At 35.4% G+C, this 137,870-nt stretch overlaps 1 protein-coding gene and 2 long non-coding RNA genes across 3 annotated transcripts; 1 reads left to right on the top strand and 2 right to left on the bottom strand.

The window, feature by feature from the left end:
• Positions 1-11: 11 nt before the first annotated feature.
• Positions 12-1,227, bottom strand: LOC116166234. The gene is made up of 3 exons (XR_004144296.1): positions 901-1,227; positions 496-631; positions 12-198 (listed from the first exon to the last, which is right to left on the bottom strand). It is a non-coding gene; the product is annotated as an uncharacterized LOC116166234 (long non-coding RNA).
• A 29,797-nt stretch (positions 1,228-31,024) lies between these two features.
• On the top strand, positions 31,025-105,986 carry LOC116166256. The gene is made up of 4 exons (XM_031481130.1): positions 31,025-31,327; positions 90,276-90,308; positions 100,832-100,879; positions 105,746-105,986. Exons 1-4 carry the CDS (start codon positions 31,104-31,106, stop codon positions 105,984-105,986), a joined length of 546 nt encoding a protein of 181 aa, XP_031336990.1. The 5' UTR covers positions 31,025-31,103.
• A 26,381-nt stretch (positions 105,987-132,367) lies between these two features.
• LOC116165308 lies at positions 132,368-134,471 on the bottom strand. Its single transcript, XR_004144127.1, has 3 exons — positions 134,357-134,471; positions 133,928-134,007; positions 132,368-132,449 (listed from the first exon to the last, which is right to left on the bottom strand). It is a non-coding gene; the product is annotated as an uncharacterized LOC116165308 (long non-coding RNA).
• Between the last annotated feature and the right edge of the window lie 3,399 nt (positions 134,472-137,870).

Raw genomic sequence — 137,870 nt, 5'->3', positions numbered from 1 at the left:
AATTAAGAGAACAAAAATGTTTCCCATGGCAAAATCTGTTCTTACTACTCTTAATAATACAAAAAGTTCTTTATCATGTTTATTGTCTAAGTAAGTACAATGAACCTTATACCATTGTAAACAGAAAAAAATGCACTTTTTAAAAATGTCACCGCCAACTATGATTACCATCTAAAAAAATGTAAGTTTGCGTTATAGCTAGAAAATTATAAAAGAAGAATAAATATTAATAAATGTATCTTATTAAGCGGAAACAAATATACAATTTTTGTTCTTTGCATATTTCTGTATTTCTAATACTAACGATTCTACAACAGTTAAATGAAAAATCTCTAAATCTGTTTTTCGCTCATATCTAGTAAACTGTGAATTTTAAAAAAAAACAAAAGCATATCTTGAATAAGCTCTTAAAACTACAACTCTTTCCTCATTTAACCGAATCTCTATGTCTTACGGTTTCCGAGATCCTAATGTTTAAAATGAAAAAAAACTCACCCTGTTATGAGAATCCCATATGAAAACGCGATGACTTTATCTACCAATTAGGGTACTTCTCGGGACAGCACCGGGATCATTCCATGGCCTTACCCCCTCCATTTCCAAAAAATCGGTGACAATCCAAGTGAGTTAACTAAACAAAAATCATCAGAAGCAATAAAGGTGGAAGTATTTGACGCACCCTGTATTCCATGCCAATGTGGTGGTGACCAACTGCATTTTAAATAGAGAATCTCATATGAAAACGCGATGACCTTATCTACCAATTAGGGTACTTCTCGGACAGCACCGGTATCATTCCATGGCCTTTCCCTCTCCATTTCCAAGAAATCGGCGACAATCCAAGTTAGTTAACTAAACAAAAATCATCAGAAGCAATAAAGGTGGAAGTATTTGACGCACCCTGTTTTCCATGCCAATGTGGTGTTGTTGGTGGTTTAATTAGGAACCCCAAGTGAAAACGTAGTGACATTTTCTGACAAATAGAAACCACTAAATTACACCCCTGTATTATGTTCTAGAATGGTGTTGGCTATCTCCAATTTTAATTAGAAATCACACAAGAACGTTTGTACTTCTCGAACAGTATTGCGATTATTCTACGGCCTCTGTCTCAAAGATGTCGTTGACAATTGAAGTGGATTGACTCTAAAAAAATCCACCATCAGAGGTATAAGACGGATCCATGTATTTCGTTCCAAAAATATTTGCCAATCCTCTACTACCTTCCAAAATTAAGATTTACGTATGGGGGCGGTTTTTGATTTAATTATTCGCAAGACACTGGATGAGAGTACTGCATGCACCACTCTATCGTTCGTAAAAGTAATCAAAACTTACCCTGTCCACGTGGAAGAAACGCGCTTCATACTAACGAAATATGTACAACCGCACTCACTGGCGACTCATTCGCAAATGATTTTCGTTTAAGAATAAATAAAATTATAACCGCGATATAGATAAACAGATGCAGGTTACATCACCGCGTGCATCATTATCCTTGCATACAGGGTGACGCACCTTTCCTATTTCAACAAAAAACGACTTGCCTGATATCGAACGCAGAAAGACTTTTCTTGTAAGGACACGAACTTTCAAGATTGAACCACTACAACCGATTTCCAAAGAACAAGGAAACTTTTGATGTAGTGGTTCAAATTTTCTTGTATAGAGAAGCCAAACAGACCAAAGAAGTTTAAAATGAAAAAAAACTCACCCTGTCTAGATACTAAACGTACATAGAATTTCGTTATGCAGGCTTTGTTGAGAAATTTTCCTTCGTTAAATAAAGTTCATAATTCTAACTAAACTCTAAACAGTATCAAAATCATGTGAGATGCCACCGACTAGCTTTATTCTTTACAAAGTTTTTTACCTTTTTAAACGAATTTTTAATGGAAACCTCCCCTGAAATCTGAAATATGATTACAAAATTCCTCGATTTACTTGACAATAAAAACTGAACGTGTTACGTCTACTTTGGGGAAAAGGAACAATATTATATTGAGATAAGTACACGGTAAGCTTAGACAAAGTAGAGGTCGATTGAGACGAATTTCGGGGGTGAGGGGGGTGTGAATTACATTAATTTTTAGCCAAAATTTGAAGTTGAATTGATTTTTAGTAAAATGGGACCAGAGAAAATGTTAGATATCAAAACAGGCTTTCGCAGAAAACAACGGAGTTATAAGCTACAAGCAAATGTAATACGAAAACGACTATGTAATCAAACGTTAATCAAGGAGTTGACGGAATAAATAAAATTAGTTTTCGAACTTGCGACCTTTTTGAGCTCAATAAGCATGCTTTCTACCACTCTGTAACAGACAACAACACAAACTAACAAATAAAAGGGGTAGTGAATAACGACACATAAAATATTTTATAAGCAATGCTAACGTTTGACACGAAGGCTATGGGATATAAAAACTGTAATTAATACTCAATAAGAATCAATAATTCGAATGACTTCACACTAGTAAAAGCAAAATTTTGATCAACCACGGATTATCCTTACTATCGTCGAGATAGAAAAGCATAGACGTGACGTTAAATGCAAGAAAAGTCAATCAAAACTTACCCTGTCCACGTGGAAGAAACCGCGCTTCATACTAACGGAATATGTACAACCGCACTCACGGGCGACTCATTCGCAAATGATTTGCGTTTAAGAATAAATAAAAGTAAAACCGCGATATAGATAAACAGATGCAGGTTACATCACCGCGTGCATCATTATCCTTGCATACAGGGTGACGCACCTTTCCTATTTCAACGAAAAACGACTTGCCTGATATCGAAGGCAGAAAGACTTTTCTTATAAGGACACGAACTTTCAAGATTGTACCACTACAACCGATTTCCAAAGAAAAAGGAAACTTTTGATGTAGTGGTTCAAATTTTCTTGTATAGAGAAGCCAAAAAGACCAAAGAGGTTTTTTCTCGGTCAATTTCGGACAAGCCATTTTTTCGACAAATGTATAGATCCAGGATTTTTCAGAATGGACGACATCAAAAGATATAGGCAAAAATCTGAACTTCGTTTTGCATTCGCATTCCTTTCAAGAAATTCATTTCTTTTCACAAATTTTCAGCCGTCCGCTTCTATAAAAACACATGTCGACAGGCTGACCTGTGGGTATATGAACCCTGATCATTACAATGTAACCGAGACTATCTTAATACATCGGTCGGTTCAATTTGGTATTTTACACAAAACTGCATGGGATCATAAAAGCGTGAAGATATTAATACCCAAAATTACCCCCGTATCGACATGCGAGTTTCAATGGCAATATGATGGCATCAAAAGACCATCTAAAAAACGCAACAAGTGAAATTAGAGTGAGGTGAGGCCCGGTATGCGTATTAACATGCGTCACCCGTAGAAACTGCGTATTCGTAGGCCACTGTCATAAAGCTCTGGATCCGCATGTTAAGTACCGAGGTACGTGCGCCCCACCGGATATTTCTTGTGCACTGCCAGTAATATAATCGTGATCTGATCTTCAATGTCTGAGAACCGACTTTTGTTTAGTTGTTTAGTATATTTTATTTGAGGAAATGTGAAAACGAAACGTCAAAACTCTGTTCTAGATGCACTAAATTCAAATGTCATTCTCTGAAATCGATTTTGGATGTAGGTAATTATAAGATGTTAATTCCATTTTCGATTTTTCCGGAATGGGCTGCATAAATAAAATATGGTCAATGAACTATGCAAAGAACATAAAAATAACGGTGCGTAGTTTTGGGAGCAGTGCGGAATATAAAATAAACGGCTATTAAAAGTTAAGGTACCATAGAACAATTGACTATAATTATTCAAGAAAGTTTTATAAGGACATTCGAATGAGAAGCACCAACTCAGGTTAGCCGTAACTTACAAATGGCGCCTAATTGCCCTATGCATTGCAATTGTTAACTGAATAAAATGAAACACGCACGTTTTACAAATTACTTAACCGAACGTAATTCTGAATGCTATTACAGGCATTGTCATTCTTATTATTTCTTAACAAAGCTGGTGGAGCGACAACTGCTTTCTGTTACCTAAATTCAGTTGAAAATTTGCAGAGAACGCGTGACTGAGTACTACAGAAGTTCGATGGATGTGAATAACTCTTATAGTGTAAGTAGTTAAACCTACCCTTCAAATCTTTTTCGTTTATGCTAGTGGCTGATGTAGAAGAGAGAAACGCAATTTTTTGCGACGGTTTCGGAACCTGGTAAGTATGAGTTTTCTGGAAAGCCGAAATTGGTCTTCATATCCTCAAAATCCAAGATGGTAGATAAATTCAAAAATACATAACGTTCGGATTCGAGTCGCGAGGAGGATATCGATTCCCATGACGATAGGTAATGGCATAGGTATCCCTTCCGATTTTGTAGGTACAATTTTCCAAAAAAGTTCCATTGCCACCACGATGTAAAGAATTCGGTCTGAACAAAATTTGTTATTTGGGAGTCAGTAAAGTTGCAAGAAATGAGCTATGTTTATCTACACACAGTGAGCGGCTAAAATATGAAAAAAATTCATTTACAAATCAGGCGTCGCGGGTTTAAAAAAAATGCCCGCACACATGTATCAGAGAAAATGTACAAGAAGCTTAAAAAAGTAGATCTTTTTACTACTAGTTCCCCAGTTTAAGCTTTTTTGTTGTGGCTTCTTCCTTATACGATGTAGCACAGCCCCAAGACCAAAACTTCCTAAGATTTTTTGGATTATACTCACTTCCTTCCCGAGTTATTACTGATTCTGTGCAAGGAAAATGCGCTTTCGTCGGTTGCGACTGACCAGGTTTTGAACTTGTTAAAATTCATTTACGAATTATTTTTATTATGCCCAAATTCGAAAATTGATTTTAAAATACTATTCCATTAAAAAAAACAACTTTGGTATCACAATCTACTTTTTGAAGCACTGTTTTTTGCTTTAGAAATTATGATAGACGTGTGCGAGCATTTTTTAAAAACCTAACACCTGAATTTGTTCCATATTTTAGTCGCTCACTGTACATTTGTACGTTATATGACTAAAATTTTTAACAGAATACTAACGATTCTACAACAGTTAAATGAAAAATCGCTAAATCTGTTTTTCGCTCATATCTAGTACTGTGAATTAAAAAAAAAAAACAAAAGCATGTCTTGAATAAGCTCTTAAAACTACAACTCTTTCCTCATTTATCCGAATCTCTATGTCTTACGGTTTCCGAGATCCTAATGTTTAAAATGAAAAAAAAACTCACCCTGTATAGATACTAAACGTACATAGAATTTCGTTATGCAGGTTTTGTTGAGAAATTTTCCTTTGTTAAATAAAGTTCATAATTCTAACTAAACTCTAAACTGTATTAAAATCATGTGAGATGCCACCGACTAGCTTTATTCTTTGCAGTCTTTTACCTTTTTAGACGAATTTTTAATGGAAACCTCTCCTGAAATCTGAAATATGATTAGAAAATTCCTCGATTTACTATTATTATTATTATTATTATTATTATATTTAAATGATAATAGCATGAGGCAAGCCTATTTATGCTATTTTGTTTAAGCTAATTTCTATCGGTTACGAACGTACAATTAGTTAACAATATTAATCTTTTCTAAATTCTTGTTATCAAGACGATTCTTAAATTGGTACACATTTATTGAATTTACGATGTGTTCGTCTAGTGCATTCCACTGGTCGAACATGCGGTTAGTTAAAAATTTTTGCCTTTGCGTAGTTCTGAAGGGTTCCTTTTGCAATCTAGTGTCCGCGTAAGCGGGTATCTTCACGAAATTTCAGGAAGTCTAATTTGTTAGCGGGAAATAGGTCGTGAGTTAGTCGGTAAATCTGAATCAAGTCCGCTCTATCTTGTCTGAAACATAGTTCAGGCAACTTCAGTATACTTAATCTGTCACTGTACGAAATTAAGTTAAAATGTTTAGGCCATCGGGAAACTGCGTGCATAACTCGCTCTAACAACTTAATATCTTTGGCCAAATATGGTCTCCAAACTGAGACAGCATACTCCAAATGGGGTGTAATATACGTCACAAACAGCTTTGCACATAGTTCTGGCGACGGATTAAGAAATACTTTCCTCAACATACATAACGTGGCAAAAGACTTTTTAAAAACTTTAGCACATTGCTCGTCCCAAGTTAATTTATTATTTATTGTGACTCCTAAATCGTTTTGGTATTGAACTTCATTGATCAGTATATTATCCAAGCAGTAAGAAAATTTTGGATTATGTTGTCCTATTCGCAGCACCACACATTTTCCCCCGTTCAAAGGCAAGTCCCACGAGTTGCACCAGTCAACTACAGCATTTAAGGCGACTTGGATTTTATTTTCCGCTTCCAAGGAGTTACCAAATATTTTGATATCGTCAGCATAGGCCACATGGCTGCATTTCAAGTTCAAAAGTAAGTCCGACGTATACAAGATAAATAAAAAAGGTCCAAGGACAGAGCCTTGAGGGATACCACAAACGACCTCAGTTCTGTTTGATACAACGTTACCGGCTTTGACTACAAATGAACGATCGGACAAGAAAGCTTTAATCCACTGTAAGACATTTCCATTAATTCCAAAACTCACCAACTTATGTACTTAACAATAATTCGTGAGAGACCCTGTCGAACGCCTTACTGAAATCTAAATAAATGATATCAATAGAGGCTCCAGAATCGCTAAGTTTGGTCCACTGGTTAATCGAAGATAGTAGGTTCGTTATCGTAGAACGACCTGGTAGGAAACCATGCTGTGTGTCAGGAATTAGACCGTGCTTTAGCACATAATCTAAAATCGCTTTAACTAAAAGCTTTTCCATAAGTTTATACACTATCGACGTTAAACTGATTGGCCGGTAGTTAGCCGGATTGAATTTGTCTCCTTTTTTATAAATCGGCGTTACAATAGCTTGTAGCCATTGGACTGGAAGTACTCCAGCGTTCAATGAGTTATTGAACATGACACTTGACAATAAAAACTGAACGTGTTACGTTTACTTTGGGGAAAAGGAACAAAATTACATTGAGATAAGTACACGGTAAGCTCAGACAAAGTAGAGTTCGATCGGGACGAATTTCGGGGGAGAGGGAGGTGTGAATTACATTAATTTTTAGTCAAAATTTGAAGTTAAATTGATTTTTAGTAAAATGGAACCAGAGAAAATATTAGATATCAAAACAGGCTTTCGCAGAAAACAACGGAGCTATAAGCTACAAGCAAATGTAATACGAAAACGAGTATGTAATCAAACGTTAATCAAGGAGTCGACGGAATAAAAAAAAATTAGTTTTCGAACTTGCGACCTTTTTGAGCTCAATAAGGATGCGTTCTACCAATCTGTAACAGACAACAACACAAACTAACAAATAAAAGGGGTAGTGAATAGCGACACATAAAATATTTCATAAGCAATGCTAACGTCTGACACGAAGGCTATGGGATATAAAAACTGTAATTAATACTCAATAAGAATCAATAATTCGAATGACTTCACACTAGTAAAAGCAAAATTTTGATCCACCACGGATTATCCTTACTATCGTCGAGGTAGAAAAGCATAGACGTGACGTTAAATGCAAGAAAAGTACTGTACCATACACACATAACTAAATTATTCGCAGAGCACTGGATGAAAACTACTGCATGCACCACTCTTTCGTAAAAGTAATCAAAACTCACCCTGTCCACGTGGAAGAAACCGCGCTTCATACTAACGGAATGTGCACAACCGCACTCACTGGCGATTCATTCGCAAATGATTTGCGTTTAAGAATAAATAAAATTATAACCGCGATATAGATAAACAGATGCAGGTTACATCACCACGTGCATCATTATCCTTGCATACAGGGTGACCTTTTCTATTTCAACGAAAAACGACTTGCCCGATATCGAACGCGGAAAGACTTTACTTATAAGGACAAGAACTTTCTTGATTGAACCACTACATCAATTAATCGTACCATACACACATAACTAAATTTTTATTGATCTAATCAATTCAAAACAGAACAAAGATAATATGAGCCGATTATCAGAGTGAAACAAATAGCGTAATTAATACTTGTAGATATCGGCTTATGGATTTTGAAGTTTTATTGCAATTTTAATATTACACCATGAAACTACTGGAAATGTTGCGGATTGATAACAAAAAATCTGATCATTTTAATGCGACACAGTTCTTTTAGCGCATCTTATAACCCCTTGTTAGAACGTAAATAACATCTACAAATTGATCCCTCTAGAATCTTTTACCTTTTCGAATGTTATCAGAATTTTCTTCGAATATTTTAGTGTTTTTTGTAATTTTTTAAATCTGTATAGAAGCTTCAGACAAGTTTCAAAACCTCTAAAATACACAAAACTTCCAGACCACTTAATATCTGAAAGTCACTCTACATCCACGGAAATAAAAATACCACACTATAACATCTACTGTGCAAATCAGCCCTCCGGCTATAATCTCAGTAGGGAATATACTAAAACACCTTCATAAAAAAGCTGTAGTTCTAATTAGAACAATACTTCTCCACTCATTGGAAGTTCGTCGTAAATACTATGATTCCTAAATCTGCCAAACCTGCATAAGAAGCTGCATCTTACCCACCGATAAGCCTGTTACCCCTACGATATATGAAATATTTCGGCGCCTGTTGTTATACAGAATCAAAGATACAACACCTATAGAATAGTTAATTTTGAATCACCAATTTGGCTTCCGGGGAGGATATCGTCATGGAATAGTTAACCACATGAAGTATGGCATCGAAGGGAAAAAAATCTGTGCGCATCAGTATTATTGGATATTCAACAGGCCTTCGACAAGGTATAGCAGGGCGGATTGTTATATAAAATTTAAAAGAAGCTACCCGTGACGATTCACAATAATTTGAAATTGTTACCGCCACGTTGGTTGCGCCAATTATTAAGATTTTTCTTACTGACTGTTGTAGTTGCTCCTTGTTGTATGGAACGTGGTATTTGTATCTCCAAAACTTAATTTGGGTAGTATGACAACAAACATTGGGAACGTTGTGCTTAGATAAAACACCAATTTGAATATCCCAGCAAGATCAAATTCGATACGTTACCTAAATTATATTTTTAAATCAATAAACACTGTCAAATGCAGGCAATGCATGTCGTTTGCTTTATTTATAATGCAAACGTTATAGGTTACACTTTAAATGCAATCTTCCTGAAAAAATCTAGTCTAAACCTGAATCAATTTACGAATTTAATTAATTAATTGCATTGTAATTTACCCCAAAGTCTTACGCGCAACTGTATAAACGATTGTTCAAAGAACGCAAACGCAATTCAGTTTAAGTCCGCATAAAATGTAAACAAACTAACCTTTATCTTGATCAGCTGGTGACGTCGCAGGTGCAGGGTTAAGTTTCCACAATTACGGGGATGTGGAACGACGACATTGACAGAATTATCACAACCAAGACCTCCTTCTAATCTTACATCCCTTTAACAGCCCTTTGATTTGAATGCTACTTTTTCTCCATAGACGAAGTAGATTAACGTAAACAATTCTTCCAAACTGGTCGAATGGCGTTGAAATGCTTTTTCTCCGCGTGAATTTATTGTTTATGTATATGTAAAAACACTCTTGGAGCAATATTTGGCACCTTTTCTACACCGCAAGTACGCCTTGCATACGCCCTCACGCGTCTCTCGAATGCAAATGAATGTTAAATTACGAATGCGCGCACACGTCTCGATTTATCCTGCGACCCCGAAATTCCCGCCTAAATTAGTAAGTTTAAATTAACAATGAAAAAGAAAAACATACTTATCCGCTGTAACGTTTGCTACATACACGGTAATTTAAAAATACATATTGAGGTACCATCTCATACGCCACCAAATTTTCCCCCTCTCAAAATCTTATTTAACACAAAGACATTTCCAAATGAAATTCGAGGGAAAACTTTCAACCTATCGAACAATCAATTCCGGTATCCTACAGAGAAGCGTATATAAAGCATGCGCGGTTTCAACGAGAAAATCGCTCTTACCACAACTATACCGAGTGGTTTAGCACCACGTTCAACTATTTTTCTCCCAAAATGATTATTTTGGTGGGAAATTAGGATGGGGGATGGATAAGGTAGACAGTTCTTTACAATTAAATTCGCCCAGTACATCGCCATGCGCCTTTAGATATTAGTTAGGTAAATTATGGGAAAGTAACCCAAAGATAAAAAATGTGAAGAGATCTCGAATCCTACCAAAAATGCTGAACCTACTTCTCAAAATCCTACCTTATATTCAACCTATACAGATTTTTTTTATAGCCATTAGAAGATGCAAAAAGTACAATCTTCCATTAGTATTTTATGCAATATCTTAAGTAAATAATTAAAAATATATTATTTTAGTAAATAAAAAATGTATCCCATTCCAATTCCATCTGGGCGTTTACCATCCGTTCGGAAAAGGTCACACGATTCTAATAAACTTGGAATATCAATTTTTTTTAAGGGAGCATATAAAAACTTAGCAAATGTCCCTGGTTTCTCCAGATTCATCCAGACATTTTTTATCTTGTTACTTACCCTACCAGTGTGTTCTAAAACCAGAAAGTTTAAGCCTAAATGATACTTTATTCCTAAATTACAAACGGCTGACGATGTTTAGGCAGATTGTAGTTACACCAAAGTACAGAGACTTTCAAAAGATTCTTTGGACCTAATGAACGTTGGCCTGAATGGACATTTTTAAATACTGCTACTTTTTATGAGACCACTTCAAGAACGTGCTACAGTTGACGAATTTTCCTGAGGTCAGCAAATTGTTGAAGAGTGAAATTTACATAAATTTAATAGGAAATGCCCTTGTGTTCCTCCGGCTCTACCTACAACAGCAGCCAGTAAATTTACTTAGCTTAGAAGGTTTCCAACTAAAAAAAAGGGGGCTTAAAATTTCCCAGAACTTCATTCTGGTCATTTGACAAAGACGAGCCACACGTTCTCAAGGTCCTTGGCCTTCAGTGGCAACCCTTTCCACGTAGTTCCTATCTATGTGAATTAAGAGCGACAAACGCACAAAATTGTCCAATACCGACCGCACTTTTCGACCCATTGGGATTTTTGGGTCCAGTTTTACTTTCAACCAAATATCTTATGCAATGTTTGTAGACACTGAATATCGGTTGGGACGAACCACCCTCACAAAATATTGTCAATAACTGGATAGAAATTGCGGGCGGTATTGGAAGTCACGAATTTAGCAGATGGTTTTCCAGTTTTCCATTCATACGGTAACGGTAAATTAAATATACTGAGAAATCTCGATTTTTTGCTACTGGCTTGGCTTCTTAAAAACACCAAAAGCGTTTTCGATACATTATTATATTAGCAATTAATACTAGGTCGTAGTTCGTACTCTCTTAGATACTTTATTTAGGAGATCCTTAGTACCTACTTGCATACCGATGATATTTATACACAAAGCGCGTTTGTTAATTAACCTATAAGCTTAGTAATTGAGTAGAAATTGCCATGATTACAATGCAACGAGTAGCTTATAAGTTATAATGAAATATCGAACGCACTGGTAGTACTATTACGGTGTAATTATCAAAATCTCTGAATTTAACGAGATCTATTAGATCTAGTTTCTAATGTGGATTCATTTTTTCTAATACAACAACAACAGCAAACTTCTGATCTGATCGCCACGCAACATTGTTCCTCACTGTGCTTTATTTTTCTAATTTCCTACGAACATTAAGTTGTATTGAAAGTAAAACGAAAAGGAACGGTCTGATCCGTCTCTGTACAATATTACACCTGGCGAAGCAAACGCTACCTTGTCATTACCAAGCCGATATTGCTACACCCACCGCGGCCACTATACATTCTTCTAATAATTGATTTTGTTGTTAGCGTATATTATCTTACATAATTAGAGCCAGTTCTTCACGATACGGCAACTATCATATTTTGACGAGCAATAATTTAATGTAGTCTGTATAGAATAAGATTTGCGGCGTGCAAACCCAGAGTTTTTACTATCGAAGCAATCCCATTACTGTTAGGTTCACATTTCTAAAGACACCTGGATAAAGTACGATAAGTATATTATTATTTAGCTGCCTAGAAGTAGTTCATCCATTTTTAACTAAAATTGCTTTGGTTTCTTTTTCAAGAGAACGTTGTTACGTAACAAAGATTATTTGTAATTACTTACACATATTTTTAAATGTGCAATTCGCTCATGTTGAGGGTTGTTGTTATAATGTAATTATGTTAACAGTTGAATTATAATTTAGAGTTGTACATCTACTCCATATAGAGATATCCTTGTGCCATCATTCGGTTTATTTAGGGAATTTGACCTTCTTTCAATTTCAATGGCCTCACGTGTTAAGCGTTCTTTTAAAGCAAAAGCCATCAACTGTATTTGATTGGTGTCGATCTGCTGACCAGCATCCGAAAAAGAGGAAGGATTATGTTTTTTGAATAACTTGTGCAATCTATTAGTTTGAGCTATTACAGTCCAACAACATATAGATTCATACATTTCTTGGCTTTCTCCTAGAATTTACTTCTTGGCATGACATTACGTTAAAATTGTTCTAGTGAATTATTTGAATAATTTTGAACTACTTACCACCATTACATTTCGTCGGTTTACTGAATAATTTCCTGGCAGTTTTTTTTTATTTGCGTCAATGAAGCATTCAGTTGCACAAATGTGTGAACTTTCTAAACAATTTCTAGCCAAGTGTGCCATCTGCACTATTCACTATGCCTATGTAATTAATTGCTATCGTTAGATTCATTCTCAATGACAAATTTAGTGCTGGAATAGGTGTTATCATGGAGTTATTGAATTGAATTATGAAGTTCTTCACAGGTTTCCGGTTTCCCTATAGATGCTTCCAAATAATGAAGGGGGAGTAAATTTGATTATCTCAACGGCCGCATCCAACTCTATTTCCACGCGATCTTTTGGAAAGATCCCGAATATCATTTGATCCCGGAAAAATGGATTTAAAAACTATAAATTTGTATAAAATTTTGATGACTTTACCGCTTATCAAAATATAGCGCTAACGGCGAAAAGAACTTTTTAAAAGTACACAAAAGCTAGCTCTCAATCATTTATTGGTAAATTAAATAGAAATACTCTAAAGGAAATTTCTGGCATATTGTAAAATCTATTAATAGTACTATTACACTAAAAGGACTCCAATTCAAAGTGAATGAATTAAAAAAATCCCTGATACCATTGCACCCCTGACGGACTGATCTCCATTTCAACTCAACTGTAAGAAATTGACTTCACAAATAGTAATTATTTAACCAAACCTTTTTTGATCATGGAACTTCACCTAGCTATCAAAATTATAGACCGAGAGATGGTGACACTTTTTCTGGTGTGATTTGCTATACAAAAGTATGCCGACCATTCAAAGATTTAATTAAGAACTCCTCAAAACGAAAATGGTGTTAACTCCCTGGGAGTGGGGCCGTTATTGTGTGACGATTGTTTAAATATGTAGGAAAATTTAATGATTTTGGACAAATGGCGGAAACTAAATGCCATACTTTTCCTGTGGGCCTTATAGCCCGCTATACTAATTTGAACGTGCCGATTTTTGTTTTTTTTTTTTGGGTGCTTTGCTACAAGTTCATTTTTTGTAATGAGCATCAGTTCTCGTGTCATTCACAAAAATCATCCTGCCATACCGCTCCGACGGGCCCTCATAGCCGCCATACCGCCGCAAAGGTGTCATTTTTTGTTAATAATTTTGAGCGATTTGCTACACCCTATAAATTCTTCCACCAGTTATTTTTATAGTCAGAAATAGAAATTTCGATATGCCATAGCTGTGGCATGAGCCAATTATGTATAATATTTCTTAAGCAATGCTAACGTCTGACACGAAAGCTTTCGGATATAAAAAGTGTAATTAATACTCAATAAGAATCAATAATTCCAATGACTTTCCACTAGTAAAGCACAATTTTGATCAACCACGGATTATTTTTACTATCGTCGAGGTAGAAAAGCATAGACGTGACGTTAAATGCAAGAAAAGTACTGTACCATACACACATAACTAAATTATTCGCAGGGCACTGGATGAAAACTACTGCATGCACCACTCTTTCGTAAAAGTAATCAAAACTCACCCTGTCCACGTGGAAGAAACCGCGCTTCATACTAACGGAATATGTACAACCGCCCTCACGGGCGACGTATTCGCAAATGATTTGCGTTTAAGAATAAATAAAATTATAACCGCGATATAGATAAACAGATGCAGGTTACATCACCACGTGCATCATTATCCTTGCATACAGGGTGACCCTTTCTATTTCAACGAAAAACGACTTGCCTGATATCGAACGCGGAAATTTTCGCAAAATTTGGGCGGTTTGGCACCAATTTTGGTGTAAGAAAAGTAACTATCAAGTTTCAAACATGAATCTCAGGCAAATATTGTTTTATAACGAAATGTTGCTTAATATTCGACGTACCTACCACTCGAAGGTCTTCAAGTTGGGGAGGCCCCTGGTGGTTGTGTTCTGCATTGCATTCAATGTATTACAACGCAGGATCGCAGGTAGTAGGTATCAGCTGCTCGTCAAGGTTAAATATACCGGGTGAATATTCCAAAACAGAAGATTCACATCCTGATTCACATGGAAAAATTAGTTAATTTTCAGTAGGTACTCTCAGTTTCATTTCTCCTTGTTTTATCCAAAATTCGACCATAAATCCTACTGGCAAAATCATAAGCCACGAATAGTATACCACAAAAAGCAGATTCAAACGTAATTAATTTACTTTTTTAATTACTAATTGATTTATTGTCGAATTGTGGTTAAAATAAAGGATAAATACAACTGAAAATTAACTATACTTCGTATATATCCTTAGATGAGAAAAAAATCTTCTTTCAATTGGTGTCATTATAAACCCTCTAAGACCTAAGTTAACATGGGGAGCAACAATCTGCAAAAACGTTTTCCCCATCTTAATTCCCTATGTTCGGTTTTGGAATATTCACCCGGTATAATATCCATAACAGTATAGCTTCGGTTATTCGGCCGGTAGGTATGAATGTAATGGAACGTACATTTTTAAACAAATGCCTATTTGATTTTAATGATTTTTCTTATTGATTTTTAACCATGAATTGTAATGTATAATATCAGATTTTCGCGTATGGCGCTATCTTTGGCCATGATGACGAGTATGGCATATATATCATGGATCAAATTGGAGCATGAACTTTCGGGCAACTTTGCCCTTATTTAACCTATAGTTATAGTGTGCTATATTGAATAGAGATATGGAGTACAGGGTGGTGCAAATCTTTGATGACCATAAGTAAGGAATCGCGTACTATTTCACAATTTACCTTACATAAAACCAAGCCTAGTAGACGATGTTTAGGGTTAATCACTGAACTACACCGAGTTAATTAGTTCGTGCATCCTATTGGACTTGGATATTTATGTGAATATCGTTAAAATGAGGGATATTGAAGTCACCTGATTAATAACTTGTCACTTGTTCCGGAAACTAAAGATTCAAAAAAACTTGCATAATGTTGAATGGATATGGTGAAGGGAACAATTACAAAAATAGTTTAAGGATCTAAAGTGACTAGGATGATCAAGTGCGAATATCGCGCGAACGGAGTGCCGAAATAGGAGATATTAATTTCTGGGATTTGAAAGAGTGTCTCCAAAAGAAAAGATGGAAGGCATTAATTAGTTTGCATTAGTTTGGCTTAACAAAAAATTGAGAGCAAACGGTTATGTGTTACGTCCTTTTGTCATCCATATTTTTGCATGAAAATACCGTGGACGAGAGTGTTTAAATTGCTAATTATATAAAATCTCACCCTTAAACTCGTCACTGTATACGAACTGTGTTGTGCGCTTCTCCCTATTTTAATATACGCAGCGGCTCAAAAACCTGTACTATCGTTGTACATATCAATTTTATAAGAAAAAAATGCTGGCATTTAATTTATTCATAAAAGAAAATTACCTTCCATTGGTCCCCAATGAAAATTCGCGTTAAGGACAGCTCGATACCAAGGAAATTCGCCCTTTAAATAAATGAAGTTCTTCCATTTCTGTGCCAATATTTGCTTCGAGAAACTGGCGTCCCAGTATTCGTTCCCAAAACAATTTTCCCCCAAAAAAATTCTCCCCTGTCAGAATACTGACTCGCTACGTTAACTCGAGACTTGTTACAACAAAATTCACGTTCTGTAATAAGATTACTTCAAAAAATTTCCACGCTCCGGAATAAACCCGCATCCTAAGATTCGCCAGTCGGTTACAATAGCTACCGATTTTAAGAAATTCCTAAAGAAGTGCTATAAAAAGTTATTTTTGCCAGAGCCTATGATTTCGTGACCAAATCCAGAACCAATGTTACACCATTTCCGATTTCGTACTTTTGACAGTGACATTACAAATTGTGCTCCATTTCCATTCGATTCATGGTGATTGAGATTTATTAAAAGTGCGAAATTGCACCATTTTTATCCACAACAATTAAGTAGTTAAATAAACAATTATTTTCTCTTTATATACTAAAATTGCATAACAAACACTTTTCAATGAACCGGCTACCGCTATGAAGAGTTTATTGTTGTACGTGCATATTAACTTAAATGTGATTAAAAACAGGGGATTAATACGAGGTGTGGCTGTAAAGTTCTAAGAATAAATTTTTTACATAATCATGTGTAAACGTGCGAGTATTTAAAATTTTAATTCCTTTGGCGCGATATATAGTGTCGTTGTCGTTGATTGCACTTCACAAAATAAAAACCTAAAATGTTTAAATTTTGTTCCAATTCCACAATTACTAAGACTGAATAAATTGAAAATTTTAAAATAAATTTTAACTTGAAGGGTTCTTAAAATCACACTCGTTTAATGTGGGCAATTCATAGAGACAACCTTGGGTGTCTGTTGGTAAATAAAACGTAAAAACTACGACGCCTACAATATTCTAATTATGTAGTCGTGTAAATAATTGGAACATCCCTCACGCATATTAAATAAAAATTGCACGTACTTAACAACCAAGCACGAACCCCGAAGCTTTTTCTTCGTATTCGCCCATGATACCCACGTACATACATTTATTGACTTAATTGTGATGAAGAAGTCACGTGTAATTTATTTTCGTTGCTAACCAAAAAAAGGTACATTACAGAATTGCGATAGAAATCTTAGTGCAATTTGTGGGTATTGTGAGATTAATATTCCATCGAGACGTTTTCCATAATTTATACAACGACTTTGGACGTTTTATAAAATAACGTTAAATTGAAACTTTCTTTTGGCCAAACTATAGAAATAGGTTGATTTGCATTGGACAAGATGTACATACAAATTGTTTATATGTAGGCGAGACTGGAATAACGCTTCTTATAAATAACAACGAAAGGTATAAATATCCTTTATCTTTATCCACCACACAATGATTTTCTAGTGTAAAAGAGGGCTATAATCCTTGATGGCCGTCGTCAAATATATAAAAGCATTTCGTCATATACATTGATACCTTGTGCTTTCATCAATTTACAATACAACGACAATAATGATGTGCACTATGAATTTTAATCTCGTCCTATTCTTATTATTAGTCATTACATAAGTGATTCAAAGCGAAATAACTCCCAAAAAAATGTATATAGCCCTTATATTCTAATTCGTCGTTTTTCTTCGTTAATTGCGAAGAAGAAAATTACCCGCTCCTCTACTTTTCTTTAATCAGAAATTCGTCCTTTTTTGTCTTTAATTAATTTTTGTGCGAGACTGAGTCGCTGCTGTGTTTCACGACGCACCTTCACTACAGTGACAAGTCACATTCTAAGGAGCTCATCAGTGAGACGGCATCACTAATCAGTCGTAATGTAGTGGTAAAAACCTTGTTCAATTACCTTACAAAATATCACCCTTACTCGCCTTGCCCGATTAAATGAGACGAAATGTGCTTCAGTTTGAACTGCAGATATCGTTCCATATATTATTGGCTAGAAACGCACGAATTTCACGTCCATTTCAATTTTTATATTACCCTCCCACTGGGTGAAAAATCAGCAATGAAAAATCAACAGTTTAAGAAACAATATTAATCAGGGATCATTTTCCAACTAAACCTGCCATCCCACTGCGAACCTGTATGTTTCGGAATTCCCGATCCACATCCACTGACTGACCTTTTGAGGAACGAAGAGATCACCTTGGTGCAACTCAGGCCTCGAAAGGGTTCGTAAGGAGATTCGCAGACTCTTTAATAGGGCCATATGAGCTTTAAAATACGTATTAGCTTGTTTCACACTGGGCGACACTCACAGTACGCTCATTCGGCTAATTTTTTCGGGAAATGACGTTTCGAAAGAAGTTGGTACGTCACTTGTTAGACCGTGATGAATTTTCACTATCTAATATCAGTCGGTAAGTATAGCACTAAAGTAAAGAAACTTTAGATTTATTGAAATGGATATGTTGTAGCATTCCGCTTTTTAAAAAAATGTGTTAGCCTTGGTAGTCTTAGAATTAAAAACAGGACTTAACTTGATACGTTATTTTTGTGAAGTCATCGTTTTTTTGGTAAAAATGGCGCTTAACGTTCGAATTTTTTACCGAGCCCTCATCGACAACCGAACGGAGTACGAATAACGTTCTTAGAAGCATGCAACAGATTATTAAAGTATAATGACTAACCCAACATACTTCAGCATTCTCATTGAACTATATTTTCCACCTTTGAAAAACAAGGAGCAAAGTTCTTATTTAACTACCAGTTTACGATTTTGTACGACTTTGGAACATTCATTCTTCCACCAAACTGGCGGAGGTTGTGATTTTGAAAGAAGTCGTTTTTATGGTTTCAACTCAAAAACAAAGCTTGGAGTGTTTCCGAGAACATGTCAGCTATGGACACAATGCTGCCTTTTTTTTACAATTTAGCAGTAGCGTTTTTCCAATCAATCAATAAGATCACCTTCTCATTGTCGAAAAGCGATTTTTGAATTTTTTAATTAGCAAGAATGATCCACACTGCGCGAACAATGCAGTTGCGTAGATCAAATTTATTTTCGCGAGCTTGTTGAAAATGAATCAAATCCATACACACACCGAGGAAGCTTATACCACTCCTCTGTCGATTTTTTAGAATTTTTTTGGTTTACATTTCCGTGAGTTCACCCCTTACACTTCAACAGGTAAAATTTTATGATAACCTACCCTGTTTTTGGACTCCGATTTTTATGTAAAATGTTAAATTCGTTCTAATATCTATAGTAAATTTTATATAAGAACCACTCAAAATTCTGTCAATCCCATAATCAAATCATCATCAAAAATTAAACAATGCAAATTCAAATGTCACAAATAGAAACCATAAACTAAAATGAATAGTGCGCTTAATATAATAATCCTGCATATTGATTTTCCGTCACGAATATATGTTTATTATGGATGCCTTTTGCATACAACAACGTTGACAGTTAGATGTCAAACATTGTTGCCGATTTATGTGCCGGAGGGGCCAATTTAACCATGCTAGATGCGCCGAGTTAACTGTAGAAGGTGGTGAACCGACTAGAGATGACAAATTAACCGACGGAAAATTCATCTCGCCGAAAAACAATTTTTACAAGAGGGAAAACAACGGTCCGTCGTCGACTATTAAAGTTTGTTGTAAGTGTCGACAGCCAAACGATGGTTGGCCAATAATCAAATGCCAATTATGTAACGAGTGCTTTCACGGAAAATGCATAACCCTCTTCCAGGAAGAATACGAAAATCTTAATCGACCTAATAATATGCGCTGGTTTTGTTCATTATGCTCCACGAAGAAAATTTCACAGGCGCTTCCTACATTTGCCAAGAGTAACTCTATAGCCCATCTCCCTTGCCCTTTCAACTTATCATGCTCTGGAAAAACTTCCAAAGACGCCAATCTTCTAAAACGCCATTTACAACTGAAACACGCCAATGAACTAATTCCATCTTAATCTAAAGAGACACAAATAGAAAAGCTCCAAAACTCCAATCCGAACCGATAAATTGTGCGCAACGATAAACGATTCTTAACAATTTTTCATATTATAGCTTAGCAAGAACTGGCCTTTTTCTCCTACAAATCAATTAACATGGGAGGCTCAAAAACAGAAAACTTCACCACAAAAATAAAAAAAGGACCTGAATCGAAATGATACAGAACTGGAGAAAAGCCACACGTCAAATAAACTGTCACTGAAAAGTCAAGTCGAGGCTAAAATCGCAGATTTTGATCTGAAAGGTGCTATATGAATTTTAAGCTCCGACGAAAAACTGGCACCTTTTGACAAATCAAGCTGCACTCACTCACCGCTAAGTACCTTGCTCCATCGAGTGATTTTTCGTTCCCGGATCCTCAGATGGATATCTCGACCGCACCCTGCTGGATCAAGTCTTGGTATAGATGGTTTACACTCCCAGTTTCTTAAAGACATCACCTCAAAATCGATCGGAGATGCAGAGAAAAGAGCATTGACTGCCATAATTAAACTTTGCAACTTTATGCTCGACGGTAAAGTACTCCCAGAACTTTTGTCAATATTTTACGGAGCAACATTTTGATTTTAGGTGATAATCTTGAAGCAAAAAACTCGATAAACAAAAATCTCGCGATACGAAAATATCCAATGAAAAGATCTCGAAAGCGTAGCGTATTCGCTCGGAGAACTAGAATCTCGATAAAAATATCAAAAATCATCTATTATTTTCGGCAGACGGAAAGAATGTCGGTCACAGAACACCGATCTACAATCGTTTGGTTTAATATGAAAAACATACGACTGTAGGCCGGCATCAGGTGTTCTGGGACCGGCATTCTTTCCTGGTAAGAATAGTATAGTATAAATGAGAGTATAAAGTTGTGTCCTCTCATGGCCTCCTGTAAGAAATAAATGTAATGTACATTCATTATATGTAATATGTATGTACACTTTTTTGCGTCATAGTAACCCAAACTACGGTCTTCCATTAGACATGAAACCATGGCCACAAAATCTTTAATGAGCAGCACGTAAGAACACAAAATGAGCGCGTAAAAATTGCGCCGGTACAACTCCAAAATACTTGCCTCATTGTAATGGACTTACCTTTTTTCGAAATTGTTCAATAACCTGAGGGAAAGCTAAGTTCCAAGTAAGCTGGGCGGCTTTGTCGCCCATGAGTCACAAATGTGAAAAATCTTGATCGTGACATTTTAACTGAAGCGCTTATAACTTATAGAAACTCAAATCAAAGAATAAAATCTTACAATCTAAGATTTGTTTTATTACAAAACGTTTGTGTTCTTACTTTTTTCTTTTAGTATGTTCATCAATTTTCTGCCTCCATAAGAAAAATGCGTAAATTGTGTGATTTAATAGTAATAGTTTTGTCCCTCAAAATAGAAAGCCATGCAGAAGATAAGTTCTTAGTGATCAAAAATAAAATCGTAAAAATACATGTGAAATGAAACAGTTTATTTATCCTAATTATACGTGTTATAACGCGTTAACACCCAAAGAAAACACCTACAAAGTCTAATTTAAACAATCCACACGAAGATAATCTTAAACAACTTCTTTAAGAAACAAGAAATTTAAAAAAAATGGATATTGACACCTAACCCTTATGATTTATGCTTTCCAGTTGCTACCAGTATTATTTTGTGTTCGGCAATTTTGAACGCTTTGGTGTTTCCCGATGGACCAATCACGTTACCTAAAGCCTCAGCATCTTGATCCCTATTCTTTTAGAAAGCGAAAGGATGCGACGTTCTCGAAAACAGATGCCGAGCAACGGCAATTATGACATAAATTAATAGACCGGTTTTTATAAAGATGTATATCTGAATTACGACAAACCGCATCTCAGAGGATTATCTTGTTAAGTTAATTCCGTTCCTATTAGTTACAGTGGCATAAAAAAACATCGCACATGTGACTCTTTTTATATAAATAAAATGTGAAATGCTCGCGAGTGCGGAATTTTTAACAAAATACCAATTAAATTTAAATTTAATTTAATAATTTACGTTTGTGGGAACCATGGCCATTTTGTTGTTTCTGGAAATTTACTGTTTCCGCTTTTACTGTGATATTTTGTTTTAGTGTTAATGGTGATTCATTTACATTTTTTGTGACGGGACTAGACCGTTGCTTTGGTAATGTACTAAAAATGACAGAATTGGGAGGGCATCTTACAAGTTTCGCTTATATAAACGAGTTTGGTGTGGGTTTCCTAATATATTCGTGCAACTAAAAAACATAAATATAAACGAATTAATGTTAAACGTAAGGACGTTTTTGCGGTTACAACCGAATTTAGCATTGACTGTACCTTTCATCATGAGCATACTTATTTCTGTGTTTTGGGTACAGGAAACAAGACACTATCTTGATGTCTGAAACCATAAAGCACGTCTACGTGTACCAACTTGAGTTATTTATACGTTGGTACGATGTTTCTTTCATTCACTTTTCCAAAATATGAATCGAGTGGTGCGTGATGTGCATTTGAAATAGTGCACTCTGTGAATACAGATGATTTTGTAGCCAATCTAAAGCGTATATAATTAAAATTGCATTTTACAATTCAAAGGTATGATACGAGCTTGGGGAATTGCCATTTTTGTACAGTTTTATAACGCAGGTCCTTTAATGCTTCGTTAATTTATTCCAAAAAGTTTAAATAAACTTTTTCATTTGCCCCACAGAGAGAAAAATACAATTCAGGTATTAATACCCCATGGTAAGGTCAGATTTTCTTGTTTCACTTAAACTAATCTTAGGTAAAGGTACCCAACCTCCTGCGTAGCCATTTGATCTCATGGAAATTACATCTGTTAGTGTTAGATAGAGTTAATGGTAACGTTAAACATACTTAAACATAACTAGTCATAGAAATACAAATATTTGGTGCACTGCAAAAGTTTCAACCTCCCCACGATTGCTATATGCAAGTAAGTGTGCATTTTCTAAAAAATTAAGTAAGTTTTTAGAGTGCAGTTTTAGGGTTGCTTATAGATCATTTAAACATAATCGATGAAATAAACAAATACAATTGGACCACTACAAAACTTACAACCCCTGCAATCGAGGATTTCTATGCATATAAGTGAAAATTTTCCAAAAAATTGCATAAGTTTAGAACGAGAATAAAAATTATTTTTAGAGGGTAGTTTTAGGGTTACTTATAGATCATTTAAACATAATCGATGAAATAAACAAAAACATTTGGACCACTACAAAAGTTACACCCCCCGCAATGCACCACTGCTATGCATGTAAGTGCAAATTTTCTACCTAAGTTTAAAATGAAAACGAAATTCATTCCTAGAGGGCAGTTTCGGGGTTGCTTATAGATCATTCAAACATAATCGATCAAATAAACAAAAACATTTGGACCACTACAAAAGTTACAACCCCCGCAATGCACGATTGCTATGCATGTAAGTGTAAATTTTCTAAAAAAAATACGTAAATCTACAACGAGAACGAAATTTATTTTTAGAAGGCAGTTGCGGGGTTGTTTATACATCATTTAAACAGAATCGATCAAACAAACCAAAATATTCGATGCACTGCAAAAGTTTCAACCCTCCCAATTAACGATTGCTATGCATGTAAGTGCAAATTTTCTAAAAATCTACGTAGGTTTAAAATGAGAACGAAATTCATTCCTAGAGGGCAGTTTCGGGGTTGCTTAGAGATCATTAAAACATAATCGATCAAATAAACAAATACATTTGGACCACTACAAAAGTTACAACCCCCGCAATGCACCATTGCTAACAATGTAAGTGCAAATTTTCTAAAAATCTACGTAAGTTTCAAATGAGAACGAAATTCATTCCTAGAGGGCAGTTTCGGGGTTGCTTATAGATCATTCAAACATAATCGATCAAATAAACAAAAACATTTGGACCACTACAAAAGTTACAACCCCCGCAATGCACGATTGCTATGCATGTAAGTGTAAATTTTCTAAAAAAAATACGTAAATTTACAACGAGAACGAAATTTATTTTTAGAGGGCAGTTGCGGGGTTGTTTATACATCATTTAAACAGAATCGATCAAAGAAACCAAAATATTCGATGCACTGCAAAAGTTTCAACCCTCCTAATTAACGATTGCTATGCATGTAAGTGAAAATTTTCTAAAAATCTACGTAGGTTTAAAATGAGAACGAAATTCATTCCTAGAGGGCAGTTTCGGGGTTGCTTAGAGATCATTTAAACATAATCGATCAAATAAACAAATACATTTGGACCACTACAAAAGTTACAACCCCCGCAATCGAGGATTACTATATGCATTAAGTGTACGTTGATTTATTTTTAGTGGTCGGTTACAGATTTTTTGAACATCACCTGCCAAAATATGCACTACAAAAGTAGCAACCCCTGCAATTGACAATTGCTCCACATATCAGAATGAAAAAAAGTAGTCACTTTAAACAGGCTGAGAGCCGACTATTACAACCTCGCATCTTCTCTGGCTAAAGTCAAAATAGTCGACAATCCACTTTGTAACACATGCCATGAAGGCGAAAATATAAATCATGGAAATGCCCTAGATTTAATAGTCAGCGTAATACCTTATTCAAAAAACTAAATAGATGGCGACGCCAGGCATATGTCAAAGTTTCAAGTTTCAACTACCGCCATGCATAGATACTTTTATTTGTAACCTGCTCTCAACATTATGTATCATAATTTTAAAATTTTTGAAAGAATGTAATTTGAAAATTTAATAAGTATACCTACAATAATATTGGACTCTAATTGTAAAGGCTTTGTATCATACAGTATTTATTTTTGTAGTGCGCCTCGTATTCTAATCAGACCGAATTTCAAGTTGCGTGCATGCGTTGGGGACTGCGTCAGCATATTAAGGGTATTCTGTGTGAATCGCTAGTTGTGTCCTAATTTAATTATTGTGATGTTCTCTATGGCCCCTGCTTAGATGCTACACTGACAAGTACCGTAGTTACAAAAAAAAACTCACGTCTGTACCCGATTTATGGTGCCTATATGAACACATCTCCCATAAACTTTGTTCCATAAAATAGTATCTGGTAAAGCACTACGTAGGAACGTGTACGATAAAATTGTATTCAGTCCCAATATAAGATTCTGTGCATTAATCACTCCGCCATTACTAAATCATCACTGTATCAACGATTATTGCCAATATATGCAGTTCGTTGCCAAATAAATGTAAAAGAAAGTACTATCCGTTCAATACTGAAAGGAAACGGGAAACGCCTTTTTCTCAGTGGCGATGATTGTTGTTCACCACGATTACAGAATATCATATACAAAAAATACCCCGAAAAAGAGAGCGAGGGTGAAAAGAGTACCTATCGCCAAAAAAAATGAGGTCAGGGAGATTATTTAATTTTTTTAACTTCGGTTTTTTGTGCATTAATCATCACTTCTATCACCCTTGAAAAGTACGTACAGTTACGAATGAGTACCTATGTTAAAACAAAAGTTGAATAAATTAAACAAATATATAAAACGAGCTCTTGGGTATGGCTATAGCATGTGGAAAACCAAATTTTAAACCTGATGTTAGTTTTGCTTTTATTTAAAGTGTATATGTATGAAATTTCATTTAATTGCTTCCATAAATAAGAAAGTTGACACTGCACATCCTACACAAAACCAAATTTGGAAAATGGCGCTACATTTGCTTTTATTGCAAGTGGCTATGTATCAAATTTCATTTAAATCCCTCCAGACTGCGCATGCGCGAAACCAAATTTTGAAACTACCATTATATTTGCGTTTATTCCAAATGCCTATGTATAAAATTTCATATAAATACCTTCATAAATAAGAAAGTTTGCAATTCGGTATACCTATATATGGTCGAGATGCGAAGAGGGCACTGTCGATTAGGCTCAACTTTTGGAATTGTGTTTTGTATTGCTAAAGCTATGCGTATATTGAATTTCATGTAGTTCGGTTCATAACTAACGGAGATGTCAAAAGGGCCTACTTTATATTTTGGTCTACATTACCAATTCGCGAACTCCGATCTACAAATTTGATAAAGAATCCGCCTGCAAAATTTCATCGTAATCGGTCCATTCGTTTATCAGTTATCGTGCTAACGGACGGACAGACTCGCAAAATTATAAACTCGCTAGGAGCTCGTTAGCAAGCTGTGGGCAGAGGTGATAACCAGGGCGGCAGGTGATTGGACGTATTTCTACAGCTGATTTGAAAAAGAATATCATTCCACATGCTAGGTCCACAAGCAGCGCCCAGTGGTACCCCAGGACGTAAACCTTAAGATGATTTAACAAATACCATGGAAGATATTTATGAGTAGGTAGGTACATGGAATCTAATAGCGAGTATGGGTGAACAATAGGACCAGGGAGTCTTTTTCGCTATGTGGAACAGACGTCGACTGGTCATCGTGTTTCATTCATCCGATATCCCTGACTACAGAGATTTGGGAGGCGGGCTGCTCAGATTTACTTTAAATATAATTAAACTACACGTGTACAAGTGTCGAATTCGAACGAACTAGTATATCCTCCATTGGCACCCTGCGCCCACCACTCATTCCATGGGATTGTTTGATATGATGTCGTTTATTGTGTTTTATTTTGATTTTTGAATTGACTAATTGGAGATTTAACGGCGCCCAGGGCACGTGCTCCACCGACCGCCCTAGATACGTCTCTGGTCCCTATGGCAAATATGAACTAAAGGAAGTATTAATAATTTTGAACCAATACCTATAGAAAAAGTTCTCTCCATTTGATCATTTGATAATCACCGTGTTAGGACAAATAATCCTGATCTTAATTTAAACAAATGCAAAAGCTCTCAATTTTAATGTATCTACCTTACTTTTGTTTTATTTAATTTTCATAAAGATGCTATATGGCGGAAATAAAATAATATTTTTGTTTGACTTATATGAAATTTATTCTATATTTATACGTATTCTTTTCACAACCAAACGAATGCATACATTGCCGCTTCATTTTTGTCACAAACGTTCGAACATGTCAATTTTAGTTTTGTGGGGGACATCCCAAACAATTTAAATGGAAAGGGATGGTAAACGTTAAGCTGCGTATACATTATCCGAACCGAACACATAATGTAATGCTCGTTCACTTTTGACAGAACGAGCACGAATACATCATTGCGTATTCGTTTTGTGCTCCGATCAATTCGGGCGCGTTACGAACACGGAGAAGTAGTAAAAAATGTCCCAACTGTGCGAGTGAATCCCTTTGTGTTCGTCACAAAAACCGACTTTTGGTGGATCGGACGAGCACGTTGCGAATCTGCTCGCTTCGTGCTCGAGGTGCCGTCTCAACTACACGAATTAGTTACATTACACGTTCGGTTCGGATAATGGATGTGCAGCTTTAGATATAGTTGGAAAGGGATGTTCATTCTGTTCTCAGCACTGTTTTTATTTTGCAAATCCGATCAGTACTACTCAATTTAAATCGATTTGTAAAGCTCCTTTCACACGATCCGTTTTTTAACGGACCGGTAAACTGACGGACCGGTGAAATTACCGGATACTGTAGAAACACACTAAGTTGTATTTGAGCATTCACACGTATCAACGTCCGTTAAAAAATCGGTCCGGTATCGGCGCAGCAACGAATGGGTTTCTACTCGATCCGTCACCGGACCGGTGAAAAAAACGGATGGCTATTAGAAACACATGAAGGCTTATGGACTCGTTCACACTTGTCCGTATTACTTTGCTCCGGTAGGAAATTTATATGCAATTTGCTGCAGTCGTTCACTTGTGTTGTACACTTGATTTAAGCAGTTAATTCACGATTCATATAAAGTAGAATAAATGTTTTTGATATTTGTCGAGTGAACCGCAATTCTTTGCAGATCTTTGAATTGGTAGTTTATGATCACCTCCTCATGTATGTTAATTGGACCAGATAGACACTCCAAATCACTATTTAAATGAAATTTGATACATAACCATAAAATTTATTTATGGATGCACCCAACTGCTTACTACCACTGTTCAACTAGATCTAAAAACAAATTCATTGGAAACGTGTAAATGGTTATCCGTTTTGCGCCCGGTGATTTCACCGGTCCCTCAGTTTACCGGTCTGATAAAAAAACGGATCGTGTAAAAGGGCTCTTAAATGTTTATCAAGTGGGCGGTGAAATAATTGACAGAAAATAGCATCTGAATCAAGTGCAATAAGCGCATAAGCAAGGAAGCAAGCAATCTGCATTCACAACAGCAGCTCTGTTCAATAAAGAACACCCAGATGAGCATGTTTAACATTCGTACGTCAAAGTTTAATCAAAATTATGCAGACATTGAACAAAATTTAGCAGTGGAGGTAGCAGTTCTGGGACACGTTGCGATGGAGCCTACATTAAGCACAAGAAAACTTGCTACTGCATCAGGAGTCTCGCGATCAAGTGTTAACGCATTTTAAAGAAAATTCAAAGTTGGTTCCCCCTAGATATCACTATTAGAATTAGACACATGACAATCTATTATTACCAACCCTTAAAATTTCTTGTTTTCCAGGAAATTCAAACTGTTCTACTGAATCACACGCGTATTTCAGAATGGTTGCATACCCTAGAATTCCTATAAACAACAGACTGATGGCCCTCTCTACATCAACTGAAGAAGAGTATAATGGCGCAATGGCATCGGCGATTCAGGAGACTGGCTTCGGCAGCTACAGACAGAACCGGGCCAAGATCCGGCCAATGCATTAGTCACTTATAATGATAACAAAGTGCTATTAGACTAGCGTCTATAGATTGTTATTAACCCTCGCGTGACCAAGCGGGGTGAGTTACCACAAAGGTCTTTTTTTTAGCATAATTTGGTTTTATTTTCACGTATACGATGCATTAGCTAGTGCGATAAAATCACGGTGTACGATAGCAAAAAGTCGAGAGTTAATTTTATAATTTGCTTCAGTTTATGAAAGACGAGTCTACGAATGGCGTGGCAATTCTCCACTAGGATGCGTGTTGGAACGTCGCTGTAAGGCGTTGGGAGTTTGGGAGTTACCAAAAACTTGGTATTAGGTACAAGTTCAGAAAGCAGGAAAGGAAATTCAAAGAATTTTTCAGGAGACACATCCACAATATCACCAATCCACAAACAACAACCTACACTAGACCGACTGCTAGTTTCCTTGAAAGAGGATGCGGTGTATCAAGGAAGTAATGCTTTTCTCTTGCGAGTTTACTACGAAAAATTGGTTTTAGCTTAAGTGTAGTTATTAGTCAGCATTATTTTTTTTAACAATACCTACGTGCATCATTGTATACCATATGGTCCTTTTAATAACGCAACATATCTGTTTTGGATGCACTTTACAAACATTTTGTAAAAAAAAATTTAATTCAGTAAAATTCATTTTAGAAAAAAAAATATTTAGTAATTATTATTATTCAGTTTATCGCCTCAAACTTATTTTCTAACTATAAGGGCCATATGGTTTCAATTTCAAATGTGAGTTTCAAATGCCAGAAATATGATATTTAGATGAAACCTACATCAATTGAAACCATACTTCACCTTCTTCTTGGTTAGACGGAACTTTGGCGGAATTACATCCACCAATAGGGAAAGGTCCACCTTTAGTGATTTTACTTCTGTACCCATAGGTATAGGTATGGAAAGACTTATGGAAGATGAGTTTTTTGGTAAGGACAGTGTGCATCCCTTCCCATAGGTATGCCATATGCACGATATACATGTAGTCCGTATAGTTTCGAAGACGTGTTCTGTAAAAGAGGAAGTAGAGACGTGCCCCTTCCTTTAACGATAAGTAAATGCAGTTCAAGCGAAATCCACGTTGTTCGCAAAGTACGAAGTATAGAAGATCCGTTCGGTGGACAAGGCGGTTCGATAAGCGATTTAGCTGTACCACTGTGCGTTCGGTGGAAACGCGATGGAATAATGAGTAGAGAGCATAGACATTACCTATGTGTTTCACTTTAAGATACGTAAATGCAACAACGTTCGGTTAGTACATATACAGGCGAGCGATCGGGACATGCATTCGTGAAGAGGCGGCGGTATCCCTTCCCCACGATATATTGGTATACCTACACAAGTGCGATCTGTGTGAGGCTTAAGTATATGCGTTTCCATCCAAGATCCGCAATGCGTGAACTATACGCATAGGGAAGTGGGTGTATACAGTAAAACCGAAAATGTATAACATTTCGTCGCACATTCGTTACTTGCATAGGTCACTGCAAAAATGAGCATTAATGGTCAGTTCTCGTCTTCGAGGCCTAGACTATTACGTGTAAGAGGGGTTGTTAACGCCGCGATCTATATCCACTTAGCATCGTAGGTACCTATTTATTAATGCGTAAAATATGATTATGAATGTCTATCATTTAGAAAGGAAGCACTTTACGGAGCGACACTGCAGGGGTGGAAAAGGGACGCTGTCTTTCTCTTTATGCGTTCCAAATCACACACGGCATGAAAATTTTACAGAACTTATATTATTGAAAAACATATATAATAAATTGACTTGAATCTAAGTATATATAATTATCCTGTGTCAAGGAATAATTATGGGGTTGTAGAATATGAGATGAAATTAACTTCATTGTGTAAGGTGACACTTGCACACTGAACTTGCTTTTTTAACGCGATCGATCGCATGAGTGCTAACGTAGTGGTAGCGTGGCACTATATAGGGTTGTAGAAGATAGGTGAAGTGTAACTTGGCGCATATATTGTAAACTTTCGGCACCGCTTCAATGTTGTTATGACGTATCAGAAAGCGACGTGCAGGTGGTTGCCGCCTTGAGTGGGAGTAGAGCAAACTAGTGCCGTGGGAAGTGCCTAGCTTTATGCCGCCTGTCGGATCACGTGGTTTTGGGGGCACGCCGCGACGCTACAACTCCGCCTCCGGTAGATTCTTCAGTCATTCAGCATACTGACGATCAATGGCCGAGTATCCGTGCTCGCCGTCACACGTGCACGCCGCGGGTGAAATGTTATGGTGAAGTGAAGTGGTTGTTAATACATGCACCCGAGTGTGTCCCGCGGCTTCGAACTGGATCATCCGGGAGGATTTGCGTCCTCGCCCTGGGCGGCAGTTCTGGGCCATCATCACTCGGCGGCCGCTGCGGCAGCCGCGGCTGCCGCCGGCGGAATGATGCAAACTACCGAACACCATGGATATGGAACGGCGCATCACCCTGCAGCCCCCATGGACCTGCATATGCCCCAAGCGTTTCCTTATTACCGGTAAGTCGCAACATTGCCACTTGTTGCTCATTTGCATGGGGGACTGCCACGTGATATTGCCGTTGGACACGTGCTGTCTTAGGGAATTTAAATGCTTCGGATTATCCGAAACCTTAATTGATTACCCCACAACCCACTATATAGTTGACCATATATCATGCAACATGCAACAACTACCACCGGGCACAAATTCATAGCTAAGCCATAAACTATATGGAAATAAAGATACTAGATGCTACGTACACGTGTAATTGAATCGCATGTCGTGGCGGCCCTTGTCATACTGCGGGATGCCAACTCCTGCGGTTCCGAACCCCATCCGTTTAAGTTAGATCATATATTTTAACCGCTGCTTACCACACTGGGTGCTAATATACCCAGCATGAACAACATATTCGCAGTATATTATTTTACCGAAGCTTACATACTCCAATGATCATGTTTCAAAATATGTCAACTGTAATACATCCCCAATTATGAAAATGTCTGCATATTTTAAAACAGATCCCGGTAGGTAGATATAAATTATATCGACCTGTCCTCCGTATGTGATTTCTCACGTATGCAAATGAATCTCTCAGATTTCCAATACGTTAACATTTGAAAAAGAAAGAAAGAACAGAAACAGGTAGGTTCCAATAAATCACCAAAGCGCGACCAATTAACATTTTTGAAATCTTTATCCATTTAATAAAGTCGCAATGTAAACATATCATGTTTTAAAAATTAGTGCAATGTATAGTGTTTACTAATTAATTATAGTATTTAAATTTAAAATAGACTTTAATCGCTAAATTATACACGCAACCTGAATATTTTACCGCACGGATAAATTTTCGACTGTCACAAGAACTGTTGATTGACACTGATTACATGGTATGATGATGGGTTGTCATTAACATCAATAATGCCTGTTATACAAAGCAAAATTGATATAACGATCCGGCATTGAATTTTCAAATTTCATCGTCAGGATACTGTCAACCGTCTACTTTACATAGTTTTATGGAATTGACTAGTGTTATTCAAGGTGTCTAATTCGCATCTTTAACATTACAAGTTCACATGTTGAAATTGAGTGTGATCGGAAAACAAGAGAAGAGATTTGTTTTGACACAGCACACGTATTTCGCGAAGTGTTAATACGAAAAGAGTTAGATTATACCAAACGATGATGGCAGCGTTTAACAGACACCAGGCGGGCCCAAAATTAAACAATTTCCTCTGTAAGCTCCTACTAACTATACCAAACGGTTTTCTGTTCAGTTGTCAGTATCGTTTGGCTCAATAATGAACAATCCGTCAAGCCGAACCGGTTTCTTTTAATTAATTGGACAAGCTGTAATTATTTAAAATATCATAAATATATAGCAACTAAATAGTGAACTATAGACCAGAAAGATATGAGTGAATTTTTATCAAAATTGTCTGTTTGGACAATAACGTGGATGTAACTGCAATTCAACAAACTCATTCCCAATTGTGTATTTGAAAGAAGCAATGCCCTAATTGTAATTAAAATTCATAAGGTAGGTACTATTTCTGATTTTGAATTACTTGAACAAATTCAATATATCTAAATTTTTATTACCCTGCGTCTCGTCACAATTTTTGGGAATATTCAGTGGAAAATCTTTAGCTATAGACACTAGACAGAACTTTAGCTTTTGATTGGAAACTATTCTGCTATAGGTGAAAAAGTAACACAATCCCATCATTACTAGGTCACAATTCATTTCAAATCAAACGTACCTATATTACTGTATAGTCAGCGTAAACCTGTAATTGAACTAAAAGTACCCATTCGTTGGAAAGTCGTCGTTAAAATTTTGAAATAACCATATCAATTGGAAATATTTCACTGAATAAATTGATATAGTGACATTCGTTGGGTCCCTCCAATTTACTCTAATTATGGCATCGGCGAAAGTATACAGTAAATTATACACCTTGATGATTGCAAGGGCCTCGTCGTAGAACTCAAGGCACTTTGCCTTTAACTTTCTTTGGTTGCGTTTTTGGCGTTGTGTTTGTTAATGAGAAAGTGTTTAGAATTCGTCTTTTCACCATCTGAGTTAACGTAGTGACATATGGCAACCCTCCCCGATTCCATACGCGAAATAAAGTGGGACGGATTGGATAAATATCACAACTGTAATTCACGCTATATTCTGCACCGATACTGATACGATTTCTGATACCTATAGGAATATTGCAATTGACGTACACAGACGGACGAACGGACAGAAATCATGAACGAGCTTTGCGTTAATAATTATAATTATATGACCACTTAAAACAAAATAATTTTAATATTGAATTTTGAAATTATAGGAAGGGGAGGGTCAACTACACACAGCCTTCGATGTTGTTCCGAAAAGATGATCAATTGTTCCTGATTAGTTATTAAAATAGTTCCGTGAAAAGACAATGATCTTGTCAAACGTAACTACTGAAGCAGAAACTTCCATAATATTAACTACATATGTAGATGTATTAAATAGGTACCTACCTATAGATTTTACAGCAAAATCTTAGGTAGGTATAATAAATAGTTGAGTATCTTGTATAAAAGGTGATCGGAAACTCCAGCCATTACTCCAAAATTCTACCAAACAATGATCGCAACAATATTTCTTATTCAAATCTTCAAATTTAAGAAAATCGCGTGAAATATATACATTATAAACCATTTTTATATTTTAGTGTTAACGTAAAACTTCATTATATAAAGTTTCAGTGTCTGAAGGTTCATCAGAGACCTACTACAGAACTTTAAAATTCCACCAAAAATACCATCCCCAACGACAAAGGTTAAAGAACGTTTTCTATTATTTTTAAGCAAAAAATCCATTAAAAAAACTTATTTGTATACCTCGTGAACTAAAATGTCACTGTTTCTCCTCATAAAACGCCCTATTTACAAAAATTTAGTGATTATACGAAACTAATCAGAACTAAAAATTGTTGAATACTTTCAATAGTGTTTCAAATATTAAAAAATCCTCTTAACTTGTTGAACATTAGATTACGGAAAGTTTCAGAACTGCCGAGGATCTACGTCGAACTCTATAGTCGAAGCTGAAGTGGTCCTTTTGTACTTGAAATATAAAGAAACTCTCTTAAATTTTTGTATTATAAGGTTTACCACATATAACTCCATCACAGTTTTAGAATTATTGTAAGGGACGGTCCATAAAAATGTTTTCGTGTTGCGAAGAGTAAAAATCGTTCACAGCTTTCTATCTATATGTCGCTAGTCGAAACCTTATTCCGGAACTATAATCAGAATGTTTACTAAAAAATGGACCTAAGTATTCGTTTGGCTCTTGGGAAATCGAAAAAGCCTCAATATCTTTATTATCAGATTTGCCCCATAACTGCATTATGGACGAAAATTGTATCACAGTCTCGAATTAATTGACACTTGGCATTTCAAAAATCCCTTTAGCGTATTTTCTAAAATATAGAAGGGTTTTATTTGTTTGTTCAAAAAAGTGCAGCAAGAACAGATACTCGTATATGTACCTAACTAATTATTACGCGGAGTAGATTTTACAATTTTGCCTTTTAATTTACACCTACCGTCTGTACCCTTATTAGATCCTTGCTAAAATTGTAATCTTAAGACTAAGTCATATAATAGTTTCACAATTAAAGTATACCTACTCCTCAACTGCTTGATTCCCGACATACCTAGATCATTTAGACAGAGAGAACTAGCAAAAAAAGTTTAGTAAAAGGTTGCAAGTCCTATCCATGAACGCCCTGGAGTGAAATTTTGAGTTTTCAAGTTCTGTATAAAGTACAAAGGCACTGGAACTTTTTATAATGAAGTTTTGCGTTTAACCCTAATAAATCAAAACGGTTCATAAAATTTAATATTTTACGCGTTTTCATAATCATGTAGTAAAGTCCTACTGAAAATCGACTTCATGAATACTTTTACTATTGTTAATCGGAAGTAAATGTTGGGAAAAGTTTTAAAAATTTTACCACAAGATTACCACTTTTTGAATCAATGTTACCGTGTTCCTCCCAATCTTTATTATGGGTCTTTCTTCTCAAAGAGGTGTTCAACAAGGGGATCCTGCCATACTTAGATGACGGTGCTTTTAACTGGTTCTAGAAGATCCCACATCCATTATTAAGAAATCTACAGAGCTTGTATTGTAACCCAATTTTAGCAAATGTGTATTGTGTCTCCTTTGTGCTGAAGATGATTGTACGTCCATCTCACAAGTTTTCTGGCAATTTAAATCAGTTGCGCTTGGAATTAAATTGATAAAGTCAACTAACACAGTCTGCTTGGATGCCCTCTCCATGATCAGGGAATATCTTCAGCTAGTGGAAAACGTAGTCCCGAACTGACTTTTATTTAACTCGAGTATCGTTTTCAATGCCAAAAATGATTCATCTTTTAAGATCAGCAGTTTTATGATTCCATCGTTCAAGCCTCACTTACGAGTAACTTTCCCAGTTATATATGGAGGCCTTGGCATCAGAGATGTGACTACACTCTGCTTTCCTCATTTTCTCCCAGGTATCTTGCAATTTTACGCACGAGTTAACTTCAGCCATTCTTCCCCCCTACATCGAACCATCAAATGACCCAGTTCTTGATGAAGGTTTATTACATTGGACTTCATTAACAAAGGCCGGCCCTTTCGACTCTCTTCAGCTGGCCTTCGCCAATCACAATGGGATGCTGTTGTCAATACTACCAATCTCCATTGTTGTTCAGTTCATCTCCTTCAGCAATGGACCAAGCACGTCTCCTAGCGCTAGTTCAGATAATCTTTTTGATTTCATACCTCTTGCCTTTGAAACTTTTGGATGGGGAGCCGCTGCCAAACAGTTTATTGGTGAAGTTGGTGTTAAAATTATTTCATTTGACGAATCAGCATAGCGATCCAAAGAGGAAATGCTGCATCTGTGTTAAGGATCTTACCACGTCTTACTGACTTTAAATAATATACTAATTATTGAGTAACTATAGTCAATATATTTTTTTTTCAGAACATATGACGAGGTGTTTTGCATTGATCTTTCACGGAACTATTTAATGGCTTATCATGAACTTTAATTGATGATTTTCTAGAACTCTAAAAAAAGTTCACTTGTCACGCAATTGCGACTGGGTGAATTTGACCCTCAGAACTCTCTTTAAAAACTGTAGAACTTGTTTTTCGACATTTTTTTTTCAATTCTCCTCATGCTCTTCTTAAGCCTATCTCCTCAATTTCTTAAACTACCCTCTATGTCCCTCGCGTAAGTTCTTTTGCAGTTCTCTACAAGGCTGTGTTAAAAAAACTACCAGAGGAATTTTGAGCTTTTGCACATGTAAAAGCAAAGAGGAAATGGGGAGCCTGTCGCCAGGCAGTGTCCACGATTATGTTGCGATTATAACGAAGAGTGTGAGTGGATGTAAATTTAGGTACATTTTAGTTTGTGGTTAATTACTATAAGGAATGGATTAAAAGGCAGGGAAGTCTAGAATTGCAAATGTGATGCATTTTTACATGGTTAACCGCTGGTCATTATTCTAGGTACGTATACATTATGCGAAATTTGAATAATACGAATAATCTAAATAAGATGCATCCAAAGCAATTCCAGCTTTACAAACACTTAAAAACCGAAGTATTCAAGGACCAAAAGAATTCAAGAAAGTAACCTGAAGAATTCGTAGTACCAAAAGTAATCGAAGCCTTTTTTTTAAAACGTTGAGAATTGGGGGTGTATGTGCTAATAAAACTCTGTGTTGTCTTCCCCAAAATTTATATTTTCTCTTCTGGTGTGAATATGATTATCACAAGTATAATAAGGTGTAATTGTTTGTCAGCAATCACAAGCAATTACACCTTATCTGCAATAATCATTCACACCAGCAGAGAAAATATAAATTTTGGGGAAGACAACACTGAGTTATTTATTACTTTTTTGAAAAACCTAAAAAATCTGAAGAAAATCAGACGAATCCAGCAGAATTAAAAAGAATTAAATTCGAAGAATTCGTAGGTAGCATCCGAACGTTTTTAAAGATTTTATTTTACGACAGAAATTCAACTCCCCCCCACACACTATATTTCAATTTTCAAGTCAGGTCGATGATGAAATAGCAGTAATGTGTTAAATAGAGCAAGTTCATTGTCAATTGCTTTCGTCCAAAACGATTGGTTTACGGCGATTCATCACAAAAAAAGGTCATTAGATTTATCACATCTTTGTAAAAATGCTAATAAACCTACCTCACTGTATAATGATCAGCTTCCTAACCAGCTCCGAGACATTTTATCCACGTGCTTGCGTATAATGATTGATTGCGGAGAAACACTGTTTCATATACTGAATTAAATATTAGGTTTTGCAATAATTTGTAGTACTGCCTTAATTTATAAACAAATTTGTGTATTGTTAGAAAAGCAGTTGTGGAAAGCACACGTAAACGAGATGGAATATAAATAAAGTAGTTCGTTTGTTTGCTGTAGTCAAATATTGTCAATGAAATAAAAAGGACACCTGTTTCAACTAAGTGATGTGGATTCAAGGAAGATGCCACTGATCGATATACCAATGTTGACCATACCTTTTTACTTTTATAAAGGACATTACGTTAAATGAACAGTTATTGACCAGATGCCATTATTTTGAACTAAAAGCCACTTATACGCCACATTCTTCATAATTACCATTTAGTATACGCTACTATTTATACATACTCCAATTTAAACTTGACGTAACTTAAGATGCAAGCAAAAAGAGCGTAGATTTATAGATTTAAATTGATTTAGTCAAAAACCGAAAACCGTAATTACAAGTTGAAATTGTGTAAGCCTTCGCATCTTTCAAGTGTACCCACCTATTAGATTAAAATTAATTTCTTCGGAATTGAAGGAACCTATACTTTACAAGACTTTTATAATTAAAGGTCTTTAAATTCTTTAAGGAAAATTTATTTGTTTGACAAACAAGAATTAATGAACTATTTAGAAGAATTTCCACTGCATAACACATTCATCATCAACGCTAATTTTAAGTGGGAAGTTCTAATTCATCTCACTTTCTATAGTAGCTTGTGAAATCAATTTTTAAAATTCTGTACCTGATTGATCTGCAAAACGGTACTGATAGATAGGTAATCTTCTGATTATGTGGAGTGACCCATAAAAAGAAACTCGTTTCCGGTCGAATTCACCCAGGCTCGCGTTTCTATGATGCTAACATCTGGATTATTTGTTTCCTATGGCGCAATCAACTTTCAAAATTTAACTTTAAAGGGCGGTTGCGGGGTTAGTTGTAGATTATTTAAACATGCGTAATCTGTCACAGAAATAAAAATATTTTGCAATTCACGATTGATATACATGTGACAATTTTATAGAATATCACGTAAGTTTAAAAATGCCCTAAAAAGGGAGGGAAATTATTATAATTGTAGGGTTGGCTATTGGTTATTTAAACATAATATAAATAATAATAAAAATATTTGGGGTACTACGAAAGTTATAACCCCTGCATATGCGTGTAAGTGTAAATTTTCCGGAAAATTAAGTTTAAAACGAAAAAGAAATTTATATTTAGAAGGTATAGTTAGAGGGTTAAAGATTCTTAAAAAATAAACATTTATCCTTAGCGGGCAGTTGCAGGGTTGGTGCTCAAGATTCTTTCAGTATAAGCTATTAAAGAAACACAAATATTTAGTGTACTATAACAATTACAACCCCCACAACTTCGCCTGCAACCGAGAATTGCTATACGTGTAAAAGTGAATTATCCAGAAAATTAGGTAAGTTTAGAACAAGAAAAAAAATTTTTTTTTGATGGCCCTTCTAGGGGTGGTTAATGGTTATAGATTATTTAAACATAATATATCGGAGAAATAAAAATATTTGGTGTTATACAAAAGTTACCATCACCACCTGCAATGGGTGCTACAAGTGTGACTTTTATTATTAAATTACTAAGTTTAAAACACGAAGGAAATTTAGTTCTAGAGAGCAGTTACAGGGGGTTCTGTACACATGTATTTGTAAGTGTGAATTTTCTAAAAAACGTAGGTACGTAAGTAACGAGAACTAAATTACAGTAACTTAGTTACTTCTGAAATAACACTAAAAGTAACTTGTAACTTAGTTACTTTCTAAAACAATCTTGTAACTTTTCCATATTCAGAGGAACTTAGTGTACTTACTAAGTTACCTAAAAAGAACCTAGTTACGGAAAGATACTCTTTGGTCAATCTAAGTGAAAGCCTTTATAAGTGACGTTATGCACTTGCCAAAAAACGTAGCATAAAAATCAGGGTCAAGTAAGGCGAAAGCAGTGAACATCCCAGTAATTTGAGAGCAATTGGTACAAGAAGTTTTGGTGTATTTTGAATTCATCAAAAAATAATTTTTGCCAAAGTTAACGAATAGATTAATCAATTAGCAGTTTTAGGTTAAAAATTTTTGCAGACGTTTTCTTGAATTGCGTATAATCCTCCAAGGCTATCGATTTCCACATTCCACGGGAAAATCGGGAAATTTTTAAATTTTAACATAAATATTCTTCTCGCATAAAAAAAACATCATCGTACATTTAGCATCTTAGCTAAAACGGACGACAGAATCGGGATAAAACGAATACCGACTTCTGCTGGGGCGTGAAGGTCCAATGCATATCAATAGGGCTGGCGTGTTGTCCTGATCAAGTTGAGCAAAGATGAGGATATCGCACAATCGAAGAGTGCTTTATTAAATCCGTCTGGAGCTATTGTGCGATACCTATCTAATCGCGTAAGCATCGCGTCTGCATCCCTCGAGATTGGCAGCAATTTCCGGATACATGTCAGAGTGAGGAAATTGTGCACTGCAAACAATCGCACTATTATGCTCATTCATCATGGTCAATTCGATGCCGTATAAATATTTACTTCCATAATATCTAATAATCAATTTCATTCCGAAGTGTTTATTTGCGTAGCAATTTCACCCGAAGGGCTATTTTACGGTAATTGTTGTTTGAAAGGCTTTCAATTAGGTCGGGAAATCACATTAAACAACTCTCATTGATTGCATTTATGAAATCTTTCCAAGACGCATATCTTCCAAATAAAATGCACAATTTTCCAAGTGAAAAATTCTACTTAATTGCGCTTTGTTAGCTTCACATACAAATGGAAATGTAAATCGATGAAGAATTTAGGAATTTTAAAGACAAACACTGCCGGAAAATATTTCAGAAAGAATCGCCCCACGGAACTGAAAAAGATTTATGGAAATTACTGCGTATGTACAACTGTTGCTGTAATTTTTCTCTCGCAAAATAATTGAATGCGTTGCGTTTTAACAGTAGCAGGGGTGACGGTGTAAATGTAAGAGGCTAACATCTTTACGGGCTGTGAAGGGTGCAATCAGAAATTTGCAAGTCTGATTTTTTCAGTTGGGGTATGTTAGCTGATTATTCTTTAAAACACTCGGCCCCTTGTGTGAGGAGTCTTAAAATGCTTTACGAAAAGTCATTGAGTATGAAGTATTTACATTTATTTGCTAGCGGTGTCAAAGTTAATTTCTCCCAAAGTGTCAGATATGTCGTAATTATGCGAGGTGAGGTTGACAAAGTTTCACTCGTAAGCTTTACTTTAACATAATCCGGAGAAAGGTCTTACATACCGTATTTCTCAATACTTATAAAAATTAAAATATTCACGCGGCATCTTAGGGGTGACACGAACTGCATATATTAATGCTATCGGATATGGAGTTTCATTTTAATTTCTTCATGTTGTTTAGGTCTACGCTAAGAGTGCCACAAGCATAAGCTATGCATTTTGATTAGCAACTCCCCATTTCTTCGGTATCATATTCATATTAGATATATTTTGAGGGTAAAAATCAGCGCTCTTTTCCTTTTTACCAGATTTCTCATGAATATGTTAGAATCTTTGGAAACCCGCCCCTAACTTTAAATTTGAAGGTAATCTCTAACTTAATATATGGCCGAAATAATTAAGCCTAAACGCTTTTTCAATCCTCGAAGAAATTAGGTTTTGATTACACACTAACTGTAAGGACCACTTTCTTACAATCTCACTTCTTGTAGCTCGATAAATTACTGTAATGACTTTTTTCCCAAAAATCTAAAATTATATTCACATTAAGTTCAATAGTTTTTAATGTAAGTACATAAAGTTAACGAAAGAGTCGGCCCATTACATCATAATTAGCCGATTTTTCATAATTTGTTCGTTCATCGTCCTGCTACTTTTCTGAAAATGCCCGCTTGGTTGACTATACAAGTTTTTTCGGGAGCTTTAGTTAAACGTTTCTGATGGGAAAGTGAAATAGGTAGGTTTTTTAATAATTGTGTTTAGGAGTTGCTCTAAAGACGATGTCGATGTAAAATATTTGGTGGCACTTCCGTAAATACCGGCTGTAGCTAGTAACATCGTTATGTTAAATCGCAACCCCTATTTTTGGATTCAATGGGAAATTTCAGTTCTTTTGATACCATATGTTGATATCTACAATTTCGGGTTTTAAGTTATTTGGGCTTAAAAAAAATTTCGAAATGGCCCTACCTTGACAATTCACCGTTCGGGAGTTATCTTGTATACAGATAGACGAACGGACTGACGCGACGGACAGAAAGTCCAAAATCATGAACTCGCTAGGAGCACGTTAATAAGCCTTGATGCCATTTTTTTCGGATTTTCTTATTAGTAGTCGGCCATGATTTTATGACAATCCAATTTTAAACAAATCTAGTGACACTAATCCGTCACCTGTTATAGGTTAATATATGGGTTTTACACCCATGAAGATTTTTGGAATTTAATTGTTATTTATGGTGAAATGGAGAATTGCGGCACGTGCTTGCCATACATTCATTGAGCGATATCCAGATAGACCGCATCCTAATGATCATACCACTCGAACACTGGAACGATATTGTTTGAATTTTGGAAGCAAGGCCCATTGTTGAAAACGAGGCTAATTAATGTCCTTGGATATTTCACGATGTGCCCCACTAATTCGATTTGCTTTGGGTTTATGGATCAGTTGCATCCATGAAATCCTAAAAAAAAACCACGATCGCCCATTTTCTATCCATAATATGCATTCTATGCAACCCCAAAACGAATTAAGCCTTTGCGATTGGCCAATGTTAAGGGATCAGGAAGATGATAATTTTTTGGGAACATTATTTGGTGATACGAGTCCAAATTTAGTAAAAACGGCATGTTTAATTAGCATAACAGTATACTGGAGTTTTAATGTTAGTCCAGTCAGTAGGTGACAGATAAAGCTTCTCGCGCCATCTTGAGTGAAAGATCGGTTTTTTCAAAATAACTGCAGCGGTTCATCATTCAAAATATAAGTAATTTTTTTGTACTTCTAATATGTTCAAATTTGCAGCGGTGGAAATCTAAACATTTTATAACTCCCAATTTTCGACGGGAAATTTCTTGAGAACTAATTTTTAACGTTTTTTCCACACCACTATAAGCTTATACAGCGACATTTATTTCAAATCACACTGATTTTTCTTGTTACATACGAGGTCTGTTTTTTAAGTGGCACCCGAGATTCTGGAATTCATTGCGTTTACAGACAATGATCGTGCTGGGGTGGAACGACTGATTGGGCATTTGGACGATTCTCATCAGAAAATCAGATGAAAACGAGATGGTTGCGACTAAATTCAAAGAAGCGCTTACCAAGTTAGAAAAAAATGGGTCCAATATTTCCAAATGATCACCTTAGGGAAACATTTCATTGACGCTGTACCTCAAGGTGGTGTGAAAATGAGTACACTTTGAATTTACAACATTGTTATAACGAGCGAGATACATGGGAAAAAATCACAAAAATTAGGAGTTTTACATTTTTTTTTAATGTTCATATTTGCTGCGCTGTAACTAAGAACATATTAGAAGTACAAAAAAAGTTTGGTACCTTTTATTAGGACCTTTTTTCGTTCAACTGCTGCGGCGTTATTGGAAAAAACCGATTTTTTTCTACCTTTCATCCAAGATCCCCATTAGATTTCTTTTTGTGGGGATATGTAAAAGACAGATTTTATATGCTTGGCATTTCCACCAAGACCAGACATGATCTTGGTAGTAAGAAATGCACTACCTACACTACACTACACTACACGAGAACATTTAAGAAAAAGAAGGCGAAGGCGCTAATTTTGAGCATGTGATAGATTAGAATCAATGATATTAAAGAATCCTTTCCTTGATTTGTTTAAAATGCGATTGTTATAAAATCATGGTCGACTACTAAAAAGAAAATCCCAAAAAATGGTAGGTACCAATTCAATGAAATGGAAATCAGCCAGAAAAACTCTTCAAGAGAGCTATATGAACGTGTAATATCAAAATATGCCAATTTGGATTCTTTATCAAATGTACGCAAATGTAATAGTGAGAAAATGATCATTTCATTAAAAAAACTTTTTTTAAATACCTACGCTAAACAATTTTCTTATAGAATGTGGCCTGTAGAATTGGGCTACTATTTCAAAAGTTACAGCCCTTTGAATTTTCTTTCGAAATTGGTTTCTACAACTTTTGATGGAGAAGACTGATCAAAAAAGTACGAATTGTTTTGGATTCCACGCACCAAAATTAATAAGAAAAAGTCTTTTGCCGAGAAATTTTGGTGCAGTCGATTTTTGGCAAAAAAGGAAATGTATACACTGCCTTTTTTTGAGGCCCGAAGAAAAAATTGTCTCAGATCGACCCGGAAAAAAAATTTTCTTATAGAATGTGGCCTGTAGACTCCATAATTTCAAACAGTTCCAAGATTGGGCTACTATTTCAAAAGTTACAGCCCTTTGAATTTTCTTTCGAAATTGGTTTCTAGTCTATAACTTTTGATGGAGAAGTCTGATCGAAAAAGTACGATGTATGATGTCCTAATCTTTCTCTATACATTGGTAAAAATGGGGTGCCATAACTACAACCGTTTTCAAGTAAGCAATTTTCAAGGTACATTTTTTCATGTGGGTAACAAAAGAACTGAAGGGGCGATAGGTATCTTTTTCTATTAGTGATATCTCAAAATGGCCAAAACAGTTTCAATAGAATCACGGGGGAACCAAATTGGTCATATAAACTGAAAAGTACTCTACAAATTCATGGAAAATCGACTTAGATCGATTGCAAATGAATATTATCTGAAAGATTTTAGATTGCGGATTGTTTTATAGCAGATTCATCCGATTAATCCCCAAAAACATTATTTATTAAAGGCAGAAACTATTGTTTACCAGACTATAATAATTTACCAAACTAAATTGTATTTTAACTCTTGCAAAACATTGAAATAGGTGACCGTCAATAATTTGTAAATTAATAATTGTTAAATGCCTACACCTGTAATGACTTTGCAAATATTTACCCACACACACTTAGGTACACAAATATGAGCAATTACAAATACTGACATGATTTATTGATTGTGGAAGCAATAACGTTTGCTATTTTTCAATGTTTGCGAAGTTTGTATTTACGTCGTATTCGTTACATTTCAAAACGTATTAAATACAGGGTGTAATTTAAAAAAGCTGTAGCTGTAGCTGTAACCATCAAAAACTAACATAATTAAAATGTTTTCGATTATTATTTTGGGGTAATAGTTAACTTAAATTTCTTAAATGGCATGATAAATTTGATTGAATTTGTCCCCCTAAATTCAATGATTAATATCAAAGTTACTTGTGATTGGAATGTTTCACACAAAAAGTAATGAAGTTAATTTTTCAAAATTTGTAGTCGCTGTCATTCCGCTTAGTGTGGTTGCTGCATTAATTTTTTTTAATGGATTTCAATCAATTAACTGATATGTTGCATGTGTACTTCGAGTCCAATAAAAACCGTGGACAGGCAGTGCGTCTGTATCGCGAATGATTCCCTAATCGAATCCTGAAGGGGAATCGTAGATCGTGTTTCATCGTTAATTTTATTAATACACCTTCCCCGAATGTTCTGATTCCTGCTTGTACAGCCTTAAAATAAAGATTTTGAATAGCAAATGAGAGTCACCAAAGCACACCACGACTCCACAAACGCAACTTGAACTCTGAAATGTTTTTCAAGTTAAAGTATAAAGCTACGAATGTGTGAACAAGTAATTTTAACTTTTTTAAAATTGAAAGTAACAATTTTTTTCAATTGTCGAATTTTGACATTTTTTTTAAATCAAGATTTCGAGTTGAAAATATGTAGGTTTTTTCATGGTCCATGTTTTAAATCACTTCTTGTAGAGTCTTCGCGGTCCAAATCTTGAAATGCAGGGTTTCAAGTGGAAATCTTATAAGTTAACAAAACCCCCAATTTTAAACATTTCAGTTTCCAATCGCGACTTATACGTATTTATACGTCCTTCAGTCCCAAAACTTTCAAACTCAAATTGAAATAGAAAACTACGAATTTTCTTGAGATGAGAAATGTCATGTTTTATTGACATTTAAAGAAAAAGAGTACTATTAGCCCTTTTCTCAATTTTTGAATACTTAGCCCAACTTCAAAGCTCCGTCTCGTGTGATCTATTCCACCAAAATAGATGTTTTATTTTAAACAAATGGAAAGTTTTAGGTACGAATGCAATTTTGTGTCGAATTGACTGTTATCGCACTAGAAGCAAAAATAAAAAGTCCAAAAATTTAGAGTTTTTTGGGTCCGCTGAAGTTAGCACAACGAAACTTTGTTGAAAAAATCACCGACCAACATTCCAAAGTTTCAGAAACTTTGCATTTTTTGCAAGTTTCAACCCCGATACCGACCGAACTAAAATGACTGTTAATTAATGTTAAAGCGAATACCCAAAGTTTAATTAGCATTCCCGGACGTGTGATACACGAATTAAAGGTTTATTCCATTCTCTAATCAGATGTAACTCCATGACTTTACAGCAGTGATGGTGGTGTCCTGCATTTTGTACAGTACCGTGTGCCCTATTTTAGTTGAAACTGCAGTGTATCTCAGCTGTTTTAAAGAGTAAAAAGAGACTTGCTTTTTTCGCGACCCTATGCCACTTTTTTTGTAAAACTTTTAATACCACATACAGAATCAATCTAGCCACGTTTGTTGCTGGGATACAGGATGACTTTTTGAGATGTTACCATATCTTACTATCCGTGTGAGAGAAAAAAAAGTAAAAACTGCAGATCTGAGATTTGACCCAAAGTTGGTATTTTTTAAATGCAACATTTTCTGTATCACAACCTATACTTTTTTTGTATATACTGCCTGCCATTAAGTATCTGAACAATTTTGATGAAATTTTCAGGACATGCCGAAATAAGAAACGAAGAAAATTTCAACATGATAAGTAACGCTTTACTTAATTATCTTAATTAAAGATAAAAAAGAAAAATTAAAAAGGTAACTAAGCCTTGAAATCACAACCGAGAAATGAACATGACTTTTGGGTCGTATTTGACAAAGCGAAATGTACGTAAAATTCATTAACTTTATTTGCTTAATTTTTTATTATTTTTCTAAGCATACCTTCCAAATTTGGTTTTTTGATATTTATGTACAAGGGGGAAAAAGAACATTGTCACCACACGCCCTTCCCTTCACCCCCTTATATATATACAGGTTCTATGTTATTTCCAAGTTATAATATTTTTAGTTGTAGTCGGTAGCGAAAGTTTTCCTTAAAAATGCATATGAGATCTTAGAACTTTCTGTCTTACCAGTATTCAATCATTGGGATCTAAGAACTTTATTATAATACTAGTTTGAAGAGTACGTCGATTGTTTGCTGCTTGTAATTTTTTTGAATTTTTTGCATTAGTACCTGTTTTGGCGATTTTCTGCCGTTTGCTTTAAGATGTTGATATTAAATCCCGTGGTAGAAATACGTAATTTGTTTAAACGACTAATTTGGCTTAGTAAAATAAGCGAGTTTGAAATTTGGCGAAGCTATCGTAATGATAGACGATCGTTCCAGAGAGGTTAACCAATTAACGGTTATTTTTTTATAAATGTGCAGAACGTTGACTTTTATTTGCATGATGAGAATATGCAGGTCTCACGCAGTGGAAGTTAAATCAAAGTCGTCCCACGGCCGACCACGGGCCCTGCTACAGCTAGATTTAATAAATGAGAGCAGTGGCCAGTGTTAATTACAACACAGATTAATGTACTTTCATGTCGCGGGTTCATCACGCGTGGAAGTGTCATGAGAACTATGTCCAGTCTACCTTCACCCTTGAACTTGAGCACCAACAAGGAATTCTCATCGGCCACCGGTTAGATGCTGCGCTATTTTTACGAATCTAATATACTGTCATTAATCAAAACAGGAAGGAACTAATTGCATTAATAAAATATACCTAATTTAAACTTCTGTCAATTTAAAACAATTTATGGCGATTAAAGTGGAACGATACTTTTGAAAAACGCGTTCGTCGGTAAAGTAATAAAAAAAGGCAATAAATTAGAAAACATTTGCTTAATCAACTCGAACTGCTTACATTTCAATTAATTAATTTAATGGCGTATTTAACGCGTGTTAGATTCGGGCTATTTCCAAAATTAGGCTGTTTAGATTTTTATCCTCAAATGTATCATTAACCAATAACTTGATCACTTAAGGTTTTTTGTGTTGCTGCCACTTTAAAGTTAACGAAGAACCATCCGTAATTTCGTTAAGCAAAAGCACTTTATCACAGCACAATTTTACAACTCCCGTTTTGGAGTGCGCGATCTAGGGGTAGGGATATTGAGAACATGGTCTCAAAAGGGGTTTAATTTCTCTCTACATTTTCTGCTTCAGGTTTAGGAGCCCACATTATTATTTGATGCACTTCCGTTACTCACTTCACGTCTGCTTCACATTACGTTTACATGAAACTTGTACACTTTTAATTTTCACATTTTCTTTAAGCCTTCTTAAGGCATAATTTCGGAAATTTTCTCCCACTCCAGTTTAGAGGTAGAAGGGCTTCTGGAGCCATTTTCACAAAATCACAGAGGACATAGGCAAAACCTAAGGGTTTTATTTCTATTTTTTATTTCTATCCATCTATCCATCCATCATTGTAGACTTTATTAGAAAGTCTAATTACAATAAGTAATAGGAAAAAGTGTTGCAAAATCAAAAAGGCCATATTCAAAAACCTAACCAGAACGTTAGTTCCTTCCTGGGGGTGTATCTCCCAAACAAAACATGTTGGTCACTTGGTTGGTTTGGAAAAAAATGCCCTCTAAACGGCTGTATATGGCGACTGTAGGTATATGAATTATCCGAGTACAAAGCAGTAAATCCATCATATATTTGTAATATTTATGAGATCTGTGGGCACGCAAGGCCCCAATACGCATTTTGATTTAACATTCTAAAATGGAAGAATGTCATCACCCACACTGTCGCGAGTAACTTCTTTTTATTATTTCATGACAATTATTTAAAAAAAACTCCTCGGTATAAATTCTAATATTCTCCACTACCCCTTTTCACAAAATTCGACTGACGGTTTATTCTTATAATTAAATAAATGACCCGGCGGCAGAAAGCAGACGTATACGCGTTATTCTACGAAGCAAAACACTTTTTTCTTTGGAAGTAGTTTTTTGCCCATAGCTTTTGATGTAGTTCCAGGTCAATATCGGATTAGTTATACAGTCTTGGTATACAAAAAACTTAATATTTAAAAAAAAGCTTCTTAGTCACAAACGTAACATCCCTCCCCCCCACACACAATAAAAACCCATTCTTTAAGAGGAAAACCTACATTTTCGAGAGCCGAAGTCTTTTCTAAAAATGTGTCCAAAACTGACCTTAATTTTTGAAAATTCGAGGAGAGATCGATAACAACAGGCACATTTTCTAATGCTTCGAATTGAGCAATGGCAATTAAAAAAGCGTTGAATTTTTTAATAGTCCCCTAAAGCCGAAAACTCCAAAGCACTTCAGATGAATCAGCGAAAAATGCCTGTAAATTAATTTAGCACTTTCCCCCAGCCTAACTCACTATGCATTAAGATATCAATGCCCCAACTATTCTTAATAGTTCAATAACTCAACAACTATCAGAGCACAAATTTACGTATAATGGAGATTGAAGAAGCTTTCCAATTTTGCACCAAAAATTTAAGCATAATACGGTTAGCCCATTATAAAAGGTTGAATAACTCAAAAAAAAGTAGTAAAAATGAGGACAAAGTTTATACACCGATAGTACAATTTTGCAACAACGTTATAAATACAAAGCGATCAAAAATGAGTGACCGTCGAGTCACCTTTGGAAATTTTGTTTACAAGGGAAATCGTACTTAACTTGTACTTCCAAAGGCGACTCGACAGTCACTCATTTTTGATCGCCCGATAAAAGACCATTTGCGGAAGCCCTGTACATATGACTGCATTTCCCATTCCACTTTGGTGCAACTGTCGATGAATGCTTTGTGCGCTAGGTCTGCGTAATAATGTGAATTAATAATGAGAGTGCACCCCCAAGTAAGGATTTTAGTCCGGTTTAATCCATTTCATTAAACCGGAAATAAATTCCCAACAGAGAATTAAAATCGGTTGTGCCCACCGATGATGCGCGTAGATAATTTATGAATAAATTCCACAGAGTAGCTTATAATTGTTAATGTTTGCTATCCATTAAGATTCTTGTCGAAATATTAACAAACAAACGCAACTTACTACGTAATAATACAAAAGATTATGAGGTTAACTAAAAATATCTACCACCGGTCTTGGTGGAGATCACTCGCGCAAACAGGAATAAAGAATTGCTACAATTTACATGCGTATAATTAGAACGTTAATAAAAGTATGTCGGGCAGTAACCGCGACAAAATTAATGAGATAACTTAGGTACTTAAGTATACGACGATTATCTTATTAGACCTTCGGATGAGTAAGCAAGCTCTACGTGAATGTTTTAGACTTCATTGTTATGTCGTGGAATTTTTGTTGAACTAAAAATCGTACACTACAACTTAACTATCAATGAATTGGATCGTGTATCCTAGAAATCAATTTTTTGCAATGTCACATCTTAGTGCCCTAGTTTAATTTTGATTTTCAGCATATGATAATGCAGAGTTCAGTAGGTCACCCATTCAAATACTAAACATTCATTGTGGAACGCACGTTTCTACAAAATCGAAAATTGTCAAAATCATCATCATGGGCAAGATCAATTTTCACGGATCTTTTTGTTTTAACAAAACCGAATGCACAAAACCACACGTCGATATCTGCAAATTTGAAGGAATAATTTACATAACGAAGGAAAAAACGTACAAATTTAAACTGACAGAGGAACCTTCCTTCCTAAACGTTGCAACCTTGACTTATATAGTGAGGGAGGCATTTGACGACGGTACAGTTTGTCTCACACACCAGCTGCTACCGCTTAAAAACTGTAATGCCCACCCCCCTTCCCCTACATGAAGCAGTTGTGCAAACTCATGATGACCCAGGTGATGATCGAAAGTGTGAAAGATCTCTGGAATCACAAACTAACGAGACCATCAAGACAGTTGAAGCGAAATGGTCCGCACGATGAATTCTCAAGTTACGAACAAAAACTGTGTAGACCACAAATTTCAGATCAGAATTTGACTGCTTTATCCCAAAACGAGGATTTGTTGTATACAATTGTAACTGGGGATGAGACGACCGAGGTACAATACTGAATGCAATGGGTCCATAAAGGCCCACCACCATCCAACAAGGCGAAGTCGCAATTTTCGGGGGTAAACTTACGTCACCGTTTTTAGGAACGCTGAAGGGATTCTCTTAATTGAGTAAACCAGTCAGCCACGTTCTGGTAAGGTTTGCACCCCTAAATGAATGCGTCCAGCACTCAAGAGTGTAAAATTGTTACTTTGTATTTAGCGTTCATTCAAGGTGGTAATCTCATTATCGCATACGTAATAAATTACAATAAATCCAAATCTTTAGATCTTTGGTGAAAAATCCTACAATTCTAACCCAATCTTATACAATTCTCAAATGATAACCTGTACGTTGACCAAAATGCCCAACTTTTAAGAAAGACCAGAAACACCGTTAACTTTTTAATTTGAGAATTTTGTTCTAATTATAAAATACAGGGTATCTATAAAAGAACTCCGGGGTTTTAAGACAAAATATTTTAATACAGTAAAAAACGTACATACATGTTTTATACATGATTAGAAAGCTTACATTTTCAAGATTTTTTAACAACTTAGTAAAGTTCAATGTGAGCTCCGTTAGTTAGTTAGTCCAGACGACACTGACTGCCTGCCGCAGCCGTTACGTCATTTCACGGTCAACGCTCCGCAGCGCTGCCAACTGTTGAGAGAAACATTCCCAATTCGTATGAGTAAAACTCTTTGAGCTGCTTGTTTCAAAGGAATTGATCAAATTTTGCTATCTTTTATAGTTTAAAAAATATTAATTTTTTAAACCCCGGAGTTCTTTTATAGACTCCCTGTATTATTGATACATAACAAATAAGTGAAACTGAAACACGAAAGACTCACCTAATTGAATGTTTAATGAATAATTGTGCACAAGATTTTTAGGCAGCTGATACATTGCAGATGTGAAGGACCCTGAAAAGCATAAAGTAATTTTGAATAATACGAAATCTTTGAAAAAACTATGGATCTTTGTCATTTGTGGACCCCAAAGGCAGTAGAAAGTGTTTTGGAAATCGTCATAAAATTATCGTAACTAATCACCTCTAGATTTTGTTAATCTATTAATATTTAATAATTTTTATTTGAAAAATGTCCAAAAAGACCAAATTCGCTCCTCGTGTTTTTGAAATCTTTCAAGTCAAGGGTAACGTTACTTACGAGGTTGGTAATAGACTAATAAATGTGACTTCTGTGGATGCTACCCACTGAGCGTAATTTCTAGATGAACCCTAAGGATCTGAGCTCTTGATTATGAGTTTTCTGTAGGTTTTTAGGAGAATTTTTGGTTGGGGGAAAGTTACAAGCGCCTTGGCATAACTACAATAATTAAAATTTGGGTCAAACATTTATTGTACACTTGAGCTTTCCAAAAATGACTCAAAATAAGGAATTTTCAAAAAAAGATAGAGACTTTCTAATTTATATGTTAATGAATTCATTTTCTGTGCGCGTCAGCTGCAAACCATTACTAATTGAAATATAAACCAAGTGAAGTATCAATGTTACATCTGCTCGGTAAAAACGTTCAACCATTAGGTTGTAAGTTGATTGTTTGTAAATGTTTTATCATTGTCCAATTGTTTGGATGATTATCCATTATTCATAATATGTTCTTGAACTGGAAGTAAGCGCCTGTCATTTGTATTTAATGTAATAATTGAAAAATTCATTATGCCGGTAGCTAGTGCACGCTCGTGTCTTTTGTCGCAGTAAAGGTGGTTCTTTTCAAATTTCACAAATAGGGGGTTAAACTTTGGGATTTGACTGCTACTACATTTATTGTGACAAGTGCGTTGTTGAAATGGCAAGATGTGTTAAATAGATAATTATGAAAGGTGGATGTCATTAGTTTTGCGGGTTCTTTGATATTCTTTTAATACGAAAGTGGATGGTCAGTAAATAGTGGCGACTGGATAAAGAAGTCAACTTGCGTGTTACTGTGCTGGCATAATAATCAGTGTCGACCATAAATCTGTATCCTCATTACTAAACGTGTCTTTTTAATTGAAATCTCGTGTTTTGGTGGGCAAAGCGGCGAGTTAGAGGTGCCTGCCTTTACCTATACCCGTTTCGTAACCGACTAGTCTCCATGTGGCGCCGGCTTCCCTGTATTTACAATGTGTCACTACAAAACACACTTTTTAGCACTTTTCTCGTTTGTTCGTATTTTACACCTCTCAGACTACTAAATTAATGGCGATAATACCTTTTTCAAATTTAATTAAAATCCCGTAACAGTCATTGTATGAGTATACCTAACATCTACCAATCGGGACGTGCCCTTTGCTCCAGATTACGCTATTTTCTATGTTACTAGCATGGTTCGAACTATTCGGTATGATCTCGCGTCAAGAGACAATTGCGGTTAGGTTCTGTGTTTCTATAGGGGAGGAATACGATAGCACAGTAGCCCAATCAAATTAGTGGTAGTTATAAACCGACAGTGCTTTTCCCAGGTAAATTCATGTTTATACAACACAGCACGGGGTGGCACCCCCAAGAAAAGTTTAATAAACGGCCAAAATTAAGCAGGTACCGCGGTATGGGCGAGACGTCTTTGAGATTGATTCCAGGCGCGGATTTAAAAGGCCCCCCCCCCCCTAGGCAATTCTAGATCATTTAATAAACTGATCTAAAAATCGTTTTAGTGAAAAAAAAATATTATATTTAAACAGAAATATAAATACCTAATCATTTATTAACGTTAATAATAAACGAGTACGGATTTCGTGGACAGTGTAAAAAATCAATTTGCACAAAGAAAGCTGGAATTTGTCATTTAGACATTTTCTGGTTTGTTCTTTTCTTATTTTAGTAATTAGTTATTTGTTCGATATATATATGTACGGACTATGGCAAAAATTTTCGATGTTTTTACGCAAATGCTTTTTTTTAAAACTTAACTAACATAAAATGGGCTGCATTAGTGAGACTTCAAAAAGGCTTCATAGAAACAACTATAATATTGTCTTATGTCAAGGGACGATTAAGTGAATGTTTTAATCTCGAGGGTGGTAGTAATAGCACTCTTAGAAGTTAAGACGCACGTTAGTCTTGTAGTGTAAAGTGTCACCAGTTAAGGTCTCCGTCCTACAGGGTGGTGAAATGCGGCATAGAATTGACATTGCTATATCCGTTTTTTTTTATATCTTATAATATAATATACGGGGTTTTAACATAAAATACGGTCCCGTCCGGAAGAAAGGATGAAACTTTGCATGCATGTAGCTTTCATATATGTGCTTCAATGACGATAAGGAAACAAGCCGAGAAATGATTGCTTCCCTCCACCCCTCCATATTTTATCTCGGCCATTCTGGTTTTATTAATTTTCTACAAAAACGGTAGCTCGTAGGTAGTGTGATAAAATGAGCTGGAGATGTTAAATACCTTATACAGGGTGTGGAATTGGTTTACGTACCATAGGTATTACAATGGTAATTTTTTCATATTGAAATATTTTCTACCATAATTATTTTACAGCTTACTTGTAAATACATGATTGTAAAATTCTGCCTCTATTCAAGTGCTCATTTGTAATTTGTTAAATTAGAAGAGCGGAAAAATAAAGAAAATTAGAAATTAGCATTTTAACAAAAATCACTCGTGTCATGAAATTATTGAAAGAAAAATTCGAATTTTACGCACATGAACAGACGCAGAATTTTCACGCTACAAGAAACCTATTTACAATTTGCTCTAAATTGATTAGGGGAGAAAATATTTTGATATAAATAAATTAGCATTGAGATCCCTATGGTGCGTACTGTTTCTACACCCATATATACTAAGCTACAATATGACACCAAATCCATTATGGTAGAAGCATTGGTTCCGGAGTTACAGCTCTCCACTCCACGAAACAATACTCTTTTTTTACGTGTTTAAAAATCTGGTGAATTTGGTGGATATAAGTTTGGGGAGTGGGGGGCAATCAGTTCTCGACGTGTTTCTTTATCGTCATTGAAGCACATATATGAAAGTTATATGCATGCGTAGTTTCAATCTTTCTTCCGGATGGGACCATAAAATAGATTTTTGTTAGGACAAGGAACCGTACTAATACAATGTTTCTTGATCCTAAAATTAAACAAAATTCTTCCTCCCAAATTTACCCTTTAACAATTAGATTGATGCCTGGAGTGCTTTTTAGTTATAAATGAGATAGAGATTGCAGCACCATACAACAATACAATCCTGCTATTTTATTAGTAGGCATTGTGAAAAAATGATAAGTTTTAGTTTATTTAGATACGTTGCCGTTGTTCTTTGAAATTCAAGTGTTAGTACAGCTCAAAATCTTTTCTTTATGAAATTTTAAAAAAATAATGTGACATTATTTAAATTAATACAGTTTCCCTCGAAAAGATCCTGAAGTATCACACTTTTTTCTATTAAGTGTCACTCCAGCAGTAAGTGACAATTTGACACTTTTATAACCGAAAGTTTGGAACAGGAGATGCCTAGGGAAATGCACCACGAAATGAATGTCATATTTAAAAACTCGCTCAGTAGGATCGCCAGTAGCTTGGGGGTAGACAAGCCCGTAATTACGTCGCCACGACTCTGGGTGCAATTGCTATAAACAAATGTCATTAACTAAGTTTGCGTGGGTGCCCATGGGTTTTTCATAAGGTTCGCCTTTCCTTAGTACGCGGTTGAACCTTCTGAAATTTAGTTTTTGATGCTATTGCAGACTATTGTATATAATGTACCAAAGGACAAGTGTGTTTTAATTTCGAGGGTGCAAAATTTACTCCTGTAATCAAGTGCAGCAATTTTATTGTTAAAGTCACAATTTTAAAGTCGATTGTAGAATCAGTATGTCACATGTCATGTCAATTTGGGACCGTATAATAACAAATTTCAGTTTAATTTACATATTATCGTTCAAAACTATGGCGCAAAAATGATCGTTCAAACTAATGAAGGAACAAGATGTATAGGAAATTATTAATGCAAGAACCAAGATGTACGTATAAACAAAAAATTATTTCATCTTGTTGTTCTCCAAAGTTTGCAAAACATTGAGTAGAGGCGGCGAGTCCCTTTTGTCCGTATTCATAGAAGGAACAAATGTGACGGATGGAAGGAGCAAATGCGCGGGTTGCAGAGATCTCAAAAAAGAAGCTCATGTTGCCATACATGTACTAATTATTAAGTGTTAACATTTACAATTTTTTTATTTAAATTGAAATTTAGCGAACACAAAGCGGAAATACTAAAATGTGGAAACGTCACAGATCCAAGTCGAAACGACCAAAGTTTAAGGAATTTTTATAAATGGAGCATCGCCACCAAGTAAAAAGAGCGCAACCAAACTCCTAGTGCGTTAATTTCTCCTTTGTATTATACAGGATGTTACGTACCGGGCGAATATTACAAAACCGAACATACGCAATTAACATGGGAAAATTTTTTGCCGATTGTTGTTTCCAAAGTTAACTTTGAGGGTTTATAATGACACCAATCAAACGAAGATTTGTTCCTCATCTAATGATATACGAATTAGTTAATTTATCATTAAATTAAATACTTTTTTTCAAAAACGCGATAAAAATATTTGCAATACACAACGTTTACAGCCGAAATAGTTACCATAATACGTGATATTTGTTTTCCGTGCCGTTTAATGAGCATCCCATTCCGTCGAAAGGACGCCAGTTTCAATTCTTTAGAAAATTTACATGGCTTAACATAATTTTGCTAATGGGATTTATTACCGAATTTTTGATAAAATAATAAAAATACAACTGAAATTAACTAATTCGTATTTAATTAGATGAGAAAAAAAACCTTCTTTCGATTGATTTTCCAAATTCCTACCACGAAACAGCACGCCCCTAAATGGAGGTGCGAAAAAAATTCTGATTTCGACCAAATTTGGTATGTGGGGGTTTTTCAACATGAAAATCACGAATTCGAAATTAATTTTTGAAAATTCGAAAAAAATTCCACCGCGCAATTCTTGAGCGGACAACGAAAATGGAGAGAATTCCACGAAATTTGTTGTGTACATACTTGACGAGTTAAGGAACAAACTTGCGATCAGTTTTTTAAAATCACTTTTCAAACAAAAGTTATACTCATTTGAAGATTGAGGCTTCGGGTCAAAAAGTATCCACCGCCTTCTACGCCTATACTAGTGGGTCATCTAATTTCTCATGTAGTTAGTTGAAAATGTCGCAAATAACAAAAAATGAACGTTTTAAATTGATTTTTACAACTTACTTTACTACAGACGTGCGTCAGCCAGTATATAGTTCAAATTGCTATTTTAAAGGAAAAAAGCTGATAAATTGTTGACACAGAACTACTATTTTTGTGCATTGCCCTCCCGAGGGAGAGTTTGCATTTATTAAATTTAGCTCAACGATTATACAGGGTGTTTACGGTCTTCTATTTATCCTTTTAAGGGGGGGTAGTACAGCTCAAAAGGAGTCGAAAAAACCCAAAACACCTTAGTAAAAGTTTTTTAATAAGCGAGATAATAAATGTTTTATTTTTTATTATTAAACGATTAAACTGTGTGCACATCTAGCAATCTGCTACTTAATCAACATTGTCCAATTGTTTTTAAGTTTGTTTGACAGGTATAAGTTGATAACAATTATTAACCTATTCTCTGAAAAGTGAAAAAATGCGGTTCGTCGTGGTCATATCCAGCAGAGATTTTCTTTGAACGTATGGGCCGGATTAGTAAACGGGCAACTTATTGGCCCATTTGTATTGCCAGATCGATTAACTGGAATTGCTTATTTACATTTTTTGGAAAACAATTTGCCTGAACTTTTAGAAGATGTTCCCTCCCTTAAATGTCCGTCGCAACATGTGGTTTCTGCACGACGGTGCCCCAGCACATTTCAGTCATTCAGTTCGTCAACATTTAAACAACATCTTTGAAAATAAAGTGATAAGTCGAGGTGGTCCTGTCCCTTGGCCACCACGATCACCGGACCTAATACCATTGGACTTTTATTTGTGGGGTCTTATGAAGGCCATGGTATACAACACCGAAATTGTCAACCTCGAGGATCTCAGCAACCGGGTGCAAGCAGCAGCGGCGGAAATTCGTCAACAAGGTTTGGGCCTTGCAGAGTATGTGGGGTCCTGGGTACGCCGAGCCAGACTTTGCATACAACAAGAAGGTGATAACTTCGAACAACTTTTGTCTAAAAAATAATTGAAGAATGAAGAATAGACAATGCTAAATAAGTAGCAGATTGCTAGATGTGCACACAGTTTAATCGTTTAATAATAAAACATAAAACATTTATTATCTCGCTTATTAAAAAACTTTTACTAAGGTGTTTTGGGTTTTTTCGACTCCTTTTGAGCTGTACTACCCCCCCTTAAAAGGATAAATAGAAGACCGTAAACACCCTGTATATAAATATTATCGCTTTATTAAAACTTCAAAATTTAGGCGTTCCTATCGTGGTATGGTAGTCCTAAATGGACCGAAACAGCTAAGGCGTCGTGTTGCACATAATAGTATTTTAATGACAATAGGCAATTCTAAAAAGTCGTTTGTTGAATGTTCAATTCGCTCGTAAAAATTTCACGTGCTTGTGTTCTAAGTGCTCTACTTTGCGAGATTTTTACATCCATATCGCGTAGTATAGATTGGATTTTTTCTCTCGTAAGAACAACTGTTATTGGCAACATTTTCAGCAGTAGGGAGCGAACGGAACGCTAGAAGTCACGTAATTAAAGTAGCAAAAGCGGAGACACCAAGAGTCGAGTTGAACAATAAATAACTCAATTGATGGGAGGAATCTGCAGGCGCTAAAAGCAAGTGTTGCCGTTCTGATAGCTGGTGACGGATGAGCACGCAACAGATAGTCTCTAATGGCCAATTACAATTTCAAGCGAGACAACTTGTACGAATGTTTATTATTATACTTACTTTTTTATAGGAAGTCAATTTACATGTACGCCTTTATCTGCTGGGAAATTTATCAAATCGGTAGCTTCCAGTCTACACGCAAGTACTTTCGTTAAATTTGTATTACAGGTTTGCATTGCTCATGGTTCAAGTCACAAAATATACCTACTGTCTGCTTTATCGCCTAGGAACCTTTTACTAAATGGATGAATGTGAGTTATTAAATATAAATATCTGCACAAAATTTCATTTTGGTACACAAAAACTAACCCAGAAAATGCCCTTTTCCAGTGTAAAATCTATTTTTGAAGACACGAAGGGGCTTTTCATTTGAAAGATCCAATAAGTTTTGAAATTGCAAAAACTGAGAACTTTAGCATGAATTCCGAAACATCCTACTTAGAATTCATATTTTTTATTGAAGGTGTTATGCACAATGTTAAAAACACTCAGGCTTCGGCGAATATAGAAGTAATCAGTTTTGCGTAAATTTTTATAACGACCCTACATATCCAATCGGTTATTTTTGGTAGCTAAGGGTTGCACCCATGCTACCTGTTTTTCAGTTTCATGTTCATATTGTTCTTGAAGCTTTTAGGTCTTTAGGTGCATGAAAAAAACCACTACACTGGAATTGCTCTTAAAATGCCTGTGGGGAAAAGGTATCTAAAATTTTGCTAAATTCAAATTTTCAATTTTTATCTTTTAACTTTGGAAGTAGGGATAGAATTTTAATGAAATAAGGCCAAGTGTACGTCTTGGAAAATTGCCAACGTACGTACATACATACAGATTCTTTAAAAGTTACTAAAACTGATAAAACGTCGAAATCTTGTGACATTTTATATGTCCAAAAAACGGTAATGGCACTAGCTACCTAGCTTGAGTTAAGAACCTAATTAATAAAACAACTTCCGGTGTATGCATGAATCTACCACTGTTGCAGCTAAACTGATGCATCTAGTATATGAGCCTAACTCGCATGTAATTAGCGGAAACGCAGGGGGCTGTATAGGCGGTAGCTAATTATTATAAACGTGCTTTATAGACCGATTTTGACGCTTGAAGTGTCTTTAAAACCAATCAGTTTTGAACACATCATAAAGTATAATGTAGTATAATTAAAACATAAGTTGCAGAAGAGGTCGTCTATTCTAGTAAGAGTTCATAGCAGCGAAGATTCGAATGAACCAGTGATAGGAGGCCTTCTGCAACGAATTTTTTTAAGCCCTTCAATTTCAATTTAAAAAAATTTAGTCCTAACTTTCCGCAAGAAAATTAACCATTAACTTAGGTTGCTAACACTGCATCCCCTTTCAAAATTTGAAATTAATGGCCGGCAAACTTAATTTACCAATATCTCTTCGTCGTGCTCGTGGCTGCAAAATTTGCAAATCAATCTTAAACGAAAGGGAGAAGCGACAGGAGAGTATGAAAAGGAGGACTGGTGTAGAAAAGGAAATGCAAGATGTATAAAATCTTAGAGTCTCTTAAAAGTGAAAAATTTAAGTTTTCAAGGGACACTGTGGGTGGAAGGCTTCTGTAGCAGAGGGATATTTGGAACAATCTAAGAAGAAATACGATATATCAATCATTGGTGTGTGTAATGCATAATTAATAGTTCGGTTTCAGAATTTTATCATTGTTTCGTTACTAAATAACATATGTTTATTCGTTTAATAAACAACGCTAATATCTGGAAATGGATACACCTCCTGTAATTGTACCTTGCACCACTATTTTGTGTGAACCAATCCATGACTAAAAATTCCTCCAAAAAAGTTACCAAAAATAATGCGTATTTGGTACCAAAGATCAATCGCAACCTTTTAAAAGGAATTGCAATTTAAAACCTGTTTTATGACGGTGAATCTTTTAAGCTTCAAGAGATTTTATATGTCCAAAGTGAATACTATACAGATTAATCGAAACCTTCTAGAAGAAATTAAAATTTTAAAACCTTTTTTGTGGGGGTGCTAAATGAATTTTTACAAACTTCAAGAGTGGATTTCATCTCCTTTAACGATCGATGAGTGAATCTCCATTTTTTTAAGTAATACTCAAAAGCAGCCACCACCTTCTTATAGCCAGTAGAACTTGAAACAGTTCTTGCGTAGACGATTAAGTGTTTTTGAAGCTTGAAGGGTGAATGCCATTCTTAATACAACCAATCCAACAAGGAATTAGAATTAGAACCCTCTTGTGCGCCGGTATTTTAAAACGAACCTACAGGGGTGGATTTAACCCCATAGATAAGACGATTTTTTAAGTTACACTATACACTTTTTCCCTGTGGTGCACATGGCAGAAAAATTAATTGTTTATTGCAAAGAAAAATAGAGTTTTGCATTCAGAAATGCTAAGCGTACCAAACGTTATTTCGTAAAAATAAATCCAGCCCAAACGATACCTTTAAAATTAATACAGATGCCATCTAGTCCCAGTGGAACCGTATGCCCTTGAACACCTGTGCATTTGAGGCCACAAACTGTCGAATCACAAAAGGGCATACGTGATACTATGATGGCACAATAAAATAATTAGAACACTTTTAAGAACGTATGCCCCACGCTACACGTATGCCGATGGTATTTCATAACAAAAAGCATAATTTTACATGACATATTATAAGGGCATTAGCAATCCCCTTAAAATTAATACAGGTGTATATACAGATGTCAAATAATAATCTTCATTGCAAAACGCCATTTATCATTGAATAATCAATGAATTTTTCTGCAATATGCACCACGGGGAAAAAGTCATTTCACTCGATCGTTAATGAGCAACGTTCCAAACGAAATACAATTTGAAAACCCTTATTGTAGGGGGTATTCATTCTTCTTTACCTTCAAGAGTGGATTTAACCCCTTTAGATGATGGATAGGTGTTTGCCAATCTTCTTGGTCATATACCACGGAAGAATCCTAACCTTCTAAGCTCAAAACGAAATAAAATTTGAAAACTCTTATTACAGGGGTGAAAATTCTTCAACAGTAGAATTCATCCTCTTAAACGGTCGCTAAGGGAAGTGTCAATTTTTTTTAAATATGTACTACCTAATAATCGCGGCGAACTTATAAACGACATACATACAATCTGAAAACCCTTATTGGAAGAATTAAATGCTAGTCGCTAAGTGAATGCCATTTTTTTTGTTAATACTACCCAATAATCGCAATCTTCTAAACGAAATACGATTAGAAAATTCCTATTACGGGGATTAAATACATTTTGACCTACAAGAGTGAATTTCATCCCCTTAGACGGTGGCTTAGTAATGCCAATTTTTTGTTGGTAACACTACCGACTAATCGCAACTAAATGAAATACAATTTGAACACTCTTATTGCGGGGGTGGTAAATGTTCTTTTTTTAACTTGAAGAGTATATTTCATCCCCTTAAACGGTCGCGAATGGAATGCCAATTTGTAGGTAGTACTACCTAATAATTGCAAGGGATTACATGTATACTTTTAAGAGTGGATTTCACCCCCTTAGCCGGTGACTAAGCTGCTAATTTTTTTGATAATGCTACGGAAGAATTGCAACCCTCCAAACGGAATAAAACTCGAAAAAACTTATTGCGAACGTGTTAAATGCTTTGTTTACCTACAAGAGTAGATTTCATCCCCTTAAATTTTAGTTTAAGTGAGTGCCATTTTTTGGTAGTGCCTAATAGTCTCGAGCTTCTAAACGATATACAATTTGAAAACCCTTAGTGCGGGGGAATTAATTTCTTTTTTTAGCTTCAAGAGTGGATTTAATCCCCTTAAACGCTCGCTAAGAGAACATTTTTTTTGTTAATCCTACCCAATAATCGCAACCTTCTCAACGAAATACGATTCGAAAATGCTTATTGTGGGGATTAACTGCATTTTGACTTGAAAGGATGTATTTCGCCCCCTTAGACGGTGGATAAATGAATACCATTTTTTTTGCAAATACTACAGACTAATTGTAAATTTTAAATGAAATAGGAGCAATTAGTCCAGTTGACATATAAAAATTAGGGGGATAGCTGGAAACTATTGCAAATTTAACGGAATTTTTATAGGTTGTTTGGGGGTACACCAGGGTACCTCAAGGACCGCGTGCTAACGTGGAGAGGGCTTACGTATGAACTCGCACTTTGATCAGCTGCACTTTGGTTAATATTGAGTCTCCCAGCCAAATTTTAGCAAATTGCCTCACAACTTTGTAATGCACTATTATACAATATATCCCTAGTTAACGAGATGTAAGCGAAAAACTTAAAAAAGGCCGAAACTTTTGGAGTGTTTGGCCCCCCTCCAAGTTAGTACACGGTCCTCGAGGTGGGAAACTTAGCATAGACATTCTGATGTACCCTCAAACAACCTGAAAACATTCTATCAACTTTCGAATACTTTCTAGATAAAATGTGATATCGACTGGACTAAATTTGAAAACTCTTATTGTGGGGGTGGGAAATTTGTTTACCTTCGCGAGTATATTGCATCCCCTTAAATGATCGCTAAGTGAATGCCAATTTGTTGGTAGTACTACCCACAATCGCAACCTTGTAAACGAAATACAATTAGAAAACCTGCACTATTGCTTATTTACCTCAAAAGTGGATTTCATCCCCTTAGACGATCGCTAACTGAATTTCAATGTTGGTACCAGAAATTAACTGTGACATTTTAAACAAATTTGAAAGCCCATTATGGAGTGTTAAATGATTTGCTAAACTTGAAAGGTAGTCACCCCTTTGATCGCTAACGGAATGCATATATTGTGGTATATAACCCAATGGCAAACTTCTAAAAGGCACTAGAATTGGAAATCTTTAGCGTTAGAGGGTGACTAAGTGGATGTCAATTTTAATGGTAGATACCAAATACTAAAAACTTAATCACAACATTCTAAAATAAAAACAAAATTAGTGCAATATTTTTCGACATCCATTAATCACAACCCTTTAAAAGAAATTACAATTTGAACCCCTTTTGTGGGTCATAAATAGTTTTTGAAACTTCAACTTACTAAGTCAATGTTATTTTTTTCGTAATGCTATAGATTAATCTAAACCTTCATTGTGGTGGTGTTAAAAAGAGTGGATTTCATTCTTTTACACGGTTGCTAAGTGAATTTCCATTTTTTGTATTATTAAAGTTTTGGCATTGACTTAGCGACCGTCTAAAGAACTGTGACCAGGTTACAAGATTGATATAAGAAAGAGGTTTTCAGTGCAATCTGCACGGAAATCGGTTCATAGTTATTATAATCTTCTTGACCGGTCGCGGCACAAGGGATAGATACGAATATTGCGATACAACATACTTTTCATGGTCTAAACAAGCACTATTCTAGAAATCCCGATATACATCGAGGCGCCATGAAAGATTAGTCAGCGAGAAGTAACTAAGGCGAATGTGACGAATTCTTTCCCAGAAATATGACTCGGAAGCCTTTGGGAGCACTCGAAGAACATTTTAGAAAGTAAACCGAATTGAGTTTTGAGTTAGTTCCAACATCGATACTTTCGCACTTAACTGTTATAAATTAATCCATTTTAAGACTTACAAACATCAATTAATTGTAAATAAATAAATCACGTCATTAAATTTACGTTATAAGTACAAAAGATGAGCTTCACGTATAAAAACTTGAATTTTAAGCCTGCGGTTTTATAGTCATTATTACTTGTGATAACGGGAGAATTGAACTTTTTAATCTTTTCTAATGCTGCAAATAGGAGTCTCTTAGTTTGCTTTTATAATGTGAAGCATAAAATAAATGCTTAATTTTAAGACGCTGCGCCTAAACTTCTAAAGATCTAAACAGTACACAAGCTCTGTCTGTTTTTTATTTAGATGTGTATAATTTTCAGATTATAAGAGAAAAACCGAAAAAAATTAATGCTTTTTCGCTATGAAGCCATGTCACTAGGAAATTCAGATTCAGCATGCAGACACTACAAAGAAAGATAAAGAAAAAACTCCCAAATTTTTCCCGTTCCTAATTGATTACAATAATTCTTTATACATTCATAATATATTCTTAGAATTACCTACTTCGTATAAAAGCGAATTTCGAGCAAGTTTCAAAAATTCGTTTAGATGTTTATGACGTTAAAAGGGGGATATAAAAGTTGACGAACTGTTAATAAACACTCTGTAGTTTCCCTCATTTGTCTCTGAAATGCCATTTCTTGGCAAGGGCTACTTTACATGTTCGTTCTAAAGGTCTGTTGACTATGAATGACTCGCTCCCCCTCAATATATAATCTCACTCTTAAGTAATGTAAAGACATTTCCTGTGGGGTTCATTTTCATGCCCCAATAACATATTAAGTCGAGAAAATTTTTAGCGAGATCAATTTCGTTTATTCCTTTATTTAAATTAGGTTCCTTTTTATAGTCAGATTTCAATTCCTTCAAACGGAATGCATAAATACTTTAATTTGATTAAATTTCCGTTTGATTCATTAGTTTCCTATATGCAAGTATGACCAAAAACATTATTTGTAAATTACCCAATTGTTTTATGTAAATAAGAGCCTTATTTACATAAACCATAACGAGACAATCAATCTTGATAAATTGCTTATATTTAAAAGTTGTAGGTTTGCCCATAGACCACCTATCGACTTCGGGTTTACGCCGTATGATACAGATATTAGCGTGGTTGTGCAAAGTACAGTAATGTAGTGATGATCATTTAAGTCGAGTCGCTTTTCCATCCTGTCTGATCCTGCTCGCAGATGGATGGAAAAACCAGGGCATACCATTTAAAATAACGGAGTGCGGGTTGACCAATCGAATAAAACTGAAAATATTTTATCTAGGACGGACTCACTGACCAACTCCTTTTAGAAATTGTTAATTGCATAATGAAATATTTCGGATTTTGGTATGTAAAAGTTGAAACAGCGTAGCTGAACTGAACGTTGTTTGGAATAAAATAGGTAGGTATGGATTTTCTAAGGAACTTCTCCTGTAAGTAGATTAAGCTTATGTGATTTTAGTTCTAAGACGTAACGTCGGATGTACGTAGAATTTCGAGCAGGGTGAGAGTTTCCGTAGGCGAGATAAATAAATATTCACAATACGAATGAAAATTGAACAGGTTCAGAATTTTAAGTATTCATTTTCCTGACCCAAGATATTTCGCAGTTTCGTAGTTAAATGCAGTGTCAAAAGTATACGAGAATGAACCCAAATATTAATTTTACGAATAAAAAGCGGGACGGTTAAGTTTTTTTTTTTGTTGAATTGCGAGAAAATTTGAAAAGGGGCACAGCGTAATAATAAAGTGTAATATATAACGAAAATCGACGTCGCTTTACGAGCGTTGATACAATATTGCTTGTAACAATTTCGAGAACGTGTACGTACATTCGACGGCATGCAAACAACAAGGGATGGCATGTAGCGGGCATAAAGCTACCCAAAGTGTAACATGTGGTTGAAAGTGGTGCTCCTCGTAAAGTTGTCAGTGGGCATGTGGTGGTAACGGCGTATACACGCAGCGCATTTGAAATGAGAGGTCGCGCTCGTAATGACAATGTGATGAGTGCTTCTTCCTCCACCCACGTATACGCTTTCCATCGGGATCACCTTCTTTTTTCTTTATAAATAGCGACAATGGGAAGTTGTGCATATTTCAAATTAGTTGTGCGCACTTGCGCTCCGATCACGCAGATCCACCCCATTCTGCTCGTCTCTTATTCGTCGAGGTATAGAATGCTCTAATTTTCTTTTGAATTTGGTGTTAGTTTTATTTTTTATGATCACAATTGAAATCAATGTTTTACATAGGCGCACAAATTTGAAATTAGCTTTTCTTGCAAATGGAAAGCAACCAAATCTAATGATTTTATTAGCCACTTCGTGTTTAATACACGATTTTACGAAGGTCCAATTTCATTAGTCGATAATATTATTAAGAATGAATAATCCCCAACAACCAGTCCTCCAAGTAACTCCCTCTCTCACTTCAGAGGTAAATTCAGCCCTACTTATAAATTCGGCCATTTCTTTTTTGATTTTGAGTTGTTGGGAGTACGAAGGGCACTTCTTGGAAATGGTAGAATGAAGAAACCAGGTGCCAAATTGTTGATGAGAGAAATCAAAATAACCGTTTCGTTTTTTAACTTTGTCATCTTCTCCCCCAACCTACCAAAGTATTTGAAGGATTTAAACACAACAAGTTAAAAAGTAATCGTAAACGATTTACATAAAGCGCATTTCCACTTGCATTCATTTCCCATTATTGTAAGATGCAACTTCTATTAAAATCGTAAACATCCGGCCACAAATATGAAAGATAGCGTTGCACATGGGCAATCCATTGTTGACGTGCTACTTCAATTTCAGTTTATGAGAAGAATTTCATTCCAATGCTTTTCTAAATAAGAAAGTTGGAACTGCGCATGCGCAAACCTAAATTTTAAAACTAATGTTAGATTTTCCTTTGTTCCAAGCGCCTAAGTATCAAATTTCACTTAAATGGTTCCATAGATAACAAAGTTGGCACTGCGCATGCGCAAAATAAAATTTTGAAACTGGCGCTAGATTTTCCTTTATTCCAAGTGCCTATGTATCAAATTTCATTTAAATTCTTCCATAAATAAAACAGTTGGCACTGCGCATACGCAAAACCAAATTTTGAAATTGGCGTTTGATTTTCCTTTATCCCAAGTGCCTATGTATCAAATTTCGTTTAAATTCTTCCATAAATAAAAAAGTTGGCACTGCGCATGAGCAAAACCAAATTTTGAAATTGGCGTTTGATTTTCTTTTATTTCAAGTGCCTATGTATCAAATTTCATTCAAATACTTTTATAAGTAAAAAAGTTTGCAATTCGGTTTATAAATGGTCGAGATGCGAAAAGGGCACTGTGAATTTTGAATCGATTTGATTCAACTTTTGGCATTGCGTATTATATGGCTAAAGCTATGCCCATATTGAATTTCATGCAATTCAGTTCATAACTAACGGAGATGTAAAAGCGATCGAACATTTCTAAAACAAAGTTATCGTTTCACACGGACAAATAGATGGACAGACAGACCAAGGAACAGACGGACAGACCAACAGGCAGCGACAGATAGCAATGCAAAATTATAAACGATCTCTAGGATCGTTAATAAACGGCAAAAGTGGAAAATTATGGAACATGTAAAAAACGGTTTTTTGTTTTTTTTACAATAACTTTTTTTGTAAGCGGTACAGAAAAAATTCCTTTCTTGGTACAAGACTCGACACCATAACGAACCAAATAGCGAAAAAAGTAGAACAATAGCTCTTAAGATAAAGAACTAGTAGCGTCGCAAAGCGAGCGGACGGACGGACGGACAGCAGGACGGACGGACGGACGGACGGACGGACAAAGTGGCCACAATAGCGCATTTTTTTTTTATTTTTGTGGAAATGCGCTAAAAAGAAAGTATTTCCTAAGTTTGATTTAAAAAAATTGCGTTGTCCAAAATGTTTGTTCAAAAATCCGGTCCGATATTTCTGTTTTCGTATATTTCTAATATAAATATCAAAGATTTGAACAAAATCAGTCGACCCGTTATTTCGGACAATTTCTAACGTGGATAAAAACGATATACCAATTGCTCGTTGAATATGCGCTTTAATCGTGTGAATCGTACTAAAAATCATGCCATTCATGACAGTTGATAATTATCTACTAATTATTGCATTACAAATAATTAGTACACTTTTTTGTCGAGCCTGATTCACACGATTAAAACGCAAATTCAACCAATTGTCGTCCAAAAAATGGGGACAAAAAATTGAGAGATATTTGATATATAACTTATAACCTCACATGAAAGAGCGAGGGGCATTGGGAACAAGGACAACTCGAGAAGAGCAACTTTACAAACGATCAACATGACATTGTGCAAAGAGAAACATGGAGAGATGTGGGAACTAAAGGACAACTTTAAACGACATTTTGAAATGATATTGAAGGAAACATAAGAAGGACTGCAGAATAAGTTTGATAAAGATTTGAAAGAAGCTAAAGATGGAGATTTGACAAGAACGTGAAAGAATTTTATGGGAGTGTGCAATAGACTTTGGCTTAGGGGCGAATTGAAGAAGTATTTGATTAAAAGGTGAACAGCGAGGAATTTGAAGAAAACTTGAGAGGAACTCTAAATGGTGGTGGAAATTTCAAATAAGAGGATCTTAGAGACATTTAAAGGAAAATTAAAAGAACTTTGAGGGGAACACTGCAGCGTGTCTGTTATAAATTTTTAAGGAAACTGTTTATTTTTATTTATTTTTATGCCTTGAAGCTATCTCAAGTTAAATTAAATAAATATGAATGGCTTAACTAATTATTTCACTCAAAAAGCAAATAAGGATTTTATACTTTTAACTCAGCGTATTTACAAGGGGAGACCGAGGTATCAAATGAATTGATAATTTTTATTTATTTATTTTATTTTACCTTTATTTTTTTGTTTTTTAATTGCGTTAAAGTAATAACAGCTATAGGCCAAAAATTATGGATACTGTAATGCAATGCGAATTCTTAATTAGGGGCTTAATATGAAGAAGAAAGGTTTCCAAATTAGACGCAAACGTGGTATTTGGCGCGCAAATCAGTACAAAACGAGCAGAAATTAAAGTGGGAACTTTTAGTTACGACTTCAAATCCATCAGTGAAGTCAAAAATTTGTGAATTAAAAAAAAAATGGATTATAAATGTAAATTCAACAATTTTCCCCGTATTGTCAATGTGCCACATTCAATGGCGTCTTACACAACAAAGAAGTTGACTAAAGTTTTGGACAGTTGAAGATGAACAGTGAATCTTATTGGCTCATTAAGGCTTGATCTCAAATCCTTCCAGCAAAAAGCGCAATTTCGAAACAATCCAGGTTCCCTGGAAATGTTCAAAAAATTTGTATGGGTTTTGCAAAAGGATTTAGGATATTCATAAACAAAATTTAGTTGATTCACATACAATAAAAAAAACGGAGTTTTCCTTAAATGTAAATGCTGAAAATACGAACAAATTACCGCTTACAATAATATGGTACGACCTTATAAAACAAGCCATTTTTCTTTAGAATAAAAAAATTATAGACGGTTCTTTTTAATTTCTCGGCTGCTGCAAGGTATACAGAACAGTTAATTGAGAAGAATTTAACGAGAACTTAAAGAAAGCAACTAATTTGAGGAAAATTTGATGAGTTTGAGCTAACTTGATGACAAAGTGAGGGAACTGGAGAAGAATCTTACGCGAAGGAGCGAGGGCTATTGAGAACAATTTGAGAGCAAGAGGGCAACTTGTGAAGAGGAACTTTAGAAACATTTAAAATGAAATTGGGCAAATCTTGAGGGAAACATGGAGAGATGTGGAGATCTTGAAGGTATTTTAATATTTTTTAAGAAAAAAACGCCAGAAGGACTAGTCAGAGATGGAGATTGGAAAGGACTTGGGAATTATTGTATGGGAGCGTGCACTTTGGCTTAAGGACAAAGTGAAGAAGTAGTTACAAGGTGAACGTGAGAGTAATTTGTAGCGACTTAAAATAAGTGCGGTGGGAATTTCAAGAAAGAATAAGAGGATTTTGAAAGATACTTAAAGGAAAATTAAGAGAAGTTTGAGGGAAACATTTCAACGCTTCTGTTATAAGTTTTTAAGAAAACTCGCCCCTTTACTTTTATTTTTATGCCTTATTAATAACTTAACTAATTTTATCAAAGATTCGGATTATTTCACTCAAAGCTAAACCTTTTACGCTGAACTCAGTTTATTTACAAGGGGAGATCAACGATTCAAAATAATAACAAATGAACCACGCAAAAAATTTACCTACACTTTTTAAGGGGATTGGGGAACTATCTAGGCGACCGTGATTTTGTGAAATATTCTCCAGATTTTGTCGTACTCCAAGCAGGCAGCAGGCTGAAATTTTCACCAAATATTCTCAGATACCTTCCCTATGCTGTGAAAAAATTGGCCTGCTGTCAGCTTTGAGAATGAAATGGGGGTTTGGGTACTATTGCCTGGATACCATCCCCTAATTGCATTGTTAACAGTTTTTAAAAATCCCTCATTCTAAAATAAAGCAATCATTTCTAGATGGTTCACTACATTTTTCTACTCCGACTTTTCTTTAAGATTACTTCGCATTGAGGGGGGATCACAAATTCACAACCACTTAAAGGAGAATTTTGAATAATTATGCTTCAGTTCAGTGTTAACTTAATTAAAGTGTATAATTGTTGAAGTTTGAGGAAAAGATTTTCTGTTGGACAGTGACGTTAGTTGCCATGGTTCGCTGTACTCTTCCATGTATCAAACGAAGATCATTTTAATTTGATTCCGCTAAAGTAATAGCAGCTAGGGCAAACATTTAAGCATTATGAATACTGTAATGCAATGCGAATTCTTAATTTGGGGGTTAATACTAAAAAGAAAGGTTTCCAATTTCGACGACGCGTGGTATTTGGCGCACAAAACGAGCAAAAATTAGCTAAAGTGGGAAGTTTTAATTACGACTCCAAATTTATGAGCGAATCAAAAATGTGCAAATGAATTTTAGTGGTGTTGTTGATATGATATGTTGATAACTAAAGACTGTGTAAGTGTAATGATTTTTACATTTTGGTTACCCTTACTGGAAACTAAATACATTACGGAAGTTGAATGTGCTACCCTCTGGATGATAGAATCATATTATATAAATTACACGGCTCGAAGTACAATAGAAATTTATTATATTATTTGGATATATTGGCGAGTTGAACGTCATCGTCCCTCGCGCTTGTGGCACTTCAGAAATATTTTATTGTATTCTTCTGTTATTCTGAGTGCTATTGTGTTGGTAACACGTTTTAGGTCTTATTTTTCGAGGTGGATTTTATGAGGGTGGCTTAGTATAATGCGACGAAATTATTTTAGAGAAAGTGAACCTCTTAATTGTTAAAACATAATTCCGCATAAATCAATTTAAGGATGAAATATGTGTCGTTGGTAATCCAACAGTTCGATTTTACACTCTTAAAGAACCGCGCGATGTTAAACAAATAAATTGCTTTTTTGGAGACGCGGTATTAAAAATAAATTAAATGATTTATATGAATAATTTATAATGTTGTAGTGTGTTTAGGCAGCGATAATTTAGTGTAGTAGACATGGCGATTGCAGCCCAGGTTCCATTCTCTGCGGGAAACGTTCGACCTCACCATCTGTAAAAGAAGTTAAAAGCTCGAGTGGAACGTTATAGATAGCAGGCGTTCGTTCTGTTATACTCAGCGATCTATCGTTAATAGTATCTTATCTAACTTGGAGAAACTACTTTTTCAGGATTCAAAACAAGAGCCGTATTCTGGAAAAACTCGGTTTATGTGAAACACGATGGCGGTACAACATTCGTATATCCAACCATTATAACTATACTTATATCCATTTAGGGCTTTACGCGAGTTACTCAAAAAACCTACCATTTTCAGACTGACATAACCTGTTCCCTTAACACAAAGCATTATTGCTTTTAAATGACTACTTTTTCATTCGATTTCTACGAAATTGTGTGGTAAAAATTTACACATCAATTACTATTGCATTGTTTCGACCTTCACTTTACGATTTACTAACATCTACAAATCACACTAAAAACTGCACGCATTAAAATTGTCTTCATTATTTGGAAACTAAATTTATTACATGTTATTTACACTTCATTATAAGACGACGTATAATTATTTTTTAGCGCATCGAGTGTTCCTGAAATATTACTCCAGCTGAGAAAATAACAGAGCAACTCGATTACTTTTTCACCGTCACTATTGTATTTTAATTTTAAAGTTATTAGGTACGGGTAGTTTTTCTGTTGGAGCGACAACTCTCAAAAAATTTTAAACATCCTTATTCATAGGATTTATCCACGCGTGATTATAAATTATAGGCAATTAATTGACGCGTTAATCCAACTTACAACACCAACATGACTGTGCTTAGTTATAGCAACAATGGTATGAGTTATTAACAAATGTACGAAGAACTTAATGTTTTCGAACACGGTGTTTCGATCCATTGAGAAGAAGTATTAATAAGCAGATTATTGCCATAAATCTACAGAAGCACTTCACTGCTTCCCGTTATATGTTTTAAATGGATTCGGATAGTTTACTCTTTACCCTTTCGACGAGCTTCTGAAATGTTTAAACAAAAAACACAACCGCAGCAAAAAAAAAAGTTTCAATAATATGTACAAATCGCCGTGATTGCCCAACGAATTACAACACAAATTTTCGGGGCTCTGCCATATTTGTAGAATAAATCATGGCACATCTTAGGGGGATATTTGGAAACTGGAAAATCTGGACTCTTTGCTTGGAAAAACAAAAAAAATTATTCTGTTGGATGAAAAAAGAAATATAATCCCTTCTATATCTACCCCCCTCTACTTCTTTATCAAAATTAATCCATGTCGTTTTCTGCATTTTCTTCGGTGAAAAGAAAAATCTCCTTACCTTGAAATTAATTAGCTTTACAAAAATATATAGGTAATAAATAAAAAGGTAGTAGCCTGTAGCCAGAGGACGACAAGAGCCTGCTCTTGAAACCCGTAAGGGTAAATGATCGAATATGAAGAAAGGAGTCTACATTAAAATTGGACAATTTCACGTTTGTGTATACATTACTTTCTCTTCTTAGTATGGGGTAACTCTTAAACTATAAGTTATACAAAAAAAATTGACGTCGAAGTCTCGCTGTATTTTTTTGAGATAGGTAAACTCGATGTTGCAAAACCAAACTGGCCTACAGTCTTTTGTTCTCGAGTTATGGGCAAAAGTTGTATTTTTAGATTAATTCCTATAATTTTTTTGTTTATTAAGTTACCGGAAATAGTTTAATACAAATAATTGTTGCATAATCTACAGTTTTCCACGTAACATCATTTTTAATTTCTTTAAAAACTCCTTTTTAATCTTTTTGAATTGAATCCATATAAAAATGAGGTTCACTGTAGGCCAGTTTGATTTTCAACATAGAGTTTATTTCAAAATCTTTTCAAAATTTTATATGATCAGAAGCAAACTTTTTAAAAAACGTACGAGCTTATATGCAAAAGTTGCAGTGTGTGGTTGTTCGACTGCTGTGCATGATCTTCATATTGACGTGAATCAACAAGCTACAAAGGTATTTATTCGACGTCTCATCAAAGAATGGCTGATTTGGTATTTTTAGCCTTCGAAAAGAAAAGATTTTTAACTTCAAACATTTAACAAAAGAGGAGATAGAGAACTTCAACTACTTTAAGAAAATGTTTTAGATTGAAAGATGTAGTTTAATAGTTTGTTCTCTATTTTTAAATGAGTAAGGTTTTTTGTGAGTTTCCGTGTTAACTAGGGTTGTGGGTGCATCCCCATGAACCCAATTATCGTCAGTCAGTCCGCTTGTCTGTGCACTCATTTTCTTCCAAACCACTGAACCGAAAATAACTGTTGGGGCGTGTTCTTAGGTGAAAGTTAAAGAGCTGAAAAGCTTTTGAAAAGCTTACTTTTTAATTTATTAAATCAATTAAACTTTATGCTATTATACGAACTTATTTTCCAAGAAAGCACGTGGTACTGCACGTATTGTAATGATCGTAAATTTGATGAAGTTAATAGATCTCGTAATGGTGGCGTTTTGGTAGCAATTAATGACACTGTTAATTCTGTGGCAGTGTCAAGTGATTATGTCCAATCAGAAAGGGGTAATTGTTGGATATTTTAATATAACCCATTTTTGCTAGCATTTTTGGACCAACTTGACAATGCCCTGAATGAAATGAAATGTTAGAGAACTTCCTAAGCAGTGACCTAGTTTTTTAATGAAACACTATGTATCAATTTTTTTTTTTAACTTGGTTTTTTCATGACATTTGGAAAAACGGCGCCAATGTGAAGAACTACCGCCCCATATCCATTTTGTACAATTTTCCCAAAGCTTTTGAAATAACCCTACATGAACGGTTGTATTCGGCCGTAACCCCAAGAATTTCAACAATGCAACATGGATTTATAAAAATCTTAGCTTCTTTTTTGGAAATTGTTGCATCTGTTATTGATGCACGTGGACAGATTGACCTAATCTATACGAACTTTTCCAAGGAAACTGCTTATCAGAAAACTTGATCTTTTAGGACCCTTTTTGTACGACCTATTACTTAATCCAATAGATGTCCTAATTTCATTCAAAAAATTAACTGGCGTGTACCGCGATTAGTGTCTAGAAATAACTAAACATTTTACTTATCACAAAATAATAGCAATATAAGGTTATTGTCCCTTACATTTGCTTCATCTCGTGACTAGGTATAATAACTTATATTTAGAATTAGATATTAATAATACTTCTTGGAATTGTTTTAAGCCAACCATACCAACTAGCTTAAATTCATAAACATTATTTCTAATTTAATTCTTGTTTTATTATTTTTTTCGCTTTAGGTTTCATGTAATCACGTCATTTGATAATTTAAATTTTTAATTTTATCATCTAGAGAGAGTATCTTGTAAATGATAGTTAGCTGTTGGGCAATACAAATTATATTAACCCAATAGCAACAATACCGGATCTAGTGTCGAGCCTTGCGGTACTCCATACTGAATGGATTCAGCGCAATAGATGCGACATTGTTGTAAGAAACACATTGCCATACAAAAATGGAATAGTTGCAATGGTTTACCACATATCCCATAGTGATTTCAATAAATCATAAAAAATGCTATTGGTACTTCCCATTTTCAAAAGCCCTATTTATATATTCAAATAAGAAAAGTATACAGTGTTTAGTCACATACATTTAGTCATACACCTACGAAACAATCGTTCAGTAGGTCAGAGGAAAAATTACCAATAACGTGTGTAAGGTTTTGTAGTACCTACCTTGCTGTTTTTACCATATATCTCCAAACTAAAGCATATGAAAAGTTTACAGTTTGGTGTAGAAAATAAGACAAGAACACTGCGTAGATTTAAGATTCAAGACTTTTGGGGGGGTTTTCAATTTAGTTTTGTTTCATTTCGTCGTAGTTTATAGGTTACCGTAAACCGGGGCTACTTTGACTTTACGGGTTACTTTGACAGGTTTTGGGGCTACTTTGACACATGCATAAAATGAATAGGAAACGGTTGATTGCACCGGCGCAATCATCTTAGACGTCTTACGGGAGGTGGTCGGTGTACTACCGTACCTACATACTCAGTATGAATTCTGCATTGCCATGGTCAGAACGTATAAAAAAAAATTGGGAGCACGAAGTTATAAAAACTATAGCGATGAAAATCTTGCAAAAGCTGTTGAAGAGGTTCGAAGTGGTCAACTTAGCCAGAAAGCAGCTGCCGAGAAGTACAAAATTAACCGAACTACCATCCTTAATAGGATTCATCACAAACACGAAGGCAACCCGGGGCATCCACCAGTTTTGACGCCGGAAGAAGAGAAAATAATTGCTGAGTCATTGGGTGTCGCAGCAGACTGGGGATTTCCCATGACAAAAAAAGATATTCGCAGCGTAATCGAAAAATTTGTGTCTAAGCAAGGCAGAAATATTCCACAGTGGCATGGTAACGTGCCTGGATACGATTTTGTAAATGACTTTGCCGCGAGAAATAATCTCAGTCACAGATTAGCTACAAACATTAAAATAGCACGATCATCAGTTGGAGTTAACGAAATAACCGAGTTTTTCGAAAATTTGAGACCGACCTTGGAACAGACACGCCCAGATCTCATTTATAATTATGATGAGACGAACATAACTGACGATCCGGGCGCGCAGAAAGTTCTAGTGCCGCGTGGTCGCAAACGGGTCGAAAGAGTTAAGGAACATTCAAAATCGTCCATAAGCATAATGTTCTGTGGTACTGCTGGAGGAGAAATGATCCCTCCCATGGTCGTTTATAAGGCGAAGAATCTCTACGACAATTGGATCCAGGGGGGACCATCAGGAACTGTCTATAGTTATAGTAGCAGTGGCTGGTTCGACATGCTTCAATTCGAGATTTGGTTCTTCAAGATCCTTCTACCACATATCAAGAAACACAGAATAGGAGACGAAAAAGTTGTCGTAATGGGTGACAATTTAGCGTCCCATTTTGCACCAGAGGTTATCAAGACCGTACAAGATAACAATATTTATTTCACTACACTAACTCCTAATTCCACCCATATGCTACAACCACTCGACGTGGGAATTTTTGCTCCTATGAAAAAACAATGGCGCAAGGTTCTTGATCAATGGAGACAAGAGTCGAGAAGGAAAGGCACTATACCCAAAGAACAGTTTCCAGTGTTACTGAAGAGATTGATGGATGCCTTGGCTCCCAACATGGAAAAGAACTTGAAGAGCGCTTTCCGAGCTACGGGTATTCATCCCTTCGACCCTCAAGTTGTTCTCCGTAAACTTCCTTCAGAAAGCACGAGTGAAACGGGACGGGTTCTTGATGAAAGTTTACTAGACTTTTTAAAGGAAACGAGAGGATATAATGCAAACCGCATTCGTCATCAGAGGGGGAAAAAACTCACCCATAAGCCAGGGGCACACATAGGAAACGCTGAAGTGCCAACGACCAAAGAAAGGAACACCGCTGAAGATACGCAAGGGGCATCAAGCTCGAAAAGAACGAAGGATACCACCGAAGACGAAAATTTTTGCTCGATTTGCCAATGTGACTTTCGTCATTATCGATCAAAAAAAGAGTGGATCTGTTGTGTCACGTGCCTGAAGTGGGTATGCGGAAATTGCAACAAAGGGTCTTTGGACCCTTCGTACGAGTGCGAGCGATGTGAAGACGAAGATTAAGTGTTTATGATTATTATTATATTATTCAATTAGAATTTATGTTGTATTCTTAATATGTTATGATTTTTTACTTAAAAAATAAATATTTCATTTTTCTTAATAAAAATATCATTTTTAACCCTCTCATTTCTTTTTAAACTTGGTTTTTTTTCTTTAAATGGTGTCAAAGTAGCCCCTATTGTATCTATCTTTGACTATTTACCGTATTAAATGCCATGTCAAAGTAACCCCGACTATGGGGCTACTTTGACACCATTTTGAAAAAATAAAAAAATATATTTGGAAAATCTTTCAGGAAGTCACTTGCTAGCAATTCTATACACAAGGGTCCAATTGTTCCATTCAAATTCAAAAACTTCAGTTTTAGGCCCTGGAAAAACCTACACTTCAAAAAAACCTGTCAAAACATGTCAAAGTAGCCCCGGTTTACGGTACGTTAATATAAGTTTTATTTTAGGTTTACGACATGATGGAATATTATCCTTTTTACGTATATTTTCGGTCGGCTAATCCCTTCAGGTTAGCTGATCATTGACTTGCTTTGGGTTTTTTTCCCTACAGAGTTATTTGCCCTGTTACTTGCTTTGCTGGTTTTTTGATCGACTTTACCGTTTTCTGTCGATCCCTTGTTAAGTTTAACCACTACTTAAGTCAAATTTGTAAAATATTACATTTTAGGGCCGGAAACATGTCGCCTTTTACATAAAAATATTTGCCTCTAAATAATTTTTCAATTTTGAGGCGAAGGTTTTGTGTATTTACTCTCCGGTTTTATTTATCATTTTACTCCATTTGGAGCAACACGGGAGGATGGTACTATTGTTTCTATTGTAAATTTACCTTATCAATACTTCAGAGAAGAGTAAGATTTTCGCTCGCAGATCGCACTTCATTTGGCTCCCCTTGCATCTGATCGAAACATGTAGTGCAGATAAATTTCAAACAGTCAAAAAGTAACATTCTCCCTCGCAGATCGTACTCCAGTTGCCTCCGCTCTCAGTTAAATGTGGAACCTGCAATTAATTATCAAAGCAGTTACAGGGAATCTGCAATTGTAAAAGAGGTTAGTTACAGTTTCATGCAAAAAACACGAACGTAAGACAAAAATATTATTGTTGTAACCAGTGTGCATTTACCTTATCACCGCACCAGGATAAACGTAAGAACGTCCTCTAGTTGGCTATCCTTCCAGCTGATCGAAACGTGTAGTGCAGATAAATGTCGAACCTGTAATTATAAAAAAAAGTTATAGGTTCGTGGAAAAAGTAAGAAAATGCAACTATGTTTTTTCAGAAATTGCTAATTCTCAAATGTTTTTTTGATCCTTATGCAGAGATACACATTTTTGAGGATTGTTGAAATATTTGTAAAATACTCTTCAGAGGAGGTTCCTCGGAAGTTCTTCAGATATTCTTTCAGAGGCTTACAAACTTCTTTAGGATTTTCTTCACAACATTTTTATTATTCTTAAGAGAAATTTTAAAAAAATTCTTCAGAAAGTGAATCAAGCTTGGGAAGAGGTTTTTAAGAGGCCCTCTCAGGATTTTTAAAGTCCTTTAAGGTATTCGAAGTAATTTTTGAAAGTGTGATTTTTAGAGGAGGTTCTAGAGTGTTTTTGCTGATATTCTCTTGGTTTGCCGGTGAACTATATACGCCGATTTTAATTCAATTCAATTGTTATTCAATGATAATAGTGAGCAGAGTTGGGAGCAGTTCGGCCAAGTCCCCGACCATTTAAAAATATAGGCAACAAAATTCTCTTTGACGGTGTTTTAAGCAATTTTTAGAAATTCCTACTTCCATACTGTGGAAAGATTGGTTAATGGTTTTTTGTTCACAACGATATTAGAGTCGAATAACTCCATATAAGAGCACAAGCTAACCCGAAAAATACCACCAACTCAGATACCTACTGAAGTAACATGGCTCGCATCACTAAGTGCTAAGGGAAGGTAAGGGACGCAAGGCCCTTACCTAAGAACTAACCTAATAAATAAAGCAAAGCTAGTTTTTACCCTAATTAAATAAAGCAAGATTGCTCAGTGAAAAAATCCCACTAATTATCACCCTAATAGGAATGGAAAGAACATTTTGTCAAGTTACTACAAGGAAAACCGGAGAAAAAGGAGGCTATAGAAGAGGTAGGAAGGGAGGGGGGGGGGGGAATGAAATGAGATGTCAAGGGAGGAGATCGAGCAGCAATTAAAAAGACTAAAGAAATGGAAAGCGGCAACGAGAGACGGGATAGATAATGACTAATGAGGCTTGGATTTTCGCCACAGATAGCGTCAAGGAAAAGATGAGAACTCCAGTAAACAAGATATGGAAAGGAGGGAGTTTATCCGAAGAATGGAAGAAATGGGATATTGTGCTGATCTTCAAAAGAGGGAGCAAAGATTGTGTGGGAAATTATAGGAGAATTACTATCCTGCATAATTCTCTTTATAAGGTTTTGATAACTACAGTGACCTCTCTTTCGAATTTTACGTTAATTATTAGGAGTTCCACTGAACTGCATTGTTTCGGAAGCTTCTTATTTTGCTAGGTGTTAATTACCATCACTCAAGAGATATTATTAAAGTATAGAACCGTATAGAAAGGTGAATACAAATCTATTAACACTTTATTCTTATGGAGTTAGGTCAATTGTCTTCTTGAGAATTAGTACAAATCAATTGAGTCTTGCGATATTTACAAAGTTTTTTACAGCTACAAAGGACGATATCTATAGCAGACTTCGGGATTGATTCTAACGTTTTGAGAATGGAAATGTAGCCATTTTCAACTTCTTTCTTAAGATCAACAAATTATCTGGTGAGATTTACTCATATGCAGCAATGATGGAAATGGATGAAATGCTTGATAAAATCGGTTTTCAGATCGAAAAAATTGTTCTTAAAAGTGAAAATATCGATATTTCCGAAAATGTTCGATTCTGAGCTACCGGCCCAAATTTTGAAGTGTCAATATCGATAATCAGGTTTAGCACGTTCAACTTAGTAAAAAAAAACGCTTATTTGGCCAAACGTTGTCTGAAATGCCCCTAGAATATTTTAAACAGATGCTTTTTTATAGAACTGAACCAGTCTATTATTACACAGATTGGTGGAATTGGAAAAAAGGGCAGAAAGGTATTCGCGTTTTTCATGAAGTTAAAGGCACCATATTACAACGTGGAATAGAAAAAAGTATGGAGGATGATGGAAGATTGACGAGAGGTTAAGTATATTGTAAAGAGTTTTGCCATTTTGGCGTCCAATCAAGATTGATTGATTAATATTACCCTAATTAAACAAGGCAAAATTACTCACCTTATCCACCACTTTACACAACACTACAAAATATCTATACAACCGACCGCTGCAAACACCTACTAACAATTAACTAAAATTTCTACGCCGTCCACTATCATAGTGAATGGTCACAACTTTCACCTCGATAAGTGATAAGAAATTTATTTCAGGTTGTGAGTAATTCTCCGTTCGGAGACTGCTCACCTTGAAATAATCAATGCTGTACATTGTACAATTGACATTGTCTAACTAAAGTTAATAAACAAATACAAAAGGATTCTTACAAGAAGCGAACTGACCCCTAAAATATTTTTCGAATGATACTTATCGTAACGGTGGTCGATAGCGTACATTTAAAAAATGCCCACCCTCCGGCATTATACAATTATAATGCTCAATCAGAAACGTTAATGAAAATCAGTACCTGCCTATTTATTGCAACTGTAATAATTACAGCATTCTTCAAATAATTCCCTCTCGTTACATATTTTGCAGTACGTAATGACGGTAATTCTTTACTTCATCTACTTTTGATTTCCTTCATTTGTTCCATTCCATGAGTATTTTAAATGCAGAAAAGTCGAAGATAAAATAGAAATAGAGAGGGGAGGGAAGAAATTAAATATTTAGGATACCAAACACAAAGAAACAATGGAACAAATGCGCAGATAAGAGAATTAAGGAAAAAGGGGATGGTGGCGATGAGCCAGGTGTAGGGAGAGGGTTCAAAAGTGATTTCAGAACAAGAAAGTATCTATTCGATGCAATAGTGATAGAGGTGCTCATGTACGGAACGGAAACATGGGGCTTGGAGGAATGGGACAAACTGGAAGAAGATATTCTAATGAGTATTATGTTTAAACCAAAGGATATCAAATTGTATATTGGTGCTAAATTGGAAAAGATAAGCATATCGTCGGGAGATTCAATTAAAGGAGCTATAGAGAAAGCCAATTGTTGAAAGAATGCATGACGAGGGTAAACGCAAAAGGAATAAGGGAAGAACTAAGACGAAAATAGTACGAAAGAAATGAATGTGGACGTGCTGAGGTCGAAAGGATGAGAAGATTAAGAGAAAAGAGCTAGAGTAGGAGTGGCTACCAAAATATTTGTGGGAAGAAAGGAGAAATATTAAAACAAGTCATATTCAGATGCGGAAATGAAGGAGAGGGAAAGAGGAATGTAGACAAGAAGAAGAAAGAAATTAACGTAGAAGAGGAGATGGAACACATGTTATGGAACTGTACGGAAGTGGATATGACAGGGAGAAGTAGGAGTGAGGTACTAGATGAGAGGAAAGGAGGTGAGAAGTGGATGAGGGGGATACTAAAGAACAGAAGAAAGAAGAAAACACCCACTTGAGTGCTATGTTGTTATATGTATGAATTAGTTACAGTACAGGGTTCTCCATACTTTCAAGCCCGTAAAACATAATGTCAATTGTTGTTATAATCTAAGTATATTGTAAAAAGTTTTGCCATTTTGGCGTCCAATCAAGATTGATTTATTAATATTACCCTAATTAAACAAGGCAAAATTACTCACCTTATCCACCACTTTACACAACACTACAAAATATCTATACAACCAACCGCTGCAAACACCTACAATTAACTAAAACATTTCTACGCCGTCCGCTATCGTATTGAATGGTAACAACTTTCACCTCGATAAGTGATAAGAAATTTATTCCGGGTTGTGAGTAATTCTCCGTTCGGAGACTGCTCACCTTGAAATAATCAATGCTGTACAATGGACATTGTCTAACTAAAGTTAATAAACAAATACAAAAGGATTCCTACAAGGAGCGAACCGACCCCTAAAATATTTTTCGTATGATATTTATCGTAACGGTGGTCGATAGCGTACATTAAGAAAATACCCACACTCCGGCATACAATTATAATACTCAATCAAAAACGTTAATGAAAATCAGTACCTGCCTATTTATTGCAACTGTAATAATTACAGCATTCTTCAAATAGGTCGTTTCCGTTACATATTTTGCAGTTATACGTAATGTAATATACGTAATGACTGTAATTCTTCACTTCATCTACTTTTGATTTCCTTCATTTGTTCCATTCCATGCGTATAAAATCGTAAATAATAAACGTTTATTTTGATTAGATCTTTTGATCTGATTTGAAACCTTTTTTTGTTACCGCGGGCGTGGACGACATGAAGTTATTTGCAAAATAAGGGATCGGTTTAAAAAACTCAATTAAGTGGATGGTTGAAATTTGGCAAAAGATAAATGATTAATAGGGATACGGTAGATGACTGTAAAAGATAAGCTGGCAACTCCAATAGTAATTTAGTAAACAGGCAAATAATTATTATAGGCTATGCAAAATACATACATACGCCAGACTTGCATAAGGGTTAATAAATATGCGATGCCCGACTATAGAGACGAAGCGAAATTTATTTTAATCCGTAAATGTACATAATTACTCTGAAGATACTAGCGTAAATAGATCGAATACCGCGATAGCACTGATTTTGTTAAGTAATACTAATACTATGTGAAGGAATTCAACAAATCGATTACTGCGAAAATTCTAAACTTTGCCGTCCTTTGAGTTTAATAGCGAGAACTGTCGTGTTTTATTAAATTATTCACATTCAGGTTGTACCTCGTTCTTGATTAATCAAGGAATATTCGCAAAATAATCAGGATCACTAATCACTTAGCCATCGAAAATGAGTAGCACATTGCAATATTGTGAAAGGCAGGTTTTTAAATTCCACTTATTTTTTATGCCAAAACTGGCAATTAAATGAGTGCTGTCTATAAACGTAAATTTCGTTCAAGCTTTATTGATTTCGCCCATTTTTAAAGACTTGACGAAGATGATCAACGTTTGTTTGTTTGGTTGGTATATTTGTGCAACAACCTTTTTCGAAGACTACTTACAGTGTCAATGTCAGAAATTAAAAATATCACGGTAATATTAAATGACTTTTTTAGCGCATTTTTGCAAAAATTTTTTTTGTAAAAAGTAGCTTTTAATCTCACTTTGGCTGGCTGGCTGGCTGGCTGGCTGGCTGGCTGGCTGGCTGGTCGGCTGGCTGGCTGGCTGGCTGGCAGTAAATGCGCGCCCGTAGAAATACGCTTGTAAAAAGACAAGGAGTGTACATGTAACTATCGGGGCCGTGTAATTAAGAACGTTAGGGATGGGGCTACAAGATTTGGAGTCGACGACATCTGGACGCCATCCCCGAGCGTATTATACTAACCTGAAGATTTTTCAGTTTTTATCTATCTTCTTCTACAGTTTTTCTCCGATTGTTTTCAAATTGGTGTCGTCGGGAAGATCTTGTCAACGCGCACAACTCCTGCGTGGCGGAATTTTGTTTTTTTTCCTAGGGGCGAAATAAACCACCTTTTGCGCGGCGCGCTTCGAGGGGTAGTCGACTTTGGGCGCCCAAAAGTTTCTTACAGCGCGAATCGCGGTCTCTCTTTCTCGTGTCACTAATAGAAGGTCGAGCTATGTGAAGTACCCAAAAGTTGAATACGATTTTATGCCGGGATTTTAGCGAAATCTACCAAAATGTGAATTACGAATGAACGGGACGTCGGAACTGTGTATCGACAAAGGGAATGTGGTAACCCCCGACGAGATCTTACTGATGGTGGAGTCGAAACTTCAAATCCGAATTGTTGCGGGTGATCAGAAGTGGGTGTCGACAAAGGGAATATGGTAACCCCCAAAGGATTTTACTGATGGTGGAGTCAAAACTTCAAACGCGAATTGCAAGTGCACGGTAAGTGAGAAAATGGTACCGACAAAGTGAACGTGGTAGCTTTCGGCAAGATCTTATTGATGGTGGCGTCAATATTGGCTAATAAAACACTGATCTGCCACACAAAAATGCGCTGAAGTCCCTTCGATCTCACACGAGGACTTTGATCATTTTTTTATACTTCGAAACACTTTATGTAGATATTTTTTAAAATTTGGGAAAGTTCTGGTCGCAACCGGTGCTTGCTTTAGTAACTGACTTTTGTACCGTTTGACAAGCTTTAGATGAAAAACGTCTAATTTGAGTTGTCGACAAAAATGGCAACTTTCTTTCTTCACTTCAAAATTTTATAATGAATTATAAATGAATTATCAGTTAAGGGTATACATATATTTATTATATGGGAAATTAATGCACACACATTTTGTTTAATTTGTACATACAATGAGCCTATTTCAAAGTACTATCATGTTGATATCACTTTTTACTTGAACTGGATCAACACTTCGTTATTTTAAGCACTATACGCCTAAACTGAACGGTTTTTTGATTATTTGAGTATCTGGAAGCTGTAAATTGTTTTTTGCAGACAGAGCAGGCCCATGATTTTTAAAAAAATAGGCTAACAAGGGAAAATTTTAATTTGGAAATAAAGCATGGAATTCAACTGTAATCATCATATGTGTCGAGATAAAACAAGTAACGTACGCATTAATTTCGGAGATTCATTGTATAAAACGGAAATTAGATCAAATCGCACATCTGGCCATCTGATTGGTGCACAACGTGTATGTTTATATGGCCGAAGGGCTGTGCATTAAATTATAACTAAATTTTCTTTTAATTAGTAATTGGTGTATTCTTAACGACAATGCAAACACAAAAAACTTAGCTGAGAGGCGAAAACTTGCTGTTGAAGATGATAGAGAGACGAAGAAGAGGATCCAACAGACGTGTAGCTGGTGTAGTCAGTAGGGGAAGAAAGTGCAGTCCGTGTTTTTTTTAAACATACGGAATGGATTAAAAAATGAACTATTTTTTTCCTCCCCCTCTTCAGGAGAGTGAAGCTTACAAAAAGAAAAGAAGGACAAAGATAAAAATCCGGTCGCACATTGAACTTGAATTTTATAAAAAATCGTTCTATTTTGTAATTGTTCCTACCATTCAAAGCTTTACGAATAACTAATAAGCACGCTCTAGTTTCTCATAACCCAAATAAATTATAATTTAAATAATTGTCAAGTGCTTTCCGCTCCTGCATTATCTTAGAAGAAAGTGATATTCATCAATATTTTACATTTTTCTCAGCGTCACGCTTTATTGAAAAGTTCAAACTGCAGGGCCCAGATATTTTAGTAACTTAATAGGGCAGTAGCTCTCTGGCTGTGAGCCACTTCCGGTGGTCGATTTCCTATTCGATTCCTGATGTAGACAATTGGTCCTTTGTCACATTCCAGATTACTAACTGCGGCCAACAGAGCCTTTAGATGTCGCTTTAGGTTATATACAAGTTGTTCAGATACATCCGAAAACCGAAAAAATAGGTTCCTTGATCTTAAGGTCATACATTCCTGGGTGGTGCGCCGTAAAGAAAAGCAAATATTTTACTGAATAGCCAAGCAATGTCTTTCAAGGAATCAATTTATCACAGAATTTATCCAACGAGGTACTTCGAGTTACTAATACAGTAACACAACAAAATGAATTTTTTTCCACATTCAGAAAATATAATACTAGAACGCTGAAGTCTAGATCTGTTATGCCCCATTTCTCCAAGAAAGCAAGACGTTAAGTAGGTACAGAAGGTGTAAAAAAGAAGATAAAAATCCAGTGAGAAATACTTCACCATGTAAAATAAAATATTTGTGTAAATCGTTGTAAATAATATAATCGAAATACCACACCCAACAATTGGATAGTTGATTGAGTAGTGTGTGGGTTGAACTGGAAGTGCAACTACCCCCACGTGGTGAGTTCTGGGCATTTTGTATCTGCAAAATGGGGAAAGAGTTGAACAGTTAAACTAGCCTAAACTGTTGAATTTCTGGTTTTCCTTAAGACATTGCGCGAGCGGAAAACATTAATATTGAAAAACTATAATTTATTTGGGCTATTTAAACCATAAACCAAACTCGGGAAACTAAAGCGTGCTTGTTCTTAAAGCTTTGGAAAAAATTACAACAATTATTGTAAAATGCAACTTCAATGCGCGACCAGAAGATGTTATCCGATTTCGGTTTTTTGGTATGCTTTTTATTCTTAATTCAATAGGCAACTTTTCCGCACTAAAGCGTTTCGAAAAAATAATATTTCTTTCGACCCACCCTAAATGACAGATCAGGACTAAGAAGTTCTGGAAAGACTATAGAAGGCGCCAGAAAATCTTTCAAACGCGATTCATGTCGCTTTAAAAGTTTTTTAGATCACGGAAACTTTTGTTGACCTATAGAGCATTCAAGTTCTTTTACAAAGCTTTACGGTCGATTTCTAGAAACATTTTAAGACCCTTCTAAAATCCAAACCTCTTAGGCTTTTAGGGAAGGATAAGTTTGAAAATAATTTCTGAAATAATGAAACCAAATACGTCTAAATTGAACTTATTCGTCCTCAATTCCGTATACCTAAGTAGCCTAGAGACTACAGTATAAAAATCAACAGGGAAAAGACAAAAGTCATGACATGCGTGAAAAAGAGGATAGGAAAAAGAAAGATCCGAATAGGAAACGACACTTTAAAGCATGTAAAGGAATTTTGCTATTTAGGTAGTAACCAGGGTATTAAGGTTAACAAGATAATCGTAGCAAGGAAAATCCAGGATAGCGCAGGCTAAAAAAGCATTTGAACAAAAGCGGGACCTGCTAAGATCCGGGATAGATATAGGAATTAGGTGCGGTTGCGAAACTTGGACCATAGGCAGGGATGACAAAAGTAGAATAGAAGCATTCGAAATGTGGTGCTATAGAAGGATAATGAAGATTAGCTGGATGGACAGGGTAACAAACGAAGAAATCTTGGAGCTAGTACAGGAAAATAGGGAAATGTGAAAACCGCACAGAGAAGATAAGATAGGATGATAGGGCACGTGCTCAGACACGGAGGATTAGTACAGCTAGCTATAGAAGGTAGGGCAGAGGGCAAGAGAGGGGTAGGACGACAGATGCAGAGGTAGGCAAGGGTAGTTATGCAGAAGTGAAAAGATTAGCGCAGAATAGGAAAGGGTGGAGGACTGCGTTCAACCAATCCTAGGATTGTGGACTCCAAGAAGAAAATTGACTTACCTATAACCTAAGAAAATTAGGTCTGAAATAATGAAGCCTATGTGTATATATTTTGTTCGCGTTATTTAAGGTTTGTTATTTGTAAATTTAATATCAATCGCCAACTTTGCTATGTTTAGACGTCTACATGTCGTATATACCTACGAACCACCCCTACGTTTGAAAGATATTTATGAAATAACGCAGCCTAGCGGATAAATTTTGTTCGCATTATTTAAGAATTATTACGTGTATATTTAACACCAGTCACAAAATGTGACGTATTTAGTGTCTATACATCCCTAAATTGAACTTGTCTGTTCCCACTTCGTATACCAAGAAAATTATTTCTGAAATAAAGAAGCCTAATACCAGATAAATGGAAAACTATTACGCCTAGTTATAAGTTTAAGAATAGAATATAGCATTTTCTGAAAATGTTTCTATTTTCTACAAGAATATCTTACATGTAACTTTGATTACATAGCGTATGTGCTTTGTGACTTGTCCTATATCTATGTAAGATTTTGTTCGCGTTATTTAAGGGTTGTCATGTGTACATTAAAATCAATTATCGCAAAATTTGATGTATATAAAACTAAAAGTACACAATATGCTAAAATACACCCCACGGTTTACTCCAGGCCATGGTATGACAAAAATTCTGCATTAAATCGTTGGGAATGTACCGAGATAGCTAGATTGAAGTTTGGGCATGGGAGCTACCCAGCTCATTTGCATAAAATTAATTTAAAACCTACGTCGCAATGTTCATGTGGATACGAAATTGGAGATTTGAACCACATATTTTTTGCATGTCCCAATAACACTATAGCTACGAAAACATTACTAAATGAATTACAATCGCATGGCGTGTCTTTTCCCATAGAACTAATCTCCCTCCTGGCACTTGATAAAGAGCCAATATGTAGAAGCTTACTGAACTTTTTAAAGAATAGTAAATTAAGAATTTAAAAATATATACTTCGCGTCCGTTTGTGACCATCCATTGTTTGCCCTCCTATGCAACCGAGGTCTGAGTCTGTGTTTTGTGTCTTGAAAGAAGTCATTGTGAGGGACACCACAATGTGAAATTTTGTGCCCCTGTTTACTCATATTCCTGAAATCCCATCTTATTCGCGATAAAATAAACATTCAAACCAATCAGATAATAAGGCCCATGGGCTAGATCCCGAATAGCCTTAATTAAATTAATTAATTAAATTAAAAAAAAAAAATGTCCATACACCACTAAGTCGGATTTAGCCGTCCATACGCATATTGTTGCAAGTATCGAAAATTGAAGTATGGAAAATTTATTTCTGGCTACTTTATGGCTAACTTTTTTGACAGGAATGTATACTTTTCAAGCACCAGGAATCCGAATCAAACAGAATCTCGATGATGTCGGTATGTCCGTCTGTACTCTAATTTCCGGCTATACATATTCGTAGGCATAAAAGGAAGAGCTGGGTAGAATCGTCTGTCAATGTTTGACGTTTTTCAATATTATGGCTAAACTATTGTGTCATGCAGGTGGTATCTACGCTAGCCACAGCAAATTTTTGGCTTGTTTCGTGTTGGGAATTTTATAGCTAAACTTTCTAGATTCTAGAATTTATAGCAAAAGGTATGTTTGAGCCTCATTTTGTTTAGTCTTTTAGGGACTGATTCGTTGCAATTCTTCAGCGTTTCTGTGCGATTTGATTATAATTTGTGTAAGCATACGAAATACTTTTAGTTGTGCAATTTTAGATGTTTCTAGAGTTCTAGAGTTTCTCGAACTCCCATTGAGATATATAAGTGACGGAAATATCAATATATTGCCATCTATTTTATGGGTTATTTGTCAGATAAAATTGAATCAAACTACGACTTCGGTCGGTAAAGGCAACAAAAGCTCGAGCCTTAAGGAAAGGATATCGTAATCTAAATGTGACGCGTGTCTCTCCCGAGATTAATATATTTCCAATCCGGCGTACAATCAACTAAGCAAACGTAACGGGAGTTTTCGCTTTGACCAAGCTAAAGTTCCTCATTAAAGATTTTAATCGACAACGGAATTAGTGAACGCTCGCACATCCGATCAATCTTGTCGTCCCAAGATGGGGTAGCTTTCTACTTTTTTCTTCAATTAAAATTCACGTTCACGGGCATTGTAATTGCTTTCTCGTAATTTCATGCGATATAGTGGCTTTGTCGGTTTTGTTAATTACGCCGAATATGCAAAAGTTTAATGGACCAATATTTAATGATTGGGGTTTGTCTGTTCGAGAGTAATAATTTTTGTAATTTTGTGTTACAGGTATCGAGAAGATACGCTCTGCTGGACGGAGCGGTAAGTATTTCTAAGAGTAATTGCTTCTAATTAGGCGTGGGTGTTGAACGGACGCAGTGGGTAGTTGCGTTTTAACATTAACTGTGGTAGTATTTGGTGGCTGCCAGTTAAGAGCGACGAATTTGAGGTCAGTTTCGTTCGAAACGAGCCGTCAATCGGGTTTTTGTTTTGTCATAGCCATTATAGGCAGGCATCGATACTTGTTCGAAGTTTTTCTGGCTGGTCGCGGTTCATCGACTAATGAGGGTGGCAAATAAAACAAGACGGTTATAAATAATCTTAAAGTCGATTAGCCCAAGACTATCAACCTTAAATCGAAACCTGTTATGAAATTACCGCCGTGATTATACTACACTAGAGCTGGCAGATAATTTGCTGGTACGATGCATCTAAATAACTTGGTGGTACTTCGGCAGGTTCGTCACTGTCTTCTCCTTGGAGGCGAACGACACTACGAAACTGTACACATGCCTACAAACGCACTTGCAAAAAATATATCCATTGTTTGAAGGCTTATACTCCCTTATTAGGAGGTTGCATAAATTAGCGGCGCGCGCGGCACGGAGGGCGCAGTCACAATAGCGGTCTGTAACGAACTGATGTACCTTTGATATCTTCTCGAATAAATCTCGAGCGTCCAAACCAGAGATGATTTTTTGTGAGAAAATATACGGTGCTGTTGTATTGTTGACTAGATAGATGCAATATTTATTGTGTCCAGCAGGCAGTCAGAATGCGGCGACGACTCGCGAAGTTGCGTTTCCACATTCTCAACATACATGGATTTTAATGAGCAATCCCTCTTACTCGGCCCCGTGCGCAGCCCGAGCTTTTTGCATCAATGAGCGGCCTTCTTTGTTAGAATACTATGAGTGCAGAAGGCCTAAATAAAATTCAAGAAACGCTCGTGACGTGTTTGTGGAGATCATAAAAATCGCGCGGGGTAGTAAGAGACACGGGACCAAATATTAAATGGGGAGATTAATCGTAAAAAACTTGGGAGCCGTTCCCGAGTAAACTCGCTAACGGACTTTTGATACTTCCCTCGTTCACATCATCTGCGACATGTGCCACCCTCGAATTTGAATTAACGCATCAAGAACAACACGTATACCTTTCGCATTGCCAGTTCCAAACAACAAAATCGACATTGTTTCTTAAAACCAATTAGACCATAATTGGTAGCTGCAGATTGGCGAGGGAAGTCTAGCGACATATATGGAGCTGCATTTATTTCAAGGAATTGTTGGACGATATGATACGAGATGGACTACATATACACAAGTTCAGTGATGAGGTTAGCGGGACGAACGTCTTCATACGAACTAAACTAAACTAATCCAAAAATTAGCATATCAAAGAGACAAATTTGTAAAATTCGCAAATAAATTAAGCTCGCCCGTTATATAATATGCAGTCAGGTGGCAGATTGACTGTTCTTTTTAATTACACACGTTAGCTACTAGGGTGTTGATTTATAGAGCAGTTAGAGATCTCATAAACAGCACGTGGGTCGACCGGGAACGCTCGCTGTCATATTTGATGGGACCACCGCGCATTCTTAGGCGCCATCAATGAACTCGCTTTCATTAATGTTCCGGTTTCGTATATACTAGTATAGTAGAAGTTTTCAACCGTAAAATATATACCTACTTCACATACCACCTCATTTACTTACGATTCGAATCCTGAAGAACATTTATTAAAAAATTGCGTCCCCCACATAAGAATTACGAGCACGACGCGTGATTTACACCACGACCCCTTCCAACATTTTTTTGTTGCACATGTTCCGGATTAGTTTTTTTTCTAATTAACGTTATAGTGAAATTGACTTGGCCCGAAAAAAAAACAGGGGACGAACTACATTTATTTTTTGTTATTTATTAATTAATGGTTCCGAAAGACATTGTTTGGTAAAATTCAAAATTGGCAAGGCATTGGGCGTATTGCTTTTCCCTACATTTACAATGAATGAAATTCATCGTCGTCCGCTGGCCCTGATTTTGTAAATCGTACATATTCGGAAAGAACAAAAGTACTACCATAATTAGCGAAACCATTCATTAATGAATAAAAATGCAGCATACAGAAAGTACTACAACTTTAATAGCTCATGGACCAAATGGGTATCAATGTATAAGCAAAACGGACGAATTTTGGGAATTCATATCAGGAAGCCATCAAAAACGTAAAAGGGAGGTTTATAATACTGGAAGATTTAAATAGCACACTGTTAAAAGTTTTTCGGTGTAAAGTTGAAAATGCAAAGTGTATGTTGTTTTCGTGTATAATGCTACACGAAATCTGGTCAGATTTACACCTTCTTACTATGAGATGATTGGTAAAACGCAATTGTGTAGAATTTCTATGACTTACACCGTAACTTGTAAAAGTACTCAATGTGGTGTAATTTTTTTCGTCAGTGTAAAGAATACACGGATTCTTCGTTAGATTAACACCAGATTGTGCAAATAGACTCAATATTGTGCAATTGTCTCGACTTGAGTCAGTGACCATTATTCCTTCAGTCGGTTGTTCACATCTTTTGTATGATGCCATTGCAGTTGCACCTACATTCAGTATAGGTACCTTAGAAGCAGTTATCTGTATAAGATTTCAATTTTGAATTAATTTTATTATGCTGGTGAAAGTAATATGAACGCAATTAAATTTAACTACAAAATCATTGTGAAGTGGTTAATGATCCCGGAGGACAGTACGTATGATGTAGTTGCGGATAAAGGTAATGTTATACACCTATTTAGTTAATTGAAGGTTCATAAAATCTTGCTTTTTAAAAAATACTGTGCAGTTTTTTTGATGTTATGGTATTAGGGCTGGCCCTTAGGTATAGAATATAGAATTTTGTTTATATATACAGATATATAAATTAGTTATACTTATGTATTTCGGTTGTTTTATATTGTCTATGTATATGTACTAATATATACATATTTGTTTAAATAAATTAGTTTATTTAAAAAGTTCTAGTAGCAAACGTTTTCGCTCACTTCCCTCCACCCTCCTCTATATTCATAAAAAAGAAACACTGGAGTGCGGTTATAGTAACACAAAAATTCGGTTTTCCCGAGAAATTTTGATGCAGTCGATTTTTGGTAAAAAAGGAAGGTACACTGCCTTTTTTTGAGCCCCGAAAAAAAAATTGTCTCAGATCAACCCGGAAAAAAATTTTCTTATAGAATGTGTCCTGTAGAATCCATAATTTCAAACAGTTCCAAGATTGGGCTACTAGTTCAAAAGTTACAGCCCTTTGAATTTTCTTTCGAAATTGGTTTCTAGTCCATAACTGTTGATTGAGAAGTCTGATCGAAAAAGTAGGAATTGTTTTGTATTCTACCCACCAAAATGAATAAGAAAAAGTGTTTTCCCGAGAAATGTTGGTGCAGTCGATTTTTGGTAAAAAAGGGAAGGTTATACACTGCCTTTTTTTGAGCCCGAAAAAAAAAATTGTCTCAGATCGACCCGGAAAAAAAATTTTCTTATAGAATGTGGCCTGTAGAATCCATAATTTCAAACAGTTCCAAGATGGGGCTACTAGTTCAAAAGTTACAGCCCTTTGAATTTTCTTTCGAAATTGGTTTCTAGTCCATAACTTTTGATTGAGAAGTCCGATCGAAAAAGTACGAATTGTTTTGTATTCTACGCACCAAAATTAATAAGAAAAAGTGTTTTCCGGAGAAATGTTGGTGCAGTCGATTTTTGGTAAAAAAGGAAGGTTATACACTGCTTTTTTTTGAGCTCTGAAAAAAAAATTGTCTCAGATCGACCCGGAAAACAAATTTTCTTATTGAATGTGGCCTGTAGAATCCATAATTTCAAACAGTTCCAAGATTGGGCTACTAGTTAAAAAGTTACAGCCCTTTGAATTTTCTTTCGAAATTGGTTTCTAGTCCATAACTGTTGATTGAGAAGTCTGATCGAAAAAGTAGGAATTGTTTTGTATTCTACCCACCAAAATGAATAAGAAAAAGTGTTTTCCCGAGAAATTNAAAAAAAATTGTCTCAGATCGACCCGGAAAAAAATTTTCTTATAGAATGTGGGCCTGTAGAATCCATAATTTCAAACAGTTCCAAGATTGGGCTACTAGTTCAAAAGTTACAGCCCTTTGAATTTTCTTTCGAAATTGGTTTCTAGTCTATAACTTTTGATTGAGAAGTCTGATCGAAAAAGTACGAATTGTTTTGGATTCTACGCACCAAAATTAATAAGAAAAAGTGTTTTCCCGAGAAATTTTGGTGCAGTCGATTTTTGGTAAAAAAACGAAGGTATTACACTGCCTTTTTTTTGAGGCCCGAAAAAAAAATTGTCTCAGTTCGACCCGGAAAAAAAATTTTCTTATAGAATGTGGCCTGTAGAATCCATAATTTCAAACAGTTCCAAGATTGGGCTACTAGTTCAAAAGTTACAGCCCTTTGAATTTTTTTTCGAAATTGGTTTCTAGTCTATAACTTTTGATTGAGAAGTCTGATCAAAAAAGTACGAATTGTTTTGGATTCTACGCACCAAAATTAATAAGAAAAAGTGTTTTCCCGAGAAATTTTGGTGCAGTCGATTTTTGGTAAAAAAGGAAGGTTACACACACTGCCTTTTTTTGAGGCCCGAAAAAAAAATTGTCTCAGATCGACCCGGAAAAAAAATTTTCTTATAGAACGTGGCATGTAGAATAGATAGCAGATTTAATTATTTATTTAATTATTAATTAAGATTTAAGAAATATGTGGGAAATGATTTATCACTCTAAGTTTAATTTGATTCGAAGGGTGTAACAGTAGCAAATAATGATTAGACATGGCCATCTTGGAGGATAATCCACCACTTAGTAGGTGTTAATTAACCACAAAATGAAAAAGGGAGGAGGGGAGTCAATTTCAGAGAGAATTGGATGAATTCGCATTGAGACATTTAGGGCAATTAGTGTTGCACACGGTTGTAAAAAGCAGGAGCTGATTTAATCGCGGTATAGCCGATAGTATCGCGGGTTTACTAGTAAATTTTGGAAAATAGTCGTACTTAGAGAGCCGTCATTACTAGGCCCAAAATCTTATTAAAAACACGGATTTCAAAAATTTAAAACAATTTAATAAACAGTTAACGTCGAGGTTAACGTTGATTGAGAGAATTGTTTACGTAGGGAGATAAATAACTCAGCTGCATTTGAGATCGAGGATAATCTAAGTACGTGCGACGATATATATTTTACATAGACCGATTGATAAAAAAACTTTGTGTAGTTATTTCGTTGATAGAGAAACTAATGAGCTTACATATTGAAAATTTCTCCTGCATTTCGTAACGTAAAAAACATTTCGGTGTGGCTGAAAACTAGTGAACACCAAATCGTATTGCCTATTCCTAAATACTTGTCGCTATAAGGAGGACTGTGTCCACCTTAATTTGCATCCACACCATCGCCGTCAGAGGAAGGTTTTATATGAGGTATTGTAAATTTGAAAAATCAGAGAGAAGAAAAAACTGTTTTATATTGCATAAATTTATAAAACCACTAAAATTGGAGTTGTTAGATAAAAAATCAATTTCTCATTAAAAGTTAGTTTGTTACGAATTTAATAAAGAAAACCTCCAATTTAGTGGTTTCGTTGTAATTATTTTTCTTCACGAAAATCGACCTAGTTACATTGAATTTATCATCATAAAATATGCAAAAGGAAACGTTAAATGGAACCGTATGTAGTAACCATAATGTAACCATAACAGTAAAGTCAAAAGCATTTTTATTTAAAAAAAAGTCCGCAGTAGTAAATGCAGGTCAATTAAAGCAAGAAAAGGGCGTGCAACCCCTTTTCACATGCATATGCCCATTGCGGAATAAAGAACAGCACGACAGAATAACGTCAGAAATGGTATAAAATATAGGAGGCAAAGGAATAGAAATGTTAACCGAATGGAAATTTGGTCCTCCCGTGGATCCGCACCTGATTGAAACTGAATGCAGCAACTGCTCAAAAACTAGAAAATCAACAGTTAAGGTTGGTTTGGACATCATAATAGGATGAAGGAGCAGATTCTATTGAAGCGAATACGGGATGCGAAAGACCACCCAAAGAGATCTCGAGGAACACGTAGGAAAAGTTGGAATGAGGAAAAAATATTCTGGAGAATTGCCAGCACTTTGACGCATAAATTTCAGACATTTTGGATATTTATAATAAGCATTTTCTGGACTATTGTCTGCAATGAATTGCCAAAGTATTGCTAAAAATAAAAATTCTACAGAAAGGAATTTCTTGTTAATATCACGCAAATCGATCGACTTATGACTCCCCCCTCCCCCTCTCAAGAACAATTTAATTTTGTGTTCTTGTATTTACTTCTGGTAGTAGTGTGCTGAAATCTGCTGATACAATTTTGAAATATACTGCAACAAATATTACTTCTTCGGATTTTTCTTACCGAGGGAACAAATTAACACCGAGTTCCCTTCTAAAATTTAAAGTTTTAGATCATATATTCCATTGTGCTTCAACACATTTTTATTTTTTCTGAGAAGAGGGCTAAATCAAGTCCAGCCCCCAATTAAAATTGTATAAGCATGTATATTGTACTGCGAAGTATGGACAATACTTCTCACTTTGCTGCAAGAACGACATTTGTGTGCTTACATTGTATGAGATCCCTCAACTCTAATTTACACCTCTTATTTTTATAGGATATCCATAGGTGTGTACTCAAAATGGAGTAGCATAAATCAAGTTGAATTAAGGTTGAATTTTGTGACCCCCATGAAGACAACAAACTGTTTTCATGAGTTTAGAGTCACAAAATCCACCTTGATTTACACCACTTAATTAATCATTTTCTCGAAAATTAATAAATTTCACTAACCTAGATCTGCGCCGTTTAGGTAACCTCATTGGTGAATAAAACTGGAAAATTCTGACAACTTTGATTTTTTCATTGCTGCATTTTCTTGCTACTGGACCAAAAGTCTGCAAAAAAATGAATCGTGTGAATATCTTATAATATAGATAAAGTTGTGACAAATATGAAAGGCTTAATAAATAATATACAATTGTATGAGATGTGTAATGCGCCAAAAAGTACAACTTTGGAAGCCGGAAGACAGCTGAAAACGTAAATGCTCCTCAAGAATACGAAGAGAAAAGTAGAATGGCATCGGCAACTTATGCCAAGAAGACATCGTCCTAATTGAATTAAAGAAATATTTCACAGATTTTTAAACTGTAGAATCCCAACGGGGTAGTTAAAAAAGGTTTCGTCGGCTTCACAAAGCTTTTTACAGGCATTTGAATAAAATTTTGTGTCTCATACTTTAATAAATATACCATATAGGTATATAACAAAATCATATTTAGACTTTCTTGACCACATTTTAACCTCTATGAGTCTTCTAAAAAATATTCAATTGTGGTTTATCACTTAAGTGATATCTGTAGACACTGTGAAAGTTAAGACCCCGTTATTTTCTTGCAGTATTTTGAAATACTTCAGAACTATTTGATATCTCTATATGATAACTCAAAAAAATGAATTATTATCATAACTACCACAAAGGCAAACTTTATATGGAAAATGGGTACTTTTCCTGTGTTTTGGAGCATAATGATTAGAAAAATCATAAAATAAATTTTAGGACAAGGAAAAATGTTTTTGTAGAAAACTCTTTATATCTGCTTTTAATATTAAGTTGGTTGACTAGTTTTAATTGAAATGGACCGCCACCAATTTAATTAACAATTAGGGCCGTAAGAAATGAAATCATTATGAACGGTTTCAATGTCTTCTTTTCGGGGCCAAATAAATGTACCTAGCCATATTGAATTGTAGGTAATATGCGTTTCCCCTATTTTCAATCATACTACCAATCAACCAGGATTGGTCAAAGAAAACCTTGTAACACTTTTATTTCGAGTCTGACAGTTTCCGATAAATTTTCTGATTTACACAGAAATATTGCATCTGAAAACTCTTCCAAATCATCAGAGTAATCGAGTTCCACCACGTCCGAGTCAGTGCTGGTGTCACCAGCTTGATCCATGTATAATCAAAATTCGCTGGGAATGTTAACTTAAAAAATCTTAAACTGTGACAACATTGTGCACAACCCTTCTTTTAACCTTCTTCTATTTTTGAGGTTACCAAAATATTTACTTACTTATACTGCGAACTTAAGGACATCCTGTATATTCATGAAGAGAAATCCATTCTCTTCAACTAATTTCTATCTCTGATAAACAGTTTAGACGATAAAAATAGATGTTTGACATAAAAAACGCGAGGTAAAGACTTTTTTTAATTGGCTTTTTGAGAGCGTAAATGGTAAGAAATTCAAAAAAAGTGGTGACAATATGAGTTGTAGAGAATTTAAGGTAATAACATTTTCCCTTATGACGAACCGTTTTCAATATACAAGCAGAATTAGGTTTTCCCCTGCAGTTTTCCTAATTCGTAAGGTAAATACCGGAGTAGTATAGAACAACTTAAGACCTTCTGCAGAGGCACCTCTAAAAAGCATTATGCGGGTCACTCTGTAATTGGACGCAAACCTGTTGAGGCCCCAGAACAAGAGAGGAATAATAAATAAATAAATTGAAAATAAATTTTGAAAAAATTCAAAAATTGTGGCTTTCTCCCCACTCCCGCCTCTCGGCTTAAGGACTCTGGTTCGCTACCAAAGCACTTAGACCGTTCCCTAGTTTCTTTAGGGGAGTCACATTGCTGGAAATATTCGTTGCAAACTGTACGGACCCACGAATAGTTCAAAGTGAACCACTAAAACTGATGGTATCCCACTAAACACATATTTTTTCTGTTGGATTTTTTTGCAGGTTTTTAATTAATTCCTGCAGTTTCAAGGGGGGCAGTTGTAGGATGCGCATACTGTAGTTTAGTATTTACGTTGATATAGCCATCAGGAAAGAATCCTCTGTTGAAGACGAAGCACCCTCTGCTAATCCAAAAACAGAAAATCATTTGCTGCTTTTAGGAAAAGTCATAATACAGTCTTCATTGGAGGTAATCGCTCACAAAACGCTTATTTTTCAACCTATTTTAATGCGTAATACCAGATAACTACAGTAGGCTCTGCTTTAACCAACATGTTTAGACATTGCTCTAGAATATTTCTAATATACAAAATCTTGATTTAAGTCGTATTTTAGAAGCTAATTTGAAAAATGTTGCGTTCGGTTTGCCATTTTGCAATGGTTACCTACTTTCCATGTTTCCGGACGTTTAATACAAGATGCGTTAACATTAACTCTGTTATTCATTAATTCAGGGTTAGGTATGTTTCAATGATTTTTATTGTGTTTGAAAACAAAAACTAATGCAATTTTGGTCAAAGTTATCAAAAACTGACCTTAAACTTTATTGACGTAGTGGACCAGCGGAAGTCGTCCAACATCCCTTTCTGCGTTGGTACTAAATGAGGGATGAAGTTGTCTCTTAGGTTTAAGCATTATTATAGATAGCGAGGATTGAATGATAAGATGGGCTGTCGCATGTACGGTAACCGAACAAAACGCATTGCGCAAATTATCCTATTATGATCAAAAAAGATTAAATTTAAGCATTCAGCTGTCTTTAGGCATTACACTACAGTAACTAAAGTCATTCCCTATGCCAATTAATAGCATATCAAACCAGTATAATGTAGATTAAAGATAGTATTGGTTTGTTATAAATAAACTACATTGGTGCGGCATCTTCGCTTCCATATGAAAACTCTTTCAATGGAAAACGTATTTCCATTAAAGGACGACAGTTGTATAACAAAAGAACGATTAATGAAGTCGATTCGTAAGCGGAATTGTTCTTCGAAATTAATTTAATCCGAAAGTATTCATTTTGGGTAAATACAAAAGCGAATTTTGGGGCATCGCATTTACCTAAAATTTGTGCTGGTATTTTATGGACGTGCTTAGTAATATTGCATGTGTCGAACGCGACGATCGTACCCAGCGCATATCCTAGCAGTATTATCCTTGTATTATTTACAATGGTCGGGGCGCTCAGACACGTTCTAATTTTCTTTAGTGCATCATATTTTAAGAATTCCGCATTCTTGTCGCCTTTATTTGACAGTTTTTTTTTACGATTTTATGTAGGAAACACACTAAAAAATTAGACTGCACTTGTAAAGTTTACAACTTCGTCTAGCATCAAAATTCCTGCATTTTAATCACGATGATTAATTAAAGATTTCGAATATCGCGTATATGTCTAAGTTTACTAATGGAAAGATATTTCTCCCTTTTATAAGGGTCGTCGTCTTCTGTCGTTATTGTGTGATGTACATAACAAATTATCCTCGAAAAAACTATTAAAACAGATTCTTATCAGAAATCGTGTCTACATGAGGGAAAGTGGGGGTTAATATAAAGATACTGAAGTTATTTAGGGTAACTTGTATGAGTAAGGACTTTAGATGGGGGCATCAGTGCATCGTTGTACGCCCCCAATGTAACAGTGCAATGTTGTGTAGATTAGCATACGCTGATTTTTGGTTTACTTCCAGGAAGCCAACGGTCGATGAAGTGGGTAATCCAACCTCCGTGAATGCTCGGTAAGTTAATTTTTTTAAAGTATTTATTAAAGATGAAATTCATGGGTGTATTGTTGGAAATGTAAACAGAGTCCTCGAAACACCGTCTGTTTCACGCTTTTGCACGATGGAAATTGCTTATGACTCTAGTTACAAAGCCGTTCTAAAATTATTCTTCATCTGACCGACTAACTCATTATACGCATATGAGGTTCAAGTTTCAAATTGTTCGTTGCAGTAGCTCAAAGTAATTAAAAACCCCTTTTTGAAAGTTTTCTAGTTAACAAAGGAGACATTTGTATATCTTACAAAACGTCTCTATTATTTAGGATTAGAGCGGTCGAAACTGTGCAACTTAGAATATTTTACATAAAAGAGAAGCGTTATTGTAATCGTGGTTGTTCTGCTCTTACTGCAGAAGTGCGTGATTCTGCATTTACTCTGCGAAATTATCCTTTTGGCAGAAATGTTGATTTACTTCAGTAATGGATTGCAGTAACATTGTCGCTACCGTTTAATAAATGCAGTCGGTGCCTGTAATTTGGATGGCCGCGTCAGAAACATCCCTAAGGGAAAAAGGTTGTTTATTTCTAAATCTTATAATAAAGATGATTATAGAAAATAACCTTCAAAAACAGATGGTTGCTTCGATCTCCCACTACTACTCTTGAAACGTGCTGCAACGGCATACGTAACGGTAGATTAGTTTAGCAATATGGTAGCACGTATCGCCTAGGACGTGGGTTTGGTTCATGGAATACCCTCAGCTAAGGGATCGTCATCGGCCAACGGGCACCTCGACAACGATATGAGACCAGTTGGACCCGAAACACGTATGCAGACGTGACACAGCTGTACCGCAATATCTACCTTCTGATGACCTATTGACTGACGTCAGACGACGCCCTCTTCGTGACTAGCGTATTCTGAGAATCACGTAGCCGCCGCTGTACCGTGCCGGTCGTGCCCTGTGTGCTGAAGCATAGACTTAAGCGCGACTTCAACGTATCTCTTAAAATGTATCAATGTGCACATCCTCAAACGTACAAATGGTCTCAACCCGTCTAACTTTACCTATCTTGCGCTCATGATTCTTCGATACCCTGCTTTAAAGTTTTCCCGTCACATCCACGTCCAAATAACTGCTGTAATTTTGAATCACGTTCCAATCCTTACAAATCTGAGATAAATGGCGGCTAAACAATAACACACTTTTTCATGAAGAGTAGGAATTCAACTTCGTTAGATCGAATTTTAGAAATCTTTTCGTGTCTATTGCTTTAGAGATGTCCCCTAAAACAAAACCTCCTCGAATCCTAGTTTCATTAACGCACGTGATATACACTTCGCACCCCCACACCCAAAATTCAATTCAACTTAATACTATTAGCGGTATTTGGTACAACAAATTTGTACCGCGGGTCCTTTATATACAAATTCAGATAAATTTTTTCTGACAATTTTGCACTCATTTGGTACCGCGTTTTTTAAACAGCCACAACCAAATTTATCTTGGGAATGCAACTTAGCGGCGCAACCCCTCGAGTACACCATCCATGCACATTTTTATGCCATAATTTTGTACTCATTTTCAACCGTTTTTGTACCGTAAGCACCATTAGTGGTTGAGGTTCCAACTTAACGCCGCAACTTTGCACCTAATTTTAGCCTTTTTTTCCAAATTCGGATGTTTTTAAATATCTTTGTTTTTCATTTTCTGCCGTAAATATTAATTCAGTTTCTAATAATTTATGACCCCCAGAAGTGCAATACTCAGAAAAGTAAGTATTATTTCAATTGGTAAGGAGGTACGTTTACGTAGGTAATGGGAAATGACTTTATGCCAGGTTAGTAGTTAGGGGTTGGTCGATCTAGATCAAATAAGTATAAAATTGAGGCACAAAAATTTGTATGTATTTGTACACTCAAAAGCATGGTGGCACACATTAGTGCAAAATTGTGGCACAAGCATTTTTCTCAGGCTCCTTAAGTTGGAACCCCTGGAACTAATGGTTAAATGGTACAAATGTGGTAGAAATTAGTACAAAATAACGCTATAGATTCGCCAATAGGAGTTGCAACTTAATGGATTTCTCATCAGGAAGTTACGAGCAAGCATTAAACTTTAGAGCTCGTTTAGACCAGTAGGGATACAAAACAAACATGTTTCTCAATGTCAGAAGTCCGAAAATGTTTCGTTTGTTCTTTAATCAGCAACCATAAGGGATGTAACGTTAGAACTGGCGACATTTACTTCGTTTTTTGGCACTTATTTAAAAGAACGTGTTGGGCTTTTCTATCATAACCTTATGGAGAACTATTTTTTTTTACGGAAAATGTAACCACCTTTGCGTTTGATACATATGATCGTTTATGCGTTCGGACTCATTTATAAATTAGTAGTATGCTAGCACCCTGCGCACTATAAAATAGAGACAATTAAAACAAAAAAATAGAAGCCATGCCAAAAAAATTTAATATGAAAGTTTTTTATTGGCGGATATTGACACATACAGGGTGTCATGCAGATATTTCGGGGGGCGATAATACTCGCCAAAATAATGCAAATAATCTGCACAGTCTAACTAAAGGGTGTCATTTTCCTTATACACTGTTTCAATTTTGTTTCTCGTGTTTTGCGTTTTCTCTCTTATGTTCTGTGATAATTGTTTCAAATTTGATACATCAACTATTTTTTAGAATAGAACAACTTGACACATGCGATATTAATCGTGACTGACTAGACTGGAGTGGATATCTCCAGAAACCCGCTTGATAACGAAAATGTAGTCCGCTCAAAAGGCAAAGTAAATTAACGAAACCAAGGTTCAAACCGAAAAAGGCGCCTATAATAGTTTATAACTACCCTAACTGCAAATAATAATGCTGTGAACCTTAATCTTTCGAACACATAAAAAATAAAAGCAATGCCTCATGTGGCTCCAGATAATAATGCTGGGTGCCACGATCAAATTCCTTAAATTCCAAGATGGATTACTTAAATAAATTTTGACAACTCCTTGAACAAATTTTGGGTATACTTGATGCATTTGATGCATACCCAAAATGGATCATCATCATGCATAAAACACCGATCTGTTACAGGGTTCGCAAAAGCACACGATTTACATGAATCCGTCTGTCCGTCCGAGGCGTTAACTACTCCTACAGTTTTTAAGATCTTTAATTCGTTCGATGTTGCTCATGCACAAACTGCTCAGTATCAACCTTCTTATTTAAAGAGATATTTCTTTGAAATTTTAACCACAGATGCTTCTAGTAAAGACAAGCTTTTGAAAATATGATCCACTAGGACCCTGAGTAGGACACATGGTTTTTTCGCACTCGATTCATCCCATTACAAAATCACTAATTGCAGAACTTAACGCTTGGCTATCTCGATGATGAGACTTTAGCTGGAGTTTTGGCATCATATCTTTCTGACTTCGCCCAGATAAGTAATGAATCTACTATAGGAAATCATATACTATACTAGGAGTCCCATTGACATCAGAAGCAGCAGAGTGCTGTTGAAATACTAGGGGACAAAATGCTACTTTGAAGTGCCACCTGCACTGACACCGGTGTTAATTTGTCAAGTAAAACGAATGGTGCAGTGGCTGGATCTGCGGCAAATATAGAACAGAACCATGTTTTTACACCTTTCGAAGTAAAGGGTGTAGAGAAGCCCGTAATTTTGTGGAATGCCTGGGAAAACGCATAACGAATATTACTGGGGAACCTCGAGCTATTACTTACGATAATGTATAAATATTGCCATACAACGTGGAAACGCGGCAAGTGTAATGGGGACGCGTTCAATTGCAATACCCATGGAAGAAATTTATTATGAATTTCTTATTTTCATAATTCGTTATGATTAAAAATTACATGTTTTTCATGAAAACAAATGTAAATGGCAGACCAGTGTGAAGTATTTCCCGAAAATTTAAATCATTGAATGAAGGGAAAACTCACACCGTTTAAGTTTAATCGAAAATTGCGTTTGAACTAAACGGTTCCATGAAACGTGAAACGTACAATTTTGATTGTGGAATAACATTAGCACCAATCAAAAACTAACGTCATTTTTGCCAAAACTAACGAAACTTTAAAGGAATTACTGTAATTACCAAATTAGGCATTTTTCTTTATCTACTGTTGAATTCAACTTCCACCATCAAAAATGAAAACTAGCTCCTGGTGTAACAAAGTTAAGAACAATAATGGTAGGGGACAAGTTTTCGTTGTCATTTTCAATATATGTAGGTAATATGCCTATTTTCAATTTTCACATTTCACCCCTTCGACTCTAATATCGTGGTGTTTTCTGTGTTGGTGGTGAAACTGTGGGGTGGACGGATTTTAATTCTATGGAATAAACCGAAAATATGCGTTTCCTATAAAGAGTGGCCAAAAATATGCACAAGTGACTGTGTCATTAATGATCATAGAGTTGCTAATACGAGAGGGTCTCCGACCTCAGCTAATAAATCATTTTAATTTGATAGGGCAAATGTCATTGCTTTGATTAGTATTCTAGCAATACCTAGTGAAGCATGCGTAAAGAAATTGTAGAATGTTTGATTGATCGCGAAGGTCGCGTTCTGCGTTTCAAGGTGGTCTTTTCCGTAGACAGAGAGGGGCCGTTTATGTCTGGCGGAGTCTGTATTTTCCAGTGTTAGAAATGAAATACTTTCGTCGTCGATCATCGAGTGTACATGTCGTCCACTTTTAGAATGCAATCGCTTCCAATACCTTCGCATCAATTTTTTTACAGACAAATTAGTTTTTACCCGTCTGTCCTGTTGAGTTTCTCGATGTAAGAATGTAGAAGGGTTATTTTATAGTAGACTAAGATCGGACAATAGCATCTTGTTTATATAGGAAAAAGAGCGCTGCCAAAAGCGACAAGTTTTTCGTACGCATTAGTATGAAAACTGGTATCGGCGAGGATTCCGAGCAGTTATCGAGATCCGTATCTGTATTCGCTACACATGATATCCAGTACGTAGGTCAGGGCCGGTTTGTCCATCCTGCATGCAGAGCAGGCGCGCCCTTAACGGGACCACCTGCGTCTCCTAGTTGTCACAACTGGTTCTATCATCATGTCCGGGGCTACCGGTAGCGTTCACCACCCACGCAACCCCATATCAACTACTTATCGCATATCTCCGTTTCCTAGTCATCAAAGAAATGTAAACACGCTTAGATCCGATCAGCAATCGAGGTCGTGGATGCGGTGGATATTGAAACAGATAGAGAAGATGAGCTTTCTTCCATTTCGACGTTTGCAGTGCATTTGGGAATCGAATAGTAAGATTTAAAACGCATTTGGAACGACATAAAAAGGCGCACGAGTCCCCACATTGTGTTAGTGGCAATTCCTATTCCTCCTGAACGACCACGCTCACAATTGCTGCTTTAAATTTGTAATATGGCCTGGTCATTTCCTAAGCCTAAACTTTCGGACTACGGTAAACCTGGTATGATTGGAAACTGGCGACGAACATTAAAAAGTAAATCTCGCACTAAGACCCGTGGCCAATGCGTGGATTAATTCGGGATATCGTGCGTATGCTGCGTGTATCGAATTTCCTCGCGCCCTGTTGTGAAATCCGGTTTAATTTAAGTGGGATTGTAGGGGGTTGCCGTCCAGGGGCCAATACGGGGGGTAGTTGGCTAGCTCGTTTATTATTCCATGTCAATCATAAAATATACCCGAACTTCGTATCGATGACATTTCAATGCATTCTAAATGCTCCTCCACCAACTTCGGTGGACATCACGTAAACCATAAATTATAACTCCGGCACTGGACGTATTCGAGCGTTCTACCCCTAACCTTATAATAATAACTCTTCATTATTTGCTTAACACTTCTATCTTTGAATCTCTTAATATACAATCGCTGAAAAGCATTTATCAAATCTAATCCCACGTAACACACGCGAACTGGTATCCACCACCGATCAGTGTTTACGGTTCTAAAAAAAAGGTATAAAGCTGATTTTTGGTAAGATGATGGTAGATGGAAACCTCCCCGCTCCCGTCATTAAACAAATTTAACGCAACACGGATCCATCGGTGTATGCTTGAAGGTACATGAAACTACAGTCTCATTTTTTTTTCATTTTATCAAAAATACACCCTCTACTGACTGACTCAGAAGATTGGTTTTACCTTGCTTTTGAACTTAATCACTTTATATACCAAAGGTTTGTGCTCTTTAATAGTTATTTGTACAACTAGAGAAGAAAGTGGAGGTTTCGAGTGCAAAGTTTGTGCATCAAGTGTGTAAATGAACGATAGTTAAAAAACACTTTCTTCTCAAGTTTTACATAAATTTTTTCTGAAACCACAATCAAAATAAACAAAATTATCGTATGCAATAATGAAGTTTGACACTTAGCAATCTAGATAGGGGTGTGTATCAATTTTAAATGTCATTATTAAGATTAACGTAGCAATTGTTTTTTACTTTCCTCACTAGAGAGGAATTTTCTTCACTCATTTTAGAGACGAAAGTAGTTGTTTCTAAAGTAGTTTCAGAAAAACGTTTGTCAATGATGTAGGCGAACTTTGGAGAGCAACCAGGTTCTTTTATCATACCCGCAAGACGGCGGCGTTTTTAAGGCAGACAACTCCAAAGACCGTCATCATGCAAATTTATTAACTGACTAACACATTTATTTGAAAACAATACCTAAAGTTATTAAGAAAAATGTCCTTTCCACATAATCCAGGTAATATTTCATATTGCTAACATCGGACGAGAGTAAGTAAACAAAATTGATATTCCATGCCATATTTTGTAAACCACGGCGTTGAAGAAGGGATGATATATGAGTGGATTGTTACGTTTAAATTTGAGACGATGGATCTAGTTTAATTTTTTGAGATTTTCATTGTATTGTAAGTTGTTTAATTAGCTTCTATTCGTGTTGTAATTCGACATACTGGATATTCCACGTCAAGTGTTATAATCGACCTATAAATGGTTTTATAGATCACAATCTTTGTTGTACTTGTGATCTCTCGTTTTGTTCTGCTATTTTTCATCTCCTCTGGTTTCCCTTTTTCACTTATTTATAGTATACATATTGTTATTTGTGTTTTTGTGTTAAAAATTAAGGCTATGGATTTCTCTCAACCTGTCAATAAAATAGGTTGTGCACATATTAATTTAGAAAGAAAATCTGGTGTTAAATCCTTTCAAAACGCTATACATTGGAAAAATATAAAGAAATTTTAGTGACCAGGTTAGTGACCAATGAAAATTATACTACAGTGATTTTTGTTTGTCGCAGGACGGTAATTATCATACATGTGGCTATCATTCCACTTGCTACAGAAGAACATAACATTTGCATCAGCAAGTTCAACCTTTGCTAAATTCTAATAAAATAGAAGAAGAAACTCGAAACCATTGCATTATTGAATGTGACCAACAAATTTGCAGAACCCAACGAAAATGAACGTAAAGGTTTTTATACAAGACATCAAAGCAAGTGTTTGGAAATCAAAAGAAAAATCAAGGAAATTAAATTCGATAGAGGATTGTTTGGTAGAATGTTAGTTTTGCTGCAGGAAAATTTAAAGAAAACAATAAGTACCCATTGACCGATTGTACAGGGTGTAAATCGAAAAGTGGAACATAGGCGTTTAACATGGGAAATTACTTTTTCTATGCGCAAACGTTTCCTAATTAGTTTACGCAAAAATACTTCAAATAAAAGTTATAGAGATATAAATTTTGTATCTAAATCATGTGAAACGATTATTCTACCTCTTCTTGTATACGCGAAAAAATTAATTATAAAGATTCACGAGTTTTTAGTCTAAGTAGCCATGGACTATGTTTTTCTTTTATCATAGTCCTTGACTATTTGTAAATAATGTAAGTGATCAGATTAGAATAGTTACACTTACATTTGCAGAATCCATCGTTTAGAGGTTGTTTCAAGCCGGCGGTTTAAGTATGCCACCCTTTAGAAACCACCCGATATCTACTCCGTATTGACCAGTAAAAAAATCAGCCGTAAGATTTCCAGCTCTTCCACATTGAAGAGAAAATTGTAAATAAAAAGGTTAGTCATTTTTATTTATGCATTTTTTTGTCAAATTGGCTCAATAACTTTAAGATCCGTTGTAAAACGGTAAATATTGATTTATTGTACTATTTATACGAAGGATCTTAAAGGGCTCTAGTATTGTCTATTTTTAAAGTGTGTTAGTTATTATCAAAAAATCCCACTGAATTTGGTGTCAGTCTAAGTCAATTATCTTTTTTGGAATTAAAGATATTCCATAAATTTCATTTGGAATTAAACCAAGTTCGAAGGTTATTTATTGTTTAAAGTGTCATAACCTTAAAATTAAGGTGCGATTAAAGTGTAAGGTGTAAATTAACCGCAATTCAATTTCAAACTGTTTAGTAAGAAAAGAGAAGACAATTTCAATGTAAATTTTAAGTATCACAAATTATGATACATAGACCTCTGGTAAATGATAATTAATGTAAAAAGCGAAATGCATTCTTAAACAATTCTTAATATTTTCTGATTTTCTTAATATACAGTGATTTGTCATTTTGGTGTTATATATTATTTTTCTGGACAGTACAATACAAAAAAACCCTGAAAAAAAGCCATTTGTAGCAAATTTTTCAGCTAAAGGACAGGAGATCTCTTTCGTAAACAAAGTAAAAGGGATAAAGTTTAATAAGAAACCTTATGAGCTAGGCGAAGGCAATTTTTATGACCAGTTTTCTGGTTGCAATTTCCTGTTTAATAAAAAACCAAACAAATCGTCAACAAATTATTTGCAGCGTAGGGTCCGTGCAAAATTGCCCCCAACAGTGGGGCTCTAGTCAAAGAAATAGAGAGATCGCTGACAAAAGAAGTTTACCTGTTATTAAGAATTAATTCAAGGAGAATGGACTCGCTGAACTACATGTACATCTTGGCACTTCAGAAACTGTCGATTTTTTATAGTATTCAAACAGTAAGGAAGCGATTACTTGGAGGATGTTGCAAATTTTATTATTGATGTAAGAAAAGGAGACCTTATTTACTATATGGGGCAAATTATTACAACCCTCGCTTTTTAAACAAAACCTCGTGACGTAGTAAGGCCAAAATATTCAAAATTAAAATTAAAACAATTTAAAAAAAGTCGATTTTACGATATAAATGCGTTTTTGAAAAAACGGTCCTTATCCCACTTTACCGTAAGTTTAAATATATTTGTCCTTTGTTCTTTTCTCTACTTGAAAATTGACGTTTGTAAACAGCAATTTTCAGCGGAAGTTACACTAGTTAGGGTCACAACATTTCACCCTGCACTTGAAATTTCCGCAGTATCTCTGTACTCACCGCGAATCCTTCCTTGCCCACTCATTCCAGGCTCTCAAGCAGACTCTCCCTTTTACGCAATTTGCTTTTACCAATCAAAAAAATCCCTCCATTCAAAGAAATTCGCCGATCACGTGGACTTTCTAACTCCCACAAAATTTAATAGCGCAAACTAGATATTAGTAACATTGCTGAGTACACAGAAACTGTGCCGTAATCCGACTTAACTTTTTAGCGCGTAATTTAAAAGTTCAGGACCGTATACTCAAAAGTACTTTCGAACGTAACTTGCAAAAATTTTAAAAAATCCTGCTCAAATGCTCACTATCCGGTTACAATACATGTAGGTACACACGGTATCTGTCAACCCTATTATAATAATAAAATAATGCACACGCTCTAGTTCGATAAAACGTGTGGAGATTTGTGTACTGATTATTGTCATATTGATTACCTACTGTTTTAATACATTTTTCTGAGATTGATCTGCACTACCGGCTGTAAACGACAGTCAAATTGCAAATTCAAATCCAGTTAGTATAACTGTAAGTTACAAATACCCACCCTCATGAGTCAAGCACGTTACTTTATTCCGTCTATTCATTCATGAACGTGATTTAGAACAATAAAAAAGCAGTTTACTCTGTTTAGTTTATTGGGTGATTAGTTTTAAGGTACCTATCGCCATCGCACTACGAATTTACAGCAATTAATAAGGGCTAAAAGCGGTAAAGAAATAAATAAGCATTATAGTGGTTTGAAATGGTATTTTGTCAAAATCCCCTTCGTACCGCTGAGAAATGTAAAATTGATGGATATACTGAGGATAGTGTTATAAATCACACAGTAACGCTACTGTAATATTGGAAAAGCCGCGCTACGAATATGTGAAAGTTAAATCTGAATGTTTATCAATTATTCACAAGCACTTCTGGTGTCTCACGAGACCTGTTCCTCTTGAAGCTTATCTACAAAGCAGATCTTGTTACAAGTCGAAAAATTATTGTAGTGTCTCCGATAACTTCATACCAATCTCTTGTATCAACACCATACTGCTGTTAAAACACAATTATTAATTTGCCTACACAAGTCAGAAAGGATTTAGATTTCCATCATACGTGTAAGACATTAATTCGTTCTTCTCCTCAAGACTATTCCCATTAATCAATCTTAATGATAGAACAAGGAAAAGAAAAACTTGTATCATCATCACAACGACGATTAAAGGGTGTTTGTGAGCGCTACGCTTAAATCAACAGATGAAGCAAGTTAAATAATTTTCAAAGTTTGCCTTTTAGTTAAATTTTTTTTTATGAATAGGCACGTGCCATTTACTTCACCCTCTTAAAAGGGTTACAGAGGGGTTAGAGAGAATTTAGTGGGTTAATTATTACTAGCCTATTTATTTTGCGTACTTTTAAGCCGTCTAATCCATTCGCCACATAATTTTGAAAAGTAAACTTGACTTCATATCAACAGTGCGAAAATATTCTTGTCAAGGGTTTTGCATGCATCATTGCGGTAGATTTGTTTGTCGTAAAATTGTACGCAAGCAATGTTGGGGGTTCATTTCGTGAGGGCATGGGTTTTGTTTCATTTATGAGTATAGGTTCAAAGCGTAAATAGTAGGTAAGGGCTGATGATACTCCTGTGTACCTCTCGCTCCATTTGACAGTTTTGCTTTTTGAGCAGACAATTTTTTCGGTTTCTAATGTTATAATTGGGTAAATGATGAAATTGGATGATTGAACTTTTAAATTAACTTTGAATTTATTGTATTGGAAGCCATGTCGGCTATGAGCTTATAAAAATAAGTTTTCTAATTACGAGTAGTTTACAAACTGCGGTATGTTTAGTAGATTTAATAGTCTCATTTGGTACAAATGTCCAATTAAATTAAACTCATCTTTTTAGGGTTATGAATGCACTTGACGTTAACTTGGTTTAATCATACTATTCTCACGTGGTCTTGGACACCCGTGTGAAAGCTTCAACAAAAGGTAGCAAGCCATTTTGCCAGTTGGTCGAAGTGAAGTCGCGGTTTAAATGACTGTTTATTACCATAGTTTCCGTACAGTCTTCTAAGAACCCCAGAGGGTTGTTATGGATCTGTTTTCCGATTATAACTTGTAAACCCTTTCCCAAGGAGCTTTCTCCAACGAAATTTTGACGGGCGTACAAATATTATTTGTAAGGGATACAATCTTTATTTTATTATTGGTAATACCCTCTGATGCTGTTGCGGGAAAAATGCTTGCAAATGTATGCGTTGATAATTTGTTCTTTGGTACGCCCCTGGAAGTTACCTTATCGTTTGCATGGGATGCCATTTTCATTTTTTGCTTGTGATGATTTGTTGTTTGGTATTGGGGTGCTAATTAGGAGGTGATTTCCTCAATTTTTTTTACCAAAAAAAAGGACCAACTATATTTTGAGCGTAACTCACTTAGTTTTGATGCTAGAAACTTTTCTTTTCAAAACAAAAAGAAAGGTTTTTTTCAAACACTTTAAAAAAGTATTCATAACTTTTCCCCGAAAAGTGCTTCATTTTTTGGTTATTTCACGTTGAAGTACTCGATTTGGAATTTGACGAATGAGAACCTACTTTTCATGAGCTACAACTTTGCTTCTACTGGGTCTACAGACTTCATATATAGACCATTTTGTTTGTCTGTTTATAAGCTATATTTTTGCTAAGAATACTTTTTTCGATACAATACTTACTTTTAGAGTTATTTGCGAAAAACCGTCTGAAAACGTAGTTTTTTTGTTGAAAAATGAACATTTTCACTCGCAATTAACTCGAATACTATTGACTTAGTGAAAAAACTCTATAGAACAAAAGTTGCTTAGAATTACTCAATTTATCAATTTCCGGACTTATTTTGAACGTATCTTTTTTCCCCCCCGAGAAGGGGTGGCATTCACCCCCCAAGTAAAAGCAACCCTGGGCTCAAGTTCACCTTTGAAGTAGAGGGTAAGAGGAACCTAAATCCAAATTTTCATGCGATTCGGTGGAGACGCGGAAAATTACACTGTATCGCCGTCTTCCACGTTCACTTACTGGGCTAAAAGTAACTATTCATACAAAAGTCAGTGAATTTTCTCCTGGAAGCTCGAGGTGAAAACAAACGATGATTTTATGGAAACAGAACTAACAAAACTTAATGTAAAATTACCATTTAACAAACAACTTTGATTTTGGGATAACGTGTGCACCACAGACGGAAGGAAAACTATAATAAGTAAGGCCCAACGTTTGGTTGCAGTCTCTACTTTAGAGTGATGTTTTTTAGGAGAATTCGTGACCTGTCGCGAACATTATTTTTACCTCCCGTTTTAAGAAACGTATCCTTTTCCCATCTTAGTTTATTACACGTGCGCTGTTTATTGAATGACTATCAGTACGTTTCCATAATCACATTCATTTTTCAGTTGGAATGGGACGTCATGTTTGTCTTTTTGTCAATTCTGGACACGTTACCACAATTTGGAAGGTTGGAATGAGGCCGCCTTATGACTTTCATACCGAATAAAAGCAAAGGTGCAACGATCCTATATTACCACCCCCTACCTCTATCTGGCGCTTTATTATTAAAGCAGGGAGGTATTTGATAAAAATTCAATTTTACAGCGAAAATAGATTACAATCGTAATTGGTATAGAAATTATTTTAATGTTATGCTGTGCACGAAAACTTTGAATTGATTTAAATGAGTTTATTTGTGATACGATTTTAGTACAGTTGCTCGGAAATATAAAATCAAATTAGCGATTTCTTATTGCATAGGGTTGTAAATAATGAATGGCTGAAGAAAACCGAACACGATTTGAAACATAAAGTTTAGTACGCACGAATAAAATGCTAAAAGTCGGAATCTAATTGCATTTGCGACAATCGGTCGCTAAAACGTAATAAGAAGGAAGATGGCTTTGCATGTACCTAAAGATAATGAAAGAGTATCGAAAGGAATTCTTGCCTCCCTGCTATATTCTGCATACTTAACGTTTCCCATTGGCTTCTACTATAGTTTTTTTGTTTCGGTAATATTTCTACGACATTTAACACGGCATTACCCGAGTTACTTCTGAATGAAAAGTCGCAACGTAATTTGTAGAATTTAAACAAGTGGGAGCGAAAGAAATAAAACAGAAACAGCAAAAATTAAGAAGAAAAATGCGACAACTTAAAATAACGGACAAAAAATAAATGGCTGGCACGCTATAAGAATTGCAAGTAGGGACTTGTAAACAAATTGCAAATACTCCACCGCCCGTAAAAAAACCCATAAGTTCTTTTAATTAGTGCAGCAGGAGGAAGACGGTAAGGTAAGACCTACGGCATTTGCATATTACAGTTTGCCAATCGGTGCTGACGCAAGAAAGCACTTTCATTAACAAAATTTGCAGACGATAAAACGCGCCCGGGATAATTAAAAATGCTACTATTCACGGAACTCTACGATTACTCGGCGCCCTTTTTTCATACGCCACCATCACTTTTATTATCTAATCGCACTTGTTGCGGTAACTACATTAAACTTCTTTAGGTTCGTGTCACCCTATCGTTAACTTTTACACCCCACGTTTGAAAGAGTACAATTCGTACGTTTTAATTACAAAGAAAAAATTTGATTAAGATATGTAAAATATTGCGTCCGCCTTTTCCACCACCTTCGTTTCGTTATTTGCATTGCGAGCGATGCTAATTATACGACTACAAAACGATTTATTAATAAATGTCATTTTCCCCGTTCTCGTCCGAAATACGTCATCAATTGCTCTAAGTTAGATGTCACATTCAAGAGGATATCAAGAAGTTTACATTGGATGGACGATAGAGGGGTATACACGTGCGGAATATGTGGTCGAAGGGCTGGACATTATTGAAGAATCGATTACAGCTTTGGGACAGTTATATGGTGAAATAAAAGGGACACAGACCTCTGTCCAACTAAACGATGGTCATTATGTAAACAAGAAGACGGGAGCAAAGGGCAACTCAGGCTAAAGGTCGCTTCGAGGTGAAGTTATTGAATCAAGTCGCCAGCTGCCAGAGTACAACGAGTATGTTATGGGATATTTTGAATTTAATTTATTCAATACTTTATTAGGTTGTTATTCTCGAACGGCTCACAATAAAAATAACCGTTCCTAAAAATTAGCTCAGAATAATACATTCGCATCTTTCGTCGTCTTCATCAACTGTTAACTTTTTCATTCCGCAAGTAAAATTTTATTCGTGACTGTCGTTTTTACCAGAAGGTCTCTCATTTTATTGGAATTGTTGAGATGAACTTTAAAGAAATATGATTTTGAAGTAGATTACATTTTATGACCGCGACGTTATGCTACGGTATGACTGGATCACATTATACTTTCATATAATTGGATACTTAAAATGTTCGCTGAAGGTTTTTACACAAGTTCTTCGGCCAGTTATAACATTGTATATTACATCAACTGCGTGGTTTAGAAAACACAAGCTTTAAGCGAGTGGATAGAAAAAGAGAAAAAAAAGGATGTAGCAATCCCACGGGAACGCAAATAAAAAATGAAATCGTATAGGTAATAACGTATTATTGCGTCGTATCTATTATCAAAAATTAGCCCAAGTGGAAATGTGTTAAAATGTCTCAGAAATAGGAACCCTCGTGAAAATACTGAAATATTTGGAAAGGTGAGAATTGTTGCTTGAAAAGTAACTGATTTTTATGATGAAACTGGCTTAAATTTCGGCCGTTTGGCCAATCATGAAAATATACTGGACACCACTCAAAAAAACATTAATGGCTACAGGAAATATTGTCCTCCGAATTGGTTCGATTTGTTACTGAACGTTTTAGAAAAACATTTACTCATCACTATACATGGACTAAAAGACAACAATAATGTTTGCAGTTTAACATTTCAAGTTCTAGTGTGACCTTTTAACTTAGTGTCTATTTTTAAAATATCATCCAAATTTTAAAGCTTCACCGTACCTAACTGGTAATCTGATCGCAACTTCACTTGCAAATTTTAACAACAAAAATTTCGCCCTTCGGGTTACTCCCAGTGCAAGCGTTACTTCTTTTCTTGCAAACGTATTGTTGGCTCATTTCGTGCCTTTCCTTATTTTTTTTAGGAAAAGAGACCAAAGGACATCTGAAACTAATGAACGCCCGGAGAAGAGGCTATCAATAGAAAGCAGAGTTCCCTCTGAGGCAGATATTCCAAGGGCGAAGCTGTGGCCGTACCCGTTCGGGTCGGATAACACCCTGTTAGCCCCCCCCCCCCCAACCTCCCCAATCCACAAAATCTACCACATGGTTTGGCATATGTTGCGGCCCTGCGCGATGGCAACAAAAGTAATGGAGATGCACCCCTGTTAGTGCCTACCAGGGACGCATTCCTCCGACAGATGACTAAATCCTGGGAGAGGCGGTGACGCCAGGCATATGCCAAAGTATATCAAGTATCAAACGTGGTGATCATACTGCTTGAAGTTGAAAAGATCGAGGAACCGACTTAAACACGAAACCAGTCTTTGGGGTAGTTAGTTGTTGGAGGGGCCATATTTTACACTTTTACATGACATGATTGGGGATCTACCTCTTTACCAATGGCACCGACGACTACAACGTAATTGCCAATACTTATGAATTAAATGAACATTTAAAACTAAATCTTTCACCTATAACCGAATATACTTAAAGTGAAGTGCGATAAATTAAGTTAATCTAAATTTTAAAAAATTGTCAGAAAATTACAAATAATTAGGTGTACCCTACTAGGACAGAATTGCAGGGACCGTCAGATCAAAAGCAGCATCAAAGTTTTTGGTTTGCTTTCCAAATTAATTTTCTCCTTAATAAACGGAAAACGGGTTCAAAATGTTCTATTTAGGAGTCCGCAATGACCCAAAATTTACGTTTTCCTTTTCAATTCCATAATAATACGATAATACATAACAGCTTTACCTAGGTTTGCTAGTCTTTCTATTTTGTAACAATTTCTACCCCAAGAAGATTATTAGCACAATTTAAAAGCAACCGTCCACTAAATCAAAATCTAATTCAGTATAACTTCTATACGTGGTCAAATCAAATCAGAATTTTATTGACATGTACAGTTCTGCACTCCTGAAGTGGATTTATTTCATTACTGTATTTCTTGATATTATTTGCTTTTAGAGTGGATATTCAGGGGCGGACTGGGTAACTGCGAGCCAGGTGGAATTGCATAAGTTACGGGCCATTAAAGTATTAGTGTAGTAATGATGGTGGCCGGGGGGGGGGGGGGGTTAGCTCTGCAGGTGGGACCACAAAAACATTTTACATAGTACTCCTTTCTCCCCTGTATACACTGCCTTTTTTTGAGCCCGAAAAAAACATTGTCTCAGATCGCCCCGTAAAAAAATCTTTCTTATAGAATGGTGGCCTTGTAGAATCCATTATTTCAAACAGTTTTCCAAGATTGGGCTACTATGTTCAAAAAAGTTACAGCCTTTTGATTTTTTTCGAAATTGGTTTCTAGTCTATAATTTTGATGAGAAGTCTGATCGAAAAAGCGAAATATTTTGGATTCTACGCACCCAAATTAATAAGAAAAAGTGTTTTCCCGAGAAATTTTGGGTGTAGTCGATTTTTCGGTAAAAAAGGAAGGTTATACACTGCCTTTTTTTGAGCCCCGGAAAAATTTCTCAGATCGACCCGGAAAAAAAATTTTCTTATAGAATGTTGGCCTGTAGAATCCATAATTTCAAACAGTTCCAGATTTGGGCTACTAGTTCAAAAGTTACAGCCCTTTGAATTTTCTTTCGAAATTGGTTTCTAGTCGATAACTTTTGATTGAGAAGTCCGATCGAAAAAGTACGAATTGTTTTGGATTCTACGCACCAAAATTAATAAGAAAAAGTGTTTTCCCGAGAAATTTTGGTGTACCTAGTCGAATTTTGGTAAAAAAGGAAGGTTATACATAGGGGCGGACTGGGTATACTTACGGGCCATTAAGCCATTAAAGTATTAGTGTAGTAATGAAGGTGGCGGGGGGGTTAGCTCTGAGGTGCACCACAAAAACATTTTAAAGTACTCCTTTCTCGAAAATCAATTACCATACAGTTTTTTTTTAATTGCAGCTGATAATTAAAAGTAACAAAATATACAATCCACACGAGGTGCGTCGCCTATCATTGTATTTCAGCACTTTTATGCTATTCATTGTAAAACACTTCAATTAAAACAGAATTTTTTAACAACCTATAACATCAACCCCAATTAGAGAAACGTGTTAATAATTTATTAATAGTGCAAGAAACTAAATACAGCACATACTTATAAATTTCCAACGGGCCATTATGATCTACAGGCCAGGTGGCAATCGTGGATATACTGTATAAAACAGAAAGTCATGCTTGCATATTTGTTGAGAATAAAACTTACTCTTTCTTCATTTCATTCTTATCTTACTTTCCTTTAAGAAATTAGGGTAGAATTAATAACTCAAAACCTTCCCCATGCGTCTAAATTTATTTGATTAAATTGTGGAATAAATAATTGCGACTAGTTTAATTTTAAAGTTAAAATTTCGGCATGCACCTATTTCTAAGGTTATATGTAACTACTCGTTCTACCATTTAGGGAACCATAGAATGTAAGTCCTTAATTTTAAAGGTTTGTACTCATCATGGCTAGTGTACATCAAAATTAAGAATGCACCCCGTATGGATTATTTTCACAAACTTAACTAGAATCAAGGATGCCATTTTTTGCGAAAGGACATGGTTTTACTTAACCGAAAAAGTGAGTGCTCTTTAAAAGCGCTTAAGGTCCCATGCAAATGGGGAGGTATAAACAAGAGTTTTATAGTTTTTTATTATGTGTCACAGAACAGGGCAGAGAACATGAGGAAATTTTAGGAGAAATATGTACTTAAAACATTATAAGAGACAGTGATAATGGCGCTAACATGGCTGGCATCTACTAAGGGAGTTCAGGCTAGAATCTGTGCGGTATGTTAAGAGTTCCGCCGGGGGGGGGGGGGGTTAATATGTAATCACCTTAAAATAAAGTGAGTCCTGACTTCCTGAGACATATTTAACTATTCACAACGTTTCAATAAATGCAAAATTTTGTTGTACTTTCGAATTCCGTAAGTATATAAAGCGAAGATATTTTGAATTTTTGGTATCCTAAGTTTATCATATGATTCGAGACAGGGACCATAGACAACATGGCAAAAATTAAGTTTGAAAGGACTAATAATTCGCACAATGTAATCTTTAATGCACGACGTTGCGAATATATTTGTTTAAGACTTACGACTTACTAATAATTTTGGAGGCATGTGATTATAAAACGTAATTTGGTATCTAATACGACTCCCAAATTGTTTGCACAATTAACATAATTTAAACCCGCACTCCATTTAAATTTATTTTAAGATTATTACCATTGTATTTTTCGTTTATAAATACAATGTTATTACTCAAATATTGAGAATCTTTATTTTTACTAAATATTAATAATTGAGATTTGTTATAGGGTTCAGTCTTAAGCAGTGATTTACAGCTTGTCCTGAAACGAATTCCGAGGCCCTATTGATAACACTAATTGAGGAATGTACTTAGATACATTTGCTACATCAAAAGCCTAACATTGACTTTTGAGATATAAGTATTACAATTGTACTATTTTACATCTCAATAAAGGATATTATGATATTATTATTATTAATAAATCTGTGTATCGTTAGCATATAGATGCGTACTGACCTCCCGGAGTCCACCAAGGTACTGACTAGTGTATATTATAGTAAGTAATAATGGTGCGAGAACTCAGCCCTTACAACACAAGTTTAAACAATACTTTTCGCACAGTGTTATGATGGCATTAAAAAACCACGTTCCACTTTCAAGTAAGAGTCAGTGGTTCGCAAGGAATAAACCTGTTCATACGCATCTCAAAAGTTTAGACTATTAAAACATACTCTAGCAAAGAAATGTAAATAACTGGCATTTGGCATTCTAAAAAAGTTACAACCCCCCATACATGACAGAATGATTTTTCTGGAAACAAGAAGGAAATTTATTTTTTGAGGGCAGTAAAAATATTTAGTGTACTTGTGAATTGATTTCCAGCAATAACGACATATCTACCTATAGGTTGAGGAACAGTATAACAAATCTCTACCAGGGCTACATTCAAACTTTTTTGGGTAAAGTTTTTAGTGTTTCACGAATGTCTTGTTCCTGTCTCGACAGTTGGCATTAAAATTTGAAGTTTTAACCCAAAATACTCCACCTCCATCCTCCCATAAAAATACTTCCTGCACAGGAATCTTTGCCATTTAATAAACAATTAATGCTCTTACGTTATATTCAGACAATACTGCTGCCATTTTTAAAAATCATCGATTTTCCCGCACATTACGTTTTACGTACCTACTCCGAGATAAAATACTTGCTTTTCTCTAAATAAAAATCTAATGCGGTGCCTTTAGGTTTTATACGTCGTCAAATCAAAGTATAAAACTTAATAGTAATGTCCTCCCACAAGTGCATTATTCATACAATAAAATCTGGAGTGAATGTGTGTATCCAGAAGCGTGGAAAATAGCTTAAACAATTCCTTCCAAGGAAGGTAGAAACAACACCGACTATACCGATCCTTATCACTTACATCTTGCATTAGTAAATTATTTGAAAAGATCGCCAATTGAGTTTTAGATTTAAACAGTCTAGCAAGCTGGATCCCGTAATGGATCATAAATTCTCCTTCGTAAAGAGACATTATACAACAACGCTTATTCTTCGACATCGAAAAGGCCTTTGATTTCATAAAATCCTATTTTCAAAATCGCACATTTCAAGTGGGGGTAGGAGGTTTTTTATCATCAAAACGAATTTTGGAAAATGAAGTTCCACAAGGTTCCACAGTTATCACATTATTGACAAATTTTAGGATTAATAATTTAATATTATTGACGAGTGTAAACATTTGTCCTTTATTTATTCTCGTATTGTTCCTGGGAGAAGAACAAAAAATAGCAATGAATTGTGTAGCAACTATAATTCTTCAAACCTTTAAAAACCCCTATATAAGGTGAAGATATCGTAATCTTTGTGTCACAGATTGATCCGCTAGTCATTGTCCTAAACAAATGCACTTCTGTCGATTACGAACCCGTGGGAGCTCATCTGTCATTTGTAACGATTCAAACTTTCATTCCAAAATTTCGCTTGATACAGAGTATTACTTCACAAAATATTAATATTGAATAAAATAACAGCGCAAGACACAAAAATAAAAGGTAACGGGAGTTGAAAAATGAACATGTAAAATCCTATGGTCAGTCTTAAAAAACACTCACTGTATACCTAGATGAAAAAGTTAAATTTTGAATTTTACGAAACGCGGCATTTAAACTTGTTTGATACCTATACCTATAAATCTTTCAAATGGGATCGAAATTTTGAAAGTCGACTCATTATTTTTCCTTAAATAAAAATGTAATGCTAAATATTATATTCAGATCTACTTATAAAATAAAATTAGGAGAAAAAATTACCTACACTAAAATACAATTGAAGGATGTGGCGCATAGGTACCTATATACATTAAAGGATTTTAACTTGGTTTATCGAGTATGATCCGTCTCCTCCCTAAATAGGTTTGCAAAAATTCAAAAACCAATTTTTATGGACGGAAAATAAAAATGGTCTGTTATCAAGAGACGAGTATATACATAGCTCGGGAATTTAAAATTTCGAATAGTACGAAACCTTAGAGTCTAATTTAAACTTTTTTATTAGTGTTTTAAGAGGGATCTTGGTTATTTTTTGCAGAAAGAACAATATAGGTACCTACAGGTTGAGAATTTAAATTTTCGGACAATGTACGTCCACGTTTTCTTAATGTCACAGGAACAATACGAGCATAAATAAAGGACAAATGTTTACACTCGTCAATAATATTAAATTATTAAATTAAAATTAATTATTAATGCTAAAATTATACACTTCCAGTTTACTAAGTCGAATATCGTACGATAAGACTCGATATTAGATCAAATGCTCTGCTAGGAAAACCGCCACATTTTTTTTGTTCAAAACAGTTAAATATTTGTCACTTTTAAAATAGCAGCTATTGCTGATGATCCTTTGCGGAAACATTATTAGTTGATGGATAATATTTTTCGACTTTCTAGAAATGCAGAAATTCGATATTATATATAATTCTCGCAAAGTACTGAGAAACCTTATTCTAATAACTGGGGATATCAATGGTGAGCATCGAAATATGGGTTCACAGTATGAGTAGGGTAAAGTAATAATTATTATTAATGTCGACGTGTTTTTCTGTATCTGTTAAGAATCTAATTTGGAACTGTAGATCCCTAACCGATTTTTAAAGGGACTCATCTAAATACGTATAAAATTCCGTTATACAGTATATTCAACGTATATTTTTATAAGCTTCTTTAGTTTGGTTGAGATCGTATCGCATTTAAATTTTAATCCGGCATTATACAAAATCTGCTTGTTATCATAATCGAATACATTTAAGAAAATAAGGGTAGAACAAAGATGTAAATTTATTCCCCGTGATACCTAATATTTGATGAGTTCTTACTCAGTCGATTGCAGAAATTGGTCGGCGTGAAGAAGTCGACTCCCAAGAGTGTTTGTCTTAATTATTGGCGGAGTGCGCGACAAGCTAGTCATTAAAGTAAGTCCCCGCGGGCAAGGGCAAGCAACTCTGCATCTCATCAAACCTCACCTAATCCTACTACCGCGCGTATAACGTTACCAATAAGGGATGCTGTTGACAGGACATTTGTCCAAACACCATTCTGTTTCCAATAAAGCAATGCTAAGATTGATAATATCTGTAACACTTACTCCGTACAAATTGTTTTTTCTTACGAACGAATCTCATTGTTTCTCGAAAGAAATAAAGGAGAATTTCAAATGCACCCGGAAATATTTCTTTTATAAAAGCGAAATTCCAATTCATGATATTAAGATGGATTTAGGGAAAGGTCCAGTAACGACGTTATCGAGCGGTAATAGTAACATTGGCATGAGTCGTAAAAGTCCTAGCTCGGGCCGGTGCTGAATCATTTATCAGCTATTACCTCAGTTCGCGAAGCTCGCGCCCTTGTGGTCATTGGGTGCTAGTATTCCGTAGCTCCCATTTCGCTGACTGAATTAGGGTAGTTTCCCAGAGCTATCAACGTCTAAATGCGCTTTCTAGCGTGACCATAAGATCTAACTTACATAATACATTTACTTTCGAATTGTATTTTTGATCGAAAGCTTCTTATATATATTGCCATATATATCTTTAAAAAATGTGTAAATAAAAATATTACTTTCTTTTTGTAGGGTTTATTAGATAAGGGCGGTATCGAGCTTCATAATGCTATGGGAATAATCAGTTACAGCTCATATCGAATTGAGTATAAAAGATGTACTTTTGGATATCGACGTTTATGGCGAACAAGAACTGAAGTAGAATAACTGTAATTAAATTTCCTCGTCCAATAGGGATCTATAAAATGAATACTTCAAACCTGTAAAAGAAATGAGGAAATGGTGACTGGAATTGTGATTTTGGGATTTTAAATCACAAATTATGAGAGTTGACCATTGTTAAGTTATTACTATACCAAATCGACAGTGCTCTCTGATAAGGAAAACTCTATCATAGTACTAAATAGCTTTCCTTTTATGAAAGAAAGTGTAATAGACGCAAACGGTTAGAATATGCGCGAAAGATGTAGCAGTTTTCTAGCTACACCCACCTAGTTATTGCCTCCCCACTCAAGTAGGTATATAATACATCCTGAACTTTATGAAGACCTGCAAAGGAGATCGCACCTTGCGGAGGATAATGAAATTGTATTATCAAGGAGAAGAAAACCTCGTACCCAACTTTTTTTGAGATTCAGGTTCTATTTTTCCATCTCCATATATTAGGAAGGAGAAATTAAAATTTGTATAACTAACCAATTTGACTATCATCCGAACTCTAGTCGTAAGATATAAAAGATTTTAAGAAAGTGTTGTCAACATCCACATATGAGCACCCATTCCGAAAGAATCTAAATATCTAAATAATAAATAATCGAAATCTATAAATGCAGTATATTTGCGATGGGGCTAATGCCTAACTCCAAGGTTTGTGAAGTTAATTTCTTATGAGCAACTCTGTTCGTCGTTGGACACCCGATAAGATTTGGAGCTCGTGTGTGATAAATGGACTCCCGGAACAATGGTCCCCAGGTGCATTAATCGCGCGCAAAATCCACCCTCAGAATATTCGCTCTCGAAATATTTGCCCCAACACTACCTTTCGGATCCTTCCAAGACTTCCAACGATATCTTGTAATTTAACACGCAACTGCTAAAATGGATTTTGTAACAATACCTGTTAAACTCTACCTGAGATCTGAATAAGTAATCGTTTTTGTGTTTTTTAATTTGCGGATTTAATATTTCGCGGGACCGGATTTTCAGTTTATTGTTTGTACTTGCACTTTCTGAACTACACTTTGAAGAAGATCGACATCGATTGTTGTTGGGTGTTCAGAAACCGTAAACTTTGTAATTAATAGTTAAGTAAACTTACATTTTTCCACGTCCAGTCGTCCAAGTCACGGTCGATTAGAGTTTCTATTCTCATGTGCCTCTTTGGAAATGTAGCCGCCCAAAATGTCCTGTAAAAAATATAAAATCATACAAAAACGGGTCAATTTTATACGAGATAGTGTTCAAGAGATACCATATTTTAGGGGCCGTTCAATTAACGTTTTTAAAAATACGTACTTGATCTTTAAACATATTTGGAAAGTTCAATCAATAACACCGGTCTACAGCATTTTTGCGCATGGGACATATATACCTTATTTGTATTGCTTGTATAGCCACAAATAAGAATTAGAACAAAAAAAGGTTATGTATTTGTTTTTGTGCGAAAAAAATGCAAAAAACCAAAAAATAAAAATACCTATAAAATCTTACTTACATAGACATGATTTATTATAAGGTAACGTTCCTACATTTATAATCTGTTTGTCTTAGAGTCTAAATGTTTAAAAATGGAACAGTTTTGCTGTTTTTGACATGTTCAACTGAAGTTTTTCTCATCAACCCCCCAAATATGATCTTCCATCATGCTTCCAGCTTACTGGCCTTGGTAACGTGCCTAAATTCCATTATGTCTTAATGAAAGGGTTGTCCTTGTTATTCCGAATAAGCTCCCATATTATCCTTAAATTAATCTAAATGACAATGTAACCTGTGCATCTTTAGAGACATTTTATACCCGCTGATACAAAACCAAAACCCATCAGCTCGTCATAATTTTTAGCTCTATGGTTTCCCAGGAAACACTGAACGGGAAACCATGGACTATTGCCTTAAAACTGTTCCAGGATTTTTTTTCCTCTTTGCTAAGTAACCGCGGGAAAATATCACCCTCCATTTTTCTTTTTATTTGAAGTAAAACAAAGATTCCAGTTTTAATTTTCGCCGCTGAAAGCTTTCAATCAAATCGCTATAACTTTTGTGAAAGCAAATATTTTCGATGTCTAATTGCACTTTTTATTTATTTTTGCTTATTATAGTCAGAATATATTATGGAAATCCCATACGCAGAAAAAAATATTTTTTTGTTGACATGTGTAATTTTGCGTGAAATTATTGAACCAAAAATTATTCCATGCAGCGTACTAGAAATTTACATTTATTTAATTTTTCCCTGAACTGAGAACTACAGGAGCAGACGCAGAATGTTTTAAGCTACAAGAAATCTAACTTTGCTCTAATTTAATTAGGGAAGAAAATATTTCCATATAAAGAAATAAGCATTGAAATCCCTATGGTGCGTAAATAGTTTCTACACCCTGTATATCTGCTAATCACGAAACATAATTTCTTCCATTATGCATATTTTAAGGATTTATTTATTTTTTTACATAAAAATTGGAGCTCAAATACAGAGTAGACTATCACAAAATGTTTACACAGTGTAAGAGGTAGACGCCTGAAAATATAAAATAAAAAATGAAGGCAACAAGGGGGTGAATGGTTATAGGATACTCAAAATTTTGATGAATGGTTCTTATACAAACTTAACTATAAGAACGAATTTTTCATCATTACTAAAAATTGGAGTCAAATACAGGGCCCATTATCACAAAATGTTATCTGCTGGGATGGACTCATGGAAATGTGAAATAAAAAATCAACGAAGGCTTACGGGGGTGAGTGATTATAAGATTCACAAATGAGGGATTCTCATACAAATACACAACTAATTTATCTGTTGGTATGTGGGGGGGAAAGGGGGTGCATGAAAATGTGAAAATTTAAAATAAAAAGTCATGGAAGAAATACGGTGTGTTAGCGATTATAGGATTCACAGAATATAAGTTTGTAATAACTGACTCCAATCATTATAGTGTGCATTATCATTTTGCCTATACTCAAGAGCGGTATATAAATATACACAAGCAAGTGTACCTACTATTCCAATATTCCCTAAACAATTAAGGAGTAATGTGGAAGTTCAGAATATGCCTCTTGATTGACTACGGTTCCACCTTTTTATTTGATTATTTGATTTATAAAGTACACAAATGATTATCGTATATCAAAATCTTTCTTCCGCAACCCACCATAAATAATCTTACGACTGCATGTCTGCATCCTTCCAAAAGATTGCACGTAATTGTTGCAATTCGCAGTGACATGGACTATCACACAAAAAGGGTAATTTAGTTATTATAAACGATGTGATTCGATAGAGACACAATCGAAAACAGGAACATTCTCTTAATCTGAAGCTTCTGAAATGCCCAGTGTAACCAACCACAGTAATTCAATTACTATCACATTGCATACGATGTAATTAATGGTCAAAGTTGCGCACAGTATAATTAAGCGATACACGAATAAAGTAAAAGAAAATGATCATGAAGCTTATTAGTTATTAGAATGTCCACGGATTATCCGCCCCAACGCGTAGGCGTAACGTATACAACGGCAACGAGCTTATGAATGATGTGATTACTACAATCCACATTTTATGGTTGTGAATATTGCGTTTCCTCGATTTATATCGTAGTTTATTGGGGATTAGCATTCATCGGATCGAATCTTCCTCGTGGTAATCAAGTTCAAAAATAGGAATCAACTCCGCGTGGATGGTGAGATGTGAGTGTGGTGTTCGTCATGAACATTTACAGTTACCGCAGATTTTCAGCAAAGATGTGTACAGATAACCCCGTACAGCACGATTAGTAGAACCTATATGTGCTGTATTAAGATTGTTGTAATAAGGAAGAGGCTCGTTAAAGTTATACATCGACAACGGCGGCTCGTGGCGGTGTATGTCGCACTCAACGAGGTCATGATGATGACCCATCTGACGCAATCTCGGCGTGGGAAAATAAAGGAGATAGACTGATAGTGACGTTACCTTTCTAATGAATCCTGAAAAATTTACATAGGTAAGATGTTTTGCCCACTTTATTAGGGTCGCTACCACAAAACGTTGTTATTTTAGCGCAAAGGGAGTACAGTCGGTATGCACCTTGCGCTAACGAGGTTTGACACTTTTATGGCCTAAAGGGACGTGTGAATCGCCCAGTAATCATATTGAAATAGTTATTAGCGAACGGCACGCCAATTTATATTGTGGTCGTGTTCAATCTGTCGTGGACATTAAGACAATAAGCTTCCACATTATTACAACTTATTGTGTCCTTAAGATTTACACAATATTGCCCCTGTTTGCCGGCTCTTCCTTTTCGTTAGCAGAGGATTGCGGAAAATATCCAGTCATAGTGCATTAACTGTTTATAGATTTGTTTGCGAAGTGCCATAAAGACCGAATGTTTACGTACAAAAAGTACTGGGCAACCATAAAGATACAAACTACCAGTTTCAGCTGTAGGTATACGGGTAGAACACTCAATTTATTATGATTATTTATTATTACGCGGTTCAAAGGCCTTATTTTCAAAGTACCAAGTTTATTATGGAACAATTTAGTCATCTGCAGCTTCGCTATTCAAATTAGTCATTCAATTTTGTATTCGACTCCGTATTTTGTGATTGCTTGCAACTGTCGGGGGAGTACGGAACGCCGAAGGAAGCGAATTTGAGCAAAGAACGTGTTTTATGTTGTTCATAGACTATTTGTGACTCTTCGATAAAAGATCGAGCGATATTTTATAAAACGGTTATTACTTCTTGAGAGTTTAGGAGAAATTGCTTACCAATACCACAGACAACATATACTAGTTGCCTGTGCCAATACTGTACTTGGGTACTGCTTCAGAAGCGTTTTAGAGATTTTTAATGGTTTTTAAGAAAACCTTGAGTGATTCTTATATGAATATGCTAAAAAACTGGGTAAGCTTTTTATAAAGCATAATTTTACAGAAATTTTGCAAAGTGGGTGAAGATTGCTCGAGAGGCCTCAATTTGAATAAAGTCGATATGAATCTCTGAAAAATCATATGAGAAAACTATTATCTTTCAATGGTCTCCTCAACAATACAAACAACACATTTGAATTGAATTTCTGAAAAATATCTTTAAAAAGTTCTTATAGGAAATATTATAAAACCATTAAAAAGTCATTGGGAATTTTACTTTTGACGCATTTTTGCAAAGGGGAAAAGCAGCTATTGTGGCCATTCCTATCACGAATTACGTTAAATTAAAATTTTTCTGTATAGATAACATTTTAGCTTCTCCTCGCCTTCTGCTGATTGAAAGCGGTCCAAAGAATGCGAAATCCTCTTGTAGATAAGACGGTAATATTTTTAATTACGTACATTTCGGAAGTTACAAGGGTTTCGGATGATTTTGGCGAAATACATTGAACAATTTCAGAAGAAGAAAGGTTTAAAGAAATGTTGCCAGATTTTGAGAAAGGCGCAAAGATTTCGTAAAGCCAAAAAATTTACAGAGAACTATGGCGCATAATCGGCATTAAAGAAAAGTATGATAAGATCAAACTCCTTACACACCCTATTAGTAATTGGTTGCAGGAAAAATGGCTTAGAAAATAACCGCTGTTACCTTCCGTTTTCTGATTTCCCCTTTCTCTAGTGAACGAGCCTCGTTGTTATTTTTATGTTTTTACGTTGTTCTCTTAAATATTTCGGCGCCTATCTTTTGTTAACACGTGAATTACCGTGAATACGTGAATAGTAATCAAGAAATACGCGATATGCAGAGTGTAGCATCTAAGACTCCTCGAATCATAATTTCTTTACCATAAAAGATATACTTAGAGCAAAATTGTACACAATTACCGGCGCCATGTTTGCAAAATATTTTTGATCACCAAGGGCGTGCTGTATTCCAGTCGCGTATCAAACTTGCATTTTTTTTAATGGAACACCTCATATTTTATTGCAGATTTGGAAAGTACCCGAAAAGGACTTACTAATTTATATAACATGTTATACCCTTAACTAAAACGATTTCGCTCTTATAAACTTAAAAAAATATTACATTTGGCCAAGATCAATCAAACATTTTATTTTTTGATAAACCCCCTACATATTATGGCACATGAGAAGAGTCTGTGCTTCAATTCAAAACAGCCGCCTGCGCGATTTGGTTTTTCTAAAAAAAAATTATAATAACTATCAAATTTTGAGAGACAAAGGTTCTAACAGCGAAATCGTTAAAGTTAAAGGTACGTATAACATGTTACTTAAAAAAATAAGTACACGCCCCTAGTGATTAAAAATCTTTTAGAAACATGGCGAAGATAATTTTGTAAAATTTTTCTAAAACTTTTTTCGGTATCTTTTATGGTAAAGGAATTAGGTATGTTCAGAGTTATCTTAGATCGGAGGTACCTTAGATGCTACACCCTGTAGATTAAAATTTTTGATACTTTCCTGCGCGAGATTGGAGTTACATTAGAAAAAGGCAAAAGTAACACAAAAAGAAGAGATTTTCAATTTTACAAGTATGCGCGTGAGACACTCACCTTTGGTTTTTCAATGCACTTTAATGTAGGTAGGTACCACTCTTTACTTTTCGTTGAACCAATGACAATCGCAATTTGGAAAATGACGTTACGCTCTCTTGAGTGATAGGGTTCAGTGAGGTCTAGGCTTAGGAGCCTGCGGAAGAAAAACGAAAGGCAGTTAGTTTATGGGATAGGGGGTGATAATAATCGAAGGGCATTACTTAGTTGGTGGTGGTAGGTTTTCTATAAATGCCGATTTCAATATTTGAACTACCTCTCCTCATGACACGTCTAGAAAATTCAGGGATTTGTTTGTCCCAATCTCTAAGGTAAATTTTAAATTATGGTGGAGATAATTAAAAATCTGAAAACAAGCATCTAAATCTCACCTGTTCCTCTGAAGATCACAAGCATGTCACCGACATATCTCTTATAGAAAAAGAAATGGGTTTATGGGGTTAAGTTTGGATTCTAGGTTATTCAAAAAAAACTTCAGCTATAGTAAAGGGGTGGTTTGGATATAATGGTTATTGTTAAACAAGAAGTGGTTTTGTTCTGAGCCAAGTTGAGAGATGCAGAGATGAAGGAGCAGATGTAAGAGAGGAATTGGTAAGGTTTTCGTCTATAATTTATAAACAGTCTGAAAAAGGAATAGGTTGACAGTATCAAAGGATATGAGTCGTGATGCGGGAAATTTATTAATTCTTTAGCAAACAAATGAGAATTTTTTGTAGTGTTTGAAAATTTAAAATTTAAATAGTACAGAGTTAAGCATAGGGTAGCCGGATTTGTGAATTTTTGGAAGTGCGTATAGTCTAGGAACAAAAGGATTCATATTGGTTAAACTTTGGGAAGTAATCTTAAAATGGGCAAATACGACAGTTTTGCGATTAAACAAGACCTTTTTGTGAAATGTTTCGTTGTTGACTTTTGATTGTTTAAAACCATCTGATGCAAGAAAAGTCTCAATCCCTGATATGTAGTCTTTTTTATTCACGATTACTAGGGCGTTCCCTTTGCCGGCTTTAGTCGCACTATCAAGTTTTCGTTCTTAATTTTTTGTGTTAAGAGTTTTATGATTAAATTTGCCTTTGAAATTGCTAAACTTCTTAAGTTTATTTTGTCACAAGGCTCTCAGGTGTTGTTGATGGACCTCGTTGTCTATTTTATGAATTTTCGACGGCGGCGTCGTCATCCACCCACGCCGTAGCTTTACTTAAGATTTAATTTTTATAAAATGTGACTCAAGACTAGTTAATGAAATATTTTCTATAATGTTATAGTTAAATTTGTCAGCATTAATTCTTTTCCCGTAAGTAGAAACTAACTTAGATCTTATAACTTAACCTAGAAGTTTTTCAGCATGCCTGTTTTAAAATAGGTTGTATGTGTAACTTAACTTCTAGAATGTTTCGTTTTAATATCTAATCTCCATAATGTATACTTTAAGTTTAACAATTTGTAATTGATATTATAGCCAGAGGATGACCGTTGACCAAAACGAGTCGCTTTACTCCCGGAACATATTGTTATAAACAACAAACTTTCAAATACATCACCACAACACGAGGCACAAAGATGACGTACGAGTAAACTTCGGTCGACTCTGCAAAACTCAAAAAGGTCCTAGAATACAATCTCAAATATTTTTTAACTGCATCCCTGCGCACCTAAGACACATAGACATAATAGAATTTAAGAATAAAATAAAAACATTTTTAAGTAACCAATGCTTCTATAGCTATCAAGAATTTTTAACTTTTGATTTTACCTGTGATACTTCTAAACATTTGTTTAGATAAGTGACTGTGATATTTTTGACGATGTGTAAGTACTCCATGTATGTTAGCCTGAATATATATTATTATTATTATTATTATAAATAAAAAAACGAAGAAAAAATGGCAAAATGTTGTTTCTTTCACTTTTGACTAGGTACGTTTTATAGATATTGCATAATTAAATCAACAAATTTACAAAACGAGTAACTCCTAGAGCGTTCTCATTTTTTTTACAAATGGTGGAACCCTAAGGTCACCATTTCCAAAAATTGTCCCGATGATTCTTGCAAATCGACGGATTTTTTTAGTTAACGCTTAGTGAAGACCCTTCACTCAACGTTTATACACATACATACAAACAACAAATGAATAACAGTTTTCTTACCAATAGTACTCCCATCAAAAAAGATAAACAGGTAAAGGCGAATCATTTTTCTGCAGTCGAAGCAAATTGAAATGGGTCATACTGAAACAATATGGTTTGGTTAAGAATCTGCCATTTGGAAAATTAAAGAATATTATAAGCTAGGTATATATTGTATGTGCGTATGGTTTAAATTTTTCCATCCCAAAATTCACCCTGCTAATGTGATGTAATAGACTAATAATTAGCTTTTGCATTAGACTTTTGAACACCCTAGTTCACTAATCAAATGGTTAGCTCTGAGGTGCAGTGTATAACTGCCTTTTTTTGAGCCCCGAAAAAAAATTGTCTCAGATCGACCCGGAAAAAACATTTTTCTTATAGAATGTGGCCTGTAGAATCCATAATTTCAAACAGTTCCAAGATTGGGCTACTAGTTCAAAAGTTACAGCCCTTTGAATTTTTTTTTCGAAATTGGTTTCTAGTCTATAACTTTTGATTGAGAAGTCTAATCGAAAAAGTACGAATTGTTTTGGATTCTACGCACCAAAATTAATTAGAAAAAGTGTTTTCCCGAGAAATTTTGGTGTAGTCGATTTTTGGTAAAAAAGGAAGGTTATACACTGCCTTTTTTTGAGCCCCAAAAAAAAATTGTCTCAGATCGACCCGGAAAAAAAATTTTCTTATAGAATGTGGCCTGTAGAATCCATAATTTCAAACAGTTCCAAGAGTGGGCTACTAGTTCAAAAGTTACAGCCCTTTGAATTTTCTTTCGAAATTGGTTTCTAGTCTATAACTTTTGTTTGAGAAGTCTAATCGAAAAAGTACGAATTGTTTTGGATTCTACGCACCAAAATTAATAAGAAAAAGTGTTTTCCCGAGAAATTTTGGTGTAGTCGAATTTTGGTAAAAAAGGAAGGTTATACACAGGGGCGGACTGGGTACTTAAGGGCCATTAAGCCATTAAAGTATTAGTGTAGTAATGAAGGTGCCGGGGGGGTAGCTCTGAGGTGCACCACAAAAACATTTTAAAGTACTCCTTTCTCGAAAATCAATTACCATACAGTTTTTTTTTAAATTGCAGCTGATAATTAAAAGTAACAAAATATACAATTCACACGAGGTGCGTCGCCTATCATTGTATTTCAGCACTTTCATGCTACGACAAAAAATGATAAATTCATTGTAAAACACTTCAATTAAAACAGAATTTTTTAACAACCTTATATCAACCCCAATTAGAGAAACGTGTTAATAATTTATTAATAGTGCAAGAAACTAAATACAGCACATACTTATAAATTTCCAACGGGCCATTATGATCTACAGGTCAGGTGGCAATAATTAAATCAACAAATTTACAAAACGATGCTTGGTCTTTCAAACTGAGTGACTTCTAGAGCGTTCTGAATTTTTTTTACAAATGGTGGAATCCTAAGGTCACCATTTCCAAAAATTGTCCCGATGATTCTTGCAAATCGACGGACTGTAGAATTTTTTTAGTTAACGCTTAGTGAAGATCCTTCACTCAACGTTTATACACATACATACAAACAACAAATGAATAAAAGTTTTCTTACCAATAGTACTCCCATCAAAAATGATAAACGGGTAAGGCGAATCATTTTTCTCCAGTCGAAGCAAATTGAAATTGGTCATACTGAAACAATATGGTTTGGTTAAGATCTGCGATTTGGAAATATTATAAGCTAGGCATATATTGTATGTGCGTACGGTCTCAATTTTCCCATCCCAAAATTCACCCTGCCAATGTGGTGTAATAAATGAATATTTAACTTTTGCATTAGACTTTTGAACACCCTAGTTCACTAATCAAATGGTTACAATTCTAATACATTAAAAAAAGAATGAGTTCGAATCTCAAAAAGGGCACAACTTTAATGCACAAGCATTTTTGAATATATAAAGCGACATTGCGGGCGTTGGCTGCCAACTACACGGGTAAACCCGTATTTTTATAAATTAACTAAAAACAAAAACTTCCATACCTTCCTATTCTGTTTTCACATCGCATTCATTGATACTATCGCCAATCACACCACCAACCCCCTACATTTAAAGAGAGTTTAAACACCACAATCACGATATACAGATCACACGGTCACGAAGCAACTAAATTCGATTATTATAAGTAATGCCTTATCAGTTAAAACTAACAGGTTTCTTTTACTTGAACTTGCATAAAAGTACGTTTCAACGACGTGTTTGGCCGTTAAAACCAATGACGCACGTTTCGTATCAGAATCAGGCCACATTTTGCGTAACTCGAAATTCATTTTTACTTTTACATATACCTACCCGACAAACTAGAGAAACGCTATAACCAAATCCAACTGGTATAGAGTGGTTTACCCCCTTGATTAAAAATACGAGGATGGTTTTTGAGAGAAATCGGTTTTTTTACTACTACTAGTAGGGTCGTGGAATTCTTTTAGGGTTCCAAAGTTGCATCCCCTGGTGCATACTAAAGGCCGTTTGTAGATGCCAGCCATGCTAGCTCTATTGTCACGTTCTATTTTCCTTAAAAAAAACTGATTCTGATTTTCCATGCCCTGTTTTGCCACGGACAATAAAAAAGGTATATAAAACTCATTCGGCCTGGCCCAGGTCGCCAAATGTAATTGAAGAATATGAATCTTTCAGAATCTCGTCTCTCCCTTTCTTGGTAATTATATCCAAAAGTTCATTTGGAATGTTATTAATTATTATTTTCAACATTTTGAGATAAAACACTCGAAAACTTCCCCTAAAAACTTCTCGAATCGATATGATTTAAATATTTACTGAGAAGGAATTGACCATACAAAACTAAATGAAGGATCCTTCTCATAGTATGTCTTAAGGATCCTATTTTTACACAAACAACTTCTTAATTATTTCGACACCACGGTTGTAGAAAAGTCGGTTTGCAAATTTTTCAGACATAGAAGATGGCCGATAGTCAATTGATGATAGGGTGAAAATTCGCGTCCATATTGATTCACGATTAAATAGAAAACAAGGGCGATTTTAAATGCATCTAAAATCCCTGTTAACAAACTCATTATATGCACAAATTGTACTTTTCTTTCAATAACTACAAGGTTGTTAATGTCCTTATTCAAAGGGGAGGTTGCATTGGCTTCGTTGATTTAGCACCACCTTTCCGTTTGAAGAAAGATTGCGCTAGAATCTCTATAGATAGCGCCACTTTGAATTCAACTAGCGCCATTATAGATAAACAAGCGTGTTCCACAAATTCTTTAAAAAGCGACCGAAATAATCAACACTTTTTATTTATCAACAATTTTTTTTGTAAAACGATCGATTGCAATGGCCAAGAGTTAAAAATCCATGCTCTGTGAGTGTACCAATAGAAAAAAGATTGAGGGCATCGCTCCCATGGTTTTTTTCAAATTGAAAACTAGCCAGTAAGCACCATTGAAAAATAGATAGTCTTAGTAGTCAAAATGTATAATCGTCTCGTCAAAAATAAATATTTATGCTCTATTTAGTGTGTTAGTCAGTACTCTTGACATTTGTAATGCATAATATTAATCAAGCAATACATAGGTACATTTCATTAGTTTTTATGAGAGGCTGATGTGTTTTTATACTTATTCGACGTCGTTGTATCGATTTTTAGTAAGGTATGTGAACTCGTAAATTGCTGCAGTCGATGGGCCGAAGAACAATTTTTGCGATCCCTTTCGTAATCGGACTGTAAAACGTTGCTAAAAACCGATACAATCGATTCCCTACCATTCGATTTTATTGTTTGACAAAATATATATGTAAAAAGTAGTTGGAGTACTAAATGTAATTTCTTCAGGAATGAAGTTTTTTTTCAGAAACATTTTCTGATTCAAATAAAACCAAATACTGAGCCTCGTTTTAATTGAATTCCGTATATAGAATGAAATCGTTTGTATAGGTGTTTACGCTTTTTTTTGTATAGGTTTAAATATCCATGAAATGAAGTGTTTTATTTATCGTAAGGTATTTGATTGCCATATTCTTCTGTAGCCACCGCTCTTACATGTTTTTGTATGTAACTTTAATCAAAATCAAAGTTTAGATAATTTAGTTCGATTATTGACGCCTCTAAAGTGTCGTGGTTTTTGTCTTGTAGAAAGCTCTTCATGGTGTACCTATAATCCCATAGATTACCGTTCAATGTAAGCAGTTCATTTTACGAAACCCGTCGGCCCAGATATTTAATTCCAGTAGCTATCTGCTAGTCACGCTTCTTGTATTTAAAGTTTATTGGAGATTTTAGATAACATTTACGACTTCTAATCGTACTAAAATTGCCAAAACTAGAATGAATAAAACGTGAAACTATTTCAGTTCGGATCTAATGGATTTAATTTGCGACAAATTGCCATTTAATGAAATGGGACAATTTGTAATCAATATACAGATTGATTACATCTTTAATTATTCCTACAGAATAACATTTGTATAATTAAAGATAATTTATTGCAGTCTCTTATATATTTAAATTTTCCATTATTTCTGTATAGCCGACAGCTCTGTTTGTTTTTATATTATTAATTAATCCTACGGTTATTGGGCTAAGTTCAATTGAATTTTCTCTTTGTATTCGTATTATGTGCACATTCGAGGACTCTGATGAAAATTCTAGACCACTTCAAGTGTCTCGTACAAGTATGTTTGTTGCTATCTCAATCGTTAAATGTCCAAATTCAAAAGTAAAAAGCTTACTAGTTGAGTATGGAAATTTGAGAACCTCTGTTTTAATGAGCTTGCTTGGAAGCACTTTCTGGTGAGCGATTATTCCGTGGAGCTGCATATTTCGAGAGCATAACGCAAAGCGAGAGAGATTCAGGCCAACATGTTTCGTTAAGGATCTGGGTCCCCAAAAGTCCGTATCCGAACCTTGCGGATTGACCTAGGTTTTTAGTAACCCCTTTCTGAACGTAGTCGTATACGAATTTTCACAAAATTCATTCCACGCGATCTCTAAATGTAAGAAAAGCCGTTATCTCCATTCGTTATAATCAGGGGCGAACTGGGTAACTGCGGGCCAGGTGGAATTGCATTGCATAGGTTACGGGCCATTAAAGTATTAGTGTAGTAATGAAGGTGGCGGGGGGGGGGGTAGCTCTGAGCACCTAACAACCTAACATCAACCCCAATTAGAGAAACATGTTAATAATTTATTAATAGTGCAAGAAACTAAATACAGCACATACTTATAAATTTCCAACGGGCCATTATGATCTACAGGCCAGGTGGCAATCGCCACCCGCCCCCCCGGCCCAGTTCGCCCCTGGTTATTCAAACAGTTCCAAGATTGGACTACTAGTTCAAAAATTACAGCCCTTTGAATTTTTTTTCGAAATTGGTTTCTAGTCTATAACTTTTGATTGAGAAGTCTGATCGAAAAAGTACGAATTGGTTTGGATTCTACGCACCAAAATTAATAAGAAAAAGTGTTTTCCCGAGAAATTTTGGTGTAGTCGATTTTTGGTAAAAAAGGAAGGTTATACACAGGGG

The sequence above is a fragment of the Photinus pyralis genome, unplaced genomic scaffold (assembly GCF_008802855.1).
Source record: "Photinus pyralis isolate 1611_PpyrPB1 unplaced genomic scaffold, Ppyr1.3 Ppyr1.4_LG3a, whole genome shotgun sequence".
Classification (NCBI taxonomy): domain Eukaryota; kingdom Metazoa; phylum Arthropoda; class Insecta; order Coleoptera; family Lampyridae; genus Photinus; species Photinus pyralis.
The sequence above is the reverse complement of the archived record's forward strand: the minus strand, read 5'-3'. Positions and strand labels throughout refer to the sequence as shown.

Bases quoted from the DNA above. Each gene is read 5' to 3' on its own strand.
- LOC116166256 (XM_031481130.1), top strand. From the start codon at position 31,104: ATGCACCCGAGTGTGTCCCGCGGCTTCGAACTGGATCATCCGGGAGGA. The intron at 31,328-90,275 runs GTAAGTCGCAAC...TTTGTGTTACAG, and splicing joins CAAGCGTTTCCTTATTACCG to GTATCGAGAAGATACGCTCT. The intron at 100,880-105,745 runs GTAAGTTAATTT...TTGTTTATATAG, and splicing joins CCAACCTCCGTGAATGCTCG to GAAAAAGAGCGCTGCCAAAA.